The 123,106-nt window shown below is 35.5% G+C and overlaps 8 protein-coding genes, 1 long non-coding RNA gene and 1 other non-coding gene across 13 annotated transcripts; 6 read left to right on the forward strand and 4 right to left on the reverse strand.

Annotated features, from left to right (window-relative positions):
* Positions 1-7,748: 7,748 nt before the first annotated feature.
* On the forward strand, positions 7,749-9,736 carry LOC117327428 (kelch-like protein 13). The gene is made up of 2 exons (XM_033884392.1): positions 7,749-7,878; positions 8,198-9,736. Exon 2 carries the CDS (start codon positions 8,231-8,233, stop codon positions 9,479-9,481), a length of 1,251 nt encoding a protein of 416 aa, XP_033740283.1. The 5' UTR covers positions 7,749-7,878; positions 8,198-8,230; the 3' UTR covers positions 9,482-9,736.
* Positions 9,737-17,612: 7,876 nt separating this feature from the next.
* LOC117327429 (ADP-ribose glycohydrolase OARD1-like) lies at positions 17,613-22,938 on the forward strand. The gene is made up of 4 exons (XM_033884393.1): positions 17,613-17,878; positions 18,223-18,304; positions 18,771-18,924; positions 19,767-22,938. The coding sequence occupies exons 1-4, from the start codon at positions 17,865-17,867 to the stop codon at positions 20,057-20,059; spliced, it is 543 nt and encodes a 180-aa protein (XP_033740284.1). The 5' UTR covers positions 17,613-17,864; the 3' UTR covers positions 20,060-22,938.
* Positions 22,939-49,237: 26,299 nt separating this feature from the next.
* On the forward strand, positions 49,238-60,678 carry LOC117327430 (retinol dehydrogenase 11-like). The gene is made up of 8 exons (XM_033884394.1): positions 49,238-49,385; positions 50,986-51,071; positions 53,417-53,624; positions 54,007-54,041; positions 56,200-56,397; positions 57,818-57,971; positions 59,096-59,213; positions 59,519-60,678. The coding sequence occupies exons 1-8, from the start codon at positions 49,310-49,312 to the stop codon at positions 59,640-59,642; spliced, it is 999 nt and encodes a 332-aa protein (XP_033740285.1). The 5' UTR covers positions 49,238-49,309; the 3' UTR covers positions 59,643-60,678.
* Positions 55,366-55,438, reverse strand: Trnav-uac. Its single transcript has one exon. It is a non-coding gene; the product is annotated as a tRNA-Val (tRNA).
* A 3,162-nt stretch (positions 60,679-63,840) lies between the features above and the next one.
* On the forward strand, positions 63,841-66,696 carry LOC117327432 (E3 ubiquitin-protein ligase LRSAM1-like). 2 transcript variants are annotated; one of them, XM_033884396.1, is made up of 3 exons: positions 63,841-63,908; positions 64,590-65,426; positions 65,775-66,696. In XM_033884396.1, the coding sequence occupies exons 1-2, from the start codon at positions 63,884-63,886 to the stop codon at positions 65,420-65,422; spliced, it is 858 nt and encodes a 285-aa protein (XP_033740287.1). In that variant the 5' UTR covers positions 63,841-63,883; the 3' UTR covers positions 65,423-65,426; positions 65,775-66,696. The 2 variants fall into 2 exon arrangements, with proteins under 2 accessions (XP_033740287.1, XP_033740288.1); XM_033884397.1 differs by having other exon boundaries at positions 64,590-64,814.
* Positions 66,697-67,194: 498 nt separating this feature from the next.
* LOC117327431 (putative nuclease HARBI1) lies at positions 67,195-69,095 on the reverse strand. Its single transcript, XM_033884395.1, has 2 exons — positions 68,895-69,095; positions 67,195-68,449 (listed from the first exon to the last, which is right to left on the reverse strand). Exons 1-2 carry the CDS (start codon positions 69,038-69,040, stop codon positions 67,423-67,425), a joined length of 1,173 nt encoding a protein of 390 aa, XP_033740286.1. The 5' UTR covers positions 69,041-69,095; the 3' UTR covers positions 67,195-67,422.
* Positions 69,096-71,766: 2,671 nt separating this feature from the next.
* On the forward strand, positions 71,767-83,713 carry LOC117327433 (sulfotransferase 1C3-like). 2 transcript variants are annotated; one of them, XM_033884399.1, is made up of 6 exons: positions 71,767-72,134; positions 78,933-79,244; positions 79,428-79,537; positions 80,180-80,355; positions 80,669-80,677; positions 82,298-83,713. In XM_033884399.1, the coding sequence occupies exons 1-6, from the start codon at positions 71,963-71,965 to the stop codon at positions 82,413-82,415; spliced, it is 897 nt and encodes a 298-aa protein (XP_033740290.1). In that variant the 5' UTR covers positions 71,767-71,962; the 3' UTR covers positions 82,416-83,713. The 2 variants fall into 2 exon arrangements, with proteins under 2 accessions (XP_033740290.1, XP_033740291.1); XM_033884400.1 differs by lacking the exon at positions 80,669-80,677 and having other exon boundaries at positions 80,180-80,366; positions 82,300-83,713.
* Positions 83,714-89,084: 5,371 nt separating this feature from the next.
* On the reverse strand, positions 89,085-100,298 carry LOC117327434 (G-protein coupled receptor GRL101-like). 2 transcript variants are annotated; one of them, XM_033884401.1, is made up of 5 exons: positions 99,572-100,298; positions 93,876-93,986; positions 91,136-93,160; positions 90,779-90,912; positions 89,085-89,546 (listed from the first exon to the last, which is right to left on the reverse strand). In XM_033884401.1, the coding sequence occupies exons 1-5, from the start codon at positions 99,789-99,791 to the stop codon at positions 89,484-89,486; spliced, it is 2,553 nt and encodes an 850-aa protein (XP_033740292.1). In that variant the 5' UTR covers positions 99,792-100,298; the 3' UTR covers positions 89,085-89,483. The 2 variants fall into 2 exon arrangements, with proteins under 2 accessions (XP_033740292.1, XP_033740293.1); XM_033884402.1 differs by lacking the exon at positions 91,136-93,160.
* A 7,987-nt stretch (positions 100,299-108,285) lies between these two features.
* On the forward strand, positions 108,286-111,835 carry LOC117327435. Its single transcript, XR_004532638.1, has 3 exons — positions 108,286-108,335; positions 110,556-110,589; positions 111,132-111,835. It is a non-coding gene; the product is annotated as an uncharacterized LOC117327435 (long non-coding RNA).
* A 1,752-nt stretch (positions 111,836-113,587) lies between these two features.
* LOC117327436 (sulfotransferase family cytosolic 1B member 1-like) lies at positions 113,588-120,299 on the reverse strand. The gene is made up of 5 exons (XM_033884403.1): positions 119,741-120,299; positions 115,940-116,115; positions 115,408-115,517; positions 114,969-115,155; positions 113,588-113,832 (listed from the first exon to the last, which is right to left on the reverse strand). The coding sequence occupies exons 3-5, from the start codon at positions 115,462-115,464 to the stop codon at positions 113,717-113,719; spliced, it is 360 nt and encodes a 119-aa protein (XP_033740294.1). The 5' UTR covers positions 115,465-115,517; positions 115,940-116,115; positions 119,741-120,299; the 3' UTR covers positions 113,588-113,716.
* Between the last annotated feature and the right edge of the window lie 2,807 nt (positions 120,300-123,106).

The raw sequence follows: 123,106 nt of genomic DNA on the forward strand, positions 1-123,106 counted from the left end.
TACAGAAACCCCAATAACTATTATTTAATGAAAAGGGAATTAATTGCAAATAAAGAGTAATGTCCCTCTTGACCATGGCTTGGTGATTGTAACATTCTTACCATGCCATGACCACAATATTCTATAATAATAATAAGGTATCAGTTAAATAGATTGGCAGCAGGTTGATACAAACAGACAAACCAATCTCAAAAACTCAAAAAGGTTTAGTCTGAGGGCCACACCGACGGACAGATTGGATGAATGATTTAGTCCTATGATTTATCTGGTAGGGGTATCGTATTATGAGACTATATATTGTATAAATTTTTACTCTAATGGTTCATTTGGCTACTGGTTTGGCTGCTGACTGATAATGAATGACCCTGTTTGTAAATGTTTGACGTACGTAGGTAAATGTACGTGAATAGTGACCTGTTACTGAACTGTGACACAGTGTGACTACTTGGTGCCGAAAGCTACATTGTAAAGCCATATTCAAAGGTTTCAGTATTCGTCTAACTTATTTATATACAGCTAAACACCAAGCTATACTGAATTTCAACTGTTCACGTTTGCCATTGTAACATATTAGGAACACTATTTGTATCCCAAATCAGTTCATTATTACATGATAAAAGGCCACATGGTATAGTTGAAATAATTTAACTTACGAATATTTCATACCTCATAAACGGTATACACATATGTGTTATGCTTATTACGTCACCGAATCTAATATTCGTCTCCAGTCTTTACATTAAAATTCAATTCTAGTGAGTTGACATGAAATACATGTTTCATTAGTTCATTTTATTTTGATAATCTAGTTGTATTATTTGTAGAATTTCTTTTTTAATTTTAAACATTTTGAAGGATTAATGTACTTACCGTATCGCTCTATACCTATTTAGAATTTTGAAAAATATTCTAGACATTAACTTTCATACTTTTTTATTCTAAAATTAGAATATGACGATATGGTGGTGTAAAATGATTACTTTATTTTCTACATTGAATGATATGGAAGATATTTAAGAAATGTGTTTCGGTTCAAGTCATTAAAACAACTCTTTGTAATTGAACCTCTATATTAAGGTGACTATTTTTGTTGCCTTGAGTGGCCTCTATTGACAACTTTATTTTATATATGAAGTATTAGTGCATTTATTTGTAACCGCATATTGCTTCTGAACCAGTGTCATGTATAATACATAGCTGTTAAATGTTATGGGGCCAATATTTCGCGGTTGTCCGAGTCGGAATTTGTTCGTGGGTATTACATAGATTACGTGTTACACCGACTTGTAAACATTCAGCAGTAACTACATTCGCTTGATACCTATTTTCGCGCTATAATCAGTGATCTCGAAGAGAGGAAATTAAATTCCCCGCAAATATTACCAAACTATGCAGTAACTAGTAAAATGATAATGTAGATTTACATTTCAAACCACAGAGGACGAGATAACAATGCAGAACTATAATTATGTGTGTAAACAGTACATAGGGTATCATTACCTAGACCTAAGTTTACTTACAAATCATCTTAACATGTACATATAAAGCACACCTATATAGAAACCTGATATATACAGCCTGTTCATTATTATATACAACTTACATAAATTCACCTTGGATACAAAAAACGTATGAAACGAAATTACTGCAGTCTGAATATCAAAGTGCTATTTAAGAGGGATTGTAAAGGTGATGTATCTATATCCGGTTGATACGTGTTACCCTTGCTGGTGTAATTTTCCCTTCCCATCCTACAGTAACAAGGTCGTACTTATCGCCTTTCCTGTTTCGGGTATGTTTACTTGTTTACTTTGACTTTGGTGTTATATCCGGTCTCGTATGACAGTCGATAAACGACTACAGCTACTACCACCTGTAAAATTTATCGTCTATAATTTTCTCTTACGGTCGCAAGGTACAAGTTGTAACAAAGGCCCATAAACTTAAACGTTCTTAATTTCTTAATTTGTACTAATTAAGGAGTATTAAATGTATGATAAAATAATAGAATAGATGGAATATCCTAACAATGGCTTAATATAAAAATACATGGAAAGCAAATTCTGATAAGGACTTAATCAGACTGGCTCCCTGTCTCTAGAATATTAAAATTATAAATAAAATTGACCTCTATGATTTTGGTCACTAGGATATGTTTCAAACTAGGGGGAGATAATCTAGTATTAAAATTTAGTGGAGAAGTTCTAACAAAAAACTTAGGGGATGGTGGCCAGTCTAGGACTTAATATGAGTTTTATAATTCATACAAATGGGGACATGCAGTACACGCGCGCGCGTGCCACCACACAAATGATTAAATCGGCTCAATGAGCTTCTTGTGCTAATCGATTAATGTTTAAACCATTATCAAATACAAATTTCACTGAGACTTTGGAAACTAAAGTAAGAAAACAAAATGTTATTGAAGATGTCAATTAATCAAATAACTACATAGAGTCCAGAGAAAATCTCCCTACTATTTACATGACCCAAGATAAAAATAATCATATTAAATTGAAAACTTGTAAAAGTTTAGATGATACTGATTTTCAACAGCAATAGCGATGGTTAGTAAATTGGAACATCTGAGAACAAAATCTACAATTTAAAAGGTTTTCGGTAAAGGAAGTATAAAGTAAGCTAATGTAGATTAACACAATTTCTACCGCTATGACGGGATATAGATCATTTAAATCTCAATATCTTTACTTGAATCTCACAAGTATAGTCAAGTCAAGTATATTGTATGAATTGTGTAAAAAATATAATTGTATTGACTTATATGCAAATACTAATATTTTGTTTATACATGCTGAATGTATACAATATCTTCACCTTATTACATTGTAACAGACTAGTATCTCAATAAAGGATTGGTTGAGATTATACGAAGGTTATTGGCACAGCTTGTGTAATGGCCGTGACCACTCCAACGCTTCCGGACTAACTTGTGTATGATTAATTACAGTTTGGTTTGTTATCTTACAGTATTAAACTGAAATGGTGAAAACGACTGCCCTGATTTATGTTAATGTATAACATTTTGCCATGTAATCAAACTAAGTAAGTGATTTATACGATTAAAGGAGCATTACTTCGTTCGCACGTTAGAAACATGCACAATTCCTATTGATGAAATATATGTCCGAACGATGATTATATGAGTGTTTGTACCTACAAGTAATGAAATTAACGGCGAAATGTACAGGAAAAGGGCGTATACAAATACCGTATGCCTTTGTGGTTATTAATGATACTTCAGGTCGAACTAATAATTTTCCAGACTTAATACTCGAAGAACTTTAGTTTATCTTGAGAGTCAAACTGCCTTATTAATCCAAAGATTATAACTTTTACTACTTGGAAAAAATACATATTTTCCAAAAAGTTTAATTTTGACGACCTAAACTAATTCAAACGAAGGAATGCCCCTTTAACACTCCTGTATATCCTTCTATCCAATTCAATCCTTGAGTTTATGTAGGGAATATTTTCGTTTGTAAAACCTTTTCACACTCACTTACACACGCTTAACGCAACTGTAAACATGTAAAACATTCTGCATTGATCCTCTTTAGTCGTCTTCTACGATCAACGAGAAGTTTGGTTCAAGTGGCAGACGTCCCCTAAATAAACTAACTAAGGAAATAAGGAATCACCTTAATCATGCAGTGCGGACCCCGGTTACTCGCCTTTTAGGACTTGCAATGAAAATACTAATTCACCTAAAGATGTTTGAACATTATTTGCTATTAGTGATCAAGTGTATTCATATCAATATATTACCCTCACAAAACAATTGCTCTCGATGAAGTTATAAACATAAACATCCATTCTAATTAAGGTATGATATTCGTTCATTACCTCGTATCTATACTTAATCTACATCTGACCTAATGGCGATACGAATCACAGGTCATACATTGCCAATCCTATCCAATTGTCGTGTCACGATTAAACGTTTGCTTTTAACATAATATATCTAATCACTGGTGACTGTCATATACTGTCCTGTTAGCGCCTTCTTGATTTGTACATAACTTTCATTTTAATACACTTGTAACATATAGCGGTTAAAACTCATTTGTCCTTTATCGGAGAATAGTAGGAGAGTCTCGGGACATTATCGGATTATGGCATGGCTAATTATATTTCAGCAGTCTGCCATTATCGCCAATTTTAATAAGCAAACATAACCTAAATACTTAAGTAAATAGATTAATTTCACACGAAACCCTTCTCATGCCATCCAGAAGCGCAATATTACATGAGTGTCAATTTGTACAAAGAGCATCTCAGTACGCTTTATTTTGAGCCATAGCAACTCTTCTATACATATGACCCATCTTGGTTCGACCAGATTTTCATAAAACGTCATGACATATTCTTCACCATGTACATCCATTACCTGAAATTAAGACTCGAACAATCCCTATTTGAAAATTTACAATGTTCTTGTGCAGTTAGTTGTTTATTTAAATATTTTTGAACTACAAATCCAGAGATTTTTATTTCGATATTTTATGCATAGGTATAAAATATAGTACATGTACTAGTGCCAATGCGAGGTAGATTGATGTTTCTTGTCTCGTTTTATACCAGTTATAAAGCTGATATGATATATCGTATGTAAAAGAATTCAAAAGCGATTAATTAGTTCTTATCACAAGCGCATGGGAGTATGGGGGTAATTACCTAAGCATCATTATCAAAGAGTATCATCTTGTTTATATATATTTAAGTGTTTATTCTAAATTATGTAATTTATGAGGAATTTTATTATTCTGTTTAATCTTTTAATGTAATATTTGTTGTGTCTAATTTTGTTATCATTCTTATATTTGTCTCAATAATAGCTCGCACAAGCTAATGCTCTTTGTTTATAAGTATGCGACGTGAAATAAAGTTTCTTGCATCTTGTATTTATATCGCAACATCTGATTACATACAATAATATGATATAAAATAAAATTAGTATATATTTGTTTTTATTAAGCGTTGATTCTTATTTATACAAACTAGGTCATTGCATTTTCATTCTTTTGAAACTAAACACTTTCAATCACTTATATCAAGATAATTAGTGGATGACACGTATTTACGTCATTTGCGGTCATCTCCGCAAGTCCTGGGCGTTATCCTATACATCCTGTCGTCATAACAATAAGATTTATTCAGATATTCTGTATCATGAGTTTCTTCATTATCGTCATCAGTCAGATGTATTTCTGCAACAGTTTTGAAAATTCCCAACTGACCTTACTTTCACCTTGACCTTGGATAGTTTTAATGTTTGCGGTTAGTTAATCGATTTTTATTGACGTATTCACGTTGCTAATGACGTAGACACGCAAGGTCGACCTTCACCTTTAGCCGATTTCTGTGGAGTTCTTCACCGGTTTGTAACCCCAGGGGGAAAATTTTGTACTACTGACCGTGTCGTTCAGTAGGTTACAGTGCCAAGTGGGCGGGGCTAGGAAATATGATTCAATATCATGTACAAATTCAGTCCACGAAGTACTTTATACCTATATGTATCTATCAATTTATTCTTTTGATGATGAGTAATGTTCATTCGACGTCACCAGGTGTTATACTGCGGTTACTTTCCACTAGAAACCTCCACGTCAAATCTGATGATGTGAAACGCTACGAAAAATACAGGGCGAGCACAACTCATCAACGTCGGAATCTGGCACGTTTTCGATTTTATCTTTATACATGGAAAATATTAGTCTCTGGTGGCTAAGTAAATAACGGTTATCAGCGCTATTATCTTGTGTCGTTATATGACGTTAAGGATTTTATATCACAGCGGCAATATTCACCCAGTATGATTATGTTCACATTTACAATATACGCATTGAAAGTTTAGAAAAATAAAATGATTGAAATATGGAATAAAAAATGAAAATAACATTTTTGAGATCATATTGAATATAAAATTAAAGGAAAAGGACATCTTTGAGATCATATTGATTATGAAATTAAAGGAATATCTTTTAGGTCATATTGAATGAAAAAATTGAAATACTTTTGAAATCATATTGAATATAAAATGAAAGCAATGTCTGTAAGATCATATTGAATGAGAAAATAAAAGGATGTCTTCGAGATCATATTACGGAAAGTATCATACACATTGTTTGTAACAGTTGTTCTGCAAATAATACGTATGTTTTGTTGGTTAAAAGACGTTGATATCATTTAAAAACATATTTCGTTCAGTTACGGGTTTTATTTATTTGAAGCGTACATTTTTTCTGACGAACTAACTTCATGGTAAATTTATATATTGAAGTATATTGTTTAAAATCCCCATACTGCTTGTCGTAGACGGAGATTCCTACTAGAAGTTTCTTTATTCTTTTCAATATCGTATCGTTTGACTCTATGTGAACAAATTGAAAACTAAATGATGCAATATTGGATATGAAATGTAGCGATAACTTCCTGCTCGGTGGATGTATATATCGTATAACAGGGCGGTGAGCTGAACACATATGTTTATGTTGCTGACTATTTTTCACCAAAATATTCAACGACTATCCGATCCATGTGTTTGTATTACTTCCTAACTCGTGTTGGGAGGATCAAATTGTAACGATCCTCCGTAGTTCCGCTGTCATTAAAGATATAGGCCTATTCGTTTGCAAGAGACTTGTATCAATGCGGAAAATGTGTCCCTTCTAAATATTTAATTAACGAAGATAACGTTCTAGATTGTATATCTACATACATACTTAATTATACATGTTTATACGGTTTCAAATTGGTAATTCGGAAAGCCTTTCTTTTCTAGGTGTGTTTTCATATTTCCTTGTGTAATCCAGTGTATGTCTTTAACGATTATGTAATTACATATGCTCTCTCTTGGTTTGGTCACACATACATTTCATTATCATTATTTATGTTTGTCGTTTGTGTATTTATCTTTGCCCAGTAAACATATTGTTTATGTAATATGTAACTCGTCAAATTTGGAGGAATAAAACAGTACTCATAGATTAATGTGCTCTGCTTATAAAATGAAAAATAAAAAAACATTGTATTTGTCATTATTTTCTATTAACATTGACCATATATATTGTTATTAAAAAACAGATGTGACAGTATATTGCCTACAAAGATATAGTGGATCAATTGCATAGACTATGTTAATACTTTTAAAATTTAACGTGTAGCTTAATTGATACCACGGTGTCTTTCTTTAAAAGTAGTGACTAACTGAACACGTGGAACATTTGAGATGATAAGATTAATTTTTTGACTGCATACGTAGTCGGTAATTTCAATATGATTAATGTATCTGTGTCTTTAATTGTCATAGAGATTTAAACACATATACAGGTATATCAACGTCATACAATACAATCTCCCCTGGATAAGAAAGAATAACCGGAGAGAGTATAATTGACGTCACGATTACCTGGTTTACTAAACTCCGACTGAAAGTATTACACCACCACTAGCCATATTTCCAGAGTAGAGGTAAACAAGACCTCGTGTGTGTATACACATACAGTAACACAAACCAGTACCCGCCACTTCGCCTAGACACTCCACTGTACAACAAAGATTGCGTCGGGTTATTTATGTTACCACAAATATTTTCATGTGACTATGGAAGTGACGCGTCACTGAATTTTACAGGGGTAAGGGATTCCCACTTTGGCTCTTAATATAGAATAGAGTCATGGCCGGGGAAATTCCCCATGTATGTTAAAAATAGGTTTCGGAACAGTATATATGAGGTCGATAGTGAAAAAATTCTACCACAACCCGAAACGAACTGTAAACTATAAACATTGGGATGAACCCATAATCCGAAAACGAAGTCATTCAGCTAAAACAGAAAACTGAATAAGGAGCAAAAAGGTATGTATTAGTTCTAACATATATTTCTATATAAGAAATTATATTAGATATGTCTACTATTTAACGGGAAATTACACTGTACATAGTAGCGGTAAAACATTGTTTTTAAAGAAAGTGTTGAAGATTTTGTCAATCTAGTTTCCTTTTGAATAGAGTATCGACTTAAGAACCATATGAGGTGCTGAAGGTTCCTACATCAACTCACTTCAGGCCTAACAAAATGTTATCTAGTCCTCAACATTATAATGGATATATATATATAGTATGGTGTGAATAGTATCAACTCACAAATTAATATGATGTTTTTGATGTTTTACAGGAATTATTCATTGACAACGAGAAGAGATATAATATGACAAACCAGAGGCATACAGACATTGCAGTAGACACTGCTTCCCATTGTTCCAGCGCAGACCAGCGTCCCCGTGTCATGGCGCGCCAGTATTCCTACCCTGCCAACAGCTCAGACCCTACTGGAGTTTTCAATACTCTCGATGCCAAATCAAGAAATGTCTTAGCAAATTTCTTCAGAGAAGGGTACTTCACAGATAAAAGTTGCATTAACTCAAACAATGTGGACAAATTTCTAGCAATATCAAGACAACTACATCATAAACAACTGCAAACAGAATGTGAAACATTTATTAGAAACAATCGGCTATGTCGTCGCCTGAGTTTGGCGCCAAGACTCGAGAACGAGGCTTCGCGTTATCAGTTAATGTTCACCAGAGATGGAACTGACAGAACATCTCTCGGAGTCCACTTGTATGACTGTCGGTGTAATTTCCAGAAGACATGTCGTGTCCCAGAACTCTCCGGTGTCGGATCAGGTTTTGCAGTTTGTTGTTTACAAGATAATAACTGTGACGCTCCCCATGTGTACGTGTCTGGAGGTGGGAAGTGTTCCGGAGACGTTTATCATTGTGATATTGTAATGAACAAAAGGAAGAAGTGTTCAAAAAAACTAGTGAAGGGTAGATCTCGCCACTGTATGACATGTGTTCAGAACAAACTGTATGTATTAGGAGGACAGTGTAGCAAAGGGGAAACGATTCGCACGGTGGAGGAATTCACCCCCAAACGCCATTCCTGGAAAACAGTTGGTAATCTGGAAATTGGTGTTCATAGTGCAACTACTGTAGTTCATGGCAATAATATCTATGTGCTTGGTGGAATACTGGACAATGGCAAGGAAACCGCGGTCGTTCAAATGTTTGATCCGAACACAAGATCATGTAAGCTTTTAGCAAGTCTCCCTTTCGCTGTATCAGGGGCACAAGCTGTTGTATTTAAAGAAAAGATCTTTGTCACGTGCGGTAATGGACGCCTCGTGACGTATGACCCGGCGTCAAGCCAACATGAGGTGTGCACGAACATGCCCGAGTGCTGTAAAAACTTTGCAATGTTCGCGGAAAAAGAAGGTATCTTCTTTGCTGGTGGAAAAATACGTAATGATGACAATGCTCTTAAAACTGTGTACGTGTATTCGCCCGAGAACTGCACGTGGCATGTAACAGACAGAGACCTGTCCTCTCCACTATCTGTATATGGTAACTGCTCAGTAGAAATTCCAGCAGAATACGGACTTGTTCCATTTGGATAAGTTCCTGTAACATAATCATGTATAATTACCAAAGTTCTTAGCCGTGCAATATTTACATACTTATAGACAGATTGCAAGTGTTTTGTTTTATATTTTTGCATAATAATGAACAAGTATAAGCATAATAAGGGTGTGTGAAAGATGTTCAATGTTTTTTATATACTTATTTATTGTCTTGATGAATGCGTTTTACATGGTTCCTTTACAACTTTAATACGCAATGAAGCGATGACAAAATAAAATTATGAAAATTTATGCAAATGAATGTGTTTTTTATGAAGCATGCTACACATGTATGTATTTAGTGTACTCGGAAAGATACACACAGCATATACCATGTTTGGTCTCTACAGCGAAATATCAAAACTTATCACACTTTCATATACCATTTGAACCTATCATGATTGGTAAGTTTGTTACTAAGCAATAACATTAAACAGGGGTATATGCAGGAACTTATATAAACAAGTGCCATTATCACAATACCAATGACATACAACGCCAGTCGTTTAACAAGTTCAAAATATGAAGAACAAATGATGAGAAGACTTATACAAAAACAACGCCCCGAGTTGAAAACGAGAAACAAATCCAAATTAAAGTCAAAACGACAAAGGCTGACTTCCTCTACAGTACCTTGATTATATAGCAAGGCATTTACATGTAAAATCAATATTAAGAAACAATATTATCCAAATTTGATAGGTAAAGTTATGTGCTTTGAATTAATAGTTGGGGTATCATAAGGGTCCTTAGGCGCACGGGACGAACCCAGAAAAATGTGTAGCGTTTGGTATTCGTCTGATTGTCTGTGTTTACAAAAGACTCCTAAAATACCCCTTCTATTAATTCACAACCGATTTTGACGAAGATTTTCTCACAAAAGAAAGAGAAATGATTTAGTATAACAATGCTCATATCAATTATTTTAACGCTAGTGAGGTCCAGCCTTCTATTTTACCTGGATACAACCCGCATATTATATCGGCGTTACGGATTATATCTATAGAGATAACTTGTATTGTGTGGTATTGCATCAGTGGAAGGTGACGTCAGCGGTTGACCTACATTACATATGTGTACAGGTAATTATATATTCATAAGAGGAGGGTATGAGTAAGTGTTGTCAAGCCGATAGATTAGTTTGTGTTGACACGGTAACGCTTTATCCATGATTACGATAGCGTGGTGCAATACGGCCACGAGAGTTAAAAAGGTCCGGGGAATTTATCACCGATTTAAACTGCGTACGTTTAACAGTTTCTTTTTCATTTTCACAGATTTCAGAATTTACCACAAATTGTATAATCTTTCTATAAATTCATTGTTTTCAAAAAAAAAAAAAAAAAAAAAAAAGACTTTGATCAGCTTTTAATGAAACTTTCTTTTAAAAATGCTTTCATAATTACACATACGTAATAAGTCAATAGTCTACTTGTCGTGAAAAAACAACAAAAATAGCATATTTATTGCTTCTTGTTAGTTAACTAGGTTTAAATACCTTTAGTATATCGTACATTGTATTTCAATAACATGCCGTCTCCTGGGTGAATATATATATCGAATTACAGAATATATAAAACGTGTATTTGTTATCCTTTAATTAATGATCATCAAATAATCAAAATTTACAAAATCTATATATAATTTGTTGGGTAATGTGCGTAAACCGTCTATACTTAACCTTCACTTGTATTAAATCTGAAACCAAAATTACATCTTAAATTTACGTGTTTCTTTCCCACATGGTTTCTCAGCTATATGATATCATCAGATTTGTATCTTTGGGGATTTTTGTCGATGTGATTACTCGCTGTATGATAACTTCCCCTAGCAGATTGTATGTAGAATGACCAAATTATGAAAAAAATGTGTTTTTTATTTTAATTTTTTAAATAATAATTCGCATTATATGCGCGGTATTATATAATTATTATAAATGGGGACATGCCGAAACACTGCTTCTGTTATACGGATATTGCGGACATTCTTTAGAGCCAATGACGTCGTTTCATTGTTATATTTCAAGCACAGCTAGGCTAAAGATGCAATGCGTATGTAACGATATGCTGAATGATATTGTATTCAAAGCTATGGGCTCCCTATTCTCTCATGAAACTAAAACAGGATAATAGTCAGCTAGGATTTTATGACGTGTAAGCCGAGAAACTCAACATGCATTGTTATCCCCATGGCGAAGCTGTCATTTATTGTTTTAACCAACTATTATTATCCGTCATCCGATGCCCGTGTCGCTTTGGAACAATTGTTAGATGAACATTTTCTTTTCCTCTGTTTTTGCTTGGTATTTTTCTTTCAGCTTTCATATATTTCCATTGCCTTTTCTCTGTATGACAAGCTTTGTTAACGAGGTCGTTAATGTTTTATTAAACAACTTGTTGCAATATTCAGTCTCTACTGATGAATGTTTGTTATATCAAGTTTTACAATAAAGACTTTCAAACTGCGTCTGGTACTTCTTTGTATAACATATACATATATGTATATTGTGTTAAATATTTCTGAAAAATATCATCGATAATATTTTTCTTTTCGTTGTTTTATATGATACGTTATTCAGCTGTATGCTTTCGAAGCGTGTCTCATTTAAGACAATATGTTAGTAGAAAAAAAAACGTTTATGTTTTACGAAGTTAGTGATTTTGATATTCATTGTCACGGGATTCGAAAACATACACATGCACACACGGGATATCCACCAAATCGACTACCGCACAGGGGAAAAGTTACAGGGAAATACCGCATATACGTCACTAGAAAGGTCGGTCAACTGAATCGAAATCTGGTGGTAGTCATACCGTAATGTTCACCTAACTCATTCTATCTAAAAATAGCACAGTTTCCTATTCTTTTCTTGTAGTTTAGGAAAGTTTCTTTGTGTGTGTTAAATATAGAATTTAGTTATAATTGGCTTCTTGAGTTCTATTTTAGGTTTATTAACACACGCTATAAGTAAAGATGGCGGGGGAAAACATTCCAAGACCGATTGGAAATTTTCACAATTTCCCTTTTCCCATCTGAATTATTTTTAATGAAAAGTTACAACTTTTGGCTAAACGGCGTCAAGTATTGACAAAAAAAGGAATGTTGCGCTGCTTCAAAAACAATGTACAATAATCTATTGAAGTGGTATAATAGCCGTGATAGTGCGACTACATTGATACGCAGGGTAACATCGGACTACAAGTATGTATAAAGAGATGATTAACCCTTAATAGAATCAAATGAAAACCTGCTAACGAGTTAGAAGAACATGTACACCCCCTGCCAAAAATCCTTGTTTGGTTGACGCTTTCGTCCTTGGCTGTAGAGCTCCTCCCTGAACGTAATATTAACCTTGGGAATTTTGAAGAGACTGAGATGATGTAATTATGTAATCAACTGTTGTGAATCCGACAAATTATTTCGTTGGAATATCATTGTTGCCATACGACAAACTAGGTCATGAGACTGGTATAATATTATTTTTTAAATTAATTTAAACGAATATGTTTACAAATACATGTAGATTATACAAATATACAAAATGTCAGTAGTATGATATCCGACTGTATCATTTTGGCTGCGATATATAAGCCACACGCCGTTAATATATCATCATGTGCATGTATTTACTCTCTTGTGTTTAGAAGTTGTCCCTGTGTTTTTATTATAATCTACGATTATAAATTATGTGTACTCTGCATTAAGTTTTAGTACAGTCTTTTAATAATGCTGCAGTTAATATAAGCATCAATTTCAAGTCTTAGTGTTCATCTATATTATAGCTACTACCGGTATTTTTTTTGAATCACGGGTTGGTTTAAGTTGGTATAATTTTACTTCCTTAACACGTCTACATTATATCAAAATTTACCGTTAACATGCAGTTACAAGTATTTCTGATAAGATTCTGCACATCAAAGTGTTATTACTTTTGATGGTTTGAGGACTTCGTCTCCCCTTTCATATTTTAAACCTTTTTAATGGTCTATTTTGAAATGCATTATCACTGAGGAGTCTTAGAAGGACGAACAGTTTTATGATGCTCTTAGTATCACTGGAGAGTCCTAGAAGGACGGTACAGCTGTATGATTCTCCTAGCATCACTGGAGAGTCCTAGAAGGACGGTACAGCTGTATGATTCCCATAACATCACCGAGAAGTCTTAGAAGGATGAAACAGTTCAGTATGATTCCCCGAACATCACTTACGATGTCTAGAAGGACGGAACAGCTGTATGATGTCCTTAGCATCACTGAAGAATCCTAGAAGGATGGAACAGCTGTATGATGCCCCTAGCATCATTGAAGAATCCTAGAAGGTTGGAACAGCTGTATGATCACCGTGTATGACCGACACCGGATATAGCTACGTGTACATCTGAAGCGGACAGAAGACACAACGAGAAGTCAAATCACGGTAAATATTCTGTTTTTTAATGTAGTTTTAGGCTAAGATTATACTCCAAATTTATCAAGCTTGATTAAATATAATTTATTGATAATTACATGGTATTCGATTTTCAATAAACAAATAAATACGATTTTTATGACATAAATCAGCCTCCCAGTATCGAGTAAACGTTCACATGAACGCTGTTTTAGACGTTAAAAATATTTTTTTAAATTTAATTTTATAGCGTTCACAATATTTAAAATGATGAATGTTATCGAGCAAAACAATTGTATGCAATGGAAGTTATTGGAATATGCGAGATACATGAATTTTCGTTGTTGTGCTACTGCATGGCGTATAGTTATCAGATGTTCGGCGTATAGCTAAAAGTATGAAATCTACTATTCGCCGTACACGGACAGATTTTGTTTTCTGCATTTTCAAATATTTATATTGTGGAATCAGTACATAGTTCTGGCGAATCCACTTCATAGTCAAACTTTGATCAACTATATCAAGTTTTTAGCTAGAATACATTTCTTAAATCTACAAATTCAACGTTGATTTCTTTGAACACTGCGATATCGTCGGTACTAGGCAGTCTATTTATGGATTGTTTACGTTTCTGAAGCAATTTCCATAATGTTTCTGTGCAGTAAACACTCTCTAATCATCTGTCTGACATCTTTTGCTATTTGTTGTGCATCATTAAGTTTGATTTCATACAAACTAGCTTGAAAACTTACCGCGATCTGATCCCAGTATCTAAGTGTTTACCGCTTCAGACGTAGCTATATCCGGTGTCGGTCATACACGCTGATGATCGTGATGCCCCTAGCATCATCGACGAGTCCTAGAAGGATGGTACAGCTGTAATTTTCCCCTAGCATCATCGACGAGTCCTAGAAGGACGGACCAGCTGTATAATTCCCTAGCATCATTCACGAGGCCTATAGGAGGAGGGAATAGCTGTATGATGTAGTTTGATATCAATTATTCGGCAAAGCGGTATCTATACTACAAGTAGCACAAATGTAAAATTGTGTTTATCCCAAACAAGTTCATTCACCGTGTCAAATGCACCATATAGTGTATCGTTACTACTAAAACATACAATCTGATTTTATGAAAATATAATTTCGTTCTGTTGCTGCACGCATTGATAGGATTAGCTATATTATGTATATATAACTCTTTTCCTCGGAACTTCATATATTTAGAAACATATACATGCAATACATTATTGTTAAAAACAGACAAAGTAATAATTCTGTATTTACATGATAAAATCAAACATTGTAATCTACTTAAATGCAACAGAACTAACCTTGTACAAGGTAAGTATGGATTCCGACCAGTAGTGACGCATATGTTGTACAACGATTTTAATACAATTCATCATTTTACACTACGTTAAGAAGCTTTTTTTCAAGCATGGAGTATTTATTGCTAGTAAATATACTTGTAAGATCACAATTACCCGAGTTTCCTCTTACCCTGACAGCAGACTTGGACATCTTGACCCTTCACTTGATATATATCTGTCAAAATGTCCAGATCTGGTGTCAGGGCCAGAGGGAACTCTGGCTATCGATAAAACTACATAATTAATGGATACAAAATGTGAAACTTAAATTGGGGTTTGAAATATTCTATAATCTTATAAGGGTATAAACAATCTCTAAATATCGATTTAAAAAATTAAAATCAAATAAAATCAAAACAACGCGTTATTGTACTTTATGGAAACCGGAACTCTGAAATGTAGGTATTTTCCATCGGTTTACTATAATAACATGTGCGGTCACACAGCTATAACTAAAACTTTCCGTGACTTGACGAACACGGATGTTAATATTACGAGATTTCCTTCCTCCATAAAGACTATATTGAGGTATTTGTTAATTACGGGATTCACCTCCTTTATAAATACTATGACGAGGTATATGTTAATTACGGGATTCACCTCCTCTATAAATACTATGACGAGGTATATGTTAATTAAGGGATTCCCTCCTCTATAAATACTATGACGAGGTATATGTTAATTACGGGATTCACCTCCTCTATAAATACTATGACGAGGCATATGTTAATTACGGGATTCACCTCCTCTAATACTATGACGAGGTATATGTTAATTACGGGATTCACCTCCTCTATAAATACTATGACGAGGCATATGTTAATTACGGGATTCACCTCCTCTAATACTATGACGAGGCATATGTTAATTACGGGATTCCCTCCACTATAAATACTTTGGTGAGGTATATGTTAATTACGGGATTCACCTCCTCTATGAATACTATGGTGAGGTATATGTTAATTACGGAATTCCCCTCATCTATAAATACTATGGTGAGGTGATAGATGGCTTGGTGACTTTTACTTACAGGTAAAATAAACACATCCGGTTATATAGGAATTATGTCAGTTATATGTATGCAGACCTGCGAGCTACTGTATACAATTGTGCCTGTGTGTTTATGCTTAGGTGGTAAATACATTTTGATTATAAACGGGTTCTATAGATACTTTAGTAGGTGGTCATATTCTAGTCCGTTTTGTATTTTATCATGATAATTTAATTAACTCGTAGATTTTTTATTTGTGTAATTTGAGAATAAGCAACATATTGTAAAATGTTTTAAAGGGGGTTTCATATCTGTACATTTGCAATCGGAACGGGAATATATCGAATAAAATGTTACATTATTACATCACAAGCAATGTAAGAGTCAGAACGAGATATATAGATAGTAACCAGGTCCGATTTAATCTTATACCCTGTACATGCTATAGAATCAGAAAATACTCCATATGTTACGTTATGTATACTCGACTCATTTTCTATATAGCACTGACATCATTAACTGTATGATATATTAAGTTCATTTCATCTAAAAACGACACGAATTCATATTGTTCCTTTGAAGAGTATGCATTTAATTGTTAGGCTGTGTCACAAGTTTGGCTTTGACATAATAATATAATTGTCATTTTAAAATGTCAGTAAAAGGCTATTACAGCATAATGGGCTGTCATTTATTCGCACTAATGTTGATATGTGTGGTCCTTATAATCATCATTTGTTATACGATTATCGATTTTCTTAATGACATTTCAGGATTAACTGTGTAGAGGGCTTAAGACATTAAAGAAAATAAAGCGGGGATCTCGGAGCAGCCAAGACCAATTAGTTTTAAAATAGTGCTAATTAAACGATAATATCTGTTGTGATTATTTTTTAAATGTGTTTATGTCCACAAAAATTCCAAAAATGCAGAGTTTTCAGATTACATAGAACAGGTAAGATCGTTTTCTCTCTCAATTTATTGTCGTGCATTCTTTGTTTAAGATTTGCAGATGCTAAGGCAACTGGATATTGTTTTGATGATGAGTTTTCTAGGTATCTCACTGAGGGTATAAACTGTACATGTAGACATTCCATACAGAGATAATGTGACAACGGAAACGACTAAAAACTGTAAGGGAGGCTGAGAAAAGAAAGATGTTTGACAGAAGAAATGAGTGATATATCATTTCAATATGAAAAACAGAAACATTTTTTATGTCATTGTTATTTCATATAAACATAAACTGTTGACATCATATGCCCCCCCCCCCCCCCCCCCCCCCCCCCCTTAGCTAAAATGAATGTTTCATTTATGTAACAATGCATTTCAAGTTATTCTGACTTGAGCAAGGCTATTTTCGTTCATGTTCAAATGACATGCGATGTGTCAACTTTAGCCTATATTGGCGAAATTTGAAATTTAAAACCCCCGAAACCAAACCATAATTTTCGAGAGGAAAAAACTATTTCCAACGACTGCCAATAGAGCTATACAAGTCCATGGCTTTAAATCAAAAGTGAAAGCGGAAGTGCTAATAGCGGAAGTTGTTTGAACGCTAAGGCAGCAATCCAGAGCACATATTGCACAGGCGTATCGTAACACATTTATGTGTACATGAAAAACGTATGCAGTTATTGAGGTAAGAATGAGACAGTAAGAATTGGTATGTATGTATTTATATAATATCTATCTAATACAGACAGACAGGTTTTGTAACAAACACAGTCACAGTGAACATGTGTGGAAGTCTTTGTCAGTATAAACAAACTAGAAGTTCTATAAATTATGACGCGTAGTATATTAAGGTAATTTTGCCAGTAACTTGTATTTTTTTTATTCTTTTCATTGTGGTGTTATAAAAAGTTCATGAAAATGTATTATTTTAATCAGATACTAAATGTATATATTATATAGATTAAACACCCAACATGTGGCGTCACGGACAAGGGAAAATAACTCTTACTGAATGTTGAACTTTTTCAGGATTTTCTCGGGTTTCATACAAGTACCAGTTCACAATATAGTAAGGAGTATGGCTACTGTGTCATGTACATCTTCTGGTGTGGTAAGTCGTTGTTCCTGTTTTCCTGAGATTGTGTCAAAATGATTTGATTAAAAAGAAAAAAGAAAATGTTTAAAATATTATCCGTTTCCTCGGATTCACATGTTAATTAGTTCCGAAAGATAATTGAGAGTGAACTGTATGTACACAATACTCTGAAATAAAATTGTAAAATACAATAATAAATTAAGGTAGACTTGAAAAATGTTTGGTGAAAGAAATCAGTGGCAATACACTACTAACCCCCATTAGACACTATACATAATTAATTTCACTGTATGGCCATGGAGAAGTGACACCCCTTGCATCTTAAAAGATTAAAATATCCCTCAGTATAACATACTAGAGTAAATGATACATATGGTATCATTAAGATATGATATCAACGGGAACCAAGCTACAACCAACTAAAAGCAGGTTATGTATCAGTTATAATTTAAATACAAGTATTTTTTCTTCGTTGTTTTAGAGTTTCAAGTTTAATCAGGTAGAGGGTGATTTGTTTTCCTGTGGAGACAAAGAGTCCTTAGCCCACTGTATTAGTGAGGATGTCCGTATGGGGAAAGGAATTGCTGTCTTGTTCAAGAAAAAGTTTGGCAGAGTGGATGAGCTGAAGGCAATGAGTATGTCTGCATATATATATAGAAGTGAATTTCTGATATTGACTAAAACAGTTGAATATTTTTGAACACCTATCTCGGATAATTATTTTGTGAAAAGATCTTCTGCAGATTCCTCAGGGAACCCCTACCTTTAACGTCAAGTCCCATGCATAACTAGAGTAATTGACTTGCTGTCTTTAGAGAATTCAGACCTGGTTTCTCTAGTTTCTTTGTATATTTATATGCTGATTTATTGATTTATGTGGTTGGGAATCAATGTTTCCTCTTGAAATTTACCTTAGAATTAGTGACTGATATTGGATGGTTTCAGAGCCCAATATTTCATCTTGCTCCACGCAACAAGGTTTTTTTTGTCAGAACATACATGTAAATTAAGATTACAGTAAAACCTTCTTAGATGAACAGGATTGATTCAAATTTCTGCTATTGTTAAGTAAACTAAAATCTCAAATTTCATAATATATTTTCATAATATATGTTAAAGCCCTGAAATGAATTTCGAATGTTAAAAACTATTTCCTCTGGTCCTGCAAGTTTTACACTATCCTGTTAGTTGGATGAGACCCAATTATGATTATGTAGATACCTAGATGCAATACATAATGGAATCTGATAATGTATATTCTTCACCATTTGACATTTTATACCATTTATTTTCAGCTCAATGCATGGGTATCAAACTTTATAATAGCACATTATTTCAATGTTCCTCAATCAGAAGGGTTGTTATCCTAATCATATGATGAATATTGATTACAGTACATATAAATGTGGGGAAAAAACTTTACATTCTATTCAAATGTTCAATAATTAGCTACAAATATGTCATTTTTCATTTCAAGAGAAGAAAACTGGTGAATTAGCAGTTCTGCGTGATGGAAGACGATTTATTTACTACCTCATAACAAAACCCAAGGCGCATGATAAACCAACTTATGACACCTTGAAATCCAGTCTGAAGGAGATGAAGAAACACTGTGTAAGGAACAATGTAACATCATTGTCCATGCCTTGTATTGGTTGTGGTCTGGACCGTCTAAACTGGGAGGAGGTCTCCACAATGATATGTGAACTCTTCTCTGACACAAACATGACAATCACAGTTTACCAGCTACCTCCCAAACCCAAAACATAGGAAAAAATTAATGTATGTTAGTCATCTTTCTACTGATACAATGTTTAAAGTGCCAATGTTTTACCCGTATATTGCAACAAGGTTGGTTTCGCATTAGGTATCATGATGCAGATTTGAAAATTTATTTTCGTAATACATTAATATTATTGCATATATGATATATGATGGAACAGTCTAACTGATAGGTATTAACAATACCTTGTCTGGATAATAACTTTGTTAGCTCGTTCAATAGGTACATTCCCCAATCTATGATCATAACATGACAGTGTCACGGACCACATATATAGAGCGTGGGTTGAAGATTTATGCCAAGTCACTGTATAACATGCTGTAACAAGAGCGGTCGTCCGTCTGTCCGTCTGTCCGTCCGTCCGTCTGTCCGTCCATCTCTCTGTCTGACTATCTCTCCGTCCGTCCATCTGTCCATGAAATTTTAACTCCTGAAAAACTATAAGCAGCTGGGCACTGATATTTGGCTAGGAGGTACCAGGGATATTAGAGTACATTAAAGTTTACTCATATAAATGACCTTGATCTATTCTCAAGGTCACTGCTAGGGGCTAATAATGTTAAAAACTTCAAGAAGCTTCTTAAGTTCTAGAAGATCCAATCCTGGTATGTTTCCAGGAGGTGTGGCATAGTTCTCTTAATATCCCTCATATAAATGATCTTTATCTAATTTCAAGGCCATGATAATCAAATACATGCACTTCAAAATTTGTTTGAGAATTCACTTACCAAGATCTAGAAGACCTAGGTTACCTGTACTCATCTTAGACAGTAGGTACATTTTGTACCTGTTATGAAATGGTATAAAGATTCAAGGTCATTGGGGTCAAACTTTTGAAATTCATTTTAGAATCATCTCAAGTTCTAGAACACCCAGGGTCCTTGTTTTTGGCCAGAGTGTACCTGCTATTGAATATATGCTATGAAACTTCTCTATACCAATAACCTTGACCTGTTTTGAAGGTAATAGGGGTCAAATATGTTAAAAACTTCTATGATTTTCGTCTTAAGGACAAAAGACCTAGATGATTTATATTTTTTCTGTGGCTACTTATGGAAGAGAGCTTATAACATTACTCATACTGTTGACTGTGACTTATTTTCAAGGTCGCCATGGTGAAACATGAAATATGTCGACCCAGAGATCTGATATTTGTCCAGTAGGTACTTACAATAGAGTGATTTAGATTTTCCTCATATAAGTGACCTTTTGTTCTTTCATCAAGGTCATAGGGGCTAAATAGTTCAAAATAATGAAAAAAAACCCCCATGGTAATGAGGAATGCTGTATATTGTTTCCACATTTGAATAATCTTGATTTTCAAGGTCACTGGGATCAAATGTGTTAAAATAATTGAACTGAATTTTCCAAAGTATTCCATTGATTCTTGCATATAACTTTAAATTTCAAAAAGCAATGGGGTAAAGACTGATACTACATACAGTCAACATACCTTATTGCTAAATGTATCTGGGTTCATGTAGGTTATATATATATTTATCAAAAACACCAGCACAGATAGTATTTGTTATTTCAGTACCAATGGTCTTCTCAAAAGGCAACTGGCTGTTAACACATCAATTCATTACCCTACATTATGATTCACGAATGAACCAGTGAAAGTTATCACCTCCATCAGAAATACAATGTACCATTTCCTGAAGCATCACAAACATATAATGGTCAACATGAACACTCCGAATAGTAATATTGTCATTACTTCTTACTGGTCATGAGAGCATTTCAGGCTCTCTGGGCCACTTGCTAGTCCAAAGTAGCCCTGAACAAATTATATGTGTCTTTGGAGTGTCCAGTATTTGTTTCATATAAGCTAGCAATCACCTGTACTAAAGCAATTAAATGAGATAAGTTATTTTCAGATTTTCAGTTTTTTTTCTCCTGTTTTTGATAAATCACATGATTTACCCGAGTAGGAGAAGTAAAATCAATGTTTGTAGTTTATAACATCTACTGTTGGATGCATAAACAAACTAGTACATTAATATGTACTTGCAAAACCATTAAAAAGTCTTCACCAAACTTTGTGAGTGTTCTAAAATCCAATTGTTTTCACATAAAGTTTATGTTTGAACATCAGTATTGAGTTGACATAAGGAGACCATTGATTCAGTATACAAAAATTACCATATCAGCAGTGATATTGCCTTATGTGTGCAGTGGAATTGAGGTAACTCATACAGATGTTTGAGTGTGTGAAAGTGTAATTTGAAAAATAGGTCGATATGTATAGATAATGTTTTATATATAGCTACAGTAATTACATGGTAGAATGAACTACTGACAATCTGTTATAAAAACAGTCATATTCACACATTTTAGTTTGTAATAAACTTGTAAAAGCTAGATATTTTAGTCCTGCAAATGAAAATGGAATATTGTGTGTGTTTTTGTATTAAAATGAATAAGGTTGACTATATAATTATGACATATATTTTTTGTTTTTGTTTTCTTTAGGTCAGGGAATATTAGTTTATTGGAGACCTAGATGGTTTTTGCTATGTTTTATTATATTAAATTTCTTAACTGAACAGGTGAATGATCATTGTAATAGTTTTTGTACATCGATGGTTGTTTATTCTCTAAGATCATGCTTCCCATGGGTATATCCGTTGCTGATATCATTTTCTTGTGATGTTGTTGTAAAACTTTTAATGTAATTTAATAAATCTGTTATTTGATTGAATTAAGACCTCTGTCAATGTAACAATACATATCAGAGAGAAATGATATCAAATGCAGAAAATGACTTGGATATACAGGAAATTAACAAATCTGAAGACTATCCCCGCATAGCGTGTACGACATTATCAATAAAACAGACAAATTGTCACAAAGGGTTATCAAACCTGTGTTGTTAAATGTCCTTCATTGAATTTATGATCAGGCGAAGCCAAATTGGAAATATACTGTATACAAGACGGCCTAGTTTCACATGGTTGTGATCATTTGTTTCAGTCTTTATACATGTAAGCACATTCAGCCATTTGTATTTAGCAATTTCCCTAATATGCAAAATACGTAATATGTCATTACTAGAATGTAGATCTAGCCCTAATACTAATTAACATCTAATAGTTGCATTTTTAGCCCACCATCATCAGATGGTGGGCTATTCAAATTGCCCTGCGTCCGTGGTCCGTCGTCCGTCCGTCCGTCCGTCCCTCCGTCCGTAAACAATTCTTGTTATCGCTATTTCTGAGAAAGTGCTGATGGGATCTTTCTCAAATTTCATATGTAGGTTCCCCTTGGTGCCTAATTGTGCATATTGCATTTTGGGACCGCTCGGAAAACAACATGGCGGACAGGCAGCCATCTTGGATTTTGACAATTGAAGTTTGTTATCTCTATTTCTGAGAAAGTATCGAAGGGATCTTTCTCAAATTTCATATGTAGGTTCCTATTGGTGCCTAGATATACATATTGCATTTTGGGACCGATCAGAAAACAACATGGCCGACAGGCAGCCATCTTGGATTTTGACAATTGGAGTTTGTTATCGCTATTTCTGAGGAAGTACTGAAGGGATCTTTCTCAAATTTCATATGTAGGTTCCCTTTGGTGCCTAGTTATGCATATTTCATTTTGGGACCAATCAGAAAACAACATGGCCGACAGGCAGCCATCTTGGATTTTGACAATTGGAGTTTGCTAACGCTATTTCTGAGGAAGTACTGAAGGGATCTTTCTCAAATTTCATATGTAGGTTCCCCTTGATGCCTACTTATGCATATTGCATTTTGAGACCAATAGGAAAACAACATGGCCAACAGGCAGCCATCTTGGATTTTGACAATTGAAGTTTGTTATCGCTATTTCTCAGAAAGTAATGAAGGGATCTTTCTAAAATTTCATATGCATGTTCCCGTCGGTGCCTAGTTATGCATATTGCATTTTGAGACTAATCAGAAAACAACATGGCCGCCAGGCAGCCATTTCGGATTTTGACAATTGAAGTTTGTTATCGCTATTTCTGTGAAAGTACTGAAGGGATCTTTTTCAAATTTCATATGTAGGTTCCCCTCAGTGCCTAGTTTTGCATATTGGGACCAATACGAAAACAACATGGCCGACAGACAGCCATTATAGCTAAATCTTAAATTCTGTATATAGGTTCCCCTTGTTTGAAAAGTACTAGAGGGCTGTTTCTGAATTTTCACAGATAAGTAAGACTTAGAGGAAGGGAAAAGTAGGGAAAAGATCAATCTGACATGGAACCTATAAAGATCATTCAATGGTGGGCGCCAAGATCCCTCTGGGATCTCTTGTTCAGATGTAACTACATGTATTTCCCTATTAGCATGAACTATACAGTAATAACATAAAATATTAGCCCCTACTTCTGCTTCTAGAGAAAATATTAGCCCTTACTCCTACTTATAGAACAAAACATATTAGCCCCTACTCCCACTATAAGTAAGAGTAGGGGCTAATGTTTTTTCTATAAGTAATTATATATATAAGAGTAGGGGCTAATATTTTTAGCCCACCATCATCAGATGGTGGGCTATTCAAATCGCCCTGCGTCCGTGGTCCGTCGTCCGTCCGTCCGTCCGTCCCTCCGTCCCTCCGTCCGTAAACAATTTTTGTTATCACCATTTCTCAGAAAGTACTGAAGGGATCTTTCTCAAATTTCATATGTAGGTTCCCCTTGGTCCCTAGTTATGCATATTGCGTTTTGAGACCAATCGGAAAACAACATGGCCGACAGGCAGCCATCTTGGATTTTGACTGTTGAAGTTTGTTATCGCTATTTCTGAGAAAGTACTGGAGGGATCTTTCTCAAATTTCATATGAAGGTTCCCCTTGGTGCCTAGTTATGCATATTGCATTTTGAGACCAATCGGATAACAACATGGCCGACAGGCAGCCATCTTGGATTTTGACAATTGAAGTTTGTTATCGCTATTTCTGAGAAAGTACTGAAGGGATCTTTCTCAAATTTCATATGTAGGTTCCCCTTGGTGCCTAGTTATGCATATTGCGATTTGAGACTAATCGGAAAACAACATGGCCAACAGGCAGCCATCTTGGATTTTGACAGTTGAAGTTTGTTATCGCTATTTCTGAGAAAGTACTGAAGGGATCTTTCTCAAATTTCATATGAAGGTTCCCCTTGGTGCCTAGTTATGCATATTGCATTTTGAGACCAATCGGATAACAACATGGCCGACAGGCAGCCATCTTGGATTTTGACAATTGAAGTTTGTTATCGCTATTTCTGAGAAAGTACTAAAGGGATCTTTCTCAAATTTCATATGTAGGCTCCCCTTGGTGGCTAGTTATGCATATTGCGATTTGAGACCAATCTGAAAACAACATGGCCGACAGGCAGCCATCTTGGATTTTGACAATTGAAGTTTGTTATCACTATTTCTGAGAAAGTACTGAATGGATCTTTCTCAAATTTTATATGTAGGTTTCCCTTGGTGCGTAGTTATGCATATTGCGTTTTGAGACCAATCTGAAAACAACATGGCCGACAGGCAGCCATCTTGGATTTTGACAATTGAAGTTTGTTATCACTATTTCTGAGAAAGTATTTAAGGGATCTTTCTCAAATAGCATATGTAAGTTTCCCCTGGTGCCTAGTTATGCATATTGCGTTTTGAGACCAATCTGAAAACAACATGGCCGACAGGCAGCCATCTTGGATTTTGACAATTGAAGTTTGTTATCGCTATTTCTGAGAAAGTACTGAAGGGATCTTTCTCAAATTTCATAAGTAGGTTCCCCTTGGTCCCTTGTATTGCATTTTTGGACCAGTCTGTCCTGAAAACAGCCTGACAAACAAACAGCCATTATCGTTAAATCTCAAATTTCTTATATAGCTAGGATTCCCTTGTTTGAAAAGTACTGGAGGGATGTCTCAATTTGCACAGATTAGTAAAATGAAGGGAAAAGTAGAGAAAAGATCAATCTGACATGGAACCAATGAAGATCATTCAATGGTGGGCGCCAAGATCCCTCTGGGATCTCTTGTTTCTTATAATTAGGAGTAAGGGCTGATATTTTTAGCCCACCATCATCAGATGGTGGGCTATTCAAATCGCCCTGCGTCCGTGGTCCGTCGTCCGTCCGTCCGTCCGTCCGTCCGTCCGTCCGTCCCTCCGTCCGTCCGTCCCTCCGTCCGTAAACAATTCTTGTTATCGCTATTTCTCAGAAAGTACTGAAGGGATCTTTCTAAAATTTCATATGTAGGTTCCCCTTGGTGCCTAGTTATGCATATTGCGTTTTGAGACCAATCTGAAAACAACATGGCCGACAGGCAGCCATCTTGGATTTTGACAATTGAAGTTTGTTATCGCTATTTCTGAGAAAGTACTGAAGGGATCTTTCTCAAATTTCATATGAAGGTTTCCCTTGGTGCCTAGTTATGCATATTGCGTTTTGAGACCAATCGGATAACAACATGGCCGACAGGCAGCCATCTTGGATTTTGACAATTGAAGTTTGTTATCGCTATTTCTGAGAAAGTACTGAAGGGATCTTTCTCATATTTCATATGTAGGTTCCCCTTGGTGCCTAGTTATGCATATTGCAATTTGAGACCAATCGGAAAACAACATGGCCGACAGGCAGCCATCTTGGATTTTGACAATTGAAGTTTGTTATCACTATTTCTGAGAAAGTACTGAATGGATCTTTCTGAAATTTCATATGTAGGTTTCCCTTGGTGCCTAGTTATGCATATTGCGTTTTGAGACCAATCCGAAAACAACATGGCCGACAGGGAGCCATCTTGGATTTTGACAATTGAAGTTTGTTATCGCTATTTCTGAGAATGTACTGAATGGATCTTTCTGAAATTTCATATGTAGGTTTCCCTTGGTGCCTAGTTATGCATATTGCGTTTTGAGACCAATCTGAAAACAACATGGCCGACAGGCAGCCATCTTGGATTTTGACAATTGAAGTTTGTTATCACTGTTTCTGAGAAAGTATTTAAGGGATCTTTCTCAAATTTCGTATGTAAGTTTCCCTTGGTGCCTAGTTATGCATATTTCGTTTTGAGACCAATCAGAAAACAACATGGCTGACAGGCAGCCATCTTGGATTTTGACAATTTATGTTTGTTATCACTATTTCTGAGAAAGTGCTGAATGGATCTTTCTCAAATTTCATATGTAAGTTTCCCTTGGTGCCTAGTTATGCATATTGCGTTTTGAGACCAATCTGAAAACAACATGGCCGACAGGCAGCCATCTTGGATTTTGACAATTGAAGTTTGTTATCACTATTTCTGAGAAAGTATTTAAGGGATCTTTCTCAAATTTCATATGTAAGTTTCCCTTGGTGCCTAGTTATGCTTATTGCATTTTGAGATCAATTGGAAAACAATATGGCCGACAGACCGCCATCTTGGATTTTGACAAATGAAGTTTGTTATCTCTATTTCTCAAAGTACTGAATGGATCTTTCTCAAATTTCATAAGTAGGTTCCCCTTGGTTCCTTGTATTGCATTTTTGGACCAGTCTGTCCTGAAAACAACCTGGCAAACAAACAGCCATTATCGTTAAATCTCAAATTTCTTATATAGCTAGGATTCCCTTGAAAAGTACTGGAGGGATGTCTCAATTTGCACAGATTAGTAAAATGAAGGGAAAAGTAGGGAAAAGATCAATCTGACATGGAACCTATGAAGATCATTCAATGGTGGGCGCCAAGATCCCTCTGGGATCTCTTGTTTTCTATTATTAGGAGTAGGGGCTAATATTTTTTCTTATAATTAGGAGTAAGGGCTGATATTTTTTTCTATAATTAGGAGTAGGGGCTAATATATTTTCTATAATTAGGAGTAGGGGCTGATATTTTTTCTATAATTAGGAGTAGGGGCTATTTCTTTTCCTGTAGATACTAACAAGATGCAGGCGCCTGTGCTTACAGTATGTACAGTGCTGTCCCACTGGTGATACAGTATGTACAGTGCTGTCCCACTGGTGATACAGTATGTACAGTGCTGTCCCACTGGAAATACAGTATCTACAGTGCTGTCCCACTGGTGATACAGTATGTACAGTGCTGTCCCATTGGTGATACAGTATGTACAGTGCTGTCCCACTGGTGATACAGTATGTACAGTGCTGTCCCACTGGTGATACAGTACAGTATGTACAGTGCTGTCCCACTGGTGTTACAGTATGTATAGTGCTGTCCCACTGGAGATACAGTATGTACAGTGCTGTCCCACTGGTGATACACTATGTACAGTGCTGTCTTACTGGTGATACAGTATGTACAGTTCTGTCCCACTGGTGATACAGTATGTACAGTGCTGTCCCACTGGTGATACAGTATGTATAGTGCTGTCCCACTGGAGATACAGTATGTACAGTGCTGTCCCACTGGTGATACAGTATGTACAGTACGGTCCCACTGGTGATACTGTATGTACAGTGCTGTCCCACTGGTGATACAGTATGTACAGTGCTGTCCCACTGGAGATACATTATGTACAGTGCTGTCCCACTGGAGATACAGTATGTACAGTACTGTCCCACTGGTGATACAGTATGTACAGCGCTGTCCCACTAGTGATACAGTACAGTATGTACAGTGCTGTCCCACTGGTGATACAGTATGTACAGTGCTGTCTCACTGGTGATACAGTATGTACAGTGTGTACAGTGCTGTCCCACTGGTGATACAGTATGTACAGTGCTGTCCCACTGGTGATACAGTATGTACAGTGCTGTCCCACTGGTGATACAGTATGTACAGTGCTGTCCCACTGGTGTTACAGTATGTACAGTGCTGTCCCACTGGTGATACAGTATGTACAGTGCTGTCCCACTGGTGATACAGTGTGTACAGTGTGTACCATGCTGTCCCACTGGTGATACAGTGTGTACAGTGCTGTCCCACTGGTGATACAGTATGTACAGTGCTGTCCCACTGGTGATACAGTATGTACAGTGCTGTCCCACTGGTGATACAGTATGTACAGTGCTGTCCCACTGGTGATACAGTGTGTACAGTGCTGTCCCACTGGTGTTAAAGTATGTACAGTGCTGTCCAACTTGTGTTACAGTATGTACAGTGTTGTCCCACTGGTGATACAGTATGTACAGTGCTGTCGGTGATACAGTATGTACAGTGCTGTCCCACTGGTGATACAGTATGTACAGTGCTGTCCCACTGGTGATACAGTATGTACAGTGCCGTCCCACTGGTGATACAGTATGTACAGTGCTGTCCCACTGGAGATACAGTATGTACAGTGCTGTCCCACTGGCGATACAGTACAGTATGTACAGTGCTGTCTCACTGGAGATACAGTATGTACAGTGCTGTCCAACTGGTGATACAGTATGTACAGTGCCGTCCTACTGGTGTTACAGTATGTACAGTGCCGTCCCACTGGAGATACAGTATGTACAGTGCCGTCCCACTGGTGTTACAGTATGTACAGTGCTGTCCCACTGGTGATACAGTATGTACAGTGCTGTCCCACTGGTGATACAGTATGTACAGTGCTGTCCCACTGGTGATACAGTACAGTATGTACAGTACTGTCCCACTGGTGATACAGTACAGTATGTACAGTACTGTCCCACTGGTGATACAGTATGTACAGTGCTGTCCCACTGGTGATACAGTATGTACAGTGCTGTTCTACTGGTGATACAGTATGTACAGTGCTGTCCCACTGGTGATACAGTATGTACAGTGCTGTCCCACTGGTGATACAGTACATTATGTACAGTGGTGTCCCACTGGTGATACAGTATGTACAGTGGTGTCCCACTTGTGATACAGTATGTACAGTGGTGTCCCACTGATGATACAGTATGTACAGTGCTGTCCCATTGGTGATACAGTATGTACAGTGCTGTCCCACTGGTGATACAGTATGTACAGTGCTGTCCCACTGGCGATACAGTACAGTATGTACAGTGCTGTCTCACTGGAGATACAGTATGTACAGTGCTGTCACACTGGTGATACAGTATGTACAGTGCTGTCCCACTGGTGATACAGTGTGTACAGTGCTGTCCCACTGGTGTTAAAGTATGTACAGTGCTGTCCAACTGGTGTTACAGTGTGTACAGTGCTGTCCCACTGGTGATACAGTATGTACAGTGCTGTCCCACTGGTGATACAGTATGTACAGTGCTGTCCCACTGGTGATACAGTATGTACAGTGCTGTCCCACTGGTGATACAGTATGTACAGTGCTGTCCCACTGGAGATACAGTATGTACAGTGCTGTCCCACTGGCGATACAGTACCGTATGTACAGTGCTGTCTCACTGGAGATACAGTATGTACAGTGCTGTCCCACTGGTGATACAGTATGTACAGTGCTGTCCTACTGGTGTTACAGTATGTACAGTGCCGTCCCACTGGAGATACAGTATGTACAGTGCCGTCCCACTGGTGTTACAGTATGTACAGTGCTGTCCCACTGGTGATACAGTATGTACAGTGCTGTCCCACTGGTGATACAGTATGTACAGTGCTGTCCCACTGGTGATACAGTACAGTATGTACAGTACTGTCCCACTGGTGATACAGTATGTACAGTGCTGTCCCACTGGTGATACAGTATGTACAGTGCTGTCCCACTGGTGATACAGTATGTACAGTACTGTCCCACTGGTGATACAGTATGTACAGTGCTGTCCCACTGGTGATACAGTATGTACAGTGCTGTTCTACTGGTGATACAGTATGTACAGTGCTGTCCCACTGGTGATACAGTATGTACAGTGGTGTCCCACTGGTGATACAGTACATTATGTACAGTGGTGTCCCACTGGTGATACAGTATGTACAGTGGTGTCCCACTTGTGATACAGTATGTACAGTGGTGTCCCACTGATGATACAGTATGTACAGTGCTGTCCCATTGGTGATACAGTATGTACAGTGCTGTCCCACTGGTGATACAGTATGTACAGTGCTGTCCCACTGGCGATACAGTACAGTATGTACAGTGCTGTCTCACTGGAGATACAGTATGTACAGTGCTGTCACACTGGTGATACAGTATATACAGTGCTGTCCCACTGGAGATACAGTATGTACAGTGCTGTCCCACTGGTGATACAGTATGTACAGTGCTGTCCCACTGGTGATACAGTATGTACAGTGCTGTCCCACTGGTGATACAGTATGTACAGTGCTGTCCTACTGTTGTTACAGTATGTAAAGTGCTGCCCCACTGGTGATACAGTATGTACAGTGCTGTCCCACTGGAGATACAGTATGTACAGTGCTGCCCCACTGGTGATACAGTATGTACAGTGCTGTCCCACTGGTGATACAGTGTGTACAGTGCTGTCCCACTGGTGTTAAAGTATGTACAGTGCTGTCCAACTGGTGTTACAGTATGTACAGTGCTGTCCCACTGGTGATACAGTATGTACAGTGCTGTCCCACTGGTGATACAGTATGTACAGTGCTGTCCCACTGGTGATACAGTATGTACAGTGCCTTCCCACTGGTGATACAGTATGTACAGTGCTGTCCCACTGGAGATACAGTATGTACAGTGCTGTCCCACTGGCGATACAGTACCGTATGTACAGTGCTGTCTCACTGGAGATACAGTATGTACAGTGCTGTCCCACTGGTGATACAGTATGTACAGTGCTGTCCCACTGGTGATACAGTATGTACAGTGCTGTCCCACTGGTGATACAGTATGTACAGTGGTGTCCCACTGGTGATACAGTATGTACAGTGGTGTCCCACTGGTGATACAGTATGTACAGTGCTGTCTCACTGGTGATACAGTATATACAGTGCTGTCCCACTGGAGATACAGTATGTACAGTGCTGTCCCACTGGTGATACAGTATGTACAGTGCTGTCCCACTGGTGATACAGTATGTACAGTGCTGTCCCACTGCGATAACAGTACAGTATGTACAGTGCTGTTCACTGGAGATACAGTATGTACAGTGCTGTCACACTGGTGATACAGTATATTACAGTGCTGTCCCACTGGAGATACAGTATGTACAGTGCTTGTCCACTGGTGATACAGTATGTACAGTGCTGTCCAACTGGTGATACAGTATGTACAGTGCTGTCCACTGGTGATAGCAGTATGTACAGTGCTGTCCCACTGGTGATACAGTATGTACAGTGCTGTCCCACTGGTGATACAGTACAGTATGTACAGTGCTGTCTCACTGGAGATACAGTATGTACAGTGCTGTCACACTGGTGATACAGTATATACAGTGCTGTCCCACTGGAGATACAGTATGTACAGTGCTGTCCCACTGGTGATACAGTATGTACAGTGCTGTCCCACTGGTGATACAGTATGTACAGTGCTGTCCCACTGGTGATACAGTATGTACAGTGCTGTCCTACTGTTGTTACAGTATGTAAAGTGCTGCCCCACTGGTGATACAGTATGTACAGTGCTGTCCCACTGGAGATACAGTATGTACAGTGCTGCCCCACTGGTGATACAGTATGTACAGTGCTGTCCCACTGGTGATACAGTATGTACAGTGCTGTCCCACTGGTGATATAGTATGTACAGTGCTGTCCCACTGGTGATACAGTACAGTATGTACAGTACCGTCCCACTGGTGACACAGTACAGGTTGTACAGTGCTGTCCTACTGGTAATACAGTATGTACAGTGCTGTTCCACTGGTGATACAGTATGTACAGTGCTGTCCCACTGGTGATACAGTATGTACAGTGCTGTCCCCTGGTGATACAGTATGTACAGGTGCTTGTCCCCTGTGATACAGTATGTACAGTGCTGTCCACTGGTGATAAGTATGTACAGTGCTGTCCCACTGGAGATACAGTATGTACAGTGCTGTCCCACTGGTGATACAGTACAGTATGTACAGTGCTGTCCCACTGGTGATACAGTATGTACAGTGCTGTCCCACTGGTGTTACAGTATGTACAGTGCTGTCCCACTGGTGATACAGTATGTACAGTGCTGTCCCACTGGTGATACAGTATGTACAGTGCTGTCCCACTGGTGATACCGTATGTACAGTGCTGTCCCACTGGTGATACAGTATGTACAGTGCTGTCCCACTGGTGATAAAAGTATGTACAGTGCTGTCCCACTGGTGATACAGTATGTACAGTGCTGTCCCACTGGTGATACAGTACAGTATGAACAGTGCTGTCTCACTGGAGATACAGTATGTACAGTGCTGTCACACTGGTGATACAGTATGTACAGTGCTGTCCCACTGGTGATACAGTGTGTACAGTGCTGTCCCACTGGTGTTAAAGTATGTACAGTGCTGTCCAACTGGTGTTACAGTATGTACAGTGCTGTGCCACTGGTGATACAGTATGTACAGTGCTGTCCCACTGGAGATACAGTATGTACAGTGCTGTCGCACTGGCGATACAGTACCGTATGTACAGTGCTGTCTCACTGGAGATACAGTATGTACAGTGCTGCCCCACTGGTGATACAGTATGTACAGTGCTGTCCCACTGGTGATACAGTATGTACAGTGCTGTCCCACTGGTGATACAGTATGTACAGTGCTGTCCCACTGGTGATACAGTATGTACAGTGCTGTCCCACTGGAGATACAGTATGTACAGTGCTGTCCCACTGGTGATACAGTACAGTATGTACAGTGCTGTCCCACTGGAGATACAGTATGTACAATACTGTCCCACTGGTGATACAGTATATACAGTGCTGTCCCACTGGAGATACAGTATGTACAGTTCTGTCCCACTGGTGATACAGTATGTACAGTGCTGTCCCACTGGAGATACAGTATGTACAGTGCTGTCCCACTGGCGATACAGTATGTACAGTGCTGTCCCACTGGCGATACAGTAAAGTATGTACAGTGCTGTCTCACTGGTGATACAGTAAAGTATGTACAGTTCTGTCCCACTGGTGATACAGTATGTACAGTGCTGTCCCACTGGTAATACAGTATGTACAGTGCTGTCTCACTGGAGACACAGTATGTACAGTGCTGCCCCACTGGTGTAACAGTATGTACAGTGCTGTCCCACTGGTGATACAGTACAGTATGTACAGTGCTGTCCCACTGGTGATACAGTACAGGTTGTACAGTGCTGTCCTACTGGTAATACAGTATGTACAGTGCTGTTCCACTGGTGATACAGTATGTACAGTGCTGTCCCACTGTTGTTACAGTATGTAAAGTGCTGTCCCACTGGTGATACAGTATGTACAGTGCTGTCCCACTGGTGATACAGTATGTACAGTGCTGTCCCACTGGTGATACAGTACAGTATGTACAGTGCCGTCCCACTGGTGATACAGTACAGGTGGTACAGTGCTGTCCTACTGGTAATACAGTATGTACAGTGCTGTTCCACTGGTGATACAGTATGTACAGTGCTGTCCCAGTGGTGATACAGTATGCACAGTGCTGTCCCACCGGTGATACAGTATGTACAGTGCTGTCCCACTGGTGATACAGTATGTACAGTGCTGTCCCACTGGAGATACAGTATGTACAGTGCTGTCCCACTGGTGATAATGTACAGTATGTACAGTGCTGTCCCACTGGAGATACAGTATGTACAATACTGTCCCACTGGTGATACAGTATGTACAGTGCTGTCCCACTGGAGATACAGTATGTACAGTTCTGTCCCACTGGTGATACAGTATGTACAGTGCTGTCCCACTGGAGATACAGTATGTACAGTGCTGTCCCACTGGCGATACAGTACAGTATGTACAGTGCTGTCTCACTGGAGATACAGTATGTACAGTGCTGCCCCACTGGTGTAACAGTATGTACAGTACTGTCCCACTGGTGATACAGTATGTACAGTGCTGTCCCACTGGTGATACAGTATGTACAGTGCTGTCCAACTGGTGATACAGTATGTACAGTGCTGTCCCACTGGTGATACAGTACAGTATGTACAGTGCTGTCCCACTGGTAATACATTATGTACAGTGCTGTCCCACTGGTGATACAGTATGTACAGTGCTGTCCCACTGGTGATACAGTATGTACAGTGCTGTCCCACTGGTGATACAGTATGTACAGTGCTGTCCCACTGGTGATACAGTATGTACAGTGCTGTCCCACTGGTGATACAGTATGTACAGTGCTGTCCCACTGGTGATACAGTATGTACAGTGCTGTCCCACTTGTGATACAGTATGTACAGTGCTGTCCCACTGGTGATACAGTATGTACAGTGCTGTCCCACTGGTGATACAGTATATACAGTGCTGTCCCACTGGAGATACAGTATGTACAGTGCTGTCCCACTGGTGATACAGTATGTACAGTGCTGTCCCACTGGTGTTACAGTATGTACAGTGCTGTCCCACTGGTTTACAGTATGTACAGTACGGTCCCACTGGTGATACAGTATGTACAGTGCTGTCCCACTGGTGTTACAGTATGTACAGTGCTGGTCCACTGGTGTTACAGTATGTACAGTGCTGTCCCACTGGAGATACAGTATGTACAGTGCTGTCCGACTGGATATACAGTATGTACAGTGCTGTCCCACTGGTGATACAGTATGTACAGTGCTGTCCCACTGGAGATACAGTATGTACAGTGCTGTCCCACTGGAGATACAGTATGTACAGTGCTGTCCCACTGGTGATACAGTATGTACAGTGCTGTCCCACTGGTGAGATACAGTATGTACAGTGCTGTCCCACTGGTGATACAGTATGTACAGTGCTGTCCCACAGGTGATAAAGTATGTACAGTGCTCTCACACTGTTGTTACAGTATGAAAAGTGCTGTCCGACCGGTGTTACAGTATGTACAGTGCTGTCCCACTGGTGATACAGTATGTACAGTGCTGTACCACTGGTGATACAATATGTACAGTGCTGTCCAGCTGGTGATACAGTATGTACAGTGCTGTCCCACTGGAGATACAGTATGTACAGTGCTGTCCCACTGGTGATACGGTACAGTATGTACAGTTCTGTCCCAGTGGAGATACAGTATGTACAGTGCTGTCCCACTGGTGATACAGTATGTACAGTGCTGTCCCACTGGAGATACAGTATGTACAGTTCTGTCCCACTGGTGATACAGTATGTACAGTGCTGTCCCACTGGCGATACAGTACAGTATGTACAGTGCTGTCCCACTGGTGATATAGTATGTACAGTGCAGTCCCACTGGTGGTACAGTATGTACAGTGCTGTCCCACTGGTGATACAGTACAGTATGCACAGTGCTGTCCCACTGGTGATACAGTATGTACAGTGCTGTCCCACTGGTATTACAGTATGTACAGTGCTGTCCCAATGGTGATACAGTACAGTATGTACAGTGCTGTCCCACTGGTGATACAGTACAGTATGTACAGTGCTGTCCCACTTGTGTTACAGTATGTACAGTGCTGTCCCACTGGTGATACAGTATGTACAGTGCTGTCCCACTGGTGATACAGTATGTACAGTGCTGTCCCACTGGTGTTACAGTATGTACAGTGCTGTCCCACTGGTGATACAGTATGTACAGTGCTGCCCTACTGGTGATACAGTATGTACAGTGCTGTCCCACTGGAGATACAGTATGTACAGTGCTGTCCCACGGGTGTTACAGTATATACAGTGCTGTCCCACTGGTGATACAGTATGTACAGTGTTGTCCCACTGGTGATAAATCACATTTTGGCAGATATTTGTCACATTGTGTTATTTTGTTTTCTTGATAAGTAGTCAAAGCAAAAACGTTAGTTGAAATCATGTATCATTATTGGTATTTTTGGTGAGAACATCTGAGGGTACTTGTGTATACGTTATGTCTATACCAGCATGGAATTTTGTTTCTGTGAATGGAAATACAGTGGACATATCAATTACTGCTCAATAAAATCAGCCCTGATCATGAACTATATACACTCGTATACTACTTTTCGGTAAAATATATAGATTGTGTGTTATTTGTTAAAATGCTTCAATGTGAAAGTTATGTAGAAGTATTTGTTTCATGATTCCTTTAGTTCTGTTCAGTAGTGTTTGTGTATAGATACAATTGTACCCATTGATGAGAGGTGACCCAGATTATAAAGGTCTGAGTGTGCCTATGGCTAGTTGTAGCTATATCTTATAACTGGTTTATATTTCACGAACTTTGATGTACACACAACTGAACGTCTGACCTTACAAATGTAGTTTGGTATGGGTACAGAATTTTGTATGCTACTGTAGTTTTGTTAGCTCACCTGCCCGAAGGGCAAGTGAGCTAATGCCGTGGTGCGGCGTCCGTCGTCCGTCCGGCCGTCCGGCCGGCGTCAACTTTTTCATTCAAACAACTTCTTCTCAATAACCAAGAGGCCCAGGGACTTGATATTGGGCCTGTAGCATGCTGGGGTGAAGGGCTACAAAGTTTGTTCAAATAAATGACCTTGACCTTCATTCAAGGTCACATGGGTCAAATAGGCTATAATTTTCAAACGACTTCTTCTCAATAACCAAGAGGCCCAGGGACTTGATATTGGGCCTGTAGCATGCTGGGGTGAAGGGCTACAAAGTTTGTTCAAATAAATGACCTTGACTTTCATTCAAGGTCACATGGGTCAAATGGGCTATAATCTTCAAACGACCTCTTCTCAATAACCAAGAGGTCCAGGGACTTGGTATTGGGTCTGTAGCATGCTTTGGTGAAGGGCTCTAAAGTTTGTTCAAATACATGACCTTCATTCAAGGTCACTAAAGGTCACATTGTTCAAATAGGCTATAATCTTCAATTGACTTCTCCTTGATAACCAAGAGGCCCAGGGACTTGATATTAGGCTTTTAGCATGCTGGGGTGAAGTGCTACCAGTTTTGTTCAAATAAATGACCTTGACCTACATTCAAGGTCACAGGGGTGAAATCGGCTTAAATCTGTAAATAATAATTTTGCGATAGCCAAGAGCCTCCAAGACCTGATATTAGACCAATAGAATGCTGGAATGAAGGACTAGAAAATGTATTAATATGAATAAACCTAGCTTACTATGATATTTGAATAAAGAGGTAATCAGCATAGTACCTGTAGAAATGACCTCAATCAACTTCAAAGTTGCTGTAGAGCCAGGTGAGCTATACAGGCCCATTGGGCCTCTTGTTTGAGTGAGTCAAAGGTAATTGTAGTTATAAATTGAATGATAATAAAAAAATCCTACTGTTGAAAATAAAGACACAGGCAAAATTTCTTTGCATGAAATTCACATGAAATTACATAAAAATTCACATGAAATTTTTCACGTTAAATTCACATTAAAAACAACCTCAAAAAACATTAATTCCACATGACTTTCTTATGTGAATACCTGAGAAAAATTCTTCATATATATTTCACGTGAAAAATCCATGTGTTATTCATGTGAAATTCACACGAAAAAAAATTATGTGAATTTCACGTAAAAAAAACCCCATATGAAATGCACCTGAATTTTATGTGAAAAATATGACGGGAATTTCATGTGAAGGAATTTCGACTTTGTCTTCACTGATGGAACATGTGGCTTTGAAAACAAACTACATGAAAGACTACATATATTCACAACAACCTGATAATTTGTTACAGTCTATATATATTTTTGGCAATGTCTAGTGTGTATAGCACATTTCAGAAGTTTTGGGGGCTAGATTTAAATTCGGTAAAAATGATATCTCTCGGTGCTCGGTGTCGGAAAATAATGAACACCGATGTGTGACATTTTTACCGAATTTAAAGCTAGTCCTAAAACGTCTGAAAATGTGATGTAAACTCTAGAGAAAGCCAAATTACGCATATACTATAACAAATTCTCAGGTCCCTATGCATATATTTACCAACAAGATACATTTTATCTTGCTTTGGTGAACGTGATACAAGAAATGGAGTCCGATAAAGTGTGACAAACTGTTTGACTGTATAGACAAATTTATGTAAATAATTGGCAATCCTTTTCCAGCCAGGGTGCTATTATTTCCACAGAATATTCATATAGTATAAATTATACATAATAACATTTAATAGTCTATTATAGCAATGAGTTGTGTGGTCGTTTTGATTTTATCAATTGAAGATCACTGTTGCTGTATAGAGATTAGTTTTTTGTGTTTATATTGGTATGATCGCAATTTGATATAGGCATTCTGCTAACTGCTTTAGCCATATGATACATGTATATGAAGATATATATTCCCAGTCAAACTTTCTTAACACCTCTTCAGATATGCCATGGAGATTTAGTTAGTGTTTGATCTACTATGTAATATCGTGGGAGAAAACATCATTTTATATCCTGTATCCATAGGTATTAACCTCGCCTGTCAATAAATCAATACCGAATATATTGACAGACGAGGCTGACACCTATGCTGTATCCATATCCAGTTTTGACGGACAGTGAATTAGACATACTATTTACCCTATCAGTTATAGTCACATATTTCCCAATCTTCGTAAGAAGAGTAGAGAGTTATATTGTCATTTAAACCACATACAATGTGTCAGGTCACAGCAAAACTTTTCTAACAATCTAATACCAGAGACTTGTATATCAGGACGTCTCTGCTAATACCAAGTCCATGGAGCTAACTGTCGTGCAGATAATGATACATGTAGATTCACTAATTTAAGTGATATTGCCTAAACGACTAAATTATATCACTTTAACGTTTGAATAGGTGATACTTACTTAGTGCTAACTGTCCTTATCCCTTGGGCGGGAACAGGCGTCTGCATCTGGTTAGCATTTATAGAAAAACAAATTTGGCCACTACTTGATACAGAAGGAGGGGCTATATTTTTTCTTTACATACTAACCAGATAGAGACGACTGTGGTACCCAATGCGGGTTGAAATAATTTTTTGAGGCGATAAAATTGGTTGGAAGGAGATTACTCAATTTGCCCACTTAGTATGAAATAAAAACGCCATTTAGGAGTTATCTAGCTCCCCTCTCAAAATGTACTCTTTTTTTTTTTATCTTCCGAGCGTTACAGCTATCAATCTCAAGGTCACCATAATACCCCATTCGGCTATTACATATGTACCAACCTCTTGTAACATAAATGAACATGATCAGTTGACGGCATGTCGCAAAGTTCAATGCAGAAACAAAACATATACTGTAATATTATGTTTCGCTGTTTTGTGCCAACATCTGATATATTCTCGAGACTTCACTGGCTTGGTGTGTGTTTTGATGTAACCGTGAACTTCATTTTGATACGTCAATTGGGATCCAGATGAAAACAAAGCAGACATATTTTGGGTGGTTCTGATTTAAGTCTCAATTAATGCTACTTTGTAGCTATCATTGTGTACTTTTTTCATAAAAAAATATTCAACGATTTCTATATAAATGATTGCTTTGATATCAGTCCAATTACAACTTTGAGTTAGTTTTAAAAGTACACATATATTACACTAATACTTTCAAGGGCGAGAACCAAATGTTTTCCCCAACACAAGCATTGATATTTACCAGAATTTTTTTTTTCAGATAATAAAAATAATTATTTTACTTATTGTATTAATGTGTTCTATAAGGCGAGGATATCAAAATTTTAAGTAAATCACTGCTTTCAATATAGGTGTATTTGCGATTGTTTTGTTTTCCATACCATTTCGTTTTATACAGGGCTTGTAACAAGAATATTCCGTTAGCACTAAGGCTAAGGGGGCGATTTAAGGAGACGTTAAGTAAAAACTACATGTTTAGCTCGAAGCGTCCCTAACAAGTATGCAAAAGTGGTTAAGGTGACCTTTGCAATCCCTTTCGACTTCAGACAGCTTCGAGTCACCAGTTTTGTTAAGGTCACCGTAAGATAGGGTTACGTTTCCGATAAGGCGATGGGTTCCTTTATTCATCAATATTTACCTTTATTACCATTGTGGCTCAGCAAAGGAGAGACCTAGTCATACCATGGCGTACTAAGATAACGTTACCGTAACCTTGTCTTTAAGGGAGTTCTAGTTACAGGCCCAGTACTGTCATATCTTGTAATAATGCTGTTAAAGTATCAACAAAGAAAACAAAGAAATAATTATCTAACTGTTGATAAAGTATTGTTTTTATGGGAGGCGTGCCTCACATTATAGCATCAGCTATGGCTTTCATTGCGGAACCAATCGTTTGGTACCTCAAGCGGCTATCTCCGAAATCACGGGAGACAACTCGTACATACCGACACAATACACAACCCATTTATCTCGATAGTATATTTTGAATGTTGTGATTGTTTATTATAATTCTCATAAAATCTCCAAAAAGAAATATATTTCATTTTACATCGACTTTGAATGCCACCAGAGCCTATTAATTATAACAAAACAAAGTATATCTACACATAGTGTAGACACACAAGTACTCGGTCAGTTAGAAGGCCAGCTAGTACCCAGGTGATAGACGGTCGAATATTTTACGCGTATCTGATTGTAAGTGAAAACCAACGACCTGCATGAATGAGAAAATAAATAGATAAAGATGGATTTTTATTGAAGAGATAATATTTCAACCGCCACATAACGTGTTTATATTTTTATAGGGACGTTAACGCCTACGAGATGTGACATCAAAACATCTCGTTTCATTATATTTCCATTCAGTTTTTTTTGCAGTTCCTTTTGGTTCATATATGATGTAGAAATCTAGTTAAACTATATATGCATTTATGAAAAATATCAAGACTTCAAATGAAGTGCTATTACACGAAAAATGTATATATTTGAGACGTCTGGTGGTAGCCTGTTATCAAAAAATTCATCGCAGAGTTCCTTATGGGAGGCGTGCCTCACATTATGGACTGAGACCACAATTAAGTACTTCCGGGTTCAGGCCCCACGAATGAAGTCCCCTAAAAAATGTATGTATTTCAGGAAAACAAATCAAATGCCTCTTTGAACTTGATTTCTGTTGATGAATTTAATGTGGATTTATAGTAGAGATATCAATCTAGGTTTTGTGATGTAAAATAATAATATTGATCATTTATTATGTGCTCCAGGACCCTGTGTGATGAGTCCTGATTTGACCTCTACCCCTCACCCGGATGTATATAATCCACGTTGGTGACACATTTTGACAGCTATCTCCAGAAAATGCTGAACATGCTGGGTTGAAACTTTTATATTTTGCTTCTCAGATGTTGGTCTTGGCCAGGTGAGATGGAAAGTTGCATATGATATATTGGGAATTTATTATGAATTTTAATGTTACAATGAAACATATAGCGAAGCTAATTGTGGTCTCGGTCCTAATATAGCATCAGCTATGGCTTTCATTGCGGAACCAATTGTTTGGTACCTAAAGCGGCTATCTCCGAAATCACGGGAGACAACTCGTACATACCGACACAATACACAACCCATTTATCTCGATAGTATATTTTGAATGTTGTGATTGTTTATTATAATTCTCATAAAATCTCCAAAAAGAAATATATTTCATTTTACATCGACTTTGAATGCCACCAGAGCCTATTAATTATAACAAAACAAAGTATATCTACACATAGTGTAGACACACAAGTACTCGGTCAGTTAGAAGGCCAGCTAGTACCCAGGTGATAGACGGTCGAATATTTTACGCGTATCTGATTGTAAGTGAAAACCAACGACCTGCATGAATGAGAAAATAAATAGATAAAGATGGATTTTTATTGAAGAGATAATATTTCAACCGCCACATAACGTGTTTATATTTTTATAGGGACGTTAACGCCTACGAGATGTGACGTCAAAACACCTCGCTTTCATTATATTTCCATTCACAGTTTTTTTTGTTTTTTTTTTTGCGGTTCCTTTTGGTTCATATATGATGTAGAAATCTAGTTAAACTATATATGCATTTATGAAAAATATCAAGACTTCAAATGAAGTGCTATTACACGAAAAATGTATATATTTGAGACGTCTGGTGGTAGCCTGTTATCAAAAAATTCATCGCAGAGTTCCAAGTGCGAGAAGGGTTGGTAACCGGTATACTCGGTACAAGTACCGTACCGACATTCGTTTCACAAAATACCGGTATTTGCAAGAATAAAAACATTAAAATCTGACGTAAAAAACTTGACGAAACAGTTATTTTGTTCAGTTGTTTCAATCCCTTACTAAAATGATGTCGGAACTTTACCGCTATTTTCTAAACATCTATCCTAGCTTTACTTGTAGTTTCGTATCCATATGTCTCATTTTTGTTGTGTGTGTTAAAAAGTCGAAATCAGAAATCAATAACTTACAAAAGATTTAATTGTCTCTTTAGATGTCATATTTTGTATCAAAATATATTATTAAATCAACGATCACGTCATCCGTCTGTTCACGTCTGATCACGTGATCAATCAGTCAAAATGGCGCGTTTTGGTACGTATATATACCGGCTTCATCCGAAACTCTGTAGTGTGATGTTTGTCACTAGAGTATTTATCAACACGAATTAAAGGCAAGTTGCTTTCAAGTTCTTAATCTGTCTACCTTTTTTTTTCTTTAATTATTTAGGACCAAACTTTGTTTACGATTAGGTACACTGCTCTGAGGCAGACATTGTCGTCCGTCGTCCAGATCTACGTTATCGCAGCTAGTATTTCATAAAAAAAACACATGTATCATGGGTCAGTGATAGTATGCTGAAATCCGATCGTTTATTTTATAAAGCTAGCAAAACTATCGCATCTGTTAGTCGTAGGCCTAGTGGTCATTCCGACATTCGTGATGTTTACACCGACTGTACTCTTCCCTCACAAAGAATATACAGAATTTGGAATTTCTGGGATAAGATTTACTGCAATGGATTGTAGTATTAATAATAAAGACTCATACCATAGACATATTTTAGATCTAAATGGTCCATCATTAGGGAGTACCCCAACTTGAAAGGCATTTTATGACAATTTTTACAACTGATGATTTTATAGGAAATCCAAACTGATGAATGAACCTGCTTGTCTTAATCTTCAGCTCTAAATGTAACATTTTCAAATTATTTTATGTGATGTACCCAAAGCTTTGGAACTTTTTGTGTTATAGCCTATTAATAAATAGCCCGAGTTTTCTCTGGCCGTGTCACCATGTCTGGTGTAGGGCCAAAGCGCACTACTATATGAAAACGTGCAATTATCCGACACCGTTTGGTGTCGCTAAGAATTTGGTGCAAATACAATAAAATCGGGTGTGACATAACACCTACCTTAATATATGGATACATGAGATATTTATTTACTCCAGAACACCCATCTAGGTGTTTTATTCCATCCGTATAGACCTTCGCTTTACGCTAGTCAAAATTTCAAATTTGACTCGACGACATATTGCGAACTATGTAGGTCGCGGTCGGCCTAATTACCCTAATCAGTGCGCGATGGAGTGAAAAGCAAAAAAAAAAAAAATACATTATTTTTATATATTTTACACCTTGTAATTTATAAATAATGAATTTTTGAATTTAATATAACAGGTTTTGGGAAATAATCAGCTTAGTTTTCTTAATTTAAACTATGCAAGAAGAAAAACACAATAAAGCATACAGTGTATGTGGTCTTTAACTTCTTTCGGTCCATTGCGTTCCGATTCCGGTGGTGACAGGGGCAGAGAAAAATTGGGCTAATGAATAGAATGAAAATAATTTTAGATAATCAAAATGTATACCAATTGCATACCCAATACTACTTTTTTGAAGTATATACATATACATTGTATGTATATAATTTATATCTTCAATAAATATTAATATTCAATAACTTTCAAGATTCATTTATTGCTGTGAAATTGTGTAAAAATGTTGATATTGTAACCCTGGTATTAATACTAGCCGCAATATACTGTTCAGCTAGAGAGATCTTCTCTTTAGCTCAATTGACTGAGTGTAAGACTAGTAAGCTAGAGGCCCCGGCTTCGATCCCTAGCGGTGGCAGTGATTTAAATTTAATTAAGCATGTGCTCTGTTACAATATTTATCACAGGGGCCAGGGGAGGACCTACGTCGCAAAAAATAATTGTTAGATAAATAGTCTGACAATCATTTTTTTTGTGACGTAGGTTCGCGCCTACCCCCTGTGATATTTATGTCGCCCAACAAGGCCTTTATTTTAGGCAAAACCCCCTTGAAATAATCATCGAACTCTCTTATTGGTCATGTAAAAAGTATGACATGTACATGAAAGGATAATTTTGAAACTGATAAGATTTATTATTTTTATTTCATTTGTGTTTGTACTTGATTTTCTGATATATGTAAGTGAGACATTGCTTTCATGTTATTGTTTGAAAACAAAGTAGTCATCACATGTAAAAATCTTGAATGATTCTACAGTGTTATCTTTATTTGTAAGCTATGGGTGATTTACCAGATTATGGTATTGCTCAAAACAAAAGCATAGGTTTTTCAGTAACAGTAATTGAATCATTATCAGTATCTTTGAATATGGGCCTTTAAATCTTCTGTTGAAAATACGCACAACAATCTGCGGTCTATCGCATATATGGACAGCCATTTTAGGATGAGATACCAAAAATACTAAGTACTGTTTTTTTTTATCTCTTAAGTACTTTAGTGTACTTAAGCTTGTTAAGTGTGTTTTTTACTGTAGGTGACAGTGTATTTCTTGGCACTTAATCAAGTGCTAAAGACATTGCGAGAGTTTCATTTACCCCTACATATGTATATTATTATTGACTGTTCCAAAAAGGAGCTCTGCGATCGTTTGGTCGACCAACGAGAGGTGTCCTATCAAATCTGTTATCGACCAATCAGATTGCTCGTATTTGAGTGTTTTGACCTAGTGATGTAGATATTATAATGGCGATATCTACTGCTATTAACAAAGTCATCGGCACTTTTAAGGCTGAAAAGACACAAGAGATCCCAGAGGAATATTGGCGCCCACCATTGAATAATCTTTATATGTTCCATATCAGATTAATCTTCTCTCTATTTTTCCCTTCCTTTTACTAATCTGTGTAAATTGAGAAACATCCCTCCAGTACTTTTCAAACAAGGGGAACCTATATATGAAATTTGAGATTTAGCAATAATGACTGTCTGTGGGCCATGCTTGTTTTCCGACTGGTACGAAAATGCAATATGCATAACAAAGGACCAAGGGGAACCTACATATGAAATTTGAGAAAGATATCCCTTCCGTACTTTCTGAGAAATAGCGATAACAAAATGCAATATGCGTAACAAGGGACCAAGGGGAACCTACATATGAAATTTGAGAAAGATCCCATCAGTTCTTTCTGAGAAATAGCGATAACAAACTTCAATTGTCAAAATCCAAGATGGCTGCCTGTCGGCCATGTTGTTTTTCAACTGGTCCTCAAATGCAATATGCATAACTAGGGACCAAGGGTAACATACATATGAAATTTGAGAACGATCCCTTCCGTACTTTCTGATAAATACTATAGCGATAACAAGCTTCAATTGTCAAAATCCAAGATGGCTGACTGTCGGCCAGATTGTTTTCCGACTTGTCTAAAAATGCAATATGCATAACAAGGGACCAAGGGGAACCTACATATGAAATTTGAGAAAGATCCAATCAGCACTTTCTGAGAAATCGCGATAACAAACTTCAGTTGTCAAAATCCAAGTCGGCCATGTTGTTTTCCGACTGGTCCAAAAATACAATATGCATAACTAGGGACCTAGGGCAACCTACGTATGAAATTTGAGAAAGATCCCTTCAGCACTTTCTGAGGAATAGCGATAACAAGCTTCAATTGTCAAAATCCAAGATGGCTGCCTGTCGGCCATGTTCTTTTTCGATTGGTCTCAAATTATAATATGCATAACAAGACACCAAGGGCAACATACATATGCCATTTGAGAAAGATCCCTTCCGTACTTTCTGCGAAATAGCGATAACAAGAATTGTTTACGGACGGAAGGACCACGGACGCAGGGCGCTTTGTATAGCCCACCACCATCTGATGATGGTGGGACTAAAAATGGACAAAAATATTTTGGCCAACTCTCGAAAAAGTTTTAGAACATTTGAATTTATGTCGGTAGCTAACTCTTGTTATGTAACGTATGCAAACATACATCGTACAATTTGTCTGTCAAAGGTATTGTTCAAAACTAAAACTTCTTACATTGTAGAGATGAAACATGTATATATATAAATGTATATATTTATACACACACACATTTATGCTGACAATGTAATTATAATACAGTATGTACAGGATTAACAAAATATGATCCTTTGACAGGCGGCTCATAATACAAAAAACACAATATAAATCATCATACTTATAATTGTATAGCTCTATTTTTTCGTTGAAAGAACATTGTTTGTGTTTGGTATTTCCATTGTTCATTTAATTCATACTCAAAAGTTGTAACTATGACTATGTGCTGTCATGTATTCAACATATCAACAATTATATGTGTTCTTGTTATTTCTGTTTCAAATTGAATTACATGTATACTTAGGTGCACAGATTACGTCTTAAATGTAAAAACACATTGTAAATGTTTAATAAAAATTTAACCTGTCATTTTAAACAATATCAATAGAACCATGTGAATAAAAATACTATTCTAATACAGAACAGTATAATTTACAGTTGTTTGTAGATCCATATAATAATTAGTCTTTGATAATGCAATTCAATAGTACTAGTCTCTGTGAACTGGACAAGTGGAAGTTTGAAACTAAATTGGACAGTTAAGACCGTTATATTCATCAGGATGGTTAAAGGCATTATGTTCATCAGGACGGTTTAAACACTTAAGTATGAATGTTAACTACTTAAGCAGAAATTTGTTTCGAAACACTTAAGTAGAAATGTTTAACTATTTAAGTGGAAGCTTGTTTTACACAATAAGTAGAATTGTTAATTAAAAACAACCTAAATAAAAGTGTTGACTTTAAACACTTAAGTGGATATGTTTAAATACTTTAGTAGAAGTTTGATTGAAACTTCAATATGGTTAAAACCATTGTGTTCATCAAGACAGTTAAACCATTACACTGTGTGTCCATCAGGATTGAAAACCATTTCATCTAATTGGCTTTAATAACTCGAGAAGAAACGTTTAACTACTCAAAACCTCACTCTTGAATGTATCTATCAACAATCATGTTGATATCAGTTTAATTTCTCTTCTTGCTTTATTTCAAATATCACCTTTTCATCTGACTAACGCCTCCCGCAGTACTTTCAGTACTTTGATTTATTATTTAGATTAATATCATGTCAAATGCATAAGGCACACAATGAACCCTGTGTTTATTATTTCTGTTTTTTGTTTGTTGTTTTTTTTGAGAAATTCTAGATCTAAAGAAAATTCGCTCGCTCGCTCACATTTTAAAATGTTTTTTCGAAGAGCAAGAATTAAATTGTCCTTCGTTAGTTGCTCATAAGATTTATGACGCCTTTCATATTATGGAAATGATAATGTTACAGCAATGACGTACATGGTAACAATATGGGACTTCGTTAATTAAGGCATGTTGTTTGTAAAACGTTTGTAATTTTGCCACTTGATATGCGAGTGTAATTGACTTATTTAGGACTAGTAAAAAGAGTTGTTTCTCTCAATCCGACTGATTATAAATAGATATGGTTGCTATGTCAACTAAATCATTCTCTTCCATGATGCATACTCACTGCCATTAATCAATGGGTTTTAATTAATGTGTTTCTTCCCGTGAGGCCGTTAATATGTACGCATAAGTTCATACTGGGGCCGCAACATGGGTGGCTATATAGATGCAGGCTTTCACAAACTCGAACAGTGATGTATATACAGTACGTATGTTAAGTACATTGAAGTCATACCTGAGGAAAATTATAATTAGTATTTAGGTACGAACTAGTCGCAATCTAATCTATTTACCAGTAATTGCAGAGTAGCTCTAGCAGAAATACAATTGCAGTCAAATTGATTAAACCACTCGCGAAAAAATTACCAAAAACTATGTGTTACTTCAAAAATAGAAAGCGAAATCGAAATGGTCTATGAATGCATTTGTTGTTCACAACGAAATGTTAGGTTTAGAATCACAGCCTGTAATGGTATCACAGCAGGGTTCCTTCACGGAGCTTCACTGAGCTTCATGGAGATAAAAACCTAATTATAAAACTTAAGTGAGATACATTTCCTATCAACAACCGTCACAGAATAGTAAGTATTTTAAAATTCATCAGCAGATTTTATCGGCAAACTTGATGGGGAGGATTTTTTTTTTAAAGTTACGTCGTACATGTATGTGTCCTACATTTAACTGTGCATACAGCTAGACGCGTGATAGCCAGTTACTGAGTACAGACCGGGGTACGTTCAGTTGTTCGTTATGGGAGGGGATTACAGTTTACCTATGGTGACCCTTTCCCGGGACAGGATTGTGGTGGTGACTGGGGCTAACCGAGGTAAGTATATAATTTGTCATTAAATATGAAATATGTCATTTGAGTAATGAGAAAGTTGATTTATTTTCTTTGTTTTATTGCCTAAGAAGAACTTTATAAGCGGTATTGTTTTGTAAATACAGTTTTGATACCAGCAATATTTAGTAAGTTTATCGCCGCCATGTATGTTTTCTGAAGATAGACAGGTACAACTCCACATCTCATCAATCTTTATGTCGTAAATAGTTACAGTAACACGCACTGATCTACGTCGGCCCGTAAGCAGTTTCTTCAAATCGCATATACACTTGCAAACACGTATCATCTGTGTGGTTAATCTGTGTGATGCAGTTTAAATCAAGTTGACTCTACTGTATCTTACCCTCAATCTGTTTTGAAAGATGTTAACATCCTAGTTGTGTGTCTTTGTACACTCCTTTATTTATTGCCGATTTCACTTTAAGATTTTTTCACACTATCAACGTACACATACATGTATGCATGTGTACGACATCATGAGATCACCGCATCACATACTTCAGGTAAACACGTCTCTAGGTACATTGATAAATGCGTGTACATATATGTATTAACATTACCATATACATAATAAATTCAGCATCCATTAACCTGATGAGACATTACATTCCGTAAACGCCATATCACCATATAGCAATAATTCATTTTATGCACGGCAGCTCTTGGTGACCCTCGCGGCTATATAACTTGTACGGTCTTCCTATCGTGAGTGTAGATAAATACAAATACATATATATTTGAACGCATCATGTAAATTATTGCTGTTATCCCCGATGATATTGCGGAAGTCGTACCCACAAAGAAGCATGAATTTCCATTTAGAAAAAAAACACAGACACAATCTGACGACGTAGGTAGTGTGCATGTGTTGACACAAATTGTAGTCGTGATTCAACGCGGTATTGGTTAAATGAAAACGAACTATAAAGAACAGATAGACGAATTAAAAAGACAATAAACAAACTTTGGAAAGGAAAAGAGGACGCTCAAAACAGAGCTAACAGATAGCAGGAGGAAATAAGTAAAATGAAATATCAACTGGAAAATTGTTAGAAAGACAATGACATGATTAAACGTAAATAAGAACAAAGAGAAAAAAATACATAGCAAAAAGTTAAAACCTTAAGACAAGTAAAACAACAAGCTGTAGACAAATATTAACAACAATAAGGAAGACATAAATAAACAAGACAAATGTAATACAAAAACTCACGTACAAGAAACTGAACATAGTGAAATAAGGTATTTCTGAAACCAAGGGGGAAATATCAGTCTTCATTTCTAGATATCGCACAAAGATATGACGAACAGCATAGCGGTATTGCAAGTCTTACAAACCAAAAAATAAAACAATTGCATTTTGTACAATAGAGAATATTTTGTACTCTGAGAGTATTTTGTACTTTGAGAGTATTTTTGTCATCTCGAGAATGTTTCCATTTTCTGCTTCTGATATGATCTTTGTAGGCTGTTTTCGTTTCCTTTAATTTTGTGGTGTTGTTGTTGTTGTTGTTGTTGGTGGTGGTGGTGGTGGTTTGTTGTTAAGAAGTGCTGTTTTTAATCTGGTTTGTTATTTTGTCAGGTCTGGGATATGAGACAACCAAATGGATAGCCATGCTTGGTGCTACGGTCATCTTAGCTTGTCGGTCTGTGGAAAATGGCCGCAAGGTAAGAAAAAGCAAATCTCCTTCACTGCAACTTTAGACCATGTTGTAGTTAAGAATATATGTGTGTCATAGAATGAAACATTCAATATTAGTGTATTTCGCTGGTAAGTATAATTTTTAATTTTACGTCATCAAATATTGCTTTGATGAATCACAAAATTGACCTCATGAAAATATCTGATTTTTCACTTTATCATGGACACTTGAAGTAGGCAGTACAACAAATTTGGAATCAAGAGAAAGATACAATGGTGTCAGTAGTGGAGACATAGTACATTGAAATTCATCGCATTTATCATCTAAAATAATTAATATATGGTTTAAGGATTATCACTTATTGTTGGCGTTATGAGAACATTAATGAGAATGAAAAGAAATTTACTGTTACATTCAATGTTGCTAAACTGTTATAGCATATAGCGAGTTATGATTTAGCTGGCTAAGGTACATTGAAATGATTATGTTTAGCTATGGCAGTAATTAGTTACGATAGCGAGTGTATTTAGTTATGTTAACGGTTTGATTTCCATTGTTTTTGAATGACGACCTCCCTTGTGTGGGAATTGTATGGATGTGGTGAAGCAGGCTGGTATTTGTCTCACTGTGTAACGCGAAACTGATGCGTTCTGACAGAGCGAAACAAAGGGAGCAACTGTGATAGCTCAGGATGTTATTGTACTAGGTCATATAATACGGGTACTCCAACAATGTTAGAGGTTTTACACGGCGAGATACTTTTGACAGGCGCATCAAAGAATTAGTGCTTCGGAAATAAGAGGTCGTAGTCGGCAAAATCATATCCGATAGAAAAAGAGCCGACCAGCGGCTTCTTATGTTATAGGAGTAATACTACGGGCAAACCAGTGTTCACACTCCCAAACTGTTGAGCGCCAAAATGTTACCTCCTAGGAACCAGGCAGTGGGGACAGCAGGTAGAAGTCTAAGCCTACCTGCAAGGGATAGCTAGCTACGGTATCCGATTGTTACTGAGCTAGTTGCGTTAGCTGTTGTTTTTATTTACGGAAATCGATAGTTATTAATTATTATTTATATGTAGTGGTCATTTGTATTCTTTTAACCTCGTGATTTCAGTATGTTTAGAAGGTTCGTCGATCGCCTTTCTGTATCCCGCGTCTAACTCGATGTACAACATACGTACAGTTTGTTCGTCGCATGCTATCCAGATATCCGGAGCTCTGACTGTTTTAATGAGTTACAAAACAACAAGTTATAATTTATCAAAATGCTGTCATCAAGCACTTAAATGTAGTGAAAAGAAACAGAATGACTACAATGTACTGTGTATATATCGTCGAAGCAACAGCAACATATATCTTCTCTAATTTTTACGTTTCACCAATCCGAAATTGTAAGATATCTCTTCCCTACAAATCACATAGGATGTAGGGCCCTACAAATCACATAGGATGTTCGGATATATTTCAAGCACTTGTTGATGCAATCACAGGCATGCATAGCATGAATTAAGCACGTTAGAAGTATCGTGAGAATATGTCGCACAAGGTGAATACATTTCTTGCATAGAGTTTATGGCGGCTTTTCCGAAAAATACTGATATATAGTTTTCTAAACAATGATTCAAAATGTATGCCTCTCATCACTAACTTGGACATATCTTCCTTAAAGATATATAGAAATGTTCATTTCAAGATGAAAGTTAGTTGCGTCATTTTTTAGGTGAAACTTCCACCTAAATCGCCGCCTTCATAGTCTTGCCATATTTCAGCAAAATGAATATAAGCACCAGTATAAATAAATCTCATAAATCTCTAAAAACAAAAATGCATATGCCAATATACATGACATATCATTAATCTGAAATCCATCCTGATGTAAAATATATCTTATTATTACATTTTCAGAGTTGAATTAGATGCTGCGCCTGATTGGTCTACATTCGATCACGTGTATTGTTTTTATTTAACATTGAATCGTGTTATACGCTTGTGCGAGAGGTCTGTGCTGTCGCGGATACATTTCGTCGAGGTTCGCGAGAGTGCAATAAGATGCTGTATTGAATAATCTGGAATATATCACCACTTGAGTACTCTGATCTCCAGTTTTGTTGTAATACTTAAATGTAATTTAACAAGTTTGACACTTACGTTCGATCGATATGATGATATAGGAAGCTTATTATCCAATATGCAACATATTTTGAATTGAATTGGCAGTTACTCATGTACATGTACAGCTCGAGTTTCGTCTGGTCCTGCCCATATCTGGTGTACCTACTCCAGACAATGTGTCAGGGTCAAAGGAAACTCGAGTTAGTACATGTATTAATAGACTATTATTATATTATTTCGACATATTACTTAACAGGCCGTGGAAAAAATAAACAAGGAATTCCAGGAAGAGAAAAAGAAAGGCACCCAAGGACTCTGTAATTATGACCACTTGTCCATGGACGTGATGGAACTTGACTTGTCCTCTCTCTCCTCCACCAGGAAGTTTGTCAAAGAATATCGAGATTCTGGTCGATCTCTCCATGTACTCATATGTAACGCCGGGGTAGCTATGTGTCCCCCAGGTATATGTAAATGTTTATTCTTTGTTGTCTTTAACAGAGTACATTGTTTTTATGATTGTGTATTATTATCATATTATATGTACATATACGAGGTAAGGTACCATGTGATATGCATTTCACATCTTTCTTTGGTATAATTTAAAAAAGTTACTGTATGACCCTATGTGACTTGTTAAGGGGCTATTAATTCCAATTAAAAATTCAGAACTATATTGCGTGGAAGTAAAAATCGATAAACCTAGAAGACAGAGTAAAAGGAGTTCTGCCAATCATAAGAGAGCATAAGTTCACTAATTAGTTATCCAATGATTAATCATTGATTATATTGATCATTATTGAATTTTTTTACAAGTTGCAATCCGTATCTTCATTTTTAAAACAGAGATTACGGAAGACGGATATGAAATGCATTTTCAGGTAAGTATCCAAAACATTTTTTTTCTTTGGAGTTCTTTAGAGAAAGTAACGAAGTGTTTTATACGATATCAAAATGAATCGACGGCTCTACTGATACACACAGATAGTTATCTGTAGAAGGTGACATCAGTTCAATAAAAGGGAACCCATGTCCCAAATAAGAAATTCCAGTAAAAGATAAATCAAGTTCCAAAAGTCAGTCCGGTACGATTTTCTTAATGTAGGTCAAAGGTCAAAATCCAGGCTAAAGTGGCATACATTTGGTATATGACACAACTCCTCATCTAGCTGAACCTACATGTATGCCTAAGTATGAAGTTCCAGTGACAAGAAGTGTAGGAAATAGAGCCCGAACCAACTTTATCTTTGATGTAATCAAAGGTTAAAATGTGGGTTAGAGTGGCCTTCTTTTGGTACATGACACAGTTTTATTTAAGTAAGCATATGCCCAATGAAGGTATAATGCGACCGGATGGGTGTCCTGCTAGGTGTCTTCGGCAGTATGCTTCAGTGAGATAGCACTATAAATCGGCAAAAGTTCTGGCTATCACACGGAGACTTAACACTAACATGCCGCTGCCTCCCAAAACACACATACGCACTCACCACACGCATGCATGTCGCACGCATGGGAGGCCGTCCTTAAATGACCTTACATGTTAATAGGACGTTAAACAAAAGAAACCAAACCAAAAGCACTCACCACACACATGCATATCGCACGCACGGGAGGTCGTCCTTAAATGACATTAGTTGTTGATGGGACGTTAAACAAATAAAATCAAACTAAACTATGCCCAATGTTTGAAATTCCAGTACTGTAGGAGATATAGAACCGGACAAGATAAAGCACGGAAGGACGGACACAACGCAAAATTATAGTTCTCCCGGTTCCCGACGAGTTTCGAACTCCTGACCTTCTGCATGTTAAGCTGCCGTGTTAACCACTAAACCGTGGAGTCTTGGTATCGCTTGAGGTGTTTTTATGTTCATGCAAATATATATTGACAATCTGTTCAACAATGGCTTTCATTGACGTGTTCTATTTCTGTCTAGGTAACATAAATTGTTCTAACACAGCTATTGCTCGTTCAGTATGTAACTTATATCTTAGTGTCTTGTGCATTGATAATAATTCATGCTAAAATAAGCTAAATGAACAGTCATTTTAACTTATTAAAATCCTATTTATCTACTGCATTATCTAAATCAAAAATGAAATAACATGCTGTTTGGAATTTAATCAAACTTATGCTATCATGGTTCGAATACTGCCATCCAGTTACCCAAGCTTGTTTTTTTCCAATCTATTAAAAAAATGTCTAGGTTTCAGCGAGGTTCGAACTCGCGACCTTCTGCGTGTAAAGCAGACGTGATAACCACTACACCACGAAACCGTATGACAAATTTACTCCGTATCTACCAACTGTTTATGTGTATTGATCAAAAGGTGTATATAAACAGCCTCTACCCAACTGCTCCATACCCTTATGACACGCCAACCCACCTAAAATCATTTACTGTGTGTATCGCCATTTATTTCATATCTTGCTTTTACAATATGTCAGACATTTGTCAAGAGTACATTATTAATTCCTTTCCATATATATAGCTATTTTAGGTATATACAAATATATCACTGTGAACTTTAGCGAATTGTGCAAATCGAATCGGCTTAATGAATTAAAATTAACAATATAAAGGTTACGACGAGTTTCCAACTATTGAGTTCTGTGTGTTAAACAGACGTGATAACCACTGCACCACCTTAATTAATTGGTTAATTTAGAAATAATTAACGATGATTCGTGTATTGTTGCAGGATATACAACGAGGACGAGGATATTTTGCAATTAAATTAATAACGATGGCCGCAGGCCTGAGTTATTAATTAAAATAGCAAAATATCCGAAACATCTTTGTTTAACAACTTTATAACTATACCCATGTCAATGTAAAGTGGACTTTCCCATCTTTGTTTATCTATTTTATAACTATACCCATGTCAATGTAAAGTGGACTTTCCCATCTTTGTTTATCTACTTTATAACTATACCCATGTTAATGTAACGTGGACTTTCCCATCTTTGTTTATCTATTTTATAACTATACCCATGTCGATGTAAAGTGGACTTTCCCATCTTTGTTTATCTCGTAGGCAAACTACTTGGGACACTTCTTACTGTGTGCAGAGTTATTGCCCCTGATGGAGGCTAATGGCGAGGACTGCAGAATCATTCTCGTTTCCAGTTTCATGCACCTTAACTGTGGGTTTGATACGAAGAGGATTCAAGGAATATTTCCTTATACACTGTACAACAGAATAATCCACTACAGCAGATCCAAACTCTACCAGGTAACTCCAAATATGATTATAGTAATAAATCATTAATACACACTTTTGAATAGCAGGAACTTTATCAATCTAAGTTTTGTTTCTGAGCATTAGTATGTTCCGATAGGGAATACCGAGGGATAGATCATGTTCGAAACTGTCTTAATTCAAGTGGCATGTCTTTAATGAACATGATAAAATTATCACATGCTTCTCGGGTCGATCCCTCAATCCCACCCACCTCAAAACACAATACTCTCAAATATATGTAATATGTTTGCTATAAAATGTTAAAATAATTACTGAATTAAATTTTAGAAAGAAGACTGCTTCTAATACATAAAAAAGAACCGATTGATACCAGTGGTTTAAAATGTAACTAAGATGTTATTCCAGGAATGCGTCCTAGTACGCTTGTCAATCTTGATGTAGCCAGTCAACAGTTTCACGACCATAGCCTTTATACCCATCCCCGGCTTTTATTAGTGAACATTCTTGAAGCCTGTGTAGTGTTAAATGTAAAATTAAATGAAGCAAATATTAAGTTTTAGGGTATTCAAATAAACTGAGTTATGTTTTTCTATACCATGTTTAAGCTAACACATTTACAGATACCTGCTACCTGCTATTTATTTATATGCTTTTGACTGACAAAGAAGAACGTGTTATTCACCATATTAAGCATTGCTGTACATATTTGTATATATTATGCTGACCTACTCCACAAGACGGACTAGAGGGTAGTGATGTATCTATCTACTGTGTGACTGTATGTATTGCATATTTTTGGTTTGGTTTGGTTTATTTTGTTTAACGTCCTATTAACAGCTAAGGTCATTTGAGGACGGCCTCCCGTGCGTGCGACATGCATGCGTGTGGTTAGTGCGTATGTGTGTGTTTGGGAGGCTGCGGTATGTTCGTGTTAAGTCTCCTTGTGATAGGCCGGAACTTTTGCCGATTTAAAGTGCTACCCCAATGAAGCATACTGCCGAAGACACCAAGCAGCACACCCCACACGGTCACATTATACTGACAACGGGCGAACCAGTCGTCCCACTCCAAATATGCTGAGCGCCAAGCAGGAGCAGCAACTACCATTTTTAAAGACTCTGGTATGTCTCGGCCAGGGGACAGAACCCAGAGCCTTCCTCACAGGGGCGAACGCTCAACTAAAGGCCAAAAGTGAGGCATTGTCAAGGGAGACATTAGGAAGAAGAAAGTTGTTCAGAAAGAAGAGAAAAGATAAGATCCCAAATTTAGTCGCCTCTTACGATCATGCAATGGGGGCAGCAGGTACAATTCTTACACCCTACCTGCATATTTACTCCATAGGGCGGCTACTAGAGGACAGTAAGTTATTGCATACTGTATGTATTGCATATTTACTCCATGTGATGGCTACTAGATAACATTAATGTAACCATTTGCTATGTGACTCTAGGTTATGCAGACTTACTCTATGAGGCGGCTACTAGAGGGCAGTAATGTATCCATCTGCTGTGTCAACCCAGGCTGGGTCCACACGGACATCATCCGGGGACTTGGTGACTATGGTTTTCTCATGAACTGGTCATACCGTATTGTTGCTTGGGCAGGTAAAAAACTTTAATCGTAAAATATGTCAATGGTAACAATGATGTTGCATTGCGTTTTTTTCTGCTCGATATATTGCTATAATCTAACCACATCAGAATTGCTGTCACACATATTTAATATATATCTATTAACCCCCTTTCAATTTTAGACACGATGCAGAAAGAGTTGTTTTGCTTTGTATGTAAAACACGCATTGTTCGTTTCTTGTTTTGAATAGTATGTGTTTGATAAATATTACATTAAGGCGATCTATTATATGCAGTACAGCTTTACTTTTTATTATCAGTGATGTTGGTTTATGGAGTGAAAATGTATATGCCGCATTCTTTGTGAAAGAGCCCGTTCCATTTAAACAAGAGATATTTTGATATAGCCGCTACTCGTACATTTACTGTCATGAACATGTTTTTAGCCACATACTCCCAAATAACCTAACATTCTAGATGCATACATCTATGAATGGCAATCCAAGATGCTCATTCACGTTGTCCTAACATTAAAATGATCACTGGCCTGGACGCTTGACCGGGGGAATCCTTGAGAAAATGTAACTTGCTGCATTTATTATCACGAGATTTGTCACGGAGCCGAGAACGAGGCTATAACAACGTATTGCACGTAAACTACACACAAAGCCGTTGTTTACATATCGTTCCGCCATTTGTAGAGACTGATATTTCTCTTTGAAACTTGGTCTGTTGGTCCCGGTTATTATTTTTGGGAATTTCCCGTCTACTTTCATTAGTACACATTTTCCTCTAGTTTTTGATTAACGATAATTTGTAAGGTATATTTTGAGTCTGAAAACTGTAAATAGCTCCAAATGTAAACATTTCTTTGGTTGATAACGAGTATCCAGAAGTGGGATAACTATTCTTAATCTTAGCAAAATTACAAAAATAATTACAAGTACATGTAATAGAGGATGATGGAATAAGCTGTTCTCGAAAGATTAAGACTTCGCGTATGATTTCACATGTAAATACCATTGCCAAAACCTAATTGTTGCAGCAAAGAAATATGGTGTGGTATATATATCCGTGTTCTCTAATTATATGATGATTATAAAGAAGATATACAATGCATATGCTTTACACCTGGATTTTCTTTCGTATCCCGTTAGGTTTCAAAACGATGTACCAAGGAGCCATTGTGACGATTAACGCTGCCGTAAATCCCGATAAACCGGATAGTCCATATTACACCAATAATGTACCAGCCTATCACAGCAGCACTTCACGGTAAAGTAAACTCGATAAGTCGGACAGACAATATTACACCAATAATGTAGCAGCCCATCACAGCTGTCCACATTACACCAATAATGTATCAGCCCATCATAGAAGCATTTCACGGTAGAGTACACCCGATAAACCGGATAGTCCATTTTACACCAGTGATGTAACAGCGTATCATAGCAGTACTTCAAGAAAACCCGATAAACCGGATAGTCCATATCACACAAATCTTCAGTGAATGGATTTTACCTGAATATACCATTTTTTCATTGAACGGTGTTTTCACATACATTATGCTTGCTTTTCAGGGACGAAGATTACCAGAAGCGTCTCTGGATCTACACGCTTGAATGTCTTAAGCCCTTCATGCGATCCGAAATATGGAGCAGGCTGACTTCGTTCACCATGGCGACAGAAATAGATGACAGTTGAATTACTATAAGGATATACCCAAATACGGGTATAGAAATGAACTAGTGGTTGTTTAGTTGATATGACCATTTGTAACACATGTTGTTTAAAGTCAAGGATCCGCGATTTAGTATCACAGATAATGTATTTCAAAAAAACTTTGCGATCTCAAAATAATCCGTATTTTAATATTTTAACCTGGAACACATTAAAGAAACAACACTTTAATTAGTAGTGCACAGAGTGAAACGATGTAAAAGCTATTTTTAAAATTCGTCTTCATAAATATTTGATATTATCTGCGATATTTTATATGCATTACTCTTTATAAAATCATGCATCGTCTTTGAAGAGATGACGATAATTTGATGTGCCTATATTTGCGTTTAATCTCTTCATTGTACCAGTTGTACCGGTACTACTGCAGTACTTGTCATGGAACGCGGCACACCAGTAGAACCGAATCGATTCACGTGGTTCGTTTCCTGAAAAAGGGGGCGTTACTTTGATACTTCATTTGTCATGATAATGTAAGTTTTGTAAAAAACGAGAGGAAGAATCTCCATTTGCGATGAAATTGTATAAATCATAGGTGTTAATATATGGCGGTACTATTCAGGTATTGATCTTACATCCGTTAGATTGTAAAAAGAAAAATAATCGTTTTATGTTTGAAGCTTATACTTGGTAGAGACGGTCGCCATCTTGGGACATCACTGGTGATTCAACTGCGTAACATTATATGGTACCGTATCTATTCAGTACAGTAGGTACGAACCAAATAAAGGAACACACGGTCTGTGTGTAATACAGTGTTAGAGTTTAAGCTAGTATATGGCTAGTGATTCTTATAATGAACGGACGTGCCATAAAATCATGATAGATCTCCAACTATATTTCTATATATTCAAATCGTGAACTGCATGATTTATTTATTCGTTACATGTTTTGTGTATTTTACAAAAACGATTTTTGTCAATTTTATGATTATCTATGTTAGCGAGTAATCGTTAATGTAACGTTATTTTGTTGTCATTAAAGTGAAGAAGTAACTGATGATTTCATTGCTTGTTTATTGATGAGATTGTTATTTTGTTCAATGGCCGAAAGCGACCGAAAAATTAAAACTACAAACTAATTGATTTGTGTATACATTTCATGCATGTACATTACAACTGCACATTATCCATTAACATTCGAAACTTTAATAATTAATAACAAATCTGTAGTATGTAAGTCAATGTCGAGAGAACAACTGAAGCAATTAGATGTCTATTTATTTGGAATGGTAATAATTTGGCGTGGGCGTTGTTTTCGCTCAAATATAAGTGCTAAGGTAAGGGACTGCCTTCAAAATAAAATACCATTTTCTGTTGCCCAATAAAGGAACTGTGACCGATGATAATGTTGCAAATACAATAGGAAATCGGCAGCAAACAACAGTGCAATACAAGGACAAAATATCTAACAAGAAAACATTGATGCTAAAGTATCAAATCTCTCGGAAACATTTAAGAAGCCAACAATTCACACGTTTTTCCCCTTTGAACGCAAATGTGCAACTTGAAAAGAAAAACGAAGAGTCATTCATATAGACCAAGTCATTTATTAACCTGGTAATAACATTTTAACTATAAATCAATACTGTTCATGAGGAGTTTTGGCACATTATCATTTGTAGAGGTATACAATATCCTTGATATGATAAGTTGAAACATGAATAGTAAATATGTTTTTACAAAAGAAAAGTTATCCTACCTGAACGAAAATATTCATACCGTATAGTGGAATGCATGTTTGAATAACAAATATAATTCTGTTATCAAGAAAAGGGAATGGAGACTATATTGGAATAAATTAAAGACAAAGATTAATAGTAATAAACAAAGATTAACTTTAAAACAAATATACCATTATAATGTATGACTAGTATTGCATATATGGAGATGTCGTAATCAGTAATATAATGATAATCAAGCATAGCCATGATATGACGGCTAAAAATACAAAATAATATGTGAAGTAATAAACTTGAAAATAAAATGCTTTGAAAACAAGCATACCAATATTATAAATGACTAGTATTGGATATATGGAGATATCATGATCAGAAATGTAATACAATGACAATCTTGATGAAAAAGGTAGGGCAAAAATACTCAATAAGATCTTTTATTGCAAACATGTTTTAATGGAAACAACTCGTTAAAAAGAAGGAATGTAATGTTTCTGGTACAGTGTATTTGTTATCGGTTAGTTTAGACTACAGGCCACAGATCGTTATCCATGAATTAAAAACGCATTATTATCTCGCCATGACTATTAAATTCACGATCTTACCTCAGATACGCAACTGTTTTATATATAAAAACACCAGCAATAATATAAATGGTTTTATATCAAACTTGTGAAAACAATGGATATATCAACATACATAACACACTGCTCCCTTTCCCAATGTGTAAACTTTAAACCAACCACAAATAGATCGCCCATCTTCAGCCGGCCGATGATGACCCATTTGAAGGGCGTGGCATAATTATTTTAAGATTAATTTATATGGATGCTCAAGATTACCTGGAAGCTGTTATATTATATTCACAAGTGTAGTACAAGAGAGGTGATTGTGTGATTAGATGCATAACACATAAATCTAATTATTCCATATCTATTTCAAGCGTATTCAGCCTACTCTCGTTCCACATTCGATGCATCAACCGCAAACACAACCGTTTATGGAATATTTTCTTATTATCATTGTCACACGGCAAAATAATAACACGTGTATTGATATGTAAGGATTTTAAACAAAGGCCTGTTAATATATTGCGCTCCCCCTCCATCGGTAGTGCCGGTTTACATGTTGTTATACAATTAAGGCGTAGGGGCTAATATTGTTTCTGTAAATATTAACCAGATGCATACGCACTCACAGAGACTTCTTGAAAGGCGACACATCAACATAAGCATTAAATGGTACGACAAAATCTAAATTCAAACGGACTTTGATGTTGTAAAGAAAATCAAATAACAAAGAGTTCTTAGAGTATCCGTAATTTAAAAACAAAGACGGTGAACAAATGAACAAAACAAAGTTTTTGCTATCGATTATTCAAGGAGAAAGTATTTCAGAAGTACAAGCATTTACTTGTCTGTCGGCAACACATGTGATGGTAGCTAACCGATCTTTAAGATTGAAGTAATGGAAATGTGAACGAAAATGAAATCCGCAATTTGGGCTTAATACGGTGGCTGATTTATGCTATTCGTCCTTTCGTCTTTTCGCCTCGATAAATAAATGCAAGTAAATTAGCGACTTAAATTCTCATCTTTTCGGGTTCATTATCCCTTTCGACTTTTCGACTTTTCGCCCCGAAAAGACAAAAAGTAAGCTTACTAATTTCCGAAAAGACAAAAATGATCAAAACTTAAGGCGAAACATCATTCGCGAAAAGACGAAATAAATTCACGTAAATTAGCGACTTTAATTCTATTCTTTAAATTTAAGGTTTGCGTCGAAACAGAAACACAAACTAGAAGGAACCAAATGGCGAAGCGAGTAAGGCCACATGTGTCAGCCTAACATCTCCAGAAAGAATGAAGCATAAATTAGATTATGAAAAAGAACAAAGAAAGGGAAGTATTTGAATCGGAGACTGCACTGACGGGTGGAATTATAAACGACAATGGCATCGGAACACAAGCGGAACTGACACAGTTGAGTTTTTAGTTTTTATATTCGAAAGACTGTGCACATGTGATCGATATCATTACGACAATTACCACGTTGGTTAGCATAACTGCGATGTTTACATGTTAATCTTCTTTTCATTTATTGATCAATTTCAAAACAATTGTCAAATTATTGTTGCTTGATAATTACTGTTTTTATGAGGCCAAATTTGTTGTGTCGTTCATTGTGACCATTTAGTAATCGCCCAGATAATACTTACAATATCGTTGTTGACATCTGCCGATATTCTTTACAGTACACAGGTATAGCTGTCACCAGTGTCAAGTTATCCCGGCCAAACACGGTGACACATGTGCACAGCCGTCGCCAGGGCTGCGCTCGATTCGCTGTCCAGAACGTTCCGCACAGTCAGAACAGCAATAAAGTACACTGGAACAGTGTCCGGAACTTGTCCAGGCTGTGCCCGCGAAATAGGTGGTGCAGCTGGAACAGTGACGTCACAAACATGGCTTCCTTGAACTTTTACAGGTGTAATTGCGGTGTTTTCTTCTGCACATTAGCAGCAGCAATGCAACACAGATGTACTAAAGCTGGTAGGTGAATCATATCCTCCAAATATGGGACTTCCAAAGTAAAAGCATGACTTAAATAACTCTGAATATTGGCTATTAAATGGAACTTGGAAGATTCATTTGCATGAGTTAATGTACATTACTTCATGTGCTGTAAAATTAGTTAAATTACTCTATTAAAAAAATTGCAGTATCATTAGTCCACAGAAGCATGGATCGTTTTATTTTAATCACAAAAAATCGGTTGTAGGGAAGTATAACTGACTTCAGAGGAATGTTTGAAAGATGCCTAGGCTAGCCTAGGTAGGCATCTTTTAACCCCCAATTCGTCTGCAAAGTCAGTTATGCATGGAAGTATCGATTTTTTGTGATTAGCCCCCGTTCGGGACTTTACTTCACAATAAAGGGATTTACTTTAAATTTTAACATCATATGATATATATATATATTATATATTCACATGCATCAATGAATACAAAGTGAAACTGATAAGTTGTTGTGATGGACAGGTGTAGATATTAAAATTGTAAATCAAACAATTTTATTGTGAAGTAAGGTTCTGACCCCAAGTACCTGAGCACCACTGGAATGTTATAGAGCCATTGAAACCACCTTCATACGTTCCCCCCAGAAACAGATGTAGATCTATATTTACATGACAATGACATTAATATTATTTTACACCTACCTGTTTATTAACAGTTGCTGGTGATACTGCTACATGCTCGAGTGCCAGCACCACAAGTTCGAGAAACATTGAAGATGTTGGAGACAGTGAGGACAGGACAATGTTTGAATGTGATGTCTGTAAAGGATGGTTTTTGGACATGAAGACTTTTGACCGCCATGACTGTATCATGAATACCGGTAATGCTTCTAACGAAAGTCCGCTTGCAGCAGCATCATCATCATCATCATCAGAGAAAGGTAATCCTATAAGCACATGTACATGGAACAGAAAAGCAACCCTGATGCTTATTGATTTATACAAGAAACTGGAAGAAAGTGTTTCATCTGGTAAGATGAAAAAGAAAGTACTTTGGGAAAAAATAGCAAAAGAACTGCAATCAGAGGGTTACAGTTTCTGTTGTGATCAAGTTTCTGGAAGGTGGAAGTCTCTGATGAGAGCTTACAAAAACGTTAAAGACCACAATAAGAAAAGTGGCAACAACCCAAAAACCTATGAATATGAGGAAGAACTGGATGAAATTTTTGGGCAGAATCCCTGTATAGTACCAAAATTTACACTATCTACCAACTCATCAAAAAGACCCTTAGGTGATGATAGTGATGATAATAATGATGATGATGATGAAAGTGTTTCAAGTAATGAAGCCAGGAAAGCTAACCCTCCAAAACAGCAAAGAAAGTCAAGCGCGAATGAAATTGTTGAAGTTTTCAAGAGCTATATTGCTGATCAGGAAAAGAAACAGAAGGAAGAAAGGGGTATGAGGGAAAGAATGCACAAAGAAAGAATGAGTGTAATGACCAGTCTAATACAAGTACTAAAAGGAAAAAATGAAGATGATAAATAAGAAAGTAAGGATAGAATCTATGCTTATTACATTACATGTATATACATAGGAACAATCCATCCACCTTCTTCAGTTCATAGTATTTCAAAATAACTAACTTGTAATGGCTAGGCATGCACAATTACAATATAAAATTTTATCAAAAAATTTGTATTGAATTAATTCTGATATTGTTGTTAAATATGTATATTTTATTTCTTTGTTACGGAACTGTTAGTTGTAAACTCTTTTAGATCAGATTTGAATCAGATTCAGTCTCCACAATTTGAATGATAAAGATAAGCTTGTATTGCTTGACTGCTGTTTTTAGTATCAGTTAACACTTAATCACTATATTTTTTTCTCTCATCAGAATGTGTTGTATGCATGGAAGATGGAAAGCATCCAAATTGTGTTTTTGTGGACTGCGGTCACTTGGTTGTGTGTATGGACTGTGGATCAAGATGCAACACATGCCCAGTTTGTCGGGAGGAAATAAAGCAGAGAATCAAAGTGTTTCCATGAGTTTGTAAAACAACAGCAAATATGAAACAAAACTTTTGATTATTCACCTGAAAATGGTGGAAAGATTTGGTGTGGTAAAATGGTTGTTACGTTTTATTCATAATTCTCTTGTTTACTCAGACAGGAAGTGCAGTTTTTAATGTGGTACAAGTTATTGTTTTTATTAATAATTAAACTCATTTGTCTACAATTTTCTTATTTAAGTTGATATATGTGGCCAGATGCTGCTTAAGGAAGGAGCAACTGCAATATTATTTCTTTCATAAAGCATGACTTTACTTATGGATGTCTTTTATGCTGCAGGTAATCAGGGCCTGTTGTGAAATGTAATTATTTTTATTTGCCAATAAATGTACCCATTATGTGTCAGATGATTCAGGCCCATTTTGACTCTTTTTCATTGTATTCAATCAAACATTCCATTTTTTTTTTCATTATATATTTATTTTGCTATTGTGCCAAATTTATATGAATAATACTATATTTTAATATTGTGAATGTCACCAACTGTAATGCATCTCTATTATGCTTACTCGGGTGTTATATCTACATGTAATATTCATTACATTGTTTTTAAAGGAAACAGATAGTTTCTTATCTCATTCTCAGTAAAAACATTTTGTTTTTTCAAATTGTACAAGACAGAGGATTTAGTTTGCAAATATATAAACATTTATATATGCAATATGTTCTGATAAAATGTACTTTAATATGTACATTAGTATTTCATGTCTTGGAATTAAAGATTTGAAACTCTTTAGTATTTTTTTTATCATTTACTGTTCACATTTGGACCAGGTTTCACAAACATTTGTAATCCTTTTGTCTTATAAAAAATGTAACTTAAATCAAGATTTTAAGTTAACAGGTCAAGAAAGGAATACCTGTCATGTCTATGTTTGGTTTAATGAGCTTATTTACATCCTATCAACAGTTTGTGAAGCTTTGGTTGTAAACATACCAAGAATACCAAGTTCCTTCAAATGAATGACCTTGACCCATTTTCAAGTTCACAGGGGACAGATGAGGTAAATCTTCAAATACACGTATCTTCTTCTCTATAGCTAAATGACCTATAATGATGATACATGTATTTGGCCTGTTGCCTGCCAGGATGAAGTGTTCCAGGTTCATTAAAGTGAATGACAGCTTTTCAAGGTGACTTTGGTTAAAATTTCAAAATTTTGTAGTCTTTGTCTGCTGACCATTGGGACTTGCACTCCAAGAGGTTTTACATGTTGACATATAAATTAAAGGATGAAAAAAAATTACACCCAGACATAGTATTTATTTATCAACTGTCATTAAAAACAAGTCAACAATCTGATCTGTACATAAGGCACACTTAATAATGTTTCTATATTGTTAATAATGTTTCTATATTGTTATTTTTTTTTAATTGCAAGTCACATGAAACAGTTTTCAGCTGGAGGTGAAAAGTTGAAAACTCAAATTCTTTATTTTACTTCTTCCAGTTACCACAGATATGAGACATTTCAATTTCCGGACATTCTTCTTGCTATAATGTCTCGTTTGATAACCCCTTCATTGTCATTTTCATGCATATGCATGGCTTGTTGTCGGGGACAGTCTAGTGCTGGATCTATTTCCAAGTAATCATCATATTCATCGTTGTGGATTAAACAAATGTTATGCAAAACACATGATACCATTATTACTTCCACCGCAGTTTTAATACTTTGAGTATCCAGATAATTTAGTCGCCTAAATCTGCCTTTCAGTAAGCCGAATGCTCTTTCTATTACAACTCTGTTTGCAGACAACATGTAATTGAAATTCTTTTGTTGATATGTGAGATGTCCATTATCTCTAAATGGTGTCAAGAGCCATCTACGAAGGGGATAAGCGCCATCAGCAATTGTATGATTGCCGTTACACAATAATAAACCATTCTCCCACAGGTCAGAATTGCGCAACACCCTTGCATCGTGGCAGCTACCAGGGTATCCTGCAAAACAATCTGTGAAGATCATTTCTGAATTACACACAGCCTGAAGGTGAAGAGAATGGAACTTTTTCCTATTGACATAAGACTGGGCATTCTCTTTTGGTGCACGTATTGGAATATGAGTTCCATCCAGGGAGCCTACAATCCCTGGAAATCCATTACGTTGTTCAAATTTGTCCACAGTTTCCTGCAGAGATTGATTTTTAGGCCAAGAAATAAATTTGTGTTTTAAATTTTTCAATATTGCATCAATGATCCGTCTTCTACATAAAACCACTGATGACTCGGATATCCCAAATCTGTCAGCTATCTTAATTATGCTATCTGAACCACCAAGGTACCACAATGTCACATATAACTGTTTTTCAACTGCAATAGGCTCTCGTCCACCAGTTCCACCAACTACTAGCTCCGGGCAATCTTTAAGATAGCTACTCATTTTCTGAAAGGTTTCTCGAGACAAACGAAACATTCGTCGAAACTCTGTCTCATTGTACTCTGGTATTACAGTATCAGCATAATTCAAAATCCTTGACCTTGGCTCTCTCACAACACTGAAATTGAAATAAAAGAAAAAAATCCACTTAACTTTACAATATAAAACACAACACCCTGGATCTGAATCAAAATTTTTATGAAGTGTGTAGTGATATGTATATGGAGACTGATGAATATCAATCAAGAATCTATTGATTATTATTTATGTATGGTAGCCCTGCGTTTTGGGAAAAATAAATAAATTTTATTACAATATTATGTAAATGTCACATGTGAAAATTGTAAATTATTTCTTTTTGTTGTCCGAACACTGCGTGTCATATAACTGTCTGTCAGAAAAATCATGTTGCTGGTGGTTCTAGTGTGATAGAAATGTTGTGTGTCGACAACAGGAAGATGCAACGTACTATCTTAGATAGGACGAAAAACAAACAAAATCTAGTTTGATTCACTTACGACACAATGAATGAGTGATTATTTGTGTTTAGCAATGAAACTTACCAACAAGCACAATATGCAGCTATTGCCACACCTACTAAGTCATCTCCTTTGAAATTATCATCGTCTTCACCCATTTCTAAAGCTGACAACACAGAAGTAACGGTATTGGTCGCCATATTGGAAATACACTTCCTGTTCCAGCGCATTCGATTCGCACCAGTTCCAGAACACTGTTCCGGACAGTGAATCGAGCACGCCCCAGCTCTCGGCACGGCACATGTCACTAATATAAACAACTCCGATATCCACATACTGCGCAGTCGCAGCCGCAGCGCTTGCTCTCGCTAGAGCTCGAGCTAGATATACGTCCGGTTATGAGAACAATAGACGAGGTCATGACTCGGCGAGAAAAGCGGAAGTTTCAAATCCCAGTTAGTATACAGATCTCTGCGCTAAGAAAGCGTTTCGGGTTGTGGGCGGAAACATGCAGAGGATCGTAATTTTTCGCAACGGATAATATTGAAAAGTTTAGTTAGTTTTTATTTTCTGTTTGCATTACAACCTCGCAATTTAAAATGTGTAGTTATGATAGGCAACAGGCAATATATAGTTGTCCCAGCTGAATCTAAAAAAAAGTCCGCCGTGTTTGTTTTTTTCTGTATGTAAATCTCTCCAAGAATGCACTGCGATCAGAGACGTATATACGACCATCACTACTTGTATGTGATCTAACTATATAACAAGTTCTGATATTTGGACTTAGGTTTTTTTTTACCGTTGGCTGCCATGGTACACACAGATATACAAGTCTCTGCTGTGATCAAGGTCAAGTGAATGCAAAATAGATTATAATGTAGGTTTCTTTCATAGGCAGAGATGTTAAAAATTTCGTAACTTCTTTGCTTCATTACGATAGTTTTTGACGTTATACATTTTTTTTTATTTGCAGGTCTTAAATAGGCATATGGACTAAATGTGATTTATTGTCAAAATAATAACAATTTATTACGCTCTGTCCGAGGTGTAGCATCTTTAAGGTTCATGACCACACTTCTGACATAAAATCTCCGTTTAGATTTATTTTACCTGTGAATCCAGGGCTTCTTACAAAGTGACTACGTTAATCACACCTGGCCGTATATGCCCAGGGCTACTGAGACAACGCTCTCAGTGAATCTTATTGTAACACCGTCATGCTTGGACCCCAGGTTACCTTGCACTTTTACAATCCAAGGATATACTATCTGTGTATTTCACATATACATTGCCCAATATTAGCAAATCCAATGGCAATTTTTTTTATTTTCTTTCAAAAAAATTTCCAGAGCCATTTCTGGAACAAGCATCATTATAAAAGTAAAACAAGTTGTTTATCCATTTGTCTGAAAGGTACTGCTAACAATATTTTATCTGAGTATTGATGATAAATACCAAAAAACCCACTGACACATGTACCTACCGACTCTGAAGTGTTCTGTTGGTACATGAGAGGGTAGATGAGTTTGCAGCACTGAATTTTAAAATCTAAATTGTGTTTTTATAATTCAAGTATAGGAGTGCCTTTGTAGAAAAGTATACTTTCGTACCTGTTACCTGTTTTAAGATACATTTTTAAAGTTTCTACTTATCCTAGCTGTAAACGAACCAGCCAGTTTGATTTATTAGAAAGAGTCGGTAGGCCTTTGTGAAGTGTTCCATTTTCAAAGAAACACAGGTAAAGCCATAGCTAATCTCGCAAACACCCTGGTGTTTATACAAACTATTTCAATAGTAAGTAACATTTACTGGAGGTGTGGTCATGAAACTTAAAGACAAACCTTATAGTCCAACTTGTAATCACAATGATCATAAATGAAACTGCTGTGGAAATATATTTCCAAATCCACGTTTTTAATTTGAGACTGGGGCATCGAAATGAATATTTAATTACCTCGTTGTATGAGATAGAATCATCATAAGACGTGATATGACCATTAACTAAGTGAAGGATTGTGTAATATGTATACACATGAATAGCATATTTTAACATAAATGTAGTAATAAATTCAGTTTATGACAGTGTCAAATGGAGAAAATCAGAGAAGTCAGGTACACACAATATATCCTAGACATATGTTAAAGAAACCACAGAGGAGGTCATTTCCACATAATTCGATCTAATGCGTAATTTTACCTAGACAAATAGAGAAATGGGGGCAATTACATGCATGTTATGTGATATGTGGGTGTGAATTAGTGTATTTTATGACATGCCTGTGTTTTTACACAAGTACCAGTTACATATATATACATGTAAAAGTGAAACCATACGCTTTTAGAAATGACATTACTGACAGATCAAATCAAGAGTTCCGAGAGTTCAAAAATATTACTATGCAGTTTTGTACAATACATCGGTAGGTGTCTTTTGTTTGTTGATATTTTAAACTGTTTGTGGGAAAAAAATGTTTACAATGAATAATTGTTTTCACTTAGCTTAAAACTGATAAAACTTCAAACTGAAAAAGGGGGTTAACTAGACATTTTGTTTCGCGTCATTTTTGTCCACTTTATACCTTTTTAATGGTGTTCATGTGAATCAGTAGTTTTGTCCATATTTTGCCCCTCCTTTTATAGTGTTAAAGTCAGAATTACGGTGTAGTTATAATGTCGGTTATTTTCTTGTTGTAAATTCGACAAAGACCTACTAAGCACTATTTCGGCCCTTTATCTGTAGTGGCCCAATTCTGCATTTTTTTCACCTAGTTCATGTCTAATTCAATTGGAGATAGTTCAGCCTTTTTCTCTGCATTATTGTATAGCAACAGAACGAGCTCTTACTTATATCGTATATTTTACCTTACCCAGATATTTGCATAATCACACAACGCCTGTTCGGGTTACTCCCTACGGCGATATTGTAGACCACATATTTCACTGGACTACTGAGGAAGGTTGTGGGGTTCGACCTAAAATAATGCTTGCTAAAGATCTTGCATGAATATACACAACACTTACTCATTCGTCATTTTGTGATATTTAAAAGCATAAACATTTATCATTTTTAAATTAGTGATAGACATATTCTTTTCAACTTCGCTGTATATATAAACAAAACTCTTTGGATGATTTGTTGAAGATCTTTCAAGATGGAACTTGTTCAGAAGACCGACGACCAGGGAAATACCATCACATTCAAACGATGTCTAGGTCGGACCTTCGATAGAGACACTCGTGGTAATGTTGCAGATCAGCTAAACAAGATAGCGTCATTTCGGTGTAAAGCAGATGATGTCCTCCTTTGTACCTTCCCAAGATCAGGTAAGTTTTGTATAGGCGTTAACTAGGAACCTGAGTGTGTCTTTACAAAAATTCAACATCCGTTAATGTAGAAAATGCATAGGACACTGAATATCTACGATTTATTAACTTATCTATTTCCTAAAGAACTGATTTGAGTTGATGATATTATTGTAAGCTATTAGATAATCAATGACATAGAACCGGAAATACTCGTAACAGGTATGTTGTAGTATAGGACTCTTTTTTCCTTATAATAACATAAATAGCTGTACAAATACAGAAAGAATTAAACGTTATTACACGTCTCGCTTTCTGAGTATGATAAGTTTTAAGCAAACTCAGAAATTCACTAAAATTTCGTTGTTTTTGCCCAAAAAAACCTCCTCTTGATAGTATTAAAGTACCCTGTTTACATTATAGACATTGTATAGACAAAGTTTGGAAACAAAATCTGAAAATCCACTTAAATGCCATTTTTTACCCCGAAAATCACTCTTATTTGTAAAGTGTAAGGAAAAAACATCTGATTTATTTTAGAATTTACACCAATTCGGCTATTTGAGAAGCGAAAGCAATTTTATGTCACATTCCCCAACCAAACAACGCCCCCCGCCACCCCCCCCCCCCCCCCCCCCCCCACCTCCCATCTGATCTGAAATAGCAATGATACATTTTAAAGAACTGAGCAGACAACATTAAAGTCAATATTCACACGAATTCTGGTTGATGTACCATAAATTACAGCTGTTTTGACCATCACTACTTGTATGTGATCTAACTATATAACAAGTTCTGATATTTGGACTTAGGATTTTTTACCATTGGCTGTCATGGTACACAGATTCTGAATTTACATGTCTTTGTGTTTCAACCTTTATGAAAATTCATTTGTTTTTGTTAGGCTTTTGTCGCTTATTGTAAATATGGGACTTGAAACAGTTCAATATTAGGAATATATACAAGGAATACCTTCTTCCTTGTACATATTCCAAATATTGTAAAGTTTATCCATATCAGAAGAGGCCCCAATTTCACCAGGGTTATTCAACTTAAGGATATTCGTTAAATTAAAATGCTCCATATGAAATCTTTGATGACTTTACAGGATGAAATATTCGTTAAGGAACTTTTCTTGAATTATGAAATGATTTTCTACAGGAGATTTTTAGTTAAGGAATTTCCTTAAGTTAAAGAAAGTTGGTAAAACCTGGTCAAGCTCTTGAGATACTTTCGATGGGGATCTGGTATTGTTGGCAATTTTACTGCTTTTTCATGCGCGATATTGCTACAAGTCATTTCTTCCAGTCACGCGAGTCAGCAGGTTATTTGATATTTTAGACTAGTGAACTGTTTTATTGCTATACTTAAGGTCCTTAAGTATAGCAATAAAACAGTTCACTAGTCTAAAATATCATATAACTTTAACTGAGAAAGAAATTACAACCACAACCACACGGGACAACCGCATCATGCACATAGTTCAGACATGAATCCATGCGATTACGTTCTTCGGGGCAGTTGAAGACAGATTATACATTTAAATCTGGAGATATTAACATTTTATTGAACAACACTACACGGGGTATACACAAATATAGCAGAGTGACGTGTGGTGGTGCTTTAAACAATGTCGTAGTTTAATTTGCTCTCTGTGTGAAATACATGCCTGTGGTATGGGTTTTGGGAGGCTGAAGTTTGGCCGTGTTTACTTCCTTGTAAAGTGGAATTGGTGCCGACTTTAAAGTTCTTCCTCACTGGAGTTTTCTGCCGATGTATCCAACAGAACATACCAATCAGTCACATTACACTAGCAACTGATAAACCAGTGTCCTATTCCCATGCATCCCCACCAGTCAAGTATTCATTTCGTTTTTACGTAGTCATCAGTCGCGGACCAAACCTACTTTCAGGACATCCAATGAAATTACGTCCCACATACGGATTGACAGTCTGTAAAAACACAGGTAAACGCAGGTAATCTACGGTCCATATCCTATTACTGTACATCTGTATCATATAAATATATGGCCCGTCAGTTGGAACTAGATATGACGGCTTCAAATACCGAGTCGCCTTGTCATGTTCTTTATCAATTTTTTTTTATACAAGTACCATTTTAGAAATAATCAAAAACACATATGGAAGCTTACTATTATGTCAAAACTATGTGAAGAAATGGTGAAGAAATTGGCGACAATTTTTGAAACAATCTTAAAGGTTGATGAATTATTGTTAGTGAAGAGCGATCACTCAGTGTCTTCGCTGCGTGTCAGTGGAGGGTATATAAAAACACGGCCAAATCCGCCATGTCGAATATCTGAAGTGAAAACAAAAGGAAGCCTTTGTTAGTGAAAATGACGCCCAAGATGCTGAGCGTTAACCATGAGTAGCACTTACCATTTTAGAAACTCTGGTATGTCTTAGTCAGGGATCATGCATGTAACCCAAAGTCAAAGTTCAAATATGAATCGGTGTCAATGGAAAAAAATGGTTTTCATAAAGAAATGGATAACTCCTCAAATTATTCGCCTTTTACATATGATGCAATGGCGATACGTAAATGCTGAATTGTTATGCATCAGTTACAAGTTTTCAAAATCATTATGTAATTCATTATTATGTGTCGTAATTATATTGCTTGTGTTGTGTCCTCCGCCATCTTGTCATTCAAGTTGCAATATGTATACATATTATATGAATATTGTGGTATCCTATATGCTGTGTTGCATTTGGAATAAATCAATTGAAATTGCGGTCAGCAGGTACAATACTGACGTCCTAGCTGGAGTTAGCAGGTACAATACTCTGGTTACTAGCTGGAGTTAGCAGGTACAATACTCACGCCCTAGCTGGAGTTAGCAGGTACAATACTCACACCCTAGCTGGAGTTAGCATGTACAATACTCACGCCCTTCCGGGATAGCAAGTACAATACTCACGTCTTACCGGGAGTAGCAGATATAATACTCGCGCCCTAGCTGGGGTTATTCGGTACAATACCCATGCCTACCTGGGAGTAGTAGGTACAGTATTCCTGCCTTACCGGGGGTTGCAGGTACAATACTCAAGCTGCGATTTGTGGGCAATATTTGTTTATAGTGTGATTTAGATAATATCAATCGATGAAAGGGCGTCACTTAGAAAACGAAATGATATTACTCCCAATTGAGACTGAGCAAAATACAGTTCCTGAGCAGCTGTCAGCTCTAATTAAGTATTTTGCGTCAAATAAAATAAAAATATATTATACAATCGTTTTGCTTACACAAGAGATACGTATTTATGTGTAATTTCTGTAATTCCCCTATTGTACGTAGTTTTTCACCGTGTACATATATAATTGCCCACTGACTTTTCCATATTTAATTTAAAACCGAGGAAAAACGGATAAATCAGGGGCATTAATGTCATTACATCATACATTTGTTTGTACGTGTCATGGCCGTGGTTTCTCTGAAATAGTTTTAGGGGTAAATGCTTTTTCTGAAGGTGAACATAGTAATTTTATTAACATTGTTAATATGAGTGAAATATTTGATACGGGAAAAGGTTACTTAAATTTGTGTCTAAAATATAATTTACTAAGGTGTTCATAATGATATAAATAATTCCATTTTTCTTAGTTAACAAATAGTAACGTATTAATGAATAAGATAAATGTTTTAATAAGATACTGGTCATGTATCTGTTTGAATATGAACAAAACTCAGAACATATGTTATATCTATTAAAAGAAGAGACACGATGTCGACGGACACTCTAAACTTATAGTACTACCATTAATGTGGCTGATAACATGGGTCGACAGGAGCCCGACCGTTCTGTGTCATGTTTGGTAATTGACACATCGTTCCTGCGGGGCAAACACCTTAGTGACCTAGAATATATATTGAATCATAATTAATATAGTAGAAATTGTCAAATCAGCAATATAAGCTTCACTACGTCATGTTTATAAAGATAGCACGGCTAATATCAAACGACATTGTTTCATTACTGTGTCACATTTAAAAAGGATATACATATACATATATCAACATAGTGCTCAGAGTGATATGCTATGGGATATTACACTTAGTTGTGAGCATGTTATTATGAGTCTAACAGAAAAATGTATATATGTTCTTATAATACATTTGCTATTAATTAATCTTGATAATTTATGTTATGTTTGTATTATATCCTCCTTATGAATGTAAATCATCACCGCAAATGCAAATCTATATGGGTCATACTCGTTTGATGAAGATTCCTTCGAAATTATACGCTTGCGTCGACAACTTTCTTGTGATAACGAGTACCTTTAAGGGTCTGGCAATAGCTAATGTATCAAATGTTAGCCTCTATCTTTAAATACTGCTTTGTGTTCTCTTTACAATTAAGTTTCCCATATTAAATACAATATATATTGCAATTAATAATCATGCTACAGAATATAAGAATGTGATAATATATGTAGGTGATACACACTGTATGTTTATTTATGTATCATTTTAATGTTGATTATCGTTTATCACAGTGCGATACTGTGGACTATCGTTTATTACATTGTTATATTATAGATTGTCGTTTATCACATTATTTTACTGTAGATTATCGTTTATCACATTGTTATACTTTTGATTATCGTTTCAGTGTATAATGGTATCATACTGTGGAATATCGTTTATTACATTGTTATATTATAGATTATCGTTTATTAAATCATTTTAGTGTTGATTATCGTTTATTACATCATTTTTGGTGTGGCTTATCGTTTATTACATCATTTTTGTGTGGATTATCGTTTATTACATCATTTTTGTGTGGATTATCGTTTATTACATCATTTTAGTGTTGATTATCGTTTATTACATCATTTTTGTGTGGATTATCATTAATTACATCGTTTTACTGTCGATTATCGTTTATTACATCATGTTACTGTCGATTATCGTTTATTACATCATTTTAGTGTGGATTGTCGTTTATTACATCATTTTACTGTCGATTATCGCTTATTAAATCTTTTTAGTGTGGATTATCATGTATTACATCGTTTTACTGTCGATTATCATTTATCAAATCTTTTTAGTGTGGATTATCGTTTATTACATCATTTTACTGTGGGTTATTGTTTATTACATCATTTTACTGTCGATTATCGTTTATTACATCATTTTTCTGTGGATTATCTTTTATTACATCATTTTACTGTCGATTATCGCTTATTAAATCTTTTTAGTGTGGATTATCATGTATTACATCGGTTTACTGTCGATTATCATTTATCAAATCTTTTTAGTGTGGATTATCGTTTATTACATCATTTTACTGTGGGTTATTGTTTATTACATCATTTTACTGTCGATTATCGTTTATTACATCATTTTACTCTCGATTATCGTTTATTTCATCATTTTAGTGTGGCTTATCGTTTATAAAATCATTTTTGTGTGGATTATCGTTTATTACATCATTTTAGTGTGGATTATCGTTCATTACATCATTTTGTGTGGATTATCATTAATTACATCGTTTTACTGTCGATTATCGTTTATTACATCATTTTAGTGTGGATTGTCGTTTATTACATCATTTTACTGTCGATTATCGTTTATCAAATCTTTTTAGTGTGGACTATCATTTATTACATCGTTTTACGGTCAATTATCGTTTATTGCATCATTTTATGTGTGGATTATCGTTTATTACATCATTTTACTGTCGATTATCGTTTATTACATCATTTTAGTGTGGATTATCATTTATTACACCATTTTAGTGTGGATTATCGTTTATTCCATCATTTTACTGTCGATTATCGTTTATTAAATCTTTTTAGTGTCAACTATCATTTATTGCATCGTTTTACTATCGATTATCGTTTATTACATCATTTTAGTGTGGATTATCGTTTATTACATCATTTTACTGTGGGTTATCGTTTATTACATCATTTTAGTGTCGATTATCGTTTATTACATCATTTTTGTGTGGATTATCGTTTATTACATCATTTTACTGTCGATTATCGTTTATTACATCATTTTACTCTCGATTATCGTTTATTACATCATTTTTGTGTGGATTTTCGTTTATTACATCATTTTAGTGTGGATTATCGTTTATTACATCATTTTGGTGTCGATTATCGTTTATTACATCATTTTAGTGTGTATTATCGTTTATTACATCATTTTTGTGTGGATTATCGTTTATTACATCATTTTAGTGTGAATTATCATTTATTACATCGTTTTACTGTGTGTTATTGTTGATTACATAGTTGTACATGTACTGTGGATTATCGTCTATTACATTATTATTCTTGTGGATTATAGTTTAAAACATTATAATACTGTTGATTATCGTTATAGTGTATAACAGTATCATGGTGTTAAATGTCTTTATTGCATTATTATGCTGCATATTAGCGTTTATTACATTTTATACTGTGTATTATAGGTTATAACATTATGCTTATGTGGATTATCGCTATTGTGTACAATAGTATCATGCTGTTGAATAGCGTTTATTACATTATGATACTGTTATAATAAAGCATTAGCCAACCAGTCAAAACAATTATATATTTTTTTTTGTCAGGAATCCCACTTATTTTTATATCAATGTTAACAGAAATGATTTACTTTTCGTGACTACGTAAAACATACTATACTGAGTACAGCTATAAAGGGAACGTAACAATTAGCTTGGGAAGTCAATACGGTGTCTATTACCTACATAAACCATGCGTTTAGTTATCTCGGTTCTTCATCAATAATGTAAAATAATAGTACTGTTTAATCACTAGTGAGCCGTGATATTTTGAAGGTACACATTGGGTGTTCAACATGGCCAGGATGATACAAACAAAGAATCTTCAATACTCAGGAACACCGGAAATGATGGAATTTCAAGATATTGGAGTAATCGATGAGATGGAATCTCCACGGATGTTCCACACACATCTGTCCTACCCATTTATCCCTAAGGGGGCTAAGGAAGGACAACTGAAAATAATTTACGTGCTACGGAACCCAAAGGACGCCGCCTGCTCATACTACACCTTCCTGTCTAAAGTGGAAAATACCTGCTACAGTGGAAACATGGAGGGATATCTGAATGCATTTTTATCGGAAGAATGTAATTATGAAACATGACATCATCCCATTGATAAAACATTAAGATATTTTCAACTGTTTACTTTCATATCATCAGAAAAGTTAAATTGATGCAATCAGAAATATCAAAATATTAAAAGCGTGAATATAATCACACAACCACTAAAACATTAGAATCAATGAAATATTATTTTTATTTATACAGTCATAGGGTCTGGTGGATCATGGTTTACCCACACTAAAGAATGGAACACTGCTATGTCAACGAATCCGGATTTAAAGATACTATTTCTCAGATTTGAAGATCTCAAAAAGGTATTTTTTATTCGTTTAAATTCTCCTATTATATACTCCCAATGTTATTGTAACAAAGCACAATTGCTTTAGGGATGCCTTATCCTTTTTGACGGCAATATTACACGACGTGTGGTCCGTTTTATAACATAAACAAATACAAAATGTTTACTCTGTTAATATGCAAGGCAACAACAATTCTGAAACGGCCATTTTGATATCGCTTGTTTAACTTCATCGTTGTAATTCCTTTGAACAAGAAAAGGTGATGTGTTGGAAGTAGTATTTTATGTTTCCCTTTTCGATTAAGTTGTTTCTGGATAATGTTTTGTTTTATATCTTCCATAACATAATCTTTTTGTCAGTTTTGATATTGAAGTTATCCTGCATATTAAATTATGATGTCAAATCTGCATTTAGTTAAGGAAGGTTTGTGGGAATTATATATTGTAGTTTGGTTGTGTGTGAGTCGGCAGGGTGACAAGGCAACAAAGATGACTGATGTCTTTTACTGCCATGTCCTTTTACTGAAGGTGCTAAAACTAGTGTCGTTTGCGATACCATTCTCTTCGGTTAGGTAACTAATTTAATTTGATTCAATTAACTTTCATTCTAACTCATCTAATTAAAGATTATTTTAGAAAATTTCTTTATCTTATCTAGAATCTGTATCGTAATATCCTACGTATAGCAGCCTTTCTAGAAGTCGATGAAGACGAATGCTTCTTGAGAAAAGTCGAGCAGACTGTAACATTTGACAACCTGAAGAAGGAACATGCAACTAGTACCGGTGAAAGTGAGTTGTGGAAACATCTTGGAGACAATGGACGAATGCCCATATATAAAAAAGGTAATATAGTAGAGACAATGGAAGAATGCCAATATATAAAAAAGTAATATAGTAGAGAAAATGGACGAATGTCCATTATAAAGAGGTAATATAGTAGACACAATGGAAGAATGCGCATATATATATATATAAAAGGGTAATATAGTAGACACAATGGACGAATGCGCATATATAAAAAAGGTAATATAGTAGAGACAATGGAAGAATACGCATACATAGAAAAGGTAATATAATAGAGACAGTGGAAGAATGCCCATATATATAAAAAGGTAATATAGTAGAGACAATGGACGAATGCCCATATATAAAAAGGTAATACAGCAGAGACAATGGACGAATGTCCATATATAAAAAAGTAACATAGTAGAGACAATGGACAAATGCCCATTATAAAAAGGTAAATAGTAGAGACAATTGACAAATGTCCATTATAAAAAGCTAATATAGTTGGAGACAATGAAAGAATGCGCAAATATAAAAAAAGTTAATATAGTAGAGAATGGATGAATGCCCATACATAAAAAGGTAATATAGTAGAGACACTAGAAGAATGCCCATATATAGAAAAGGTAATATAGTGGAGACAAAGGGAGAATGCCTATATATAAGATAGGTATCCAGTGAAGACAATATGCAAATGCCCAAATATCAAAAAGCTAATATAGCAGAGACAATGAAAGAATGCCCATATATACGACTTGTGATCTAGTAGAACGAATATACGAATGACCATATCTAAGACATTTGACCTAGTCGAGAGAATGAAAGAATTCCGATTTATAAGAAAAGTAATTAAGTGGAGACAAGGAAAGAATGCCCATATATAAGAAAGGTAATGTAATGCAGATATAAGACAGGTAATCTAGTGGAGACAATGGAAGAGTGCCCATATATATAAGGTAATCTAGTGAACTCAATGGACGAATGCCCATATATAAGAAAAGTAATCAAGTTGAGACAAGGAAAGAATGCCCATATATAAGAAAGGTAGTTTAGCGCAGACAATGAAGGAATGCCGATATAAAAGAAAGGTAATGTAATGCAGGTTATGAAATAATGCAAATATAAGAAGGTTATCTAGTGGAGACAATGAAAGAATGCCTATATGTAAGACAAGTAATTATGTGAAGAAAATTGGAAGAATGCTCATATATAAAAGAAAGGTGATCTAGAAAAGACAAAGAAAAATTGCTGATATAAAAGAAAGGTAATGTAATGCAGATGATGAAATAATGCAAATATAAGACAGGTTATCTAGTGGAGACAATGGAAGAATGCCCATATATAAGATAAGTAATCTAGTGGAGACAATCGAAGAATGTCCATTAATAAGAAAGTTTGTATTGGTTTAAAATATTTTCGGTGATTATCTTTACATATGTACATGAAACTTACAACAGAACTGAAAACAAACGATGTTTCCGACTTGTAAAATGCAATCGATGTACATTTGTAAATTTATATCTGTATCAAAATCAAGACATTTTCATATATGAAGATCAGGAAGAAGCTTACGCAACATCATCGCGCACAATAACATCATATGGTAAACCCAAAAATAGGATTATTTCTCTTCTCGTATGTGACAAAATGTACAAAATTCAATATTGAGTCATTCATATGTGTATTGATATATCAGGCTATTTTTCATATAATGTCAATCTGTGAAGTAGCTCAAATCATCTCAGAATTATTGATAACTCGGTATGTTACATAGTTTTAGTTTACCTGACACAAAGAAGTATCTACGAGTATATTGCCATTATGGTATACATAACTATATTGTATGTTATTGTCTTTGACATGCATTAATAATCAAATCTTGATTTTCATTCTTAATTTTTTATTGTGAAGATTTGTTCTGGTAACGTACATCAAAATTAATGAGGCTATGCATTCATTCGTTTTTTTGTTTGTTTTAATTCTTATACAGGGATTGTAGGTGAATGGAAGACCATGCTCACGGTAGCACAGAACGAACAGTTTGATAAAGTGTATAAGGAGAAGATGAGTGACTTGACTGGGGATGTTGACTTGGTCTACGAATAAATTTTCTAAAAGGCAACCTTGAGAAAAATCCATTTTAGCTAACTTTTCCACATAGAGCCACCGAGAAGCGCAAGTTCAGGGAAACTAAATCTCTAATACTCTAAATTGATATCATATTAACATTCATTATATCAAAACAAATATTGACTTCTTATTATAAATATATTAATAAATCATATAGGCCTAGTCGATAGTCGGGTCAAATCATGTATTGTCCTTTACTTGTGTTTTATAGGTCCAGTTTCTATCCAGAGTTGTCGTTCCTTACTCTCAATTAGGAACGGTAATTCTGGGTTGAAATTGATGTATGCTATTTACTTTTCAGCAATTTGTAATAATAGAAGCATAGCAGGATAAATGAATAGAGCGACTAGATAACAAGACAAAGTAATCACCCATTATGACCTGTTCTAATTGCTATAAATTATACATTATTATAAACCAACGTTACTTCTATGGAATGGTATTCAATTGGCGTAGCTCAGTTCATTCTTACGATATCATTACTGATTAACGGTCAGGAAACACACGTACGTCATCATGTTTGAAAGGTCTATAATACTGAGGATTTTAATGAATATCTCAATAAATGAACAGACAATCATTAAAAGGAAACATGCAAAAGTAATAAATATGTACATTGAAGTAAACTAAAGTAAACCCTATGATCCCACAATAATGGAATTTCACTGAATGTATCATTCATCCATTGAAAAAGTGGTTTCACATAAGTTATGCTTGCTTTTCTCAAACGGAGATTGCCATAAAAGTCAACACATTGGAATATCTTAAACCCATTATGATATCCGAAATGTAGAGCAGGCTGACTTCGCACACCATTGCGGTAGAGTTAGATGACAGTTGATTTACCATAACGAATATATTTTGGACGACTTTACGAACTCAAGGAGGGTATAGACATTAATGTGTATGTTTGTTATATGTTCATACGTAACACATTTTTAGTCAAGGAAACACAAACATTTATTTAATTTAAATTCAAATACACATCTGCGATATCAACACCTTTTCACCAAAAAGAAAGAAGAAATGTAATTTTAAGGATCTGCACTGGTGAAAAGTCAAAATTTTCTGTTGACTTACGTCTAAATGTTATACCTTATTTTAAAGGGGAGAATACAGAGATATATAAAATGAGAGAAAATCATTTGTCGGTGGGCTTGTTTTTGAGCTAATTTTTTATTAGAGTTTGAAATTATATGGGATTTTACTTGAATTTGCTGTGTTGACCATACTCACAACAAATCAAAGCAATATATTAAAAGTATATTATCAGATATGTATGAGTGTTCTTTTGAATTGACAAAACTAGCATATTCTTTGTTTTAATTTAGAAGTTAAATTGATCAAGCCAATTATTTTAATCAAAATAGCAATTTATGTAACACCTCCCCTAAATTTTGAAGTATAAAAATAACCAATCATCAGTTTTTGATAGATTTATCACATAATATAAAAGGTTCTGCTAAAAATCTTTTAAAGCCATTTTGCAGATCAAATGGAAAATAGTTTTTCTTTAAGTGTGTTTATATTTTTGTCCTGAATAGATATTTGTTAGTTCCTTTTTTTTTCTAGAAAGTTACTTTTAGATGTGAAAATATAATGCAAAAACCTGTGTGTGTAATTTCCACATCGTTGTATATTATTTTCATGGTATTGAACATTACAAAGTTTTACAGCAAAAATGAATTTGAAACAGTCAAAATTACAAATGCCATGATTGTTTTAGTAAAAACAGTCCCAAAAATATGAAATTTGAGCCACGCGCAAAATGCAAGAAACAACCATTTTTTGAATATCTTCTTAAAAGAAACATACTTACATAAAAAGTATGAAATTTGAAGATACAATCTTACAAAATTTAGAAAATTTAGAAAATTTATGAAATTGCAATCGTGTTGTTATACATCACAAACAATTTTTTTTGTGAGATCGAAACGACACTTCAACGTGACTGAAACTTCAAAAGAGCAGATCCTTATAATGCTATCTAATTAATATTTATTAATTATTGATGTTACCTTCGCTATTTTAGGGATCTGTAATTGAAGTATATTTCCTAAAATCATGCGTCGTCTTTTAAGAGATGGTGAGGATTTGATGCGCGTATATGTGTGTACTATGTCTTGTTTTATAATAAGCAATGTGGTTTAGTCGTTTTTGCGTCTTAGAGAGGTCCTAGTCCGAAGGGCAGTGACGTAACAAGAACGCAGTGAGAATGTTCTTACTGCGTTCTTATTGCGTCATCCAAAATTTTCCAGAATGTTGTTTGACGTAGTGAAAACCAGACCGAATGTGATGGGGTAAAGGGAACGCATGTTGACAAGGATACCTCGTCCTAATGCTCACAAAGAAATAACAATTCTATACGATTTAAATAACCAATGATTACCTGCGAATAGGGTTTTCTCCCATTCCATCCTCCCACCGAATGTATTGTATAACCACCTGGTCATCCATTTTGTGACCAAAGATCTGGAATTCCACAGGCTAAAACGCATAGACTCATTCGAGATCTAATCAGGCGAACAAGGCTATTATGTCACAATAAGTCTAAACACACAGCAAAAATATAAGCAGCATGGCTTTTGAACCAGTAAGGTTCTAACATATCACATGTATGTCCTTATGAATTCTTCAATTGTATCAAAGCCCGACAAAATAATACAACAACTATTCAATTATTATGGCAATGAAACAGGTTCAGAAAGCTGGATTTTGTATGCTTCAACGGGTCTCGTACAAAGAATATACACAACTATAAGGCGACAAATATAAATAAATAAATCAATGAATATATAAATCGTAACCCCCCCCCCTCCCCCCCCCCCCCCCCCCCCCCAAAAAAAAATAAATCCAGAAATATACACTTTCCTTTGTCTCCGAACCGAACAGAGGTATCCAGGTAATATATTCTCTGAGATTTTTTTACAGTCGTGTATCTTGCTGAATATTGAAACAGAATTTATATAGGAAAAGCCTATATTTTCAAGAATGTTGACCGATGAATACAAGCCAGGCTAAAGTATAATTATTTTTAGTGTAGATTATGAAGTTGCTGTGTTGTAGACTAATGACGAAGTTGTTGATTGTTGGTTCCTCTTGTTTATTGATGTAGGCATATGTTGTATCCGTACTAAGATGGTAGGAGTGACGTTGATATTAATAAAATGTTATTCTTTTATACTTATCATAATGTGCATCGGCCGGACAGATAGATTTCTCCCGACGTGTAAATGTAAATACCACATTAATTAGAACTACACATAAGATAATTGAATTCAACCAGTATTGCATGAACATGGTTTAGATGACAAGTTGTTTAGAGAACCTAGGTTTATCTAATTACCGGCAAATTAGCTAACATGTATGCATGTAGATATGATGATTCACAGGTTCTATGTATAAGTATACAAACTGTTCATGAACATATTACAGTACAAGGCTAACAGGGGATTTCTCAGGTGGAAAATAGACAGTTCTGGTATAGGGGTAGGGGACACTTCACTGGAAATCATTCGCATGTAGCTTTTTTACTGATATTGATAACACCGCAAGCTCATCCAGTTAAGTGGTTACAGTTTTAAGTGGTTTCGTGATATTGGTGATGTTGAATTTCCTGCTGGCTCGAAACAAGTGGTAAATATTCTAGGGGCTGGTAAAAGGAAATTAATATATGCCTATGGTAAAAAAGACCCGATAGCTATTCGTATGCTTACTTATATGTCTGACGTACTATACAAGGATGTTTATTTATGTCTATTTGGTAAATGAGAGTGATGATGTACATGTGTTATGCAATTAAGAGTGCTTCTGAAAAGGATATATGTTAAGGAGTGATAAAAATGTGATGTGTTATGCAACTTCAAGTGAATTGTTCTCAGAAGCTGTTAGACCCCATGTAAGTGTTACTCGAAATATTGTTCTTTAAGCTCTGATGTAGCGATGACTGCTGTTAATCGCGGTGTTAGAGATAGGCTTTTTAAGCGTCATGGTAGATGGGTTAGTGATGATGACAAAAAAGAAAGATCCCTTTCGCGAGATATTGCTGGTTTAGGGTAATAAACATAGCATGTTATTTATACATTTTTACCCAGTGTATTCCCGTTCTGTTATGCTTTCTTGGATTCATCCACACCTACCTGTCGTATCTAATCTATTTATACAGTTGTCGAGTTACTTGCCATGAGAAATTAATGTAATTGCTAGGACGAAACCACTTAGCCCTAACGACTTAATGTACCTGATATACCAATATTACCCCCCCCCCCCCCGAATTCCTTACCTAGTCATGTCCCTTCCAAATGACTTACTTTACCTGACATAGTATAGTACCTCCCAGATACCTTCATATATTTTCAGTAGTATACAACAAATTTATTCATTTTCCTTCCATAGTACCTCCAAAATACCTTTATATACCTGATATATTACCCAACCAATACCATTAACCTGACATATTTCATCACAAATATCATAATTCAACTGTTATATTACCTCCTACATAACTTAATATATATGAGATGTACCTTCGAAATACCTTCATTTACCTGACACATAACCTCCGAAATACTTTCATTTACCTGACAATGTATCTCCGAAATACCTTAATTTATCTGACACATAACCTCCGAAATACTTTCATTTACCTGACAAAGTACCTTCCAAATACATGATTTCATCAAACGTACTGTTTATTGCTGTAATACCGAAAGTACCTCCGAAATGCCCTCATTTACTTGACATAGTATCTCCCAAATACCTTCATTTACCTGACAAATAACCCCACAAATACCTTCACTTACCTGACATATAATCCCATAAATATCTTCATTTACCGGACATATCACCCCACAAGTACTGTACCTTCATTTGCCTGACATATAACCCAACAAATACCTTCATTTACTTGACATATTACTACAATATTTTACATTTCATCATTTATCTTCTTCTCTTTGATGTAAATACGGTATTTACCTCCAATCCACATATCCTTCAAAATACTCCTATTCTCCTGTATGTTTATGGCCAAATGCCCCATTGTTCGGTATATCAATGCCCATATACCTTCCATTCCCTGAATGTTTATGCCAAGTACCCCCAATTCTCCTGCATGTTAATGCCAAAATGTCCCATTCTCTTGTGCTAATCCCCATACACACCCATTTTCGTCTATGTTAATTCCAAAATCCCTCTTTATCCTACATGTTAATGTCCAAATACCCCTTTGTTCTTTATGTCAATGCCCAAATACAATATTTGCCCATTTTAATGCTTTAATTTGCCTCCAATCCTTCGTATAAACATCTTTATTGCTTTCCATATTACTTCTCAAGTATATATGATTTATCTTGCTATACATGTATCTGACCTTTTTCATATATTGCCCCCAGAAATCAATAAGTGGTTGACAGCTTTCAATATCTTGATATGGGATAGGTTTAGACATTTTATGTATCGATCTAAAGATGTAAATGAACATAGGACTTTTTGATAAGGTCATTTGTGATGTTGTTGTTTTTATCTTTGTAGATTTGGATTGGTGACTAGTAGTACACATACCATTAGCGAGTATGATACCGTAAATCATTACTACTAATTGTCTCTACGCTTTGAGTTACATATATTTATCAAACAATCAGACTGTTATCTAGTGAATTTTGCCTTGTAATGTTTCAGCATATTTTATTGGCAGCCGAAGTCGCGATTGAATCGTGACATCATAATATTCAAATGACTTAACGTCATGATTGAAAATGGCGCAACAAAATGGTTGTTTCCGTTTGATTTTGACTCCATATATTAAAATAAACCCTGTCAAATTGTATGTTTTCTGAGTTACATAATATAAGGAATCTTAAAGCTGGTCTGCCTATTTGGGTCATTCTTCACACCCTCAGTGATACGCATAATATTTTGCAGGAACACTATATGGTTATCTTCATATTTAATGGTATTTAAAACATACATTTTTCTGGACTCTAAGAAACTCCAGGGTAATATTGTCATAAGTACGCATATTTTACTGTTAAAGCTCGTGCAAAACAATACTCGAGTAAATATGCCCAGCTTCTGTGAAATCAGAGTCAGGTGTAAACACATTAACCATGCCGATCATAATTAATGCTGAATAGTTTCTAGTTGGTGATTGGTGGTTAATGGAAGTTTCTTGGCCTGCTATCTTTTTTGAGGGCCAACCCAATATAGAGTAAGGTCACTGTGACCTACTTATTTTAGATTATGACTTTAGTTTGTAAATCTGACATTTCTGTAACGAAAAACAATGAAACATGTCAATATTATTCCAATACTGAATGTGTATGAATTTCTATGAGCCCAGAATAAAATCTGATGTTCTTGACAGCTTGCATTATGCAGCTGACATTAAAGTTACCTTCTGCAAAATATTATTCTTATCACTGCAAGAACAATCCACCACTGCATTAAAAGTGATTTGTACTGGTTAATTTATCAGGTGTTAGGGGAATGTATCTAAACTTAACATATTTTTCTCCAATAAAGTTAATACTTGCTTCAATGCAGCAGGTGAATTAAGAGATAATCCCGGACATCGTCAAATAGATTTGACATTTACAATATGGAAGATGTGCATTGACACTTTAATTACGAACAATAACTACAAAATAAATAAAACGATTATTTTAATGATGAAATAGCTGCAACATGTCACATACAGATACATCATTCCGCCTATGTATCGCACAAATGGTCGGATAAAGCAGGTTTTCTTTGTCACAGGTGTTTTTCAAATGGAAATCCAAGTGATAAATGACCTTGTAAATAACACATTTATCTGGTGATTGTATGTTGGAACATTGCAACAATGTCATTGTCCAAGATTTGTTTTTAATATTAACACGCTATGGTCATTGTGCAGAAAAAAGTAATGGTAGTCCATTTTGTCGTTAGATTCCAAAATGACGCTAGCAAAACGCCTCCGAGTTGCTCTTTCTCGTGCAATTTTTCATTTTTGCAGATAATTTTTTATAAGAAATGTGAAATTGCCCTATGTCTATGACATGTTTAATCTCTTGCGATGTCGGGTCTGCTCTGTAGCGGTATCTGTGACGTCATTGGCGTTTGTACCTGAAAAAACCAAAACACCGTTCAGAACATTGTAGATAAAGTGTAGCCATTATACCCCATTTAAGTAAGACGGTAGCGAATAAGTAGACCACTTGATTGATTGCAGTGACTCATAAATTGAACCCAGTTTGTCAAAAAGTCGCTATTTCTTCTCCAAATTTTTAATACAAACTCTACATCTGCATCAATTCTTACTTTCTACTGGATTGAATGGTTCGCGGCTATTGCGGGTGATCATTATTGTCTTAGCATAATTACCCTTCTATTTTTTTAACAATTCCATCTGAAGTGACAAGTACTAATATAAGAATATAACAAACGGGCATTGACTGTCAAATATCGTCATAGTGCGGCAACAAATAATCTAGTAAAGTAGAACAATAGGGATTCTATGTGGTAATTTATACTTCAAGTGTAGTTTGAATAAATAACAAAACTTCATAAGGACGGTGTTAGCGTCATCCTTGCAAGTTTCAACTAAAACCAGCATTAGCAACTTTTTTGAAGATGACTGCTATGGTGGCCATGTTAGATTCCGGATCGATCCGGGGAAAAACAGCCATCACTGTTAAGGAAAGCTTGAATCGATATTCACTTGTTGAACAAGAGAAGTATACAATACATGTAGCTTGTTTAGGAAATTGCATGAATGGTCAATCATGTAACAAAATGTCTACCTGGTTAGGGTTGGCGACATTTTGACGATGCGAAACATAAACACTTTTTCTGCTTCCTTTCCTCAACACTTTTTAGGGCCATCGACTTGATGGAACTGGGGGTAAAATTTAGGTTTAGGTCGACATCGTTATGTCATATGAAAATATTTCCTGATGTGATATGAAGTCAGTCTGTGTGATGCTTGTTGATATGTTTATTGGTTGTGACCACAATATATGTTTTTTTCGAGATACCGACTTCACCCGGATTCGACAAAGATTTGCATGCCGGGTGTTGTCAAATAGAACCGACCCGAAAACAACACTTGGTTGGGAACATCCAAGTATTTCTTCATTGAAGATTGTACTGAATAACACTGTATGGACTTGAGAAGCTTGAAATCAGCGTTGTTAAGGAAAACAATAATTGTGGAATCATTTTATTTTCTTCTACCCTGCCAGAATTACATTTTGTTACACGTTGAAGCTGATCACCGATTACGAAACGTTAGAAAATGTTGATAATGATGACCTCAGCTCGATCGGATTTTTAAACGATTGATAACATCAACATACCTGCCGTCTCCTTCTCCAAACAGCTGTAGCAGTATATAAAAACGGATTGATAGCAGCATTGACAGGCAACACGAACACCATTACCCAGGCATACACACCGTCAGGGATTTTAACTCCATATCTCGAGGCTATTCCTAGAACAAATTACATATTAATCTACATTTCCTATTAATTATTAAAATAATGAGCAAACCGTTAACAATTGTTATTAGTGGATACAGTAATGACCTTTTCTTCAGAACTATATGAACGTTCAAGCCTTTCGCGAATACCTGTTTGTCTTTGAAAACACGATATAAATATCACTGTCAAGTTTATATCAGATATCAAGAGAGGTGCACAATTCCAGAAACGTACCCATTGCACCAATGGGGCCCCAGCAGCAGAAGTCTGTCATCACCACGAAGAACAAGGTTATAGCTACCGTAATCTCCCTTTGACGAGTTTGTGAAGAGGCTATGCTGCGACCACTTCTCCTCAGACTTTTGCATATGCAAATCTGATTTGCAAGAATAATAAGGAATATGATACCGTTTAGGCAAACAAACACAGCAAAAGAATATTCCGTCCCTGGTCGCTGATCTCCTGTAAGAGGTAGGGCTAGGCAAACACTTGACTGGGAGTAGAATTCTCCTTTAAAGTAAGACTGTGCAAAGGCAATAGGGATGATTGCAAGAGTGATAGAAACAATCCACAGCAACAATGAGGCAATCAAAGCCTGTTTTGTTGAGATGATCAGTCGAGCGAGACGGGACAGGGGGAACACGATGACAATAAGCCTATCCAATGTCACTATTAAAATAAGAAATATGGACATCTCGCTGGATACACTAGATAATACACCTGCTGTGGTACATAAAATACTGTTTCTCCATTTTTGGTCATTCCAAGCATATATACCGTTGTAATACGCATCAACAACACCTATTGTGATTAAGTAGATGCCCATTAATAAATCAGAAATGGCCAAATTGAGCGAAAACAGTGAGTACCTCGTTGTCAAATTATCTCTGTCGAAGAAAAGTCTGTAAAACATGGCGACCATATTTCCAATTAAAGCACATATTCCAATAATCCAAAGAAACGTTCTAAGGACAACTGAACTCACTAAATCAAAACAGGAGGATATTGCATCCCCCTTTGAGTTACAAAGATCTGGATTCTGAAGACATACCCACATTGGTAGATGTGTATCAATGCAGTTATTGTCATCTACAGAAATCGGCTTGACACAACACATGAAAGGAACGTCCGTATATATCATCCTCAGATTAACCAAACCATTAAACATATTTTCTACAACTTTTAATTTGTTTCCTATGACATTCAGTTCCGTCAGACTATTCGGCAAATAGGGTAAATGTGTAAGTAAGTTGTTCGCCAAGTCAAGTTGCTGAAGCTTGAACGGCATGATGGTTTGGAGTGATGATTTATTATTTTGTATAGAGTGATTATCGTCGGTAATAATAATTTCAGAAAATACGTTATTAGGAAGAACAGCAATTCTGTTAGAGAACATATGTAGTTGTTTAAGTTCATATAGTCCTTTAAACGCAGTAAAGTGTACGTCTGTGATGTAATTGTCGTGCAGAGTTAGTTTGGTAAGTTGAGACAATCCAAAGAATATCTTTTGTGGTAGAGTGGTTATGTTATTGACCCCCAGATAGAGTTCAGTTAGTTTAGAGAGTCCTCCAAATACATTGATGGGTATGATGGCTATGTTATTAAAGGACAAATATAGAATGACAAGTTCAGACAGTCCATGGAATACGTTATTGGGTAGAATGGCTATGTTATTGTTGTACAGAGTGAGACGGGTAAGATTACACAATTCATGAAATATATTGTTGGGCAGGACTGATATGTGATTGGTGTGAAGATATAGTTCCGTAAGTTTAGACAGTCCACGAAACATATTAACGGGTAGAAGGGCTATGTCATTGTCGGACAGAGAGAGTAGACTTACTTTAGACAATCCAAGAAATAAATTGTTAGTTAGGAGAGTTATATAATTGGAGTGCAGTGTGAGAATGGTAAGATAAGACATTCCATGAAAAGCGTTATTTTGAAGGATTTTGATGTTATTATTGTGCAAATGGAGACGAGTTAGTTGAGACAGTCCGTTGAAGACGTTATTTTGTAGGACAATTATATTATTGAAGGAAAGATCGAGGTATATAAGGTTGTTAAGTCTGTTGAATACATAATTTGGAAGTATGGTTATCTTATTGCTGGACAGATGGAGATGAGTAAGTTCAGACAGTTCGTTGAAAGCATAATTAGATAAAACCCCGATGCTATTTTTGCTCAGGTCCAGATCAATACGGCGAGGTGGCCAAGGTACAGACGAGCAGTTGTGCAAACTAGTGCAGTTGTACGGCTCTGTAACAAACACAAACGCACACTGTACGCAATGGAAATATTTCTGTTTACAACAACAGGTCAAAGGAACATTACATTGTACATGCATCTGTTTTTCTCGTAAATTTCTAGATAGAATGTGAAGCTTTCGTAATACACAATGAAAAGTAGGAAATGTGACAAGCGGGCGTATGCTACATATTTCTAACCGTAGTTAACGAGTATAACTGATTATACACACATGTTATCATTATAAACCATCAACACATCTTCATAGCTTTTAAATCAGAAATGTAAATTGGAACGGAAGACATGTAGTTTTATAACTTTTGTTTCCGTCCCCTTCGTGTTTTCTGTAAAATTAACAGGAAATAATTTCCTTATCTCCGAATAATGTTATGTTACCAATTGTATTAGACTAGCATTGATAACATTAATTTATATGTACAAATATGTATTGTTTCTTTTAGGTAAAAGTGCTTTACTCATACAAACAGAATATACAGACAGAATATTTTATAGGAAACTTTATCTAAGCGTTTTGCACACTTAAGTATTCCGCTATGTTTACTGCAGTTTTTGCATATTATTTTAACATTCTTGTGTAGTTCGGCTTGAATTCGGTAACATGTACAAATTGAATTAATCAAAATGAAATATGTTGGCAGGCTTTTTGTGATGTTTAGTGACAATAACCTGATGGTGTAAATTAATTCGGTATGAAATGCAAACGTACCACAGTCGATTCCTGTCTCGTGCTCTGGACAATAGATACAGCATTTGTATTCCGCAAGTTGACGATATGTTTCAGGTGGACAAGTAATTTCCACGGTATCCTGTTGACGCCCTAAAAGCCACCAAAAAATTACACAAGATTTTATACTACTTTAAAAATCCATGATAACAAACTATAAAAGCAAGACAGAATAATCATAACAATGGCCTCGATAATAAGAACAAGTGGCCCATGGACCTCGATGTTCACCGGAGTTTCGGAATATTTCAGTTAATTTGATTGATCCGTTTGGACCCCACTCATCAGTCCCTGTGGGTCAGTCAGGGCCAATATGTGCACACCATTAAGCTGTCATCATATGCTGATAATGTCAAAAACAATTAGAATGAATTCCACATAGAAATCCAACAAAAATGTGATTTCCGTATATAAACTACAGTAAAGTTTACCCCCTCCAAGGGCAAACGTGAGACCCCAGGTTCATGAAATTAACAATTTTGGTAAAACACCTTAAGGCTTTTCCATCTATGTAGAGTGTTTGATTCTATATTATTTTGGTCTTGAGAAAACGATTTTTGAAATTGCAGTCAATTTGACCCTTTTTAGCCCCGCCAATCATGATCGGCCCCTGGGGGTGAGTCAGGGCTAATATGTATATACTACCAAACAGTCATCTGATGCTAATAATGTTGACCGAGTAAAATGATTTCTAATTGAAGTCCAACTAATAATAGTGAAACATGTGATTTCCCTATATAAACTATAGTGAGATCAACCCCCTTCCCAGGGGCAAATGTGAAACCCCAGAGTCATGAAATTCCTAATTTTGGTAAAACGATTAGAATAAGTCACCTGAGACTCCTAAAGTTATTGTTTGCTAAAAATAAAATACGAAGATGTGAAATCTGTATTCAAAATCATTATCATCAAAGATGTGCGGACTAACGTAGAAGAAACATGTCTTATTTTGCTAGTCGTGGCCTCTTTAAAAAAAACGAAAACAAGTTTAGAATGGCACTTCCAAGTAGAATCTGTTACTGCTGACCGCAGAACGACTCGGAGCTTATTTGAACCCTTCATCCAATGGAGTTTCTTGTGAATTGAAAAGTACTCACTAGTACCGTGCTCACCAGTCCTAGATATTTCTAGCTGTACACACAAGTATATACACAATCACATGTATACAAAAACAAAATTCGTTCATATAAGAGAAATCTACCAACTAGTCAAAAAGGGATTTACAAAGTACCAACAAAGAGACTCCGCAAACGAGAAGCGCAACATCAGAGGATAGTTATGACATCCAGTCATTAGTTAGAGATACAACGACTGTTATCTTCTCTTGTCTTCTAAATCTCTCCTTTGTTGGGGAACGCAATAGTCTGTGGATACACAAATGGTTCAAAGTCTATCACGATTATTATCGTTAATCAAAGGTACATAAATGATAGATCAACACTCAGCTTGGGTCACGTAATCAGATAACAGCTAACTAGTTCACCAGAGTTTATACACAGCGTCTGGACGATGTAAGCTTTAAAGGAAGATCATATGCAGTAGCGTGGAGGGTGATATAGTAAAAGCATACGGAGACAAGCAAAACATATTTGAGCACAGTTAATTTGCAAGGAATGTTAGCCAATGCAAATCCAAAAACACAGACCCATCTTTCAAATCGACAGGTGACCGAGAAATGCATCACAGCAAATTGTCAATTCCGATTGAGGTACAGTTGAGTGTAGACTAAAGGTTACACCCAAGTGCACTCCGAGTGCACTCCATTTTGACTTGGAGTGCACTCCGTTTGGACTCCAGGTAAACTTGGAGTGCACTCCAAGTGGACTCCGAGTCTACCTGGAGTCCTATAAGACACCATGCCTACCCCAGTTCTATAATCAGACTATATATATATATATTAATACTTTGATGCTTTTAATATGATTTACATATAAATAAATAGATTTTTACAAATTACTTTTGTTCTGTTAATATTACTATTAACATTTGTTTAGTCTACTAGGAATATTTCTTTTATTGTTAATACATGGTAATAATGCCTTCATGTTAAATTTATATTTATTAAGATCTATAAAAGACAGTTATACAATTTATGCTATAATCAGGTTTCTATGAAAGTTAATTGCTTATTATTTCATATTTCATTAAGATGTAAGTAAATTGTATTTCATTTTATTAAGGAATTGAAAAGTATTTCAATTAGAATATTTATTACTGTACATATATCATGACTGTAAAGGAAGTTTAGATAATATATCTATATTATGTTATTGAAAGTTTACAGTATTTAATGAATTATGTGTTTTTTTAATAAGACATTCTCTACATACATGTACTCAATTCAGGCAAGTAATTATAAAATAAACAATCATTTTAGTTTCATTAGAAAAATATACATTTACAACTGTACATATTTACGAGCATTACCTAGTTAAATTAATGTTCTGACATAACGTACACACACGTATGTAGTTCTGGACTACCCATAATGAATGACAGTATCTGTTAAATTGCTATTATTGGTCATGCATGACTGACAACCCTGATACTGTGCCAGGTGAGTTTTAGGAGCCAGCTACAGGTACTGTCCTGAGTTCACAGAAATACCTGTGTCAATTTTGTCACTGTATGGCTTCAAATGATGAAGCTGTGCAAAGCAGGGTCACAGTGTTATAACCTCAGGTCAATTAACAGAACAGTAAGATTATCTCCTGACTTGAAGGAAAGGATTGCAGCTCTCCATTTGAGAGGCCTTAATCAGACCAAAATTACCATTAACAAATTGGTTAACAGGTTTAAGAAGACCAACTCTATTGAAATGAAGTCATTCTATACTGAAATTAGAAAGTAAAAATAAGCTGTTTCTTATATTTATTACATTGTAATCCGTCTAAACCATAAGTCATTGAGACCAAACGTATTGGCTGGTTTATGCAGGTGTCCGGTATGTAGAGGTACAATGTTGAATGATATAAGTTCCAAAAAAATAATGCAAATCAAATTAAGAAATGATGCAGTTCTTATCTTGTTATATTCAAAAATATAAAGACATTGCTTTAAAAAATTAATTGTAAAGAAAGAGATTAAAGTAAAAAAAAAAAATAATTTCAGTGTAATTCCAAATGATATAATGAATGTAAATTCACCTTTTCCCAAACCAACCTATAGCCTTATACCCGTAATTAGTACACATTGTTCTCATCCAGGAAATAAGATTATAGAGCCTGAGGTAAAATTTGCCTAAGGGCAGTTAGACACGGCAACCTATGTACCATTTACCTGTAAAACTGACCTGTTGGAACTACATCGTTTTCTATTCCCATTCAGTCAATATCTATCATGATATGTGTCACTCATTCATTATATGTAACAGATACAGTTCATGAATGTACAATGGTTGTTCAAGCCAATTATAAAATCATAAAGTTAAATGTTCAAACTTTAAAAAAAAATGACATAAGGCCAGCTGCAGTTGGTGTATGGAATGTTTGATAAGTATTTACTTAACTCAAACATGAAAATTATATTAATCTATGTTGATTTACATATTGACCTCTAATACTCTATACATGCTTCCATTATAATATCATAGACAAAGTAATAGTACCAGTTTGAATTTTTTTTTTTTCAAATATTTTTTTTTATAATAATGACTTATAACTGTTTTAATAATACTGTAATAGGAATGGACAATCATATTATTTCAAAAGTGTCAGATATCGACCGTCACAAGTCTGTACCTATATTCTATATGACCTTGGTATAGGTCAGCCTGAGTTTCCGCTAGCCCTGACACCATACCAGACATGGTGTCAGGGCCAGAGGAAACTCGGGCTAGGTAAAGGTAAGGTGTGATGACCAGTTTCCATCTAACAATTAAGGGGGTCTTTATCTAGTTAGATGACCGTGTGTACACCTGTCCAGATCTTCACACCTTATGAGGTAAACCTGGCGGAAGGGGTCATTATTGGGGTCAGTGTAAGTCTGTCTTTTCTCCACACCCCTGTAATCATGCTTGATATACAGGTAAATATTTACCTGGAAGTTGGGGGGGGGGGGGGGGGGGGGAGGGAGATTGTATCTTATATAACTGTTAAAAGAACTCCATTTATGACCAGGATTTATGAGGCAGGTATAACAAAACAAAGTTGGTTTACCAAATGGAAATTTAAGTCTGATGTTAAACTGTAAATCAATATTAGACATTGGATCCGGAATATGCTATCAAGGTGATAAAAATATAAACTGTTGGAAGTAAAGTATTTGAAATATTAAAAACAGTAGTACTTTGAATACAAGATAGTTCCAGTACACATTCAGACTCTACATTTTAAGAGACCACAAACAACTTAGAGGGAATTGTATATATCTTACATAACTGTTAAAAGAACTCCATGTATGACCTGGATTTAATGAGGCAGGTATAACCAAAACAAAAAAAGTTGGTTTACCAATAGAAATGTAAGTCAATCTGATGTTAACTGTAAATTAAAATTAGACATTAAAAGATCCGGAATATGCTATCAAGGTGATAAAAAAAAACAACAACTTTCTTTTTTATTGTATGTTAAGATAAATATAAACTGTTGGAAGAAAAGTATTTGAAATATATATAAAAAAGTACTTAGTACTTCGAGTACAAGTTATGTCCAGTGCACATTCAAACTCTACATTTTGAGAGACCACAAACTGCCAATTTTCTACTAATTGACGTGGCTTGTTAAAACTCTTCAAATCAAAGGAATGCTATCATACATTTTTCAACGAAGTGCCATATCTATTCATTTTATATAGGGTTAACTAATAGAAAAATCAATTATATAAGATGCTGTTAGTTAACCAACGAAAAATGAACCAACAAAATAATAAGATGATATATATACAAAGATAAAACAGTAACACATATCTTATTCATTGTTACATGTTTAAGGAGTCTAAATGTATAAGAGTATACATCTATCTATAAACATTATGTATACATGTACTTGGTTACAGGTACATGTGATACATGTGGACCCAGGTAGAATTGGGGCCTGATAGGACTCCAGGTAAACTTGGAGTGCACTCTGAGTGCACTCCAAGTTTACCTGGAGTCCAAACGGAGTGCACTCCGAGCCCAAACGGAGTGCACTCGGAGTGCACTTTGTGTAACCTTTAGTCTACACTCAACTGTATATTGTAGGCACTAACATCATACGTGCCTGTTTGGGCACTTTTCATGAATTATTCGAGATTAGAATTATAGTAGTAATATAATAACATATAAGTGAGTCGAAAAAGTAACGCCTAAAGTTAGGTCAATATTACCATGACGTTTTCAGCAGTCAATCTTGGCTTCAATTTTGGAATTTAGAATGATGTTACTGGTCAGGAAAGCATGCATTTACCAAATTGCACATTTTTATGTTATAACACTATGTATTGTTATCTTTTTAATTGAAAATGACATTCGCATCATGTCATTTAAAGCCAGATGAATTCAGTATCTTCCTATCGCAAATACGAAATGTGAACATGCTGAAGAATGTGTCATTTTAAAAAGTTTGTCTTTATGCATATTTTACTTTGATGGAATTGGATATCAACCTTTTGTTGAAACTGCAATTATTATTCGAATAACCTCTTTGACATACCGGTATAACAACAGAATGATGGAAAATAATAAGAAAAACACTTACCTTTGGGACACTCCTCAAGTACTTGTCTTTTCATGCGAATTCCTTCCCTTCTCTCTTCGATATCAAGGTTAAAACGTTTGTTTATGTCCATGATTCTGAGCTTCTCTGGGCCATTTTCCTCTTCAAGTAATATATCCAAATCGTTCGCATTCTGCCTTGGGTTTGCAATCATGGCATTAACTATGAAAAAGAAATAACACCTGCACAATACCTTTAACATGTCTTTCCCGAAGAAAGTGTAACGCAGATGTTAATTGGATAGCATACAATGGAGCAGTATTTGAAACTAAGAACAGTGTCACACAATGACTGTCCTCGAGACGGTAGTAGTGTCACAAGAATGTCCCGGACACTGGATTATTCAAAAGCAAAATGTCCCGCAGACTCCTTATGAGCAATGCTATAAAATGTATTGCTCTGGGAACTAGAGTAGTGTCATAGGACAACAGTACTTCAGACTGTAGCAATGCAACAAAAAATTGTCCTGGAGACAGGAGCAATATAATAGCAGAAGGTTTCAAAGCCGTGGGTAATATTATAAAGACACTCTCCTGGATAAAGGAACAATGTCACAGTAAGATTCTAGAGACTGTGGCGATAATCGAAGAGGAATTATTCTGGAAACAGGAGCGATATGACAGAAAATCTGTCCGGCAGACATTAATAATGTCAAAGAACAGCTGTCATGGAGACTGGTGCGATACTACGGAACAAATCTCTGACCGACTGCAGCACTGACACGGCGCAAGTGTCCGGCTGACTAATGTGGTTCTGCTTTTTCTTCAATAGAAAATCATATTTTTCGTCCAGAGGCTAGAAATATTGATTGTCATTTAACATGTTTGGAACCTGTCGTCAATACATGTAGTATTCGAATAATACTTTTGATATATAATCTACACCGGATGCTGTGAACTGCTCCTATACCGTAACACATATCGATGATTTAACCAAGGAAAAGTCACATAAATTAGGTGATATATGCTTGCATGTACGTGATATTCTACCGACTAGATAGCGTGATGCCGTTTTTGTAACATTTGGAAAAACATCTGTTTGCAGTGTTTGTAAAAGTCAAACATATCCAATGTCGCATACCAATTCGAAACTTAATCCAACGACATATGGCGGATAACGAAAACTGTCCAAAGAGTCATTTAATTCAAAGCCAAATAATTTTACGAGTGCTAACATTACAAAGCTGCTATGGTTTTCTATTTTGGACACTACAAATAAAAAATTAAATATCAATAAACTATCCATAGCTTGTTCGTCGTTTTGGCTTCATTCTGAAATAAATATCTCAAGACCATACCCAAGCGGGAGATTAAATCAGAAATAGTTACTGGACTAGTGCATATCCAGCTTGAATACAGAATTTCACATAAAAGTTAGGTCAAAGTTAATGGTTAAGCAGTGTTTCTTCCATTTATTTAAATCATATGTTAAAAATCAATACAAATAAAAATATCCAAGTATTTTTGTCGCTTTTTTGCATCCAAGGATAAAATGCTGTGAATGGTATGAAAATGTATTCTTCTACAGTATAGCGTGGCTATCATGCAAACTATCGTTTCGATAGGAAAAAAACATAGTTTATAAGAAGTAGTCAATTGTACGAGATTGATTGATGTTTGATAAAGATTCCACACTTGTGTATATGGTATTGTTTGGTTTCAAGACTGTAGATGAGACACGTATACATGTGTACTAGGAGGGAACAAAATCCTTCAGTACACATATGCAAGGATGGAATCTTAATCAAACATCAATGAATCGATTAATCGATCAATTTCACACTTCCAATTACAGAGAGATCAAGAGTTTTAGAGGCATTTGACTGTTACGTCTTATTTTCATAAATCTTAGACTTACACTAACAAGTTCGAAGATTATGATTAACGAAAAAAAACATTTGCATTATATACAATGTACATTGTATACTTAAATGTACAACATATACATTCTGGTCGTATTCCAAATAAGGTATATAGAGTATAGGCTATGTATACAAATATTGCGTATACAGTATATATAGGCTTTATGTATCTAACATGTACATCAGCATAGACGTACACTGTCTTAGATATGTTAATGAAAATTCATTCATGAAATTATTCACTTATTTGTCACGTGCTACAGAATTGAGTTGCTAAGAACGTGTCCGATACCATTGATTTAAGGTAATACTTCATGAATACACATTCAGAGCTCCAACCGCAAGTCCTCAGTATTGTAGAAATTGGTACAACTTTTGCTGTAAAGGAGGTTGACATTTAGCAAATGCGGTGTGGTTTGAAAGTATTTTATCAATATCAGAGTGTTTAATATTGTCTTTATCCATCCGCTGATGGTGTCCTTCGAAACAGTATGTTAAGATGGTGTATAACTAATGAATATTACTTCTTTTCCCCTTAATATTGTTTGTTTTTTTATTACAATTGTTGGTGCAGAGAAGAGAGGTAAGTTACAATAAAGATATTTTTAGTTTCAGGAAATCTCTCCAAAACTATTTCTGGTAAAGGTACGCCATGTCTAGTTTGCTTTAAAATGTTTGGAATCTGAAACTTAAATAAGAATTGTCATTGAAGTTGATGTTTTCAAAATGACCGGTAAGCAGCCCCAAGAAATCGGCTGTGAATCACCTAACTACTGCAGATAGTCAGCACAACCTGTACATCCTATTCTTTATTATATTTGGGCAATGCTCGTCTAATATTGAAATACCCTTTCGTAAAACGGGTAATGTTACCCTGCATGCCAGCTAACGACCTAGATAAGTATAATGCGCTATACATCCCATACCTGGACTATGGAACGATGTAAAAAAAAACAACACTTTTTTCATTGGGAGAAAACGGATATGCATGCTGTCTGTCTGGTCATGATTGTAGGATGATATTGGTTGTATTTGTCGAAAATCCATGGCTTCTGATTGCTCCCCAATGTCCTGAAACAGTCAGACGAAGTTTTCTTAGTAACGGGTGTGTCATTTGTCTATATTGTGGCATACTAAAGCGTATTTTCCCAACGGTAATAGACAAGATTATGCTGCCACCAGCCTTAGAAGTCGAGGTAATGAACACTATAGTGGCAATCGGGGCAATTAGTAGCAGTTCTGCCTGGTCCTCAAACTTTTTTCAATATCGGTCCTAGCAAACTGAAATAAGGGAAAGCATATGAATATTTGTTCCAAGCAAAAAGGAAATTATCTATAGAAATGGATCTTCAATTTGGTTTCCTTGACATATAACGTTCAATTTGATGATTTATGCGTGATGTAAACTGATTTACAGTTGGTTTGTTGAACAGATTAATAAATTCTGACAACACTGTTTTGTTTAACATCCATTCTGTGTCTATGTTGAAATTTCTCGATTCATGATCAGCTATAGTGTTGTCTACCCCTTGCAAGTGCGTTGCGGTCAGCCAATTATTGTTATGTTCCGTCCACATCTATATCTGTCGCCGTGTTATGTCATTACATGTCGACTTGATGCCTCCTTGCTTGTTCACATATGTAGCTGCTGTCATATTATCGACGAACTTCAAGGCCTACTGCTCAAGCCGAGACTCATTTCATGATAGCTTATTTGTTTGAAAGGAGGTCGAATTTCTCTTAACAGCCGATCACTTCTCAGATCGTCTGCACTACCATACTCGAATCACTTCAGTGGTTTTGGTTGTTTGGTGCTACGTTTCCCAATGCTTCCGTTTCTGGGCTGCTCGATTGACAACGTGAACTGCATATACTGTAATTTGAACGTTTGTTTTCTTCAACGCGAATGATGTTAAATTTAGTAGAATAAATATTTCATCCTCTTTGGAAGAGACAGGGGTATCTCAACCTAAGAGGAACGCAATGCTTCTTGTTGAGGCTTGTACATTTAATGAAAAGTAAAAGCCATGACAGTAAAAGAGGTCGATAGTCCTGTGGCGATTCCTTAACATCTAAACAATAGACTTGTTCTAGGTATGTTTCTTACAATTCGAACTCTTGTGTTTCACTGTCAATTTTGAACTTGACACAACCGTATGTATTTTTTTCTCCACAATGCATATTTCTCAGCAGGAAGAGACGCAGTAAGGATGTTTTCATTTCATTGCATAGTCTTTACTTGAGTAATAGTTGATACTTATAAGCAAACATTTCGTATCATTGGACTTTTCATAACGACATGATTAACAATGAGATATGTTAAATGTTCCATGCATTCAGTCCTTTTGTCGAGAAACAAACATAACAAATACACATAAAAACAATGAAAAATACCGTGGAACAACGGGCAAAAAATAATACAACAATAGATTGAATTATAAATGTGATGTCATTAGGAAAACATGAAACTGAAGGTTGTTTATCAAGAAATGCACGAGCAATACTCATACACTTCTGTTTTGGACTGATGTATGAACTCATTCAGTATCAATCGACACACAACCGACCAAACATACCACCGGTCGATCACACAACAGTACCAGCCGAAAAGAAAATACTACAAATTGACATATATTCGTTAATCTTCGGAGTGTATTTTATAACGGTTTTAAGGTATTCTTTTCATGATTGTGTTAAAGACTTTCTACTTAACATTTGGAAAGTAATTCAAGACAAGTTTTAACTCATCTTTCCGAAGGGCAACTGAGCTTATCCTTTTGTGCGGCGTCAGTCGTCCGGCAGTATGGCTTCAACTGTCTCATTTCTACAACCAATAGGCACAGGAACCTTAATATCTTCCCCGTAACAAGCCGGGGTGAAGAACTACCAAGTTTGTTCAAATAAATTACCTTGACCTACATTCAAAAACACAGAGGTCAAATAGACTAAAATCTTTAAACGACTTCTTCTCGATAACCAACAAGTCAAGGGACATGATATTTGGTCTGAATCAGGCAAGGGGTCAATTGCTATCACGTTTGTTTGAACAAATGGCATTGACCTATATTCAAGTTCACAATCTTAAATGTTTTAACCAAGTGGTCCATTGGATATCGAGCATGTAGCCTGCTTGGGGTTGAAGCTACCAAGTTTGTTAGTAGCAAGGATATGGTGTTTTAACATTTTAAATTGATTTCTCGATTACCAAGAGACAAAAAGATCTCATATATGGCCAAAGGTATGCTAAAATGAAGGGCCGAAAAATATTGAAATAAATAAACCTCTCCTATTTTAATAAAATGGCTATCAGTCTAATATCTTCATAATGACCTAGATCAACATCAAAGTTGATTGAGAAGCAGATGAGCGACACAGGTCCATTGGGTATCTTGTTGTATTTATTTTTGCTTTGAAAAACCTATTTTGTCATCCGACATCAATGGTCTCCAATTGTTTACTTTACATTTACAGTATGAACGGGATATAGAGACTCATTATCGCTATTGGGATGCTAAATTTCTTCCAGTGGTGAAGACCTGCATCCTTATGTAGTTCCGCCTATTTCCGGAGTAACTTCCTGGCTGGTTGTACTCACTGGATGTGGATTTCCATTCATAACATTAGTAGAGAAAGTTCATTCACCCTTCTCTTTTGTAACATTAACAGATCACTATTCAATCACGCCATGCAATATCATTTATAGATCAGAGATTTTAACATCTTATTTACAACTTATTTACTTTGTCAATCTTTGCAAGTTTGGTATATTATCAAGCACTTTTCAATGACAGCAAGCAGATCACATTATCTTAAAAACAATCCTTATGTCCAATCGACACGTTTCCGTCTAGTCAATGTCAAGCGCTTTGTTCCGGTCTCCCCCGTTATGCATGCACACGCTTCTTCTGATCTCATTCATATTTGATGACCCATGAACTAAAAAGGTATTTTGTACCGATTACATGAACTTATTAAAGAGAGGCCAAAACATTTTTCTTGCAAACACTAACGCACATAAAAAGGGCATGTAAAGTATGCATCATTGGCAACACCGACCATGTGATATGATGTCAAATCGATATCTCATCTTCAAAATAAGAATGTATAGGCCCCTAGCCCTCTAAGGCGTATAGTATACTAGGATAGATGTAAGACACATATAGACTGTAACAAATAATTAAGTTCCTGTAACTAGATGAAGTTCCAATTTCACAATTTTGGTGTCAGTTATTCTCGTTATTCTTGCAGATATATTAAGTTTGTTTTATATCTTGGTTTTTGAAATGTTCATATCAAAATAAAGGCGTTTGTTTTCGAACGGTTCAGAAAAAAGACACACACCTTTAAATACATATTCACATGTACGAAGTATATTGTGTTGTAGACAATAGTATGTAAAGGACTAAATTGGGTATGTGATAAAGATTAAAATGACTGACGACTCCTGCCTTTGTGTTATGTATTAAGGGAACAAAGAGCCACATTGTTGACACTGAAATGCTGAATAAGTGTTCGTTCCAGTAGCGAAGGCCTGTATCCCAAATAGTTCCTTTTACTTCCGGAATAACTTCCGGACCGCCTGTCCTTACTTGATGTGGATTTCCATTCATAACTTAACGCCTATAATTATAACGTTTATATGTACAACCACTTAACTGTCTGTTAATGTGTATACTTTCTGCTGTGTTTTTCTGATTTACACCCATCAGTATAATGGACCAATGAACAATGTCGGGTGAGTATCATTTATCAAATATATATATATATATATGTAATACACTTTCCATTTCTGAAAATGAAACTTATTTCATTATAATGTGTTTCAATATATGGTAAACCTACATTGATTTCAATGTAGATAAAAGAATGAAGTTTTCTTTGAAATTACTATGAAAACAGGTATGTCAATGCTGTGACCCCTATGTAAAAAGCCAATTTTGCAAGAACATACATTTTACTGCATACTATTGGATGTGACACGATTGGGATAACAGTTCCGAAATTTAAAATGACTGTAGTTTTGGTAAAGGTAATAATAGGTATTTTATTTCTGCTCTTTATTTCTCTTGAAAATCATTCATGGCTTCCCCAAAATAGATAGCGGACATTATAAGAGATGATATCTGCATTTGAAAATAGTTTCATTCGGAGGATCAGTTAATATAACTGTTATTAATCAATGTTATAAACGGAACACAATAGGGACAATATTACAAACGGAAATTTCATGTACATGTAGATGACGAACTTCGAACTGAGCAAAACACAACAAAATTACGTAAGATCTATGAATAGGATACATTGTCACGTGATACTGTAGATGAATTCAAAGAGATGTGATTGTCCTGTATAAGAGTGATTATAACATAAAGGTACACCAGAGCTACCAGATTAACAAAAACATTCGGAAACATACGACAAGGCACGTGAGTATAACATCCAGTTAAGTTAATATTCTTGTCGCCAGTGTCTTATTAAATTGTTTTTTTTCTGTTTACAGAAAGGGAATTATATTGATAATGTCTTTTAACATTTTGACCACTCTGCCTAAGTCATTGACAAATCACGTCAAAACAAGAAGTCGGTAAAGTGTTTTGACGATGAAAATTACGATACATCCTGATCTACCGGAAATAGAAGGAACTCATTTCCCCCTTTCCATGTACACCTACAGGCCATATTCATATTGAACGACAAATAGCAAAGTATTTGATAAATCTTACGGTTCCTTTATTATCCGTAAAAAAACAACCAAGTCGCTGTTACTTAGCATCCGTTTCTATCACTGCGTCTCAACCCTAGGCATGTAATATCGTTACCAGGAAGTTCAAAAATACTAACGGATATTTCTCTTATAAACACATACCGTGTTACACATCAGTATACAAATTTTCTTCTTTTATCCCCTATCCACGTCACACTCAGAGAATATACATGTATTTACTGTCAATCCTTATTTTATCGATTGCGTTAGTTGTGTTTGCCCGTAAGCATTGTTAGTTTATATTGACAAATCATGTGTCTTTAACAATATTAAGTTGGATCTGTGTGATTTCAGAAAGCATCTTACAGTTTATCTGCTTTTCCATTATTTTTGATAGTAGCATAGAGTTTTACCTGTTCTATAAGTGGATAGTATGATGACACGGAAGTCAGATACTCAGGGACCTACTATAACGATTTCGAGGATAAGTATCGCCTTTTGACGTATGTGTAAACTACGTCTGTTAATGAGAAGAAGTGATACTGACCGTAGAAAATACACTTTTGTTGTTATTTTGGTATTCAGGTTGATAGATATTCTGTGAAAACCTTTAGCTCAGGTCATGATTAAATTACTACACTGCGGTATAACGTTCAGTAGTCCCTCGGTCATCTTGCCGTCGTTCTTACAGGTTTTCAGTGACGTCGTTACACGCATTCTTCTTGTATTCTTATTTAGTAAGAAAATACAGTTAAAATATATTTCATTTCCAGTAAGTACATCAGTCATGCAAATAAGCATTTTTTTTTAAAAGGGCATCTTGCCCTTTATCAGATATCCCAATATGGTCTCATATTGTCCGGATTACATATTGTACTCGCCTTAAACCTGCATCACTAATGATATACGGATATATATTCTTGATTTGGTCGAATTAGGTATCTGGTAATTACATGTTTAGGACAAGTCTTAAAGAAACAGAAAAAGGCTGTCTGATCTGACTAGATATCCCTCAACCAATTATAAACGCTGTAGTATATACTCACGATATGGCTTGTCGAAAATGCACTACACGAATTGTCAAAAATGTGTCCCTCTCGACCAATCTGAATACTTTACTTTACTTTCAAGGTTGATCCTTTGATTTGATAACCATGAAAAGCACAGACATCATGAACGAGGTAAGTACGATACGAGTTCATGAGACAATATCACCGCCCTAAAACCTATATAACTAATATCATTTGTAATGTTTGAATCTTGAAATAGCATCTGCAATTTTAGATAGTGCTTTTTAAATTTGAAATTAATGTTTGCTTTTATTTTCCATATTCTATACTTTCTCTAAAGAAGTATTGGACGTAATTTTCGAAACTTCACTTTAGTCCTTAATTTTACCAATTTAGTTTTGAGTCTGATTGGCAAAACAAAATGGGCGACAGCTAGAATTTGTTATAGCTATTACATGAGAAGTGCAGACAGAATATTTCTATTGTTGTGTAGGTTCCACTTCATGTTGTTCAAATTTAATTCCGAGTTTGCTCATGAAAACAAAATTGCTTACAGGAAACTATCTTTGATTTTGAAACTTGATTTATGTGGTCGCTATTTTTCAAAAAACTCTTCTGGGATCTTTCCTATATTTCAAAATGCACTATTACTTTTTGTCAAATTATGGGCAAAGATAAATGAGAGAAGTTCGAAAAATGCGAACCGATAAAGATCTTTAAAGGTGTATGCCAGGATCCCTCTAGGATGTCTTGTTTCTTAGGGTATTATTGTTGGCCAAAACACGTACAAGGGATGATTGGTATATTGTGAACCTCGTATTAAATGAAATACTGAAGGATGTTCTTCTTAAATTCTATTATTCCCTGACTATATAGGGCCGTGTAACAGGGTACTGGTCTCATATAGTTAGATTATATCGACGAGGTAGCATTCTAAAGTAAACAAGACAAGCGGCTTTTTCAAAATGGACAACGAGCAGTGATCCAATAGTTTCATAACAAAAAGGTTAAACACATAAAGATATCCATAATGATATGGTTACAACAATAGGGAAAGATGCACATTGATATGCTACCGTGAAAAGGTGCGTGGCGAAATTTAAGCGCGGCCAGGAAAGCCTTAAGGATGACCCCCGTCCTGGAAGGCCTCTCAAAATTGCAATTCAAGAAATGGTCAATAATGTTAATGATATTGATATGACTGACAGAGGAGTCACAGACAGATATATAGGCAGTAGAGTTGGCATTTCAAAGGAAAGAGTACATTCCATTCTCGCCGAAGATCTTGCACTGAGAAAGCTTTCGGGCCAAGATTTCTGATATTTGATCAGAAGCACACCAGGCGCACATTATTGCGTGCTAATCCTAACCCTTTTGAGGAAGAACCTGCCAACTATCTTCTGAAATTTGTCACTATGAATGAAACATGGGTCCATCATTTTATCCCAGAGGCAAAACAACAATCGAAACAACGGAAGCACGTTGGCACTACCCTGTCAAAGAAGGTAAAGACTGTTCCATCAGCTGGGAAAGTTGTGGCCTCGGTTTTCCTTGATGCAGATGGTATTCTGCTGATCAATTACCTCCAAAAGGAGAAACAATCAATAACACATACTATGCTTCACTTCTGAGGCAGCTACATATTAAGGTGTGTTATTCCATAAGGACAATGCTCCTGTTCACAAGTATGTCATTGCCATGGCTGCCATTCACGATTGAGGCTTTAAATTATTGGGTATCCGCATTATTCACCTGATCACGCTCAAACAGACTTTCATATATTTATCAAGCTCAAAAGATCTTTTTTCATGCACCCATTTTCAGACGCTGATGACGTCATACATGCAGTTGATGACTTTCTGAACAGCCAAGAAGTTCTATAAAAGTGGCACTGAGGCCCTTAAACACTGCTGGCCAAAGTGCATGGATACTGAAGGGAACTAATAAAAATAATACATTATGTCCGGCAAAATTCAAATATTTGAATATGAGGCTCACACCATATCAATCAGCACTCGTATTACATAGCATGGCTAAATAACTCGGCAATGAATTCCTTCACCATGAGGTCCTTTTGTAATCTTTTTAAACTTAAATACACATCCAACTGAATATTTGCTAAAATCAAAATGCTGACAAAAAACGCATATTTTTGCTTGAAGTGGGGATTGTTTATTTCACAGCATTCTTAACATTGATTTAACATGTTGTAATTTTTTTCACCATCGTTTTGAAAACCATAATTAAATCATGACAAACTATAATGAAATACCATCAGAGAAATTATTCATATTGCTACATGAGGAAACGTGCAAATTGCTACAGTGTTAAACACCAATATATAAGAATTGAACGATTGATTAGTTTTTGCAATTTCATATTTTTTTTCAGGCTAAATTAATAAGTAACAAGCAAACTGTCGAACGTAAGTATAGTAACATTAAAATATCATCGTTGTCTCGCATACGAGTGTCACTGCTATCACTTTGAAGGTAAAATACAACATACGAAATAAGTTTTGATAATTCTTATTCATTCTATGCCAGCTGGAATTACTTGCAAGATCTTTTTGGGTGCAATGTTACGTGTATAGTATTCTGGAAACTCAAATCTGTAGAAATCTAGCCAAACACACTAATATTTTGGTCATGAATATATAGTTACATATCTCCCTTCTTCAGCTTAGTAAACTCTGACTGCGTTAACTTTAACGTAAGCGCAGTGGAAAAAAGGCTTAGCGCAGTAATACGTTGGTATAAACGCAATGTGATGCAGACATATTCAATATATAGCGCTATGGCGCTATCAAGAATTTTGTGTATCCCTTTCCGTTCATACCACCGTAAACGCAATAGAAACCCGTTCAATCTCTATATATATGTTTTGATAGTTTTTTGAAACGTATAATTTCTTAAACTGACTACATACATTGGCTTATACATACAAATAATTATCTATTGTTTTCAGAATTGAGAAAAGAAAATGCTGAAATACGACTGAAGCTAAATTGTTGCATTTGCCATATCCGATCCAAAGCAGTACTGTATCTGAGATGCAAGCATTTTGTTCTTTGCGAATCGTGTGATAAAGGAAAAAAGACATGTTTAACTTGCGGAGACAAAATACATGTTTCGTTCACGGTTGAGATATAGATATATTTGAGACTTTTCAAGTGAAAATAATTCTGATCACATCTCCAAACAAAAGTTCTACTTTTCAAATGCAAATCCGATATATGCATATTGGCAAAACATCATTCACACACTTTTTCCTGACATATATACGTGTAATAGTCCAATTTACTCTTATTCTTTAGTCATAATAATGATATAATAAAATAATATGAAATCTAAAACAAACGTGAAAGACATTATTTCTTCTATGTGAAAAGGAAAACAAACAATTGTAACATATCGGAAAATACCTCCTTTGCTTTGGATTATTGTCTAAAAAGAAAACAAGTAATATATATATACGACAAAGGATTTTCTATATATGTATCATTGATATCTAAAACTAACGTTGCATCGATGATACAAGATGTAGACTTGATAAAATCATCGGTGTGGTGTCATTGTATTGTTGCCAACATGTGCTTTCTGTCACACCCTAGGTGGTGACTAAAAATCATGATGCGCATTTACACATCATTTCTAGCGTTGGTCCAACAACGTTGTGCATTTAATGTCAAGCACGTTTTCCGGTATGTCTGAGTTATATCTATGTCTTGCCCGGTTCAACAACCCCTTTCTGATATCTGTCATATTTGATAAGTCATTTACATTTATAAAGAAATAAATTCATACAACTACGCACATACGCATTATTAAGTATAAATTTTCCCTTGGAGACGAAACTGACCATGATATCTGATGTCTCGTCATGTATAGGAGAACTATGGTAGCGGCAATGAATAGAAACGAAACGTGATGATCTCTATGTTTATCTGCCATACTGCTTAAAAACATAAATATTAAGTATTTCCTTTGATTCCACGATTCCATGCTAATATGTATTTCATTTTTCCTGTAAGTATGACTTAACTGAAACCGACAGCTAAAATTAGCATAAATGTTTAGAATGAAGCAGCATTGGGATCGGTCATAATTTGTGACTTTTTATAAGATCGATACTGTACAATATATGTATTGTGTTCAGTTTATAATATTCGAAATGAAAATTGTGTGTTGTCAGTGCTATTGTTCATATCGCAGATGATATGATTCGTATAGGACAATATACAATGACATTAGAATGAATTGTGCGTAATTAGAAAAAAAAATGAGTAAGAGTATCTTTATGATAAATTTACTGGTGATACTGTAGATGTGTACCGATATATCTGGTATGTCATATCATGGAAATTAACCACTGTTTTATGTCCTGGTACAGAAATGTTAATCTTACATAAGGGTTACATAGGAGTTTTCCCCTTTTATACCATTATTACCTGCTTTACTGTCCATAAATAGTACACAAATTGACGACATATGATAATTTGATACAAAATTATGAACATAAACATCACCGACCAGCTCGAACTTTGTGTATGATATTATAAGCTTCAATAAAAAATGATCATATAATAATCATGTTAATAAATTGTTAGATATTTTACGGAATCACTAAAATGTAACCTAATACATAGAAATACTTCCGTCATCACCAAACATAATGCTCATTCTAAGAATGTAAAATACTTTACACGTTGGGCTATGATGCAGTAAAACACGGTCTTATTTAACTTGTTCTTTTTAAGGCGCATCCAAACAGCAAATCCAGTCAAGACAGTGATATTTTACAAGCCATAAATTCAAACTATGGTGGAATTTAGGAGAAATAACTTTTAGTATGTATCATGGCAAACAGTGGGACTTGCTGTTGACATGTAATTTGTTAAGCTGTCTGTCAGTTTTAACAAAACATACGAAAAATGCATATTAAGAATATGCAAGAAATATCACCAGGAATTGAAGGCAAGTTGTAACAAACTACATTGCCATTTTTCATGAGGATTTTATTAAATAAGGTTATTATTTGTTTATTTGAAAAGAATCTAACGATTATGATCCGTGACTGATGTACTGGCGTCTTGTCAAAACTACATGTACATGTAGATATGTTTCGTCGGACAACGCGAAGGCAATTTTCTATCGGATTTTATCATTGGCTGTACAACATGTTCTGTTAATAGACCGATTTGTCGTTCAGTTGATTTATATCAATAATCTTCCACAAGCATTGGATAAATAGGGAAAGAACTATACTCAGCTATTGGAAAGTTGTCAGCAGATAAATATGTTATACATGTTTTCTTGAATATATATAGAATAGGAATAACCAGATTAAGACATTTCATGTGATACAAATGTAACTGTCTGACTATAAAATCCAATTTTAAATTTCTTATTATATGACCTCAGACACTGACGTTTTTCAGGGCCTTTGGCCCTTTGATTTTAGATAAAGGCACATGGATGACACATCAGCCGTTTAAGTATACATGTATGTATAGGTTTACTTCTAAGATTTTAAACGCCGTTATAAATACATCACTCGTAATCACACTCGATGTTGACACCCACATCAGTCATCTTTTCTTTATAGACAGCATCAAACTGTTCATTCTGTGTCACCGTGAACATGTTCTTCCAGTCACCGATGATACCTTAATTGAAATGAAAACATATTCAAAATGTATACAAAATGGCTCAGAGGAAAGGCCACGAATAAAGGGTATGTAGAAATATTTGTTTAGAGGTCACTAGCTCCATAATGAAAAAAAAATCATAAAATCTTAATTCCATACCAGTGTTAATATTTGTTTTAAATAATTTAGCTGTGGCATTTATAGAGTAACGGCAAACAGGACGGGGGCTAAAATTGGCATAATCAATATACTTTGCATAACCAAAAGACATACCACAAAAGTATGATTTTTTTAACAGAATACACACTTTTCATATATTGATTTGGCATATAATAATAAATAATTCAGTTATAGAAATAAGTTATGTCGAACGAGGAAACATCTGTTAGATTCATTATCCGAGATAAAATGTATAAAATCAATATTTCAAAAGATAAATGAATGATATTTACATCAAGTTGAAAGAACCAAGGCTATAAGGAAAAATAAAAGTACGAAAATGGAGATGATAAATAACCAGAACGTACATTTGAGATTAATATATCAATCAATAAAAATGAGGAATACCTTTATTTAAGTTACTGGAAAAGATTAAAAAAAAAATGTATTGCGAGTTTCAAAAAAATGAAGAGTTAAAACGTCCATTTAATCAATTATCTATGATCGGTTTCATTGAGGAAATAAGGAAAATGATATTTAATGAAAACTGATTTCTGGATTCTAAAATATTGCTTTACTTTTTTACTTGTTCTAAAATAGAATCCACAGAACAAAAATATATACATTTAAAATTTACACATATACATGAGAGTGTATAAAATGATAAGTTGAAAATCAGACATTACAACCAAACAAAGGATATATATGTTGTTTCGGGACGCAATCAATTATACATTCAATTTTAAATCAAATCTAATAAATCTATTAGAAGCTGATAATAGCATGAAATATGTTACTTTTGCTTTTGATTGAATTATATATATTGTATATAATAGTCTTTTCTTGTTTTCAGTTGATCATGTTATATATCTTTTTGGCGTAGATGTAGCCTCTTCAAACCTAAAGATATATTGTGCTGGCATCTTGTATATGGCCAAAAATTGTATCTCATTAAGTCAATGATCAACATATTCACAATATTGTTTTAACATTACCTTTCCTGTAAATTGGAAGTCTTCCATTATCACCTTTATGCTTCCATAACTCACGTTCACCGAGAGCTGTTGCATGTTCATTCTTCAAGTGTTCAAATGATACGGCCTCTTCCACCTTCTTCAAAAATGAAACCTCGTGTTCAACTTCCATAAACTCCGCTATTCGCACAATATTCTGATATATGTCCTGAAAAAAGATCTTAGTATCACTATCGTTCTAAAGGAGAAACTCAGCATAACAGACACAAATGACTTATTGTACATAGTATTGGTTGCTTATTGTATTATTGGTATTAAACATGTAAATCAAAATAACGCCACTAAGGCTCTCACTGGTATCCACATATATTTTAATGATTGTTTAAAGTACTGATGATTTAGGCGTGTACAAATGTTTTATATTCATATATCAAAAAACTATTTATGCTGTTGTTTCTACCTTTTTCAAATTCTCATATCGGAGGCGCAATATTTTAAAATCTGGATTCGTCAGCATCGCAGTGTTCCATTCCCTAGTGTGGGTAAACCACGACCCTCCAGATCCTATGACTTAAAAACAACGGTAAGATATGTTAAATTATAAACATTACATACCTTACAAAAATACAAGTTGGTGTTTTTTTTTTAGGATGGAATGAAGTTAACTTACAAATGTAACCGTTGCATATATGCATGATGGTATATTTACGCTTTATGAAAACCTTGTTGATGTTCTCTTACGTTTTTCAAATAAGAAATCCTCATTTTAATTATTATACGGAACACGTTTAGTGTTTAAATGTCTGATATGGTATTTTGGGGTGTACCCATATTGTCTTTTTAAAACAAATAGTAAAATATTCACATTCTTCACTAAAGAAGTGCTGAAGAAATTCATCAAAGCTTCCATCATATTCATTTGTTTTTACCTTACACAAAAACTTGTAGTACGAGCAAGCAACATCTTTTGGGTTCCGCAGAACGTAGATCACCTTCATTTTGCCCTCCGCTGCCGCCTTAGGTATAAATGGATAGGTCATATGTGTATGGAACATCCTAGGAGAGGCCATCTTATTAAATACTCCAATATCCAAATAATCCAGCGTGCCGGAGTATTGAAGGCTCTTGGTTTGTATCATTTTGGCCATGTTGAAAACCCAGTGTGTGCCTATTAAATAGCGGGCTGAAGTTAGCAGCGGATTCGTTATTCGTTATTGGGGATTCGAATAACGAATCCGCTGCCAGCAGCGGATTGGGGATTCAGTCTTTTATGTTTAAATGATGTTTCTTTTTATTGACGTTTTGACGATTGGATTCAAATAACAAATCCGGTTCAGCCGTGGATTAGATATTCAGTTACATATAAGTATTTTTCTTATTATATGGGATTGGGGATATCGAATAACGAACCCGCTGCCAGCAGCGGATTGGGGATTCGAATAACGAATCCGCTGCCAGCAGCAGATTGGGGATTCAGTTTTTTTTATGTTGAAATGATCTTTCTTTATGTTGACATTTTAATGTTTGGATTCAAATAACGAATCCGCTGCAGCAGTGGATTTGGGATTCAGTTACATATACGTATTTTTCTTATTATATGTGATTGGGGATTCGAATAATGAATCCGCTGCCAGCAGCGGATTGGGGATTCGAATAACGAATCCGCTGCCAGCAGCGGATTTGGGATTCAGTTTCTTAAGCCTAATTGCTATTTTTATACCCCCGCCATGAAATGGTGGGGGATGGTGGTATAGAGGAGTGTCTTCAGTAATACCAACTATATTTTATGAATGTGGCTAATTATTTGATATTTAAAAAAAAAATATTAGCAACACGAATGAAATATATTTGGTATTACTGAAGATACTGTTAAATATTCTGTTCATTACATTCCATAGTAAAATATACCGAGGCAGCTCAATCTCTCCCAGAATCCATTGTAGTCCCTTGTCAGTGGCTTACAAATGTACGCAAAATTGTGACGTTATATGGCCTATATTCTATCTTACATTATACATCCTATAATTTCAAATCTTTACTTTCCGCATTGTCGTTTTTAAGCAGTGTTCTGATTGGTCAAATCAGAAAAAGTGATATTTTTCAAAATATCATTTTGATAGAATGAATAATTCTCAATATTTCACAGGTAAAAATCTAATAAATAGTGTTCGCGTGTCCGCCCCGTCCCGTCCCGCTTCAATATTAAACTTTATTAAAACATATCCTGTAATAGCGTTTGTTCTATCTGATTATGGATATTGATGGGAGAAATGATACCATGACAGCACTCATTATAAACAATAAAAAAAAACAACAACAGAATAACGATTCAAGATGGCCGCCAAATAGAGATTTCTGATTGGTCGATACTTAAATATCGTTCGACTTTTATGAAATTTGGTATAATATGCAGTCTGGCTATACAAAGACAATGGCATTATTTATTTTTGTAAAAAAAAAAAAAAAAAAAAAAAAATTCTGGCCCCTTAAAATACAAACATTATCCAAGTATCGATAACTAATTTCATGTGAAGACGGGACCATTTATGTCTTACAGACATTTCTAGTTCTTATAAAATATGATTTGGGGTTTCAGTTACATACATGTTCAATTGATATTTTTCCTTTTGATATATGATTGGAGATTCGAACAACAGCAGAATAGTTTAACAATATTATCCTATTTGTAGCATAAATATAATAACCAAGATTATTTTACTGATATAATTTTAGATTCCGTACACATGTTTGCATTCCAATCAAACCTTCAGCTATATCGAAATGATACTCTGGTCTTTATATATTACAATATATAACATAGAGTGCTGGCGAAGAAACATAGAACTTTGTCTACTTGTAAAGAGACGATAAACCTCCCACAAGAAAGAAACTCTTGGCAGCAGATTTGAACTAGAATTCCATTATTGTTGATTGAATTACCAAGTAATTATATCATTGTAATACCCGCAAATTACCATTTTCGTAATTTATGATAAAATACGTCAATTAAACATCATAAACTGAATCCACAATACGCTATTGGCAACAAATTTGCTATTCGAATCACAAAATAAAAATGTAAAATCGAATCTCCAATCATAGTTTATCAAGCGGATTCGTTATTCGAATCCCCAATCCGCTGCTGGCAGCGGGTTCGTTATTCGATATCCCCAATCGCATATAATAAGAAAAATACTTATATGTAACTGAATCTCTAATCCACGGCTGAAACGGATTTGTTATTTCAATCCAATCGTCAAAACGTCAATAAAAAGAAACATCATTTAAACATAAAAAACCGAATCCCCAATCCGCTGCTGGCAGCGGATTCGTTATTCGAATCCCCAATCCGCTGCTGGCAGCGGGTTCGTTATTCGATATCCCCAATCCCATATAATAAGAAAAATACTTATATGTAACTGAATCTCTAATCCACGGCTGAACCGGATTTGTTATTTGAATCCAATCGTCAAAACGTCAATAAAAAGAAACATCATTTAAACATAAAAAAACTGAATCCCCAAATCCCCAATAACGAATAACGAATCCGCTGCTAACTTCAGCCCGCTCTATTAAATCACCACATGTTAGTATAGAAAAAAGTTCATCATCAGATTAATAAGATTATCAATTATACTTTTTTGAATATTAGGTTCATATTATTTCTCGTTACTTAAGAAATAATTAACGATGATTCGTGTATTGTTGCAGGATATACAACGAGGACGAGGATATTTTGCAATTAAATTAATAACGAAGGCCTGCAGGCCTGAGTTATTAATTAAAATTGCAAAATATCCGAGTCCGAGTTGTATATCCTGCAACAATACACGAGTCAAAGTTGATTATTTCTATTCTACCATGTACTGTATAGTTCTGAGATCGACCTCTTTCTAATAGAAAAAAAGCAAAGAAACCCCGAGAAAACCTTGTAATTTATTTCTGGAGTATTGCATTATTTGTTGATGAAATATACAGGCAATACAGTACTACGATCAAGAGCATCTATCATATGGCATTGATTTTGAAAAAAAAAAGATAAAAAAATAAAAAAAAAAAAGGGGGGTGGGGGTGGGGGTGGGGTTGGGGGGGGGGGGGGGGCCTCCGTAGGATTCGAACTCGCATCGTGATAAAAAATTATTGAAAGACTAACCCATTAGCCCACTCGGCTATAGTAACCTTTTATAAAATGTGTGAATATTAGATATATAAAATTGTAACAGCCGTGACTCACTACCGTGTATTATTGGCACGAGCGTGGGTTATTGGAAAATAATACATGGTTTTAAACCAATCAAAACTGACGTTACATAGCAAACATGGTAGAATTGATATTTTTAAACGTGCGAATAATTATGACTTCGTTCCATCAATTTCAAGTAGTCTCAAAGATATTACAGACAATCAAATAACCAATAATACATGAGGACGCCTGTTTTGATTACTGAAAGGTTATATACACATGGAATTACATTCAAAAATATATTTAATTGAAACCCGGAATGAATATCAATGTTATATTACATGATCACTCTGGATCTCACAAGCCGGAATATCAAAACAACAGAGAATATCTTCATTAAATTATAAAAATAATAGCAAATATATTATATTTTTCAGAATCTGCAAAGCTCGATCTCAGTTATTTTCATTTCAAAAAAAGATAAAATGAAGATCAAGATAAAGATGAAATAGTTTACGATGAACCACAGTACATTTTCATTATTCTGTATATAGTTCTGTTATCCATATTTCTGTAAAGCACCACTTCATATGCATGTTATACCTCATACCATATTTTGCAAATGTGCACAGCAATACATCCTCTGGCCTACTTGGCAGAGAGGATATGTCATCCAAATGATCTCCGACATTACCAGGTGTATCTGGATGGAATGTCCGTCCCCTGTATCTCTTGAATGTAATGGCGTTTCCAGAATAATTCGTCTTGGTAATGCATTCCATTTTAGAAAATCACGTTCGGGTAGGTCTTTTTAAAAAACTTTAGAAAGAAGCAATGAAAGATGGCACTGTTGCTCGATGAATATAAACAAATATAACTTATGTACACATTGTTACGTTTATGGTTATATTTCATGAAGGATAGGGCAATAAAGTATACATGGTATGCTAATTTCAATATATTCCTACGAACTATCTCGTCATATTCTACGTTAATAATATTTCTCCTTCAAATTAAGTAAATATTAGTATTATTTCAGCAACGCCGTACTTCATTTTAAGTCCATTGCATACATGAATGGATGAGATATAAACGTAAGTCGTCTAAAATGATATAATGCAAAAACATGTTTTAAATAATGGTTTGCTAGGTTTACATATGAAGTGTCACAATAATTGAAACAAAATGTCTTACCAATACCTATTCTGACACAAAACACAAAAAGCATCTTCATGACTCCAGCATCGTTTCCGCTTATTGACTCAGATACTAGAAAAAATAACTGATACAGATGGCAGGCAAAGTGGCAACAAAGTGCTTAAATTTAGTTGCACACATAAGCGCTCGATGTGAGATGTTTACTCTGGAAGTTATTCCTTAAAATAATCATTATCATTGCCCCGAATGTGTTATTTGAAAAAGATACATTTCTCTATTTACGACCTACCTGATGAGTATCCTGCTAGCTTTAGGATCAGTCCAAGTTCCTCTCTCTTGATGTCACTAAAGCACTCATGCCGCCGACCACTATCACTCGGTAATATATATAAGTACATTGTATGTATGTAGAAAACCTACACAGTTTCCTGTGAATCCCAGCTTTCGTACTTTTCACAGACAAGTCGATAATCATAAAAAAACGCCAGATGTACATTTATGAGTTATAAATTCAAATATGAACGCACCAAATCACGAATTGATAGCATGTATAATCACATAACTGGCCTGTTCTACAATACCATACGCCAATAGATATCGTAAGATGTGCAATTATATATATATAGCACTATATATGACCATACGAAGAGCATACCGTCCGAGTCAAATCTCTTTTATTCTCAGAAATATGAGTTATGTGATGAACAAAATCTTACATCCGCGACTATGGCATTAGGAATCTAATGCACTCGTAACTTGTTAGTTTCAGGAGCAATTAAAAACCATTAACTACATAATGTTGTGTGGAGTGCCTGGCATCTATATGTGACAGCAGCATTACATGATATGTAATCGATATGATATAGATAATAGTTTTACCACTTAAATGTTCTGTTCTACTATGTAATATAGCAATGTCATAAATATCGCGTACTACGTGTTATAAATACTGTTGTGTGAATGGAATATTCAAACAGACCGTAATTAATTAGACATACTTTAATTGTCCTTCAGAAGGGCGAATGGCGATAACCATCAAATTGTTTTCTCTACGGGAATCCTTCAAAAACTTATAATCCGATATTCTCTATTAAAATGGTGATGGTTAAATTATCACTGACGTCCAAAGGATACTGCTGTGGTCACAGTGGATCTTACTATCAACTTCATATAATTAAATATCAATATGTACACGTTCATTAGGCGTGATATGCTGTAGCTAGGTACCTGACTGTTTTTATGGTTTTACTCAACTAATCATGGGCGCAGCTCGAGTACTGCAAGTTGTCAACATCTTGAGTCCTGATGACCCAGTGGTGTGACAAAAACGTTTTGTTTCAGGGATACCCGGTTAATGATTACAGCGCACATCGATTCTTCAAATATTCCTTTCCTAACACTTACGTCACAAGTGAAATTAGTGTCTGTCCCGCTACGACTAATGTAAAATTTTCAAATGTATTTATTCGTTTAAAAACAACATTTTACTGATATAGCCGTTTTACAGACTGAGAGATCCAGAACGAAACTTATCCCAAAAATAAATATATATTTCCTTTTCTAGAAATAAATAGTATAAATCAACACAAATCGTGCTTAATATATATGTCCTGATTGTACATTTCTGGTCCAAAGAAATCAACATGAGTGATACGTGGTGTCACAGAATGGATGAAATGTGTTTTGCCACTTACTCTCGGATATTATCTACACCAACAAGACTCGGAAGCAGGCTGTTAAATAACATCAAGGTCCTCGACATCAACTTCTGAATAAATATAACTCTTCCTGTTGACACATTGACAAGTTATACCAACAGTCATGTGTGAGGTCAGCTGTGTCATGTAGGATAGCTTAAGTTGTTAACTTGTCGAGTGTAATTACAATGAAGTAAAAGTACTTTATGACAACTAATAGGTAGTTCACGTACCACCATACAAACCAAATAAGATTATAGTTATTCATAGTATACAAACATGTTCATATTTAATACATAACGTACTTTTAATGCATGGTGTGTATGATTTACCTTAAGTCAATGTAAAGGTATTATGGGAGGATTTTGGACCCCATCTCTCCGTACATATATGTTTTTTTTTATCATATAACGCCATAGAAGCAGAAAACATACTAGTACAGTTTAATCTATATAATATAGCGTGATTAATATAAGTTAATTGTTGTAAAAAAAAAGTTTACATTAATCTATATAATAATAGAGCTTCTTAGGTCACACATAAATATATATAATTTGTATTATCATTATAGGCATACAGTTACAGATTTTAATTCATGAATAACCTACGAAAGTTCTTATGTGAATGCAATCAATGGTTCAATTTAAACTAGTGGGTAAACATTATACTGTTAAAAACACGTCTTATTTAGGGATTTAAGCTTCTATTTAGTTTGGGGAGTAAAGGGGAACACCATTGAACTCAGGTAAATCGAAACTTTATAAATTGATATTTTCTATTCTTCGAACAGCGCAGTATTTCATCCTGCAATAGTTCACATATCTTAAATTCTTATGTCTGTTACAGTGAATTTAAATTGAATGTTATATATCAATAGGAATCGGTAGATACCTTAATGGGTTCAGTATGTAAATTTTAAGCAACAAGGTATCGTAGTGTGATGTCGGAGGCCAGTCAAATGAACATGTACTTGTTGCCAGATACATACACCATGATAAGGTAGTCTGTGTTAAATATCGATGGTGATAATGTCTACATGTGGCATGGTTTAAATTTTGAATGCTAGAAATAAAATATCAGCAGATGTTCCTTAGCTGTCTAGTTAGCAGTACGAAGAAAAA

This window comes from Pecten maximus, chromosome 5 (genome assembly GCF_902652985.1).
Source record: "Pecten maximus chromosome 5, xPecMax1.1, whole genome shotgun sequence".
NCBI lineage: Eukaryota > Metazoa > Mollusca > Bivalvia > Pectinida > Pectinidae > Pecten > Pecten maximus.

Bases quoted from the DNA above. Each gene is read 5' to 3' on its own strand.
- LOC117327428 (XM_033884392.1), top strand. From the start codon at position 8,231: ATGACAAACCAGAGGCATACAGACATTGCAGTAGACACTGCTTCCCAT.
- LOC117327429 (XM_033884393.1), top strand. The intron at 18,305-18,770 runs GTAAGTCGTTGT...TCGTTGTTTTAG, and splicing joins CATGTACATCTTCTGGTGTG to AGTTTCAAGTTTAATCAGGT. The intron at 18,925-19,766 runs GTATGTCTGCAT...TTTCATTTCAAG, and splicing joins GGATGAGCTGAAGGCAATGA to AGAAGAAAACTGGTGAATTA.
- LOC117327430 (XM_033884394.1), top strand. From the start codon at position 49,310: ATGGGAGGGGATTACAGTTTACCTATGGTGACCCTTTCCCGGGACAGG. The intron at 54,042-56,199 runs GTAAGTATCCAA...TTTATCTCGTAG, and splicing joins GATATGAAATGCATTTTCAG to GCAAACTACTTGGGACACTT. The intron at 56,398-57,817 runs GTAACTCCAAAT...ATGTGACTCTAG, and splicing joins GCAGATCCAAACTCTACCAG to GTTATGCAGACTTACTCTAT.
- LOC117327432 (XM_033884396.1), top strand. From the start codon at position 63,884: ATGCAACACAGATGTACTAAAGCTG. The intron at 63,909-64,589 runs GTAGGTGAATCA...GTTTATTAACAG, and splicing joins ACACAGATGTACTAAAGCTG to TTGCTGGTGATACTGCTACA.
- LOC117327431 (XM_033884395.1), bottom strand. From the start codon at position 69,040: ATGCGCTGGAACAGGAAGTGTATTTCCAATATGGCGACCAATACCGTT. The intron at 68,450-68,894 runs GTAAGTTTCATT...TTTCAATTTCAG, and splicing joins GCTGCATATTGTGCTTGTTG to TGTTGTGAGAGAGCCAAGGT.
- LOC117327433 (XM_033884400.1), top strand. From the start codon at position 71,963: ATGGAACTTGTTCAGAAGACCGACGACCAGGGAAATACCATCACATTC. The intron at 72,135-78,932 runs GTAAGTTTTGTA...GATATTTTGAAG, and splicing joins TTGTACCTTCCCAAGATCAG to GTACACATTGGGTGTTCAAC. The intron at 80,367-82,299 runs GTAATATAGTAG...ATTCTTATACAG, and splicing joins AATGCCCATATATAAAAAAG to GGATTGTAGGTGAATGGAAG.
- LOC117327434 (XM_033884401.1), bottom strand. From the start codon at position 99,791: ATGTTAAAGGTATTGTGCAGGTGTTATTTCTTTTTCATAGTTAATGCC. The intron at 90,913-91,135 runs GTACGTTTCTGG...AATTTGTTCTAG, and splicing joins GGGCCCCATTGGTGCAATGG to GAATAGCCTCGAGATATGGA. The intron at 89,547-90,778 runs GTATGTTGATGT...TGGTTTTTTCAG, and splicing joins TTTGGAGAAGGAGACGGCAG to GTACAAACGCCAATGACGTC.
- LOC117327436 (XM_033884403.1), bottom strand. From the start codon at position 115,464: ATGCTGACGAATCCAGATTTTAAAATATTGCGCCTCCGATATGAGAAT. The intron at 115,156-115,407 runs GTAGAAACAACA...ATCTTTTTTCAG, and splicing joins GATATGAGAATTTGAAAAAG to GACATATATCAGAATATTGT. The intron at 113,833-114,968 runs GTAATGTTAAAA...ATTTCAATTAAG, and splicing joins ACTTCCAATTTACAGGAAAG to GTATCATCGGTGACTGGAAG.